This window comes from Sinohyriopsis cumingii, unplaced genomic scaffold (genome assembly GCF_028554795.1).
Source record: "Sinohyriopsis cumingii isolate HCF-2022 unplaced genomic scaffold, ASM2855479v2 utg000873l, whole genome shotgun sequence".
Taxonomy (NCBI): domain Eukaryota; kingdom Metazoa; phylum Mollusca; class Bivalvia; order Unionida; family Unionidae; genus Sinohyriopsis; species Sinohyriopsis cumingii.
Window position 1 is genome coordinate 70319 of NW_028315938.1, and position 144179 is coordinate 214497.

Genomic DNA, 144179 nt, shown 5'->3' on the forward strand with positions numbered 1-144179 from the left:
AGCAGAGCAATTCGAAAAAATAAAAATCCCTCATGAGAACATCATCAACACAGTATACACAATTCGGCATGGATCATTCGATTGGACTCCTACACAGAATACAGTAAATATCACCGCAACTGTTAAGGGTATTTATCGACTGACACTGGTTTCAATGATGCAGTTTAATATATTATCGTCGAGTTCATCCGGGTTTAACAATACAATATCAACAATTATAGACAAGAACGCAACTGAACAGTTTACAATTTATGCCGTTGATAGAAATCTAGCCCGGGCAAACATTACATGGTATGTGGAATTTGCAGCGAATCTAAGTAATTAAAAACACTAGCTCTTTTAAAATAAAAATGACCACCAAGGAAGTTGAATCAGAGGTATCACCGACGTCACATCAATATCGATTCGATACCGCAAAAGAATTCTCCGCGAACTTGAAAACGCTTTCCGAACAATACCGTGTAAAAATAAAAAAATACCGTCGTAAAATAACCGCCATCGACGCGGTCGTGTACTCGGTGTCGGGTATAGTAGCTGGCGCCGGTGTTATTTTATCCACGGTGACCACGATAACCCCGATCGCTGTTCCAATCGCTGTCTCCGCAATGACAACAGTTGCTGGAGTTGCCAACGCAATCACTAGGAAGATATCATCGTGTTTTCAGAAAAAACTCAACGAGTATACAGTAAAACATCAAATAGTATCCGACGCATACTCGAAATTATCCGGGTTGATCTCGTTATCGATTGATAATTTGTTCGTATCCGATGTTGAATTCTCCACGATGGTCCAGTTATATAGCTCCGCGATGTCAAAAATCGAGGATTTTCAACTGGAAGCCGAAACCACCTGGTTGTTAAAATTAGACACTAAAAACAACGAATAATAATAATGTCGCTGAACCCCGAAGGGTCTCAATTACTTCAGCGGATCGCGGAGAACACCACTCCGGTACAAACAAGTATGATATCGATAACATCAACGAAACCCGAATTCAGTGTGAACTTCCCATCACCGGTTCCAGTAAAGGAAATAGCGCTGGCAAAATTGCGAGTATATCACAGTTGGCCTAATATCCGAGCGGACGCATTTAACGGACAACAACCTAATAACTCGCTGGTTTTTGCACGGACAAATAAACCCGATGGGACCCCAAACTGGGAGGAGGTTACAATACCAACTGGGTCATACCAAATAGAGCAAATCAATAAAGAATTTCAACGCAGGATAAAATCGATCACAGGAAAGGAATCAAAAATCGCTATTACGGTTCATGAACCGACGTTATCGTCGACGATTGAAATAAGCACACCGGGGTATATGGTTGATATTTATAACAGTTCAATAAGAACCATACTAGGATGGCCTGAGAATCCACCCGCGGAGACCCCCCCATCAACTATCCTCAGACACGATAACGGAGATGGTGGTAGGCATATTGCTCCATACAACGTAAATATCGCATCAGTGATAGCGATCAATCTAGTGTGTGATGTTATCGAAGGGAGTTATCAGGTGGATACCAAGCAATCAAATCAAGCTCAACAGGGGTATATCCTTTATTCGTTTTCACCAACAGCCCCTCCGGGATTTTTGATCATTGAGAGTCCGATTAATCCGGTCTATATGCGATGCCATGATCGGTTTTTAACGAGAATTAATTTCAGACTTACCGATCAGTCAAATAACCTAATTGATCTGCAAGAGGAGGAGTTAGTGATCACTCTGTTTGTAAGATCATAGCAGCAGAGGGGGCAATGACATCGACGCGGTCGTCGATGTGCTTACCGGACGCTGACGACGCTGGGGATCGGCGCGCAGAAGGTGTTAATTAAACCAAATGACGACGCGACGATCCCCCAACGACTTCGTCGTTTTTTTTTTACCAGGCGCTGACGACACTAGATCGTTGAGTGCAGAAAGTAATAATTAAGCAAAATAACGATTGGACAAAATGTCCGATTCGCCCCCTCCCTCGACACGATATCGTATCGGACTTGGTTAGTTGTAAATAACCACTTAGCAGCAGAGGGGGCAATGACATCGACGCGGGGCGCCCGATGATTACCACGGGAAAACACCAACGAGATGTTGTCGCAAAATATAGCGTTTTCGAGCAAAAAACGCTAAGGCTCCATTTGCCAAACGGAGACTTTATTTTTTTTTGTTCGAAAAGTGAGATTTCGAAGGAAGGCTCTATTTGTTGTTTTAAAACCTCAATCAAATTTTGCCGAAAAAGTTGTCCGATTCGCCCCCCCTGCTGCTCCTCTTCTGACAATCGTATACTCATTATTCCCACTATGAAAACAAAGTGATATGGACAACGTTCTTTTGCATACCAGGGCCCAGCAACGTGGATTGAATTGCCCATTGAACTTAGACACAGTGATCACATTCAAGAGGAATCTCAAAACTCACTTATTTCGACTGCAAGAACAAACTTAAAGACCTAATAATGTTTCCTACCTGAAACATTCTCAGCGTGTTTTTTATTTTTTAATGTTTTTCTAAGTTCATGGTGTTTAATTTTGTAATAATATTATTATATGTTTTTTATCTAATAGATGTTGTCTAATGTTGTAAAGCGCTTAGAGCTTCTAAAGATTAGGCGCTGTACAAAGCCCTCATTATTATTATTATTATCGGCTTGTACACGTATCGGATAGGTGCTTTCATTCAGGAGACTCAATCGCCAAAGGTAATGGAAGAACTCTCACTTAATTGCCATCAAGAGCACAGCTCACATAATTTGGAACATTTTTTTGTCGTCGCTTGAACCTAGCTGACACCTTGCTGAAGCTAGCGTGTATAACTGAATATTAACGATTGCTTTCAAATAGCAAGAAATATTGGAAGTTCTCAGTATTATCTTTTATACAAAGTGCACACTTGCTTTAGCATCCTTAACAAGGTCCGGATCGCCAACAATTACATGTAGTATGAATAATCATTTCCAAAATGTATTTCAAATTGTCAATTCTAAATATACATTTAACATAAGTTTTGCTTGTTAATATTCTTAAAGAGAGAATGAATGAACAAGATAACTTGCAAACCGACACCTGCGTGGTTTCTGTACGGAAGTTTTCCACGTATGATGCTTGTCTCGATGGGTAAGTGGAAAAGCGTTCGCCTGATGGGACATAATGCGTAAAAAACGAACAAGATAATTTGAAACTGGCACATTGATGCAGTCGTTAAGGATATAGATAATTATGATCTCGATGAATATATTAACCATATCTAATTAGCATATATTAAGTATACTAATTAGCATATATTAAGTCTATAATCACTCATGGGTATGTTCATTCATGTCAAAAAATAAACGAGTATGATGTAAAAGAAAAATCAGGAATACAGTCCCATAAACTATTTGAACTCTACACGTTTGTAGGTTGTTATAAAGTACAGTCCTATAAGCTATTTGAACTCTATATGTTTGTAGGTTGTTAAAAAGTACAGTCCCATAAGCTTTTTGAACTCTATACGCTTGTAGGTTGTTAGAAAGTACAGTCCCATAAGCTTTGTGAAGTCTATACGTTTGTAGGTTGTTATAAAGTACAGTCCCATAAGCTTTTTGAACTCTATAAGTTTATAGGTTGATATAAAGTAAAGTCCCATAAGCTATTTGAACTCTATACGTTTATAGGTTGATATAAAGTACAGTCCCATAAGCTATTTGAACTATTAGAACAGTATCTTCTTGACAATCGTTATAAAAGTACATTCCCATCAACTTTGAACTATTTTGGCAGTATACCTCTCTCGGTTGTTATAAACCACACTGGATCATTATGTTTGTGGAGATGGTAATGATTTTTTTTTTAAATACACTATACGAAGCAATTTAAACTAGCAAGTCGCTAACAGGATAATGACTATATAACACAGGAGGTTAGAGAATGCGTTCTTCAGAGAACAAAACGTCTCTTACGAACCTGAAAACCAAGTCAACCATGACTTTAACGCCCAACTCGCACCACACGCATTGCCATACACAGAGCAACGCTGGACCTGACACTGCCGTCAATCAGCTGTTCATCACAAATACTAACTATACAGGGACAATAAATATCATTCCACTAATCCCCAAACGATCATAAAAAAACAACAAACACCACCTTTCCTTATCAGTTTCGCTCTACTTTATTCATAGTTCAAACCAGTCAAGTATATCTTATTTACCAAACTCTGGTTCCAGGCGGCAAACAAATTTTAAAACTGTTCTAACACTGCACACGGTTAATTGAAAACAACTGATTCATAAGAACATAAAAAGGCATATGTCATCACATGCTCAACTCATTAGAATCACACTATGTATACGGTCGATGGGCGCAAATCAATCTGATTATTAACTGAGCGACTTTTGTATTTCAGCACTTTTGACGCTTTGTCCTATACCCAACCACCAAACCTAACAAACACGGAGAAACGATTATTACCCACCCATTAAAGATTTATATCTCCTCTTCTGTCGGCTAGGCAGACGTGCCTGATATAAAATGTTAATGTTTCCATACCGAACCTCTTGTTCTAAATGGCGTTTGTATTCAATGACTATCAATAATAAAGCAGCCTAACATTTGGTTTGTATGTTCTTTTTCTACTTGGATCGGTGTTTCGCTTCTTCCTAATAGTCACGTACCTTAAAGATTTAGGCAATGCATAGAGAGTGTGTGCATTTCCTTCAAATTTATCGACCTTGCTCGGAGCTGAGGTCCCAAGGAACTGAACTTCATTATGTCCATTTCTAAACGTTTTTCAATGCTTCCAAGCAATGCATTTGATGGCGACACGATTTACCCTTTGCAAACAGTGGCACCCATTACGTCGTACTATGCACCATTACAATTCCAACCCTCAACAGCTATTTAAATAACCAGGCGATCCATATAATAATCCCTGGAATAATCTCTACCTATCAATCTCAACATCAAATAATGTTTCCAATCAGGTGCAAATAGGTGTAGAAATTTCGTTATTACTATTGTTGTTATTATTAATGCCAACTATTTTATGGGGTTTCAATAAATTCAGTATAAATCTTATGAACTTAATACAATAGTTCGAGGGGATATCAAATACCCATTCTCTTTAGTGGTTCGTCTCTAGTAATGTTTAGACAATACATTCCCAGAATTTCATGGTAAATAATTCTGATATTTTTTTTCAGTTCCTTCGAGCTTATTAGTGGCGGGAAAAATCCATCATTTTGCCAAGTTCTAGCTATCACGTGTCGACAAAATGTAACACGTTGGTTCCGTCTTGTCACCAGAAATTGTCTTATTAGAAGCCAGTGGCCTTTACTTGACCGAGCAGTATCAAACCATGGCGCAAGTTCCGCTATTAGTAATAAGTTATCCCCAAATTTTCAAGAACCCCCATTTGCAAACCTCAGTTGCAAATTAGAAAGCCCGACGTGTCCGTTCTATACATAAATGTTACTATAATCAATGCAAGACCATATATCTCCCAGATCTCACAACCTGCCAAAATATATAAAAACCGTACATCTGCATGTTTTCTCTTCGTTAGGTTTCTGTACCGCCGCTCACACTGATTATCCTTTCTGCGATGATTCCATTATTGTTGACAACTTGATGCAGTCTCTTCGACAGTCTCTGCAACAGCTACGAAGAAAGCAACAGTTTGGACTTGGAGAGGATAAGTTAGACAAACTCATACCAAATCTCAACCACAAAAAAACCACAAGAAAATATATAATCGTCTATTCTAGCAACCCTTCTAGAGCGGACTCGTTCTCGACAAGGTGCATCAAGTGTTACAATAAACGAAATCTACGTGGATGAAACCTTTTATCGATCTCAACACGACACAACGTTCTAAAGCCACCACCAACTTCGACAAAGACTTATTCAAGCTCACGAACAATAGCGTCTTCTGAGAACCCATGGAAAACATCAAACGTCGGAAAAAAGTCGATTCGTTAAAGAACAACGACGACAAGATAAGCTCGTAGCCAAATATGCCGTTGTCAGCATGAAAATATTTTGCGAAAATCTCATGGCCATCGAATCCAGAAAAATCAATCTGCTGGGCAAGCCTGTCTACGCTGGTTCGGCCGCTCTCGATTTATCCAAAATACTCGTGCTGAAGTTTTACTACGACTTCATTAAACACAAGTATGGAGACAAAGCCACGCTGCTCATGACCGATACAGACTCGCAAGTGTACGAAATTCACACCAACGACGTCTACTCAGACCCGTATCAACTTCGATAACTTTTCGACCACGGCGATTATCCAAGATATCATTCCATCCACTGCAACGACGACAAATAGGTCCTAGGAAAGTTCAAAGATGAAACATGTGGATTACCCATCAGAGAATTCACCGGACTTCGCTCCAAACTCACACGCGACGGTGAAAACCTCATGAAAAATATAACCGCCAAAGTAGTCGCTCCACAAAAGTATTAGACACAATCACTACATGGGCGCATGATCTACTATTCCATGAGAACGTTCTGATCACAACGACACCTCACCTTCACCACTATCATTAACACAAAAGGATTATGCCCCTTTCACGACAAACGATAATGCACCGATGGCAATTGCACACTAGCGCATGGACACAAATCATAGAAAAACCACAGTGAGCGTTAACCCCATAACAGCTGCGCCAGAACCGACCATCGATCAACGACACGTGAGGCAAAAACGACGTTTACATGGACAAGTGAGCCATAAACCCTAAGTAAAAAGCATAGGTGATCCAGAACCCCCATTTATTTCTGCTACTCATGCAGTATAAATCCTTTCCTTTCAGTCATATATCAAAAGTTATGCATTACAAAATCTTTCCATTCAGTCATATATTAAGCGGTATGCATTACGAAATCTTTCCATTCAGCCTTACATTAAAGAGCATGCAGTACTAATTATTTCCCGTCAACAATACTTTAACAGTCATGCGTAAGATGGTGAAAAAGTTATTACCACGCATTAATAATCTACATTACATTATTGTGTGCGACTTAATAATTATCGTGCCCAACCAATTAATCTTCACACATTAATTTCCATTCAGTTTGCAACATGGCTATATTAACAAACACGTGCATGTTTATGCATAATATACAATTAGTCCACGTACAAATGTACTGTTATTAGTAACTATAAGAAAACCCTATTTTCCTATAAACTGTAAACTTTGCACGTCATGCAATATCACACCATAAACTAGGTTCCTTTTCTTACTACACACCATCATAAATGATGTGCTCTTTCTTACAGCATGCCATACAAATACATTCCATTTCTTACGATATATTATACAAACAACGTACATTTTCTCAAATTATATCTTTATAAACTATGTATCGTTTCTTACAATAAACCATAGCCTACCTATATTTTTTACCATAATCCATTATTTGCGTATTTTTCCTACCATATACCACCATCACATAGGAATTTGTTTTACAATATACCATCAAAAACTAATCTTTTCTTACAGTATACCGTCATACGTCCCTTTTCGTACAATATGCAGTCATAGATCCCTTCTCGTACAATATAAAGTGATAGGTCCCTTCTCATACGATATAACGTCATAGGTCCCTTTTCGTACAATATACCGTCATAGGTCCCTTCTCGTACAGTATACAAGCATAGATACATTATCGTACAGCAACCTTCATAAATTTTATACCTTTATTGTAACATACTATCATAATCAAAGGACCTATTTCAACAAAGGACGTATTCCAACAATGTACATATTCCAACAAAGTACCTAAGCACGTCAAGAGGTTTTGTGTGGCACGCGAAGGGCAGCCAATAATCTCGATTTGAACAGTGTTACTCTCTTACTGGTGGCACACACTCATTTATTTAAAAATTAATGCTGGAAAAAAGTGGAACGCTGTGCAAAATACGTTGTCGACCCCTGTCATTCAGTATGACAGTCTTTTTTCTCGCCACTAAAGAAGTCCCGAACCGACACCCGCACACTTTTGTTTCACTGGTACGCAGCTCTCATTACCTCTTTTAGTCGCCAAAAAGAAAAAAAACATTCACCCAAAATGGACTTTTCCAAACGTAAAATTGAACTTTCCCATGCCCAGAACGGACTTCCCCAGGCACATATTGTTCTCACTGATACACCTATCTTCTCGCCTACCAAAAATGGTCAATCTAAAATGTGACAAACAATTCTACGCTTGATATCGACCTTTTGAGGTATAAAAAAGTTTAGCAGCTCATCTGTTTTATTTAGTAATATTTCAAGTACGGTTTGTATTGACCCGTTGCCGAGTGCTTTGTACAAAGTTTCATACACCAGTCACATGGTGAAACGTGGCCAATATTGGTTAAGCGCTTTATGTAGAGATGAGAAGTGATTATCAAATAATTTCCGTGTTTATTTTTATATCATTTTGGTTGTAATATCTAAGGAGTATAGGAATACATTAATTGAATCTCTACAGGAAAGGACATTCACATACATCGAACGAGCTACTAATATAATATTCTATTAGAATTGCATTTAAATATCACGGTGTGTAGTTTATATGTAACTCAACAAACTTTTCGCTTTCTACCGGAACTTAAGATTTATGGTATATGATTCAACAAAGGTAGGTGACATACCGTTTCCTTTGTATTTAAATATGTTCAGCCGTTATTGTCCAAGAAAATATTAAGAGATACAAGTTTCCGCTTTCTATTAAAACATTGATCTGTGATATTTAGTATTTGTTTCTCCAAAAGTTGATGACATACTGTATTATATATTCCTAAAACTTGTTCAGATGTTATTTTCCAGGAAAATATTGAGACATAAAAGTTTCCGCTTTCTATCGAAACTTAGATTTATGATTTTCGGTATGAGATTCACTAAATGTAGATGGCATATGGTAGCATTTGTCTTTAGAAATGTTCAGCTGTTATTGTGTACGAAAATGATGGGGTATACCCTAACGCGAATGATCATTTTGAATTATATCGCTTCGCGATTGTATAAATGTTACATAAATTAGCCAATAGGCAACATTCTTAATCACATAACTAATTACATATTAAATAACCACAGAATTTTATAGTGAAATGACTCTGAAATACGTCGGAAGTTCCTTTCTATCGCATGATGATTGATGAAGCATCTGACATCAAGATGTAAAGTAACGTTTATAGCATTAAAGTCACGTGATAAATATAGCTATGAAATCTTTGTAGAGAAGAATACAGACTTTAAAAAATATCAATATATTCTTCGGCAATATTCTAGGATTAACTGGGCCCTTGCATGTATACATGTGTGTTTATTTATGATATCAATTTGCTCTGTTTGCACGTTCATATGTAGCAAGGGTTAATGGAAGGGTGTGCTCTTTATATGTATAATTTTATCCCAGTCAGTACAGACCAAGAATCGAACCTATTCATGTATAATTTTACCCCAGTCAATAGAGACCAAGAATCGAACGAACCTATTCATGTATAATTTTACCCCAGTCAATACAGACCAAGAATCGACCCTTTTCATGTATAATTTTACCCAGTCAGTACAGACCAATAATCTGACCTAAGTAATCTCCATAAAGTTCAGTTTACGTGATAATTCCATATCCAATGCCCTTATATCACAATATCGCGATATTACATGATCTAAATGCAGCGATAGTACATAATCTAAATGCAGCGATATTACCATAATCATTAATTTAATACTACGTTACTGGATTCACCAAAGAAAAAAAATGCAAGTGCTTTACATTGTGTAGAACTATTACGAGTGGAAAGAAAGCCGTAAGAAAACATCCATGTTACACTTGACAATACGGAAAGAAAGGCACACTATAGGTCTATTGAATGTTTTGTTTGCTCCATAATTTAGTTTCCTTAATTACAGATATAAACGTTTAACGGATTTGTCATGATTGATCGATGTGTAAATATTACACGAAGGTTGTTTCCTAAAGAACGAAATGCACGATTATCAAAGGTACTTGCCATAAATGGTAGTAGTGAAAGGGGTGAGATTAGCGTCAATGGGAATTAGCATTAAAAACACCCCCTGGGCGAGATTGGCGTCAATGGAAATTTAACATTAACCACCCTGGGCGAGATTAGCGTCAATGGAAATTTAACATGGGCAAAAAACCCTGGGTAAGATTAGCGTCAATGGAATTTAACATTGGAGAAAGGAAAAAAAAGGAAATATTGAGATTAGCGTCAAAGGCGTTCGAACAATGGAAAAAAAAAATATCGATTCTAGGGACAAAGGCAATTGAACATGGGGAATAGAGTTTGGGTCTGTCTAGGGACAAGGGGAATTGAACATGGGAATAGAGTTTGGGTTTGTCTAGGGACAAAGGGGAATTGAACATGTTAGAAAAAAAAAACTACTTTAGGGACAAGGGGAATTGAACATGGGATTTTATTTTTTTTTTTTTTTAAATTTTATAAAGGGGTAGGCAATCGAAAGGCTATCTCTTTTCGACAAATGTGGGTGGCCCTGAAAAGGGCCTTTGGGTTTATGTTAATATTAATATTAACATAGACGGCATCTGTCACATCTTCTTCTTCTTAAACTCCTTCTAACTGCAGGTCCATACACAAGTACCCTCTTGAGGCATCCTTGTCTTTCTATGTAAACTCTTCTCATCCATAGACTAGTATCTGTCCTATCAACAACAGTCCACTTGGACCGGACATACATGAGCATGTCCGTCCCTAACATCATGGAAGACACAAGGGTGGATGATTTAACTGTGGTCCACATCGTGAGGCGACGAGAACAGGTGAATCAATGCAGTGAACTGCGCTTATTTATAGGTAGAGGAAGGATTGAAAAGGATTGAGTCCATTCACCAATCCGAACACGCGTTACAAAATTCAGTCAGTCCGCATCCAATCCGAAGAGAGCAGTCTGTGACGTCATGTGGTCTATATAGATTCGCTAGCGCCTGTGTGCTGTCAATCTATGCGACAGTGATTCAACATGACGGAAACTCAGAAAACGATCCATTGGGGTGCACCAGCAGTGGAGACCACCCAAGGAAACCCGGACTTACTTTCAGAAGAGGTACATTGGGATTTTGTGGATTTTCTTACCTCGCAAGAATTTGTTCCGGAACCTTCGTCTTATTCTTCATTACCGCAAGTGGAGAATTTTAGACAGAGACAGAAAGAAGAATTGGAGAAATTTATGCAACGACAAAAGGAAGCGGAACAAGCTTTTCTCCTACAGCAACAGCAACAGCAATAAGAAGAGGTAAGAAAAAAACAACAACAAGAAGAAGTAGCAGCAAAGAAACAAGAGGGTGAAAATCAAACGGCCACGGTACTGTTGGACATTTTAGCGCAGTTAAGAAGTCTGAAACAAATGTATCAGACTTCTTTATTACGACCGAAGAGAATACGACCTTCCCGAGCTAAACACGCCAACCCTGTGACTAAGCCTATCGTACCACCCTTAGTGATTTCAACCCAATCATCATCATCAGAAGTAGGCCTCGGCCGTGGCAAAGGCTTAAGGCAGTTAAAGTTGATTGCTTAAACTCACCCCTACACCAAAAAAGGCCCTTTTCAGGGCCACCCACTTCTCTTGAAAAGAGATAGCCTTTCAATTTGCCAATAACTCAAAAATCAACAAAAAAACCCACCATTTTACCCTTATAGTACATGTCTGTGTATGAGTGCGTGAGTGTAGCTTCTTATTTTAAAATCAAAACTCAAAGACACTTACCTTATATAATTAATGTATTCTTTTCTCCATAGTTACAATCCAATTCACAATTCACAACAGAACACTTTATAAATTACATTCACTTCTTCTGTTTCTTTTTTTTACTCTCTCTTTTTTTTCAATTTCTTCACCGTCACAGTCTTTTCCTCCTCTTCCTCCTCACTTTCTTCCCTTTCTTCCCTTCTTTTTTTTCTTCTCCTGTTTCTTTTTCTTCACCTGGCTGCTTTCTTCCTCTGAAGAATCTCTCTCTTCTTCTGAAGAATCCCTCTTTTCTTCCGACTCCTCTTGTTTCTTTTTTGGGCAATCTGGAGACCAATGTCCTTTTTCTTGACAATAATAACAGGTATCTTGACTTTTGTCTTTTCTAGCCCCTGTTTTTGTTCTTTTTTGACGGTCTGGACACTCTGAAGACCAATGCCCTTTCTTCTGACAGATATAGCAAGTATCTTGACTTTTATCTCGAAAGGAAGGAGAGTAGTCCGTCGGCTGGTCTGAAGAGAATTTTCTAATGACCCCTCGCAAAGGTCTGATGAAACGTTCCATCTGGGTAGTCTCTTCCATCGTTGTGCTCGGTTTGAGAGTGAAATGAATAGTGAAAGGACAAGACACACACCCTTTTTATATACGCTGGTTTGTCATGACTATAAATTAGTCTATGGTGTTTAAACTTGAGTCATTTGACGTTTTGCACTCAAGATGAAACGATCCTATTCATTCGAGAAGAAAGAAGAAGAAGAAAGTAAGAGGCAGAAACGTGATCTATCGCCTCGTACCAGAGCTGAAGTCTTGGCACAAATTCATGCCAGTGATTTTGAAGAGGACACGAGTGAACCAGAATCCGAACCCTCTAAACAAAGTTCACCACCCTTAGTTAACCCTGAAAAGTACTATTCCATTCGAGAGACGGAAAAGCGCTCCTCTAGAAAATTTAGAACCACGGCTTACACCTACACAGTGAAGTTTAAAGATTTCAAGTCCGACGTACCATTGGAGAAAGCAAAAGGGTTTATCACCGAGATGTGGGATTCTTTGCTCACCGCACTCAAGCGACAATGTCAACCCAAAGAAGACGATCGCTTCACACTATCCATAGATCACGACAGCTTGAAATCCCCTGTTTGGATCGAGTTTAGCAGACCCGTAGAACTAACCCCTTCCTAAGTCATGGACAAGATTCAACACATACAACAATCTAATGACCAGTTTGACATCACCGATGGTAAAGCCACATTGAAAATGGCCCACGTCTCTCCTCCTCAAGGGACCGGACAACGCAATAAGGTGTTATTGGTGAACGACCTTCGCAGCACCAAAAAGAGTCTCGTCCAAATTAACAACCCTCAAGACCAGATGTGCTTAGCCCGAGCCATCGTGGTGGGACGAACCTATGCCAACAAGAACGACACGGCAGAATGGAAAAGAACCTGGAAAACTATTCAACAATCGGACCGAGCCAAACAACGAAACGAAGCAGAACTCTTGTTGAAACAAGCTGGCCTGTCCAAAGACACACCCTGTGGCATTCCTGAAATGCAAAAATTGCAAGATGTCCTAGCTCCACGCTACACCTTGAAAGTGTACCCTCAAGAAGTGCGTGGGCCTCTGTTGTTTCGAGGGAAAGACTTTAAGGACGGAAAATACATTCATGTCTATTATCACGATGACCATTTCGATACCATTACCACTATCACTGGATTCCTGGGATACAGTTATTACTGTGAGAAATGTGACTATGGCTATAACAATCGAGAGCAACACAAACATTGCGGATGGAAATGCCCAGGATGTTTGGCCTCTCCACCCTGTCTGAGCGAAAGACAAGAAAGAGTACATTGTCCTGCTTGTCTGCGCACGTTTGTCAGCCCTACCTGTTACCAACAACATCTGAAGACGCAAGGTTCACAGCAGAAATGTGCTTGTCAACTCATGAGATTGTGCCCTACGTGTCGACAAGGCCTACGTACCAATAATGCCAAGGCACACGTATGTTCAGGAAAGAAAAAATATCACATTTGTCACCACATCGTGGACTTGAAACACGAATGCTTCGTGCAAAAATACCAACCCCCACCAGAGAAAGAGGACGGTCACAAGAAGAAAGGCAATTTCATCTTTTTCGATTTCGAATGCATGCAAGAGACTGGCATTCACACTCCTAATTTCTGCGTGGCTCATCAAGCGTGCGAGAAGTGCATTCAAGAACCTATCTTCAGTCATTGCCCTCAATGCAGCAAGATTCCAGGAGGGCGTGAAAATATCTTTCGAGGACCGAACACGTTAGCCGATTTTGCCCAATGGGTCTTAGATGCAATCGACAAGACGTGGACATCGAACGTTACGGAGATTGTCATCGTCATGCCACAGTGATGGCTCACAATTTCTCCGGATACGATGGACAGTTTCTTCTCAGATACTATACGGAACAAGGCACCGAGCGTCCTAAAGTCACTTTGAACGGAGCCAAAATCATTTTCATGCAAGTGGGACAAGTGCAGTTTAAAGATTCGATGAGCTATTTGGCCATGCCTTTGAGTCGAATGCCTAAAACGTTTCGAATGACAGAAATGGCTAAAGGGAACTTTCCACACTTTTTCAATACGGAAGCCAATCAACACGCCGTTCTACCCCATTTACCTGAGGCTTACTATTACGACCCCGACAACATGCGTACCGAACAACGAGAAGCTTTCTACGCTTGGTACCAGACTCACGCCTCCGACCCTTTCGACTTTCAGGAAGAAATGCTAAAGTATTGTCGTTCTCACGTGGACATTTTACGGCGTTGCTGTGGAAAATTTCGAGAACTGTTCATGGAACACGGAGGGGTCGATCCTTTGAAAGAAGCTTGCACCATTGCCAAAGCGTGTTCCTTAGTGTATCGAAAACGATTCATGCCTGAAAACACCGTGGCTGTCATCAGTCCTCAAACGACCCACTATGTCAAACGTCAATACTCGGTCAAAGCCCAACGTTGGTTACATTACTTGTGCGACAAGGAAGACAAATGGATTCAGCATGCCCGCAACGGAGGAGGCGAAAAGACCATCGGAACGTATTCGGTCGATGGCTGGGACTTAGAAAACCCCAAGGTCGTGTACGAGTTTAACGGTTGCTTATTTCACGGATGTCCCGTGTGTTACCCTGATCGTAGCACTAAAAATCAGTTTTTACAACGAACCATGGAAGACTTGTACCAGGCCACTTGTCAGCGACGCCTAAAGTTAGAACAGCAAGGATACCAAGTGGTGGAAATGTGGGAACACGAGTACGATCACCGTATGAAAACCGATCCCGAGTTTAAACGTGCCGTGGAAAGTTACAAGCTGATGGACCCCCTAAACCCGAGGGATAGTTTGTACGGAGGAAGGACCAATGCCACCTGTTTGCTGTACCAAGCCGACGAAGAGAAAGGAGAAGAAATCAAATACTTGGACGTGTGTTCGTTGTATCCTTACGTGTGCAAATATTGTCCCTTTCCTGCAGGGCACCCACAATTGTTTACGGAACACATCGACCTAAAAAACATTCGACAATACGAAGGCTTGATCAAGTGTAAAGTTTTGCCTCCCACGAACCTATACCATCCCGTCTTACCTCACCATTGTCAAGGCAAACTGATGTTTCCCTTGTGCCGTACTTGTGCCGAAACGTGCAACCAAGGCCAACCTTGTCAGCACACCCAGGAAGAACGGGCCTTGACGGGAACCTGGGTCAGCGTAGAATTGTTCAAAGCTCTGGACATGGGATACCAGCTGTTAGAAGTGTACGAAATTTGCCACTTTCCCAAGACACATCAATACCACAAGGGTGACCCCAGTCAGAAAGGCATTTTCGCCGACTACGTGGATGCCTTTTTGAAACTGAAGCAAGAAGCCAGCGGCTATGCTTCCTGGTGTCACACTTCCGAAGACGAAAAGACATTCAAAGAGAAATACTATGAACAAGAAGGCATCTCTTTAGACCACATCGAGAAAAACGAAGGCAGGCGGTCGTTTGCCAAAGTGATGTTATATTGCTTGTGGGGTAAAATGGCACAACGACCGTGTTTACCCAAGACGGAATATTTGACAGAACCTTCCCGCTACTTTCAGATGATTCACGACAAAACCAAATACATGAAACACGTGGACGTCGTTCGCGAGGATTTGATCTTGGTCAATTACGAAGAAGATCTGGACTTTGTACAAGACGACCCCTTTGGAAATGTCATCATTGCGGCTTACGTGACAGCTCATGCTCGCTTAAAATTGTACGAAGCTTTAGAACTGTTAGGGGAACGTGTCCTGTACTTTGACACGGACAGTTGCATTTACATCCATCACCCGAGTCAACAGCACCTTGACATCGAAGGAGACCGTTTAGGAGCCTGGACAGACGAACATCCCGACGACAAGATTCTAAGTTTCGTCAGTGGTGGTCCCAAAAATTACGACTACGAATACCGGGACCCACAAGGAGAAGTGCACACGACGTGTAAAGTGAAAGGATTGACTCTGAATTATCGTACCAGTCGTGTGGTGAACTTTGGGGTATTGAAAGAAGCCTTGAAATCGGGAGAGGATGCAAACTTTAAAGTGACCACCTATCAACCGATCAAAATTGTACATTTACCCACTCACCACATCGTCAGTCGACCCTTGGAAAAAGTCTATCAAATCGTGTACCAGAAGGAGTGCGACTTGCCAATCATTTCACCTTACCGTATGGACACGTCGGTATTGGTGTGTATATAAAAAGGAACCCTAGGCAAGATCGATAGTTCATTGTGACTACCAAGACCGAGCGAACAAGATGAATACTTTCAGAGAGACACAAAACAAGTTTAGACAGGCACAATTCAAGTGTGGGGCTTCTGAAGTGGAATGCGATTGTGAGCCTTGCGACTTTTCAACCTGTGTTAGTGACGGTGCCAGAAGAACCCGTCACCCAGGACGGGACTGTTGTGGACAGGCCTGAAAGACCCTTTCGGGAGGACACTTGTGTGACCTTACCCACTACTATAGAACTGGACAGAACTTTACCCAAAACATGTTGTACAGACACTTGTGTTTATTCCACGTTAATGGTTATCATGTGCCTTTTATCCTTATACTTAAGCCTTTGGCTTTTATGTATTTTTGTCTTTCGTATTCATGTTTGAAACATTCAATAAATGTATTCTGAAAAAAAGTATATAAACTCTTGTCTTGTTTGTTTTCGTGTCACAAGTGACATTTCTCACACTATGGCTACCTCTGCTGTCTCTGCTCCCTCCTCCTCCTCTGTCAAAGTCATCGACGAACACTTAGATCGTGCCAGTTGGGAGGCTTTATATCTTCGCCATCCCTTTAACATGCTCATTGCTGGACCTAGCGGTTCAGGCAAAACCGAATTCGTCAAACGTTTGATCGAACATAAACATCATTTGATCGATCGACCACCTCAGCGGATCGTGTGGTGTTACAAAGAGTGGCAATCGGCGTACAGCCTCTTGCGAGAAAGTCAAGGCGATTCCATCGTGTTTGTGGAAGGCATTCCTAAAGAAGACGACGGCATCGTCTCTGACTCCCGTCTAACCCATTTGGTCATTTTCGACGACATGTTAGGAGAAGACGAAGAAGAAATTAAACTGTGGTTCACGCGCAAAGGGCATCACCGTAATGCCAGTGTCATTTACATCACCCAAAATTTGTTTCAACAAAGTAAAGCCCATCGCACCTTCAGTCTCAATGCGCATTACGTGGTCTTGTTTAAAAGCCCTCGAGATAAATCGCAAGTGCAATTCTTAGCCAAACAGTTAGGAACGCCTTGGCTGACTCAGGCGTACGACGATGCCACTCAAACTCAACACGCCTATTTACTCGTCGATTTGAAACCTACGACCCCCGAGGATTTGCGATTTCGTACCCACTTGTTTCACCACTGGTGCCAAGACGGAGGGCCTGTCCTGTACACGTCTCCGTCCTCGACTTCATTTCACTCCACATAAAAAAAATCTATAAAAACCTCAGACCCTTTTTCTTCTGTCTCACTCACAGTGTGAACATGACATCCCTTCAGTCGCATCTTCCCGTTAAATTGATTCGTGCCTTGTATGGCATCAGTCGAGAAAAAAATCCACAAATACGAGCTCGTGTCTTAGAAGCTAGTCTCAAAGAAGTCTTACGATGGTTCACGGTGACGGCACGTCAAATACTCCAAGGAATCATTCAGATTCCTCATCAAACCAAACGCTTTTTCGATCCAAACAAAGTCGCTTTGGTCCAACTGGCTGATCCCCGCATCGACATTCAAACCAAAAAACAAATCATTTTGAAACCTGGAGGGAGTGGTACTCTAGGAGGGGTCATCATTCGCTCACTCTTAAGATGGGATCCTAATGCCCCCAAAGTTATCCCCAAGAAAAAAGTCCAAACGAAGTCCCAAGAAGAAAAAGAAAAAGACCAGGTCCCCAAGAAGAACTTCTCCAGTGGCGGGACCCTCCTCTTACCAGACACCACCCCGGGAAAAGAAAAGAAGCCCCCAGAAAAAGAAAAGTCCACAGAAGAAAACTAGTCGCAAGAGAGGCACTTCGGCCAGGACGCAACCTTACACTCGCAAACCACGACCTGCCACGGCGGTGACCGCATCTCCGGCATCCTCACGTTCATCCACTTCTCCGTTGATGACACCAAGAACTGAAGAGTACCTGGAGACGTTGATCACACCAAGAACTTCTCCGTTAATGACCCCAAAAAGAACTTCCCCAGTGGCAGGACCCTCCAATTTAGTGGCAGTGGCTGCTGCTCACAAAGTACCTTCTCCCAAAATCAAAGTCCATGAAAGATCGGGTATGTTACAAAGTTTACTGGATTTATCCAAGCAAGAACTGGCTCGATTTAGTCCGTTGCGTACCCCTGCACGACGTGTCATGCCTATCCTCAAACTGATACGCCGTAAAGACAATCAGTGGCGACGCGTTCCAGTATAAAAAAGACATGTGACCAAGTCGGGGGTATCAGTGTTTTTTTGGTGCTCCTGAAGACTCAAAGATGTCACCCTCCAGAAAACCCCAAGGAAAGAAAAGAAAAGGACTACGACCACGTTTAGTCAAACATGGGGACATGTTATCTGTCCTGTCCAGAGCTTCTCCACCTCTGCGAAAAAAAACTCATTCAATCGGCCTCCAAAGAGGTCATCGATACCGTGTGCGAATGTTGTTTGAACGTTTTGAAAGGCACGATCCCTTTGTCCAAACACCAGAAACAATGCTTAAGCAGACATCGTCACGTTCTTCGCCAAATGGTTCAAAGGAAAATTCCCATTCGTCAAAAGAAGAAGATGTTAGTCCAACGTGGAGGCATTTTGCCTCTCTTGTTAGGCCCCATACTGAAAGGAGTCTTGGGAACCATGTTGGGAGGACTGGTGGGAGCAAGATAAAAAGGCCCTAGGAAGTCCCAAGATCTCAGAATCGACCCCTGACAACCCTATGGAAGGACGAAAACTAGCTTTAGCGCCTTACAAACGATGGATGGAATACCATCGGTGGTAAGAACAACGCACCCCGCATTTACCTCCCAATCCCAATTTGAGCGAGATGTCCCAGTTACAACACGAATTGCAGTCCTTATTGGATCGCCAAGATTTGTCCGAAACAGAAAAATCGCAAAAGTACGGTCAACTCTCGCAACGACTGCAACTCTTTCACCAGAAAGCTTTAGACTAAACAGCTCTACCCACTCTGAAAGATTTTAAGACCTTGATGAAAAGTCCAGCACCATCACCAGTACCAGTACCAGTCCCACCACTACCAGTGACCAAGACAGAAAAAGGAGAAGAAGAAGAAGAAGGGTTTCAAACTCCACCAGAAAAGGTACGCAAGTTAACAACACCACCTACCTCCAGAATTGGATGGATTAAAAAGATGATGGCCACCCCTTCTTCATCACAAGAGAAAAAGAAAGTGAAGACAGAAGTGAAGACAGAAGTGAAACAAGAACCGATATCCCCCGCTCAGATATCCTCCTCTTCAACACCTATTGCCGGTCGCACACGCAAAGCATTGCAATCCAAGAAAGTACCCCAAGAGAAAAAGAGTAGCATCCTCCAAGAGTGGGTGTCTTATTAACACACAAACACACAATAAAAAATGGAAAAAGTCTTAGCCAGCATTTACTACGATCCCTCTCATCCTGCAGGTTCAAAAATTGTATCGTGCTGCCAAAACGCAAAATTGTATCTTGCTGCCAAAACGCGACTGAAAAGTCTCCGTTTACCTCAAATGCAACGATGGTTACAAGAACAAGCTACCTACACTTTACACAAACCCATTCGACACAAGTTTGCCAGAAGTCGCACCCGAGTGGAAGGCATCGATCATCAATGGCAAGACGATTTAGCCGATGTCTCTCATTTGGCCAGCTACAATCGTGGCTACAAATATTTGTTTTGTGTCATCGACGTCTTTTCCAAATTTGCCTGGGTCGTGCCCTTGACTTCCAAATCGAGCAGCGAGTTAGTGCGAGCCCTGCAACGGGTGTTGAAACAAAGCGGTCGTCACCCTGTTCGATGGCAAACGGACAAAGGCACCGAATTTCTGAACCAAGCTTTCCAAAAAGAATTAAAGAAACGTGACATTCATTTTTTTACCACCGAGAATCCAGAAACCAAAGCCAGCATCGTGGAACGTTTTCAACGCACTTTGAAAGAAAGCATGTGGAAATATTTTACGCATCACCACACTCTGAAGTACATCGACATCTTACCGCACCTGGTGCAAGCGTACAACCAATCTTACCATCGAAGCATCGGACGTGCCCCGCAAGACGTGACTCCCGACAACGAAGTGTTGGTGTTTGAGCATCTGTTCGGTACGTCCCCGACGAGGGCTGTCCCCAAGAAAAGTGGAGAGTTGGCCGTAGGAGATTGGGTGCGCATTGGCAAAACCAAACGCACTTTCGACAAAGGTTACTTACCTAACTGGACGACCGAATTGTTTCGCGTCACTGGACGAGTGCATGGCCGTCATCCTACCGTTTATAAATTGGAAGACATGAACGGAGAAGTGCTCAAAGGCACGTTCTATTTGCCCGAGTTACAACGTGTCACCAAAAAAGAAGACGACGTGTACGACATCGAAAGCATTCTCGAACTCAGAACCCGTAAAGTAGGCAAACGACGTGTCAAAGAAGTCAAAGTACGTTGGAAAGGATATCCACCCAGTTTTGATTCTTGGATCGACGCTTCGCAAGTCATCGACTATAAAAAGAAGTGACCATCATGTCCTTTCACACAGACGCAGCTACGTCAACCAGTCTTCCTTCACCTAGTTCTTCTGCGCAAGATTTACAAAAACAACCCTTGTGGGTGCGCTGTGGAGAACGTGTGCCTAAAACGCAAATCGTCTTTTTCTGCCAAATCTTCGTGGTGTATTGTGTCATCGGGGCAGCCATCGCCAATTTGAGTTTGCAACAAGGAGACAAACAATTGTGGACCATTTTATTGAGCAGTTGCATCGGTTACCTTCTTCCCAATCCCTCCCTGAAATTCTCCTCGAACGGGAACCACGGGAACCTTGTGTCCAGTGCCAGTGCCAGTCACCACTTCAAGAACAACCACAACCAGAACCCCATTTTGGGCGGAGACACGCCTCTGACATCCAGTAACCCCTCGGACAGCCACAGAACTCTGGAATTATGAGTCACGAAAACCAATTTTACTTAACCTTACCCAGTGACAGTTCCATGGAGGTGTTTCCCCACAACACGTTGTGCTGTTACACGGCTAAATTACCTCAAGCCATCCAGTTAGATCACGAAGCCCATTGGGAAGTGGCTTTAGTAGAAATGATTCACCCTACACAAATCCAAAACATCACCGAAAAGCAAAACACTTTTGAGGTCGAAATCCTGAACCAACAATTACAAGAAGCCATGAATGACATCGGATTTTCAGGGGACACAAGACCATCCAACAATTCACCCTTCAGTATCTACACCTTGAAAATTCCGGCAGGGTTTTATTTTAGTGGCCAACATTTGGTGGACACCATTACTTCCAGGTTCGAGTTAGCCTTTGGCAAAGCCCTGAACAGAGTCAAAAAAAGTGTCACCCTGGAGTACCATAAATTGGCACGTCGCTTACTGATGAAATTTCAGGATACCCAAACGTTGTCCATCAGTTTTAATCGTGACTTGTTTGATATTTTAGGTGGAGACACAAAAATGGCTCCAAATTTTAAACCAAAGATCAACAGCAATACGGAATTTTACAAGTTTTTTCGATTCCCTGTAGAACTGAACCAAGGACTGAATTTGATGTTCGTGTACTCCGATAAGGATGGAAATGCTATAGACACTGAGCCAGTAGCTCCCGTCAACAATTTCATGCATTCCTTGTTCAGCTCAGTGGACTTGTACTTAAACAACAAACTGGTTAGCAGCAGCATGGATACTTACCCTTACCGTGCCTACCTGGAAAATCTCTTGACGTACGGAATAGACGCCAAGAACACTCCTCTCAATGCCTGCGTGCTATGGGAACCTGACGAAGCGGGCGAATTTGATAAAACAGGTCTTGAAGCTGACCCCAAATCAAAAACAACCACCAATCAGGGATTTGTAGAACGAAGAAAGAGAATCATAGGACCCAACCAAAGTTTAGAACTGATGGATTGTTTGCATTTGGACATGTGGTTGCAAGAAAAATATTTGCTGAACGGGCTGGATGTCCGCCTGAGACTGAATCGGAGCAGTACCGCTTTCCATTTATTGGCTGATGCTGGCGAGTACAAAACCAAAATCCAAGAAGCCACACTGACTCTACGTACATCGTGTGGAAGTGTTAGCTAAAGTAGGTAACGACATCAGTCAGACGTTGAGCAGAACGACCGCCAAGTATCCGATCCGACGCGTAGAAGTGAAATCTTTCACCATTCCTAAGGGACAGCGATCCATGATCGAAGATCATCTGTTCCAAGGACAGCTACCCAAACGTTTGATCCTTGGTATGGTCTCGAATGAAGCCTTCAACGGAGCTATCACTAAAAATCCTTTCAACTTTCATCACTTCAACGTGTCCAAGATTGAAGTCAGTCGCGATGGCAAGACCTTGTGTACCCGACCTTTCGAACCTGACTTTGAGAAGAAGAATTACTTGAGATCGTACTTGTCCTTGTACGAAGCCACTGGACAGTTAGGAACCAACACCAGTCACGGCATTACGTATGACGATTATGACGGAGGCTATGCTTTGTGGGCTTTTGATTTTACTCCAGACCAAGGCAGCGACGAGGGACATTTCCACCCTATAAAATCCGGCCAGATTCGTGTGGAAATTCAGTTCGGAAACAGAATCGGTGATGATGATGTAACGTTGAACGTCATCCTGTATGCAAAATTCGAAAATACCATAGAAATCAACAGTTTGAGAGAAGTCATTTTAGATTACTAGAAGCCATGGAAGACTGTTATCCCTCTTTACCTAGTGGAGAAGCTTTGAAGATGGAATGTGAGGAGACCGTGGAAGGAGAATCCCAACACAAAGACGAAAAGGACATCGTGATCAAGTCGAGATGGCCAGAGCAAGAACAGCAATTGGTCTCCTACTGTGCTACATACCTGGCAGACACAATTACGACATGGATGAAGCATGATTACTATGGATGTCAAAACATCAGTCAAGAAGAAAAATTCAACGAATATCTGGACGAAGCTTGGAGTCTGTTTAAAAAAGATATGTTACGTTGGTGGTATAAAGACTTGCGTGAACATTTCTGTCCTCCATTAACGACTCGAGACATACATTACATCAAAACCCTCTTTGACAAATTCAAAGAGAAAGTCGAGATCGAAATTGATCACTTATTATCAGCAAAAGAACATTTAATGACTTATTTTGATAGTGATTTTTCTAGAAACGATGAGAAAGTAAATCGTTGATTTTGTGACTAGTATGCTTATTTTGTTGTCTTAAGGTAGGAAACGCAGTGTCCATCCATGACTCAATGACTTGCAACAGTGGAAATCACAATTTCATTCACAACTTTGCCAACCCTGTTTAAAGTAGAGTGTAAATTGAAAAAATGTTTGATGTTATATTGTTGGATTATTGTTAAAAAATGTTAGAGTTGTTGGTTAGTGTTAAGTGATTTTTGAATAATAAATGATGTGTTTTGAAAACAATGCCTTTGTGATTTGTTTGGCTATAAGAATGTTTGATTCATGCTCTTTGACTTCTTACTATCCCTCTCATGACACTCATTGAACATTGCGGCTCGAAAACCGTGGAGGGATGTTTTCCTTCACGTCCGCGCTTTGACTTTAAGAACCGGGTTGTTTCCAGTCTAACCATCCATTGTCGACTCATCCTCCTACGAAGATGTGCTCCAAACTAGCTAAGCTAAACGAAGCCTACGTGAATTTGCATAGGGTCAGACACAGTCTGATACCGACGCCAGAAGAGATAGAGAATGTGAGAATGCTAAAAGTCACTGAAGACTTGATAGAAGAACTCTTCAGAGAAGAAGTGAACAGGGAGAAAGAAGAATGGACAGAGAAGTACAGACTTCAGAGACAGCAGCAACAGCAACAACAGCAGCAGCAACAGCAGCAGGAACCTGAACCTGAGAGAGGCTTTGTCGATTGTCGTATCGACACCAAAGAGTTCTTCTTCTCTTTCCGAAGAAGCAGACCTATCGCCAGAAAGTCTATCCTCAGAGGACATCGCATTCTTAAAAACTAAAAGATTGCCATAGCAAAAAAAAAAAAAAAAAAAAAAAAAAACCCTTTTCAGGGCTACCCCAGTACTTTAGAAAACAAATAAAAATCAATTTGCCAATGTGTGTAGGTAGAGTAGTGTGAATATAAACACTAACTCTTTTTTATAGTGTGAGGGTATGTGTTTGTGTGTTTGTGTTTGTAACATCTCACGTACGTTGGTGTGGATAGTAAATTAAGATCATGTTTTTTTGGCTGTTTGAGGTGTGGGGAGAGTAGATTTGGGGGGTTTGACTGAATTGCTTTGCGTATGTGAATAGTATATTGGAGTGATTAATGAAAAAATTTTTAGAATAGGAATGGGTAGTATAAAAAGTGAGTGTTTCTTTTAGGTCCGCGCGTTGTTTTTTGGTCATGATCTAGGTAAGATCAATTTTATGTTTTTTAGGGGGATGTTTTCCTTCACGTCCGCAGTTTTAGTATAAATTGAAACTCGTTCGGCAGTCCAGCTACCCTTGTTGATTGATCAACACTAGAATGAACACGAGACTGGCGAAACTGTTTTCACTTCATGTGCATCTGGAATATGCCAGGCGCCTGTTGAACGAACTGGCCGCGGAGGCCATTGTGGAAGAAGGAAGGATGAGAGAGGAGGAGGAAAGAAGAAATAAAGAAGAGGAGGAGAGAATATACAAAGAAGAAGAGGATAGAAGATACAAAGAAGAGGAGAGAAGATACAAAGAAGAGGAGGAGAGAAGATACAAAGAAGAAGAGGAGGAAAAGGAGAAAAGAAGAAGAAATTTCAGAATCCCAGAGAGCGAAAATTGGGATTCTGAAGCCACATATCCTGCCTCTGCTCTCTCCCCCAAAAAAGTAAAAAGCAACTGGGGAACAAGATGTGTATGTGGCGCCAGGCCTGGAAGGTGCCACCATTAACCAGGTGTCCATGAAGTTAAAAAAAAAAAACAGCCCTTTTCAGGGCTACCCAATACTCTAGAAAAGAAATAACCATCAATTTGCCAATGTGTGTGTGTGTGTGTGTGTGTGTGTGTGTGTGTGTGTGTGTGTGTAGGTAGAGTAGTGTGAATATAAACACTAACTCTTTTTTCATAGTGCGAGTGTATGTGTTTGTGTGTTTGTGTTTGTAACTGCTCACGTAAGTTTGTGTGAATGGTAGATTATGGGTTTCTTTATTGTTTCTTAGCGTATGTGAAGAGTATAGTTTGGGTTTTGTAACCGCTCACGTACGATTGTGTGGATAGTAGATTATGGATTTTGTTTATTGTTTCTTAGCGTATATGGAGAGTATAGTTAGGGTTTTGTAACAGCTCACGTACGATTGTGTGGATAGTAGATTTGGGTTTGTTTTAATGATTTGCGTGTGTAAATAGTAGATTTGGGGTTAGTTTATTGTTGCTTCACTTATGTGGATAGTATATTACATGAAATGAGAAAAGTAGGGGATGTTTTCTCTCACGTCCGCACGATGTTAGGTCATGATCTAGGTAATATCAATTTTATGTTTTAGGGAGATGTTTTCCTTCACGTCCACGCTTTTCGTATAAGAACCCACAGTATTCGTCGTTCAAACCATTCTACAGAGAAGATGGCTTCGAACCACCTCGATAAATTTCAAACATTGCAAGACGTCCTTGACAATTTGGACATGATAGAACAAATGCTAGTACGACTCAATGAAGACCACTATTCTTATAGTCCGCATAGAGTAAAAATGGAGATTAACAACTTAAGAAAAGCAAAGGACATGATAAGTGGTGTGATGAAGGAAATAAAGGAGGAGAAGGAGGATGAAGAGGAAAGGATAAAAATAAGAAAATGGAATGAAAAAATTGAAAAAGAAGAAGAAAATGAGAAGAGGAAGAAAGAAGAGGAGGAGGAAGAGAAGAAAGAAGAGGAGGAGAAAAAAAGAAGAAAAAGAGTGTAGGTGAGAAAATAAGAAGTTGGTGGAGAAAAAGAAGAAATTAGAAGCAGAAGAAGAAGAAGAAACCAAAGGCCCTTTTCAGGGCCAGCCATATTTCTCGAAAAGAGAATGACTTTTCAATTGCCTACCCCTTTATAAAACTTTTTTTTTTTTTAAAAAAATCCCATGTTCAATTCCCCTTGTCCCAAAAGTAGTTTTTTTTTCTAACATGTTCAATTCCCCTTTGTCCCTAGACAAACCCAAACTCTATTCCCATGTTCAATTCCCCTTGTCCCTAGACAGACCCAAACTCTATTCCCCATGTTCAATTGCCTTTGTCCCTAGAATCGATATTTTTTTTCCAGTGTTCGAATGCCTTTGACGCTATTTTCAATATTTCCTTTTTTTTCCTTTCTCCAATGTTAAATTCCATTGACGCTAATCTTACCCAGGGTTTTTTGCCCATGTTAAATTTCCATTGACGCTAATCACGCCCAGGGTGGTTAATGTTAAATTTCCATTGACGCTAATCTCGCCCAGGGGGTGTTTTTAATGCTAATTCCCATTGACGCTGATCTCACCCCTTTCACTACTAATGGTGTTCACATTCCAAACTGGCACGATTATAATGTTGTTATATTCTTTTTTGAAAGAATATCCCAATTTTTGACATTGCATATTACCACTTTGTCTATCAGTCCGTTCATTATTTTAATCCTTTCTTCTATATCTCTTTGTTAGTTTCTTATATATATATATATATATATATATATATATATATATATATATATATATATATATATATATATATATATATATATATATATATATATATATGTATATATATATATATATATATATATATATATATATATATATATATATATATATATATATATATATATATATATATATATATATATATATATATATATATATATATATATATATATATATATATTTGTGGCCTAATATCTATTTGCACTCGGTCTTTTTCTATCTGTATTCTTGTTTCTATCATTTGAATTGATGCTGACAAGATTGTCTCACCACACACACACACACACACACACGCAAAGACACACACACACACACACGCACATCGCATACGATTACATAGAGAGATACATTTATACAAAGTTTTATTTGAATGTATATCATTATTTCAGATTTGCCGTTACGTTACTTGCATGCAAGCGTTATGGCATCCCTGGAAATTTTCGTCCTACTAATGACTATAGTGCAATTAGGCATTAGTAGTAAGTACGTTTTCCTTTTTTTTGTTTTAATACACATTGACTATATTAAGCATTAGGTGGCGCTATACAGTTTCGCATTTTGCATAGGGTTAGGAATTTAAAGAAAAAGAATGTCCCCGGCTTTCCTCACTGGTTATACTGGCTATTTAGAAAAGACCTTGTATATCTTAGGTATAATGCAAAGAACCTTTAATTCCCTTTATTTTGGTGTATGATTGATGGGTGTACTATGGGTTATAGAGTATACAGCTTGGCCTTACTTCAAATGTGCACCTTTCAAAAAAGTGCTAGCTCTACTTGGTCATTTTCACTTCCTGAACTTCAGAGGTCAATTGTATAAAAAAGAGCCGATAACTTTTTTTACATTTTATATATTTGGTAATTCATTCATTGCACTTTCAGAAGCTGGTATTGTTTAGTCTGGCAAAATTCATTTTCCCTATTTTAATAGCTGCTATGTATAGTGTACTTTAGACTAATTCAGACTGATTTTTTAACACAAGGGAGCAGTCATTTTAGTTAGCAGTGTGCTTAAATCATGTAAAATTTCCAAAAGTACAATATCCAAAAGAAATATCATCTACATTACATTAATGTAGCATAGAGGTATGCAAACATTCTCTCCACTGTGCATGTTTTAAATGCGAACTACTTCACCTTACATACGTCACTCTCTCAAAAGTATATATTATCTGGTGAGCGCCACCATAAAGAAGATGTAGGTATTATTTTTTTTTGTTTTAATACACCATGACTATATTAGGCATTAGTAGTAAGTACGTTTTCTTTTTTTGTTTTTTTGTTTTAATACACAATGACTATATGTTAGAGGTTCTAGTAGTATACAAATTAATTTGCAAGAAAACGCACAGGAAGATATCCGCTTCCAATAAACTCTACCATTGAAAACAACGCACAGGAATATATCCGCTTCCAATAAACTCTACAATGCAAACAAATGAATGCATGTTCATCTTATAATGTAGGGCAGTGTTATTCGAGTACAAATATAATGTATTTTGAATTTAGTCTTAAATGTACATACTTTACAATGCTTAAAAGCGGTTATAATTTAAGAAAACCATGCGTTCATGACGGATTCATTTACTCATATGTGTAAGAAATGTAACGGCTGTATTTTAGTTATTGTGCTGTTTTGTGTTGCAAAAATAAGGTAACAGCCCAAGATTAGCACAGACTGTCAGTTTTATTCAGAGAGGGTGGACTTTTGTGCTACTAACGGACATTACACTTTGATAAAGAGCCATTTCATGGTACACAAGTACATGGATAATCCGATATGTGATTTGTGCATATCCTTAGAATGTCCATTTAGTTGACCAATGGAATTCAACCGATTTTGATGATAACAAGTCTAACTCCTGCAGGCATTACCCTAGTTGTAACCTAAAACAACTTATACACCAGGCATATTATTAATAACATTACCCTAGTTGTAACCTAAAGCAACATATACACCAGGCATATTATTATTAGCATTACCCTAGTTGTAACCTAAAGCAACCTATACACCAAGCATATTATTAACAACATTACCCTAGTTGTAACCTAAAGCAACCTATACACCAGGCATAGTATTAACAGCATTACCCTAGTTGTAACCTAAAGCAGCCTATACAACAGGCATATTATTATTAGCATTACCCTAGTTGTAACCTAAAGCAACCTATACACCAGGCATATTATTAATGGCATTACCCTAATTGTAACCTAAAGCATCCTAAACCTTTATCAGTAATTGATTATAGTAAGTAACCCATAAACAAACATGATTGATTTCAATGCCGTTACAGACATAAAGCACCACCTCGTCTCAGTAGGATGCGATAAGCCTCGGGTTTTAGCCGAGATCGACCTATGACTTTTAAAAATGGTATTAGCAGCTGCTTCTCTTGGCGCACAGCGTTAGTGTTAGGACTGGTCGACCTGGTATCAGCATAACGTGACTCGGTGGATCATGATCCTACATGTCTGCGGCATTATGCCCCAGTGCAAGACATCACTTTGAACTGCAGACATTGTGGCAATATGACTGAACAAGTGTTGAAGGTTCAAATATCCAAATAACACACACACACACACACTCCTTTATGTTGTGATGCACTGCATATAAATTAGCATCCACTGTAGGAATAAATGTTACTGGTTGGGCATTTATCGATGTATAAAATTTACTTAATCACTGCCAAAGTAAATAAACTCATTATCACTTAAGTATATATATATATATATATATATATATATATATATATATATATATATATATATATATATATATATATGTATATATATTTATATATTCAGATTGAAGAAAACTCGGACAATTCATAATAATTGGATTTTTTTAATACAGAAAACCTATTTGTAAATGTAAAAGTGCACATAATTTTTATAACATTGACATTTCAAATTTCAGTGCTGTTAAAGGTATCAATAAATGCAAACATGGCGGGATTTTCAACCATAATTGTATCGAAAGTTACAAACATATTGCAATTACTTTGTGTACAACGAACAATTACACCTTTCAAGAAGTCTTTCTTTACTACTATGAAAAGAACGTTTAAGTACTAAGCTTGATAGAAGTTTACGACATATGCTGTATATATTCTATGACCAGGAAGAAACGAAATTCAACGTCTATAACTTGTTAAAAAATAACATAAATATAGTATACATATCTAATCGGTGGAGAAATATTTTTGTTAAATAGGCGAACAAGTTCTAATATACAAATGCCATATATCTGAAAAAATATTGTCAAATGAAATAACATTCTTAGAATCCTTCCTTGAAAACAGGTTTCACAAACATAACAACGTCACAGACTACTACAATATTGGCTGTGACTTCAACTTTGCAAGCTACTGTCCAGGCAGATTCATCTACATTGGGTACAGCAACTTCACTGGGCACAGCAACTTCACATGCCACTACAAGTTCACAGACTAGCACAATGTCAACAATTTCCCGTGATGCTACAACTTCACCAAGTACTAAAACTTCACAGATAGCCATAACTTCACAGGCTACAAATACTCCTGCTACGGCATCTTCATCAGGTACTTAAATTTTGCAATCTACTACAATTATTAGAATAAAATCAGTAAACAGTAACATAAATAATTCCTTCTATTTGACAAAAAATGAATAATGCTACCACTCGAACGGGTATAAAGTCTACAATTAACTATATAGATGCTTCTGTATCAGCAATAGAAAATGTACGTCACATGAGGACATAGTGGTATGTTACATTGATATATAGTTATGCTACATAGTAATGCTGCCTCTATTACAAATAAGTCTATTTATATGAAGTGAAAGAGAAATTTCATTTCATAGCATTTTTATTGTTATATGTACAGTATGAATACTTTAATTACATTTGTTTTCGAAAGTATAAGTTTACGAGTCCTTTTCATTAAAATTGTAACTCATCGTACAATCTGCGGAAAGTGTTGCCAGTCAAAAATAATGACGTCCCAGTAATACACTGATATGTCTGATTTTGATAACGATACGTTTTTATTTCGAACTTTGAAATAAATCATTTAATTATATAATTCTATGTAAAACAGAGATTTATTAGCGAAATCATTTCATACTTTTTCATTCATATATGTTTCCATCTGAAATATAAGATATCGTATGCTGCCACACTTGATTGTGTGTGTCAATAAAAGGTGTGTATGTGTCCATAAAAGGTGTGTGTATCCACAAAAGTTGAGTGTGTCCATACAAGGTGTGTGTGCAAGTAAATTTGTACGTGTAAAAACCAGAATGAGAACAAAATGAGCTAGAACAAATCAAAAGGAAACTGCATTACATTACAGACATGAAAATCAATATTTGATAAAGCAATCTTACCAGACACTTTTCGCATCTCTTTGGGGTTATTTACCTTTATTTCCTTGACAACTTCGATAAGCCTGCTGCGATGCATTGGTAAATCGGACTCGCTTTTGTTGTCAGGTAGGGAAAATTGCTTAACAAAATGACAAACAACATGTAATATCCTGTGACATATTAAGTCAACGAAAGCCTACGTCATTCTTAGGTTACGTATATGTCTATGATAAGCCTATGAAACTACAGGGAAATTACGAAAAGAGGGTGGGGTTGGCGTGTTGTGCCGAAGAGTGAGTTTAGTCTTTTAAACCTTGATTCTTGTGCAAGTTTGATATACAATAAAAAAATAAAAGTTTTCTTGTCCTAGGTTAATACGGACATATTTCATCATGTAGTACCGAATACGCCGCTCATTAAAATGTTATGTTTGGGGTACCACACGATGAATTATGTCCAGTATTACAGTATGAAAGAATCATATTCTCTATGTCTTCTTATAAAAGATGGCAGACGCGTTTGCATGGATGAAATCAGACCTCTTAATTTCAGTACCTTTAATCATTTACCTTCTTTATCATTCTAGGATGGGCGAATTTCCGTACACAATACGTCTTGCAGATACATCGCGGACATTTTGTTGACTTACCTTCAATAAAATACCACAATAATTAGCAATAAGGTTATATTGTTAGACATGTTAAGATTCACCTCATTTTGATATACATAATCTTTGGGAAATCCCATACTGTTACGTCACGCACACAATCAGAACTAAACATAAATCTGGAAACTCTCCTATTGCAAATTTAATCTGCCAATATAAATTGATAGCTTGATTTTACGTCAAGGTTTCCATATATAGTATCATTGCTTAGCTGTTGTACGCACTAGAGTTATATTTTCATCTATTGTCATATTCCATAACCAGAGGTGGAGACTCCATTAGACAGAATTTTGTAATCAGTAGTTACGAAAGTTTACCATTTATATTGAACTCTAAAGAAAAATCGGTAAAAAATACTAGTAAATAATTTTTTACTGTGTACTAAAAAAGAAACAGAAACATATATTTCTGCAACATAGTATAATAATAATAATAATAATAATAATAATAATAATAATAATAATAATAATAATAATAATAATAATTATATTATTATTATTATTATTATTATTAGTAATGAGGACTTGTATAGCGCCTGATCTTTAGAAGCTATAAGCGCTTTACAACATTAGACAACATCTATAACATAAGAAAACATATACAATGATTTCATTACAGAAACCAAACATCGTGAAATCAGAAAACATAAAAACATGCTGTAGATATTTAAAGTAGGGAAATTTATTGAGTCTTTAAGTTTGTTCTTGCAGTCGAACTAAGTGAGTTTTAAGAGCACTCTTGAATGGGATAACTGTGTATTTCAATCTAAGTTCAGTAGTCAATTCATTCCACGTTGCTGAGCCCTGGTATGCAAAAGAACATCGGCTATATAACTTCGTTTTTTGTAGTGGGTATAATGAGTATAGGATTGTTAGAAGAGGAACGTAAGTGTCTTGCAGGTGTGTACATATGGGTAAGGTCGGATAGGTATGATGGACTGGAGTTCGTCAGTGAAACGTAGCACAGAGAATAAATTTTGTGTTTGATTCTGGATCGAATGGATAGCCAGTGAATTACAAACGTCCAGTCTTGCAGGTACTAATGAACATAAAAGTGTTTTATTGGCATCAACTGAAAGATATTTATGAATGGAGCTGATGCGTCTCAGCTCAAGATATGCAGTCTTGCATATGTTCATGACATGTTGGTGCAACGTGAGAGTATTGTCCAGAGTGAGTGACACCTAAGTTTCGTACTGCTTGTGTGAATTATATGTAGGTGTTACTGATATGTTTTGTTTGAATCAAAGGATGTGACTAAGAACGTCTTTGTGTTGTGCTGAGAATGGCCTTAGTTTTATCATCATTCATCTGTAGCTTATTACATGTCATCCATGATTTTACATTAGAAATGCACATCTCTACACCTTGTATGCTAGCATCAACTTCAGCTGGGTGGCTAGATTTGTATATTTGGGTGTCGTCAGCGTACAATTGGTGCGACTCTAGGTGATGATCTATGACACGTGGGAGCGGCTAAGTGTATATAATGAAGATAATAGGTCCAAGAACAGATCCCTGTGGAACATTACAACATAGATCAACTGGGCTGGAGTGTATTCCATTTGCAGACACAATTTGTGTCCTGTGTCCTGTTTGTGTCCTGTTGACCAAGTAGGACTTGAACCACAGTAAGGCTGTATCATGAATGCCAAATGCATGCTGAAGACCATGAAGTAATACGTCATGGTATATTGTGTCAAATGCTGCAGACAAATCATGGAGGATGGGGACTGTAATATTTCCGCTATCCAAAGCAGAGAGAATGTCAATAACTACTTTCAGAAGAGTAGTTTCAGTACTGTGGCGAGGGCGATATCCAGATTGTATATTACAAAAAAGACTTTAAATTCAGATCAGATACAAATTGGGATGAAACAACTTTTTCTAAGGTTTTGTATATGAATGGGAGATTAGAAATCGGGCGGTAGTTCTTTAAAACGTTATGGTCTAGTGTTGGTTTCTTCAGCAGAGGCTTTACAATGGCAGTTTTGAAAAATGATGGAATTACCCGGATGAGAGAGAGAGAGAGAGAGAGAGAGAGTATTAATAACATCAGTTAGTGAAGGCAATACTGGATCTGAGCACTCAAGCTGCAGTGATGATGGAACTGGATCAGGTTCACATGACTTTGGTGCACTCTTAATCATGATTGTACATACTAAACTCATAGCGACAGGTTCAAATGCTGCTAATGGTTGCTGCTAAAATTCTGTATCCCAACTGTATGGTGACGACAAGTCAATTGAAATCGTGTTGTCATGCTTATCTTCAATGGTTTGTACTTTGTCACGGAAGATATTTGCAAACAGGCCCGGAAAGTTGACAAGAGAAAAGGTAGTTGGAAGTGGTGTACATTTGTTCCTTGACATTGTATTGTTAGTAATCTCGAAGAGCTCTTTGCAGCTGGAACATTCCGTGATCTTAGTACCAGAGTGGGCTGATTTTGCTGCATAGACTATGTTTGTGCTGTTCTTTTTAGCGGCTGCATAGATCTGCTTATGAATAGTGAGTCTAGTGGAAAGCCAAGGCCTCTCAGTTTTAGGGCGGTCTCATTTAGCAGTGCAAGTTCTGCTTCAGGAGGTAGGCACGTTGTTAGGTTTGTTTGGATGTCATGCATTAGTTGGTTATATTTATCATACAGAGGTTTTAATTCGTAGCAGATAAAGGTGGAGTGTTAGGGACTGATACGTCAAGATGGCATGTAATGCAGAGGTAATCTGATTCAAGATGTGAGATACCAGGGAGGAACGTATAATATTGTCATCAGGTCTATGAAAAATCCAGTCTAATATGTGACCATGTTCATGGGTGGGTTGTTTAACTGACTGTTTGAGGTTGAAAACATTAATGGAATCTAGGAGTTTTGATGCGTTTGGGTTTCCGGGACAGTCAGATTGAAAGTTGAAATCTCAAAGAATAATCAGGTTGCCACCTATCTAATGTCCATATTCCAGGATATTCGGAAATTCTCCAAAAAAGAGATTCAATCAGCTTAAGTTTTTTTACTAGGAGGAGGGCAGTATAGGCAGAAAAAATGGAATGACCTTTGTTCCAGTGTATATGTCGTTTGGACTAGTTCAAACGATGTGTGGTAGAAATTGAAAGTTGCCTGATGTTTTAGCCATGTTTCTGTCAGGAAAAAGACGTCAATATTCTGATTATTGATAACATTAATGTGCGCTATTCAGGTGGTTCTACTGATTGGGCACTGAATAATGCAATACGCAGAGGTATATATTGTATAGGTGACACAAAGGTTGACGATTTAATAGGGATTTCAATTTGGTTATGAAAATTAACGGTCAAATTTTAAATTGTTGAGCCGGAAATGGCATAAGGGAGATAAATTGAATTCTTTGTCCTGTTCTACGCCGGCCAGCTTTGAAACAACGTTTCTTTTTTCGCTTCTGTTTACATTTAAGTAATGATGAATGTAGTCCCAGTTCGTTTAGTCTAGAGCACAGTGTAGTGTGGAGAGCCAAGGAGTGATCATTTAAAGCAATTAATAAGGATCCATCATAGCACAAACGGGTTGGCTAGCGAGTATCTCGTGATGGCGGTTTGTTCAACAACAAATGAAGTCGTAGCAGTGGCGCAAGACAGCTGAGAAAAAGTCTAATTGTTCTCGTGTCAACGTATTTATCAGAAAAGAGGTGAATCCATCAATTTTGAGTATAATTAGCTATGTATTTACCTAAAGTACAAATAGAGATTTCGAACGACACTTACACCATTGTGAGATAAATCCTAATAATCCTCAGAATGTTCCTAACGAAATCAAATAGTTTTTAATCTCTTGAAAGGATGATATTTTGACAGAGCGATGTGGATGCAACATGCTATAGCTTGTGTAGGTGTCAACAATACGCTGCTAACACATTACAAAACTAGTGACACCGGTATGATGAAACCGATATGTCTGAGAAAGGACATCTACCTTTATGAATACAGAACAGTTTAATAAATTCGGTGTAAAATCCATACCGCTGAAAGAAACGTTTACTCATCATATAGCGATTCAAACAAATTAAATGACGATTACCACCCGTAAATGGTATATGCGATTCCAAGATTTAATCTACAAACACTTGCAGATCAACTTCGTGACTACTAGGTCAATACAAATATTTTCCCGTGTGATATTTTTAACGGAATGTGGGAAGCACTAAGATAGACACTTTGCAGAATAATCTAGATTTCATTTCGAACTTTTGAGAAATAACAGCATTAATTTAATGATGGGAAGTGAACATTGTGTGCAAAGAGAATCACGTTACACGGATAGAAGAAATTTATTTCAAATACCTGACAATATTGATATTCGCAGCATATTGAAAGTAAACGTGCAGATCCCTAGACACCTGTATTACTATTTCAGGATATACCTATTAACTCCAAGGAAAGTATTTCCTGCTGAAAGTGTTTTATCAAAGTGGAAAAAAAATGATCTATGATTACAAAATTCAAAATTAAAGATTCTTATTTACAAAGAGAAACAAAGCACACTATGCATTTCACTACTTACATGACATTTTATTCGTGATGTTGGGTTCTAAACGGAAAATGAAGAATATAGTTATTATATCTGGCATACAATCATGTCTTTAATAATGCAATGAAGTTACACTGAGTCAAATACCTTTAAAAGATTTTTTAGGAAATGTTCTTTAAATTAACGAGGTGCAATGTATTCTTTCGATGGAGAAAATATGAAGAGTTTCAAAATAGTTTTAGATGTGCAAAAGTAACCTAATCAATGGAGAATTGGTTTGAAATAAGATCAAATGAACCAAACGGATCGAATATTTGCTTACAGTGTTCGAATTATAAAATGTTTGATGGTCGAATTATCCTATAAGTACTAAATTCGGGATAGGGTTAAACTACTCATAGCTGCTTTTATTATTTAAACCCATACTGTCTGCACTAAATTTAAGACGCGACGAATATATTGCAATGTTGTTTAGAATATGCGCATTGGGTTATAACGCCCCGTCTTGAGGAATTCTTAGATTTGTATGATTACTTGTTTGATTATTTGAACTCGGCCCTGTGGAAATATTCCTTAACCCGAAATAATTAGCAAATTACTAGGAGCAAACGTCACGGGGTGACATGGTAGTAAATTTCTTTGATACCATGGTTTACGTTTGGAGAATTAAGGTCAGTTCCGCGAGAGTCTCCCTGGAGTCCAATAGTTCCTATTAAAATCTGGTAGTGTACATTAGTTGTGTGACTCCAGGTGCAGTATTTATGACTGGAGACTGGTAAATTACACAACGGAATAAACGAGAAGGGACTGTTATCTAGTCTGCAGGTACCGTTTATGTTACCATGGTGGCAAATGTGGTAGGGTTTTACAGGCGAAATGTAACTTAAAACCATGCAGATCTCGTTTTTCTTATATCTTATCAAACAAATCAGTTTTAATTTTCATACAATCAGTTCGGTTTTATGTTTGTTGATTTCTGTTTTACATATACTGGTGCCATTATTTTGTAAGAACCCAGGGGTTTACTTGACCGAACGATGTCTAACCCTGGCACGATTACGCTAGAAGTCATAAGTTTCCCCTAATTCCAAAGATTTCCATACAACCTATGTTGTAAATTAGAAAGCCCAACGTTGCCATTCTAAAGTGTTGCTAATCGTTTGCGGACCACCGGCGATACAAGGACAGGTGAACTCAGCATGAACGGAAATGAAATGGTTGTTTTAAGAGATCCAACATATGATAAAGATGCCACAACCAAAAATATGTAGATAATTAATGTAATACAGTAGATACTAAATTATTCACGTTACGAGCTGAATATGACGTTCATGTAAATATGTTCCTAAATACTCGTAGAAATTTTCAGAAACGCAGTAAAATCGCAGATGATTTATTCGCCATTCCGTTGACTGTTGACGTGAAACTCTCTGATATTAACGCACAAATCGATGGTATTATGACAGCGTTGTCAGATATTGAAAAGATTAAAAAACTAGAAGATGGTATACGTGGAATTCCTGATATTATTAAAAAAAAAAATAATTTGATTAAAATTCCTCACGCGCAGATTACGAACAACGCATACACAGGGTCATCAGGATTTTCAACATGGTCGCAGCAAAATAACTCTATCAAACATACCGCAGAAATCACTGGTGTGTATACACTGTGTTTAGAAGTGCAACATTTAGTATATACACTACGTGTCCCTGGCGTCATTCAGCCGATACGTTCTCTGGAACCGTATCTATTGTGTTAAATAACAGAGACGAAGAAACGTTTATACTAGAATCAGCTGATAAGAAATTTACCGCAACGTCTTACTGGTGGTGTTTGGAATTTGTTGCTGAAACGCCTCAATTCGTTACTAAGTAAAGTATAATGGGCATTTCATTCGACGTTCAAAATTTCAGGTGTAATCAAGTAGGTGAATGGCAAACAGCGCTAAAGGGTATCGTTGACGAGTATACAATTAAGGTAAACAAATATCGTAGACACGCAGTTCTTATTGATATTATAGTCTATTCGGCGTCTGCTATTATAACCGGCATAACGTTTTCAGCGTTGACACCATTACAAACAGTTGTAACATTTTTTTCTCTCAGCGCCAACGGCGTTTGTTGACATTTTTAATATTATCGCAAAAACATATATACATGCACGAGTGTATCATTGCGTAATTATGCAGTAAAATGACATACTGCAACATTAGCATAGTCTAAATTATCCTCTTTGATATCGTCATTCCTTAACAATGGAGAGATATCAGAATCTGAGTTTGACGCAATGTTTAAAATATACAATGAAGCAATTTAATCCGATAATCGTGATTTAAATCATGGCAGTTGGAATAATGACAGAATTATTTAAGCAGATCGTCACCAATACGGCAACGTTGAAAACCACAGTAAGCTGAACCAACCCTGAATTCATTGTTAATTTTCCAACAGCGATTCCAGTAAAAGACGTTGGGCGGTTAGCTTCAAATAATGATCTGGTGTTCGCGAATAAAAATAAGCCAGATGGAACCCCTTGACTGGCAAGTTATCTGTATTCCGATGGGGAGTTATCAAATCGAACAAATCAATGATGAATTACAGCGTATAATAAAATCAGTGCGGGACGAGAATCAAAGATACCTATAACAGTTCATGAACCAACATTGTCCGCTGCAATTGAGATGTATTCATCTGATTACGTCGTTGACATGTATCAATCATTGATTGGGAGTGTTATTTTAGCCTGAAATTGTCCACCTGCACCACACAAATACCTGAGCCTCTATTGGCTGATTTTACTTCAACAAATCGTTCGTATCATGGAGTAATAATGAGTTCTGTCCAAAATTGTTTTTTTTTTTTTTTTGTATTTGCAAAACAATATCCAGACGGTGGAGAGATCACATATGATTAAGACGGTTCCATAGTATGGTATATTCGGGGAGTGAGCACTAATTTGCGAAAACATAACGAATACGTGCTTAAGATTATTGATGTAGAATATAATTTATATCGTAATACAGTAATATTTCTTTTCTTTGAATACGTTAATATCAGTGAAAGTAAATTTGAGTATTTTTCAGATTTTAAAAGTGATGTAATCAAACATATAGAAATAAGTTATCAAATTATATTTGATGCCGAGCTTGTTCAAATCAGTGCTTACCTATCAGTGTCAAAAACAACGGAAAAAACATAAGAAAGCCTTTTATGACGCATATTAGACATTAGAAGCATATTTCCTGGACTTGATGTTGATCTGCCTGTCCATGTTTATATTTAAGCCATTAAACAACGATTGGAATCCGCGCTGGGGATAATATTCTCCGATAAAATAATAATCGATTCGGCGAAGGTCGTCACATTTCACCAGGAATTGTAAATATAACTTCAACGATTGCAGTCAATCTTGTATATGATGCAATCGATGGCAGTTACCAGGCCAATCTGACAGAGTCAAATCAAGGTCAACAGGGGTATAATCTTCATAATTTTAAGCCTCATGTAACTTATGGGTATTTGATTGTACAAGAACCGGTCAATCTGGTCTATCTACGATGTCAGAATCCTCTATTATCAATGACATATTTCAAACTAACTGACCAGACCTGCCACTTGCATGATTTAAGGAATGAAATCCTGAGTATTAATTTATATGTGCGATCATACTGATCGCGATCATAACGATTTTTAATCGTGTAGAGTGTTTTACAAATTAAATCAAGAGGTATGTATAATGTACCAACATTTGAGAAAATTTACACACGACAAACACGTACTTGAAAATGTCATCAGAACAACAATGACACTGTCCCAAGTCAATTATGTTAATATAATTATTGATGAATACGGCAATGAAAACTTTTTCAAGATGCAGGAACAATTAAATGAACTGCAGCTAGAGCATATTACTATAATTAGTGTAATTGAGATCAGATTCAGAGTTATGTGCTTGTTTGTATCGTGTTTGATCAGCTTAAAAAGACATTGTCGAATTCTGAACAGAAATATCCTCTCATCAAAAACAGAAAAAGAAAAAATACATAATAATCCTTGACACAGTCAAGTTAAATAAGTAATTTTTTAAACTGCCTTTTTGTTAATTGATACCCATCACCACGATTGAGGCATCAAAATAACAATGATGGCCTTTCACCGTACATAAATCACATACACATGAGCCACGACAGGGGGCCTAACATTTTTATTACTATAGTCAATGAGACTATTTTCTTGATTTGACATAATCTGTCTTAACTGTCTCACACTTGTGTTCTCAACAATTCCGATCTAATTTTTTCGATCGCACGCGAACGTGATACGAATTTATACATTCTGTTACCTCGACCTCGACCACCGTCAAGGATATGAACATATATTGTTGAATTTGCTTAATGATTTTGAATTCTCTTGCTAGTGTATATCCACCTTTTCAGGAATTAGTTCATCAGATATTTGTATGTCACGTGTTTTATTTTTGTATTTTTAATTGCGGAAATAATAGTATTGATATGTTGATAGTTCCTTATGTAATAAATATGTATTTAAAATTTAAAAAATGAACGAGTATTTAAAATCTTATCTAACTTAATTTTAAGGAGAATAGAACACATATCTTAATTTTAAGGACGGCAAAGTACGTACACGGGGGCTTTCACTACGTTCAACATCTTTTTTATGCACACCCCATAATCAATCCCAGAAGTGTGCAAAAGGGCACCCACCACGTGGTGACATAGTGGGGAGTGTGAGCTTGTCGGTTGACAATCGAGCAATTTAGGGTGTGACCCCAATGATAAAACGGTTCCTATGCTATATAAGCAATTTAATACTTGGAAATATAAAAATAGCTCATGCAAAAGGCGTGGCTTATTTGCTGTTCGTACTATTCTTGTTTTAATTATTATCACTGAAAAGATCTAGATAAAGCAAGAAACCTGAGAGATTCAGATAAATAAGGATAATATTTTTTTAAAATCCAAACATTAATTGTTCATCAATAAATACAAATTATTTTATAAAGTGTCAGATTCTACCTTATCTAACAGAGTTTTCCCCCTTGAGCCTGTCAAGGACTTTGTTATCGACAACGTCATAAAACATTTAAATTAGCCTGTCTTACGATTGAGTTATTCTCTGAAGTAGGATACCTTTGTATTTCTTTCAAAAATACTTTATTTGTAACGCCGATTTGATTGTTGTAACGAAGGGGATAAAATAAACAAGAAAATATATTAATTTATAAACGAGTACTATTATAAAATAGCGGCGAGGTAAATCTATCTGCGTTACGTATCGTCGACAGAGTTGTCTCCCTTCACAATAATGAAACGATATTTTTTGTTTATGCTTCTGCGAAAACGTCGATTCGGTTATATTATTTGCGACATATTGCACCAAACGCGGTTAATATAAAAACGTCTTCCAGCTGCATTTATCGGTGGAAATATTTTTTCTTCACCAGTCTCTGCATTTATATATTTAATCATTCTCCATGCAATTGTTTTACATCTCCCAGTATTTCCACTTGCAGAATTCTAACTCTGCGTGATAATACGTAAATTACGAAATTCATAGTGAAATATTTGAATCAATATCATTGATCCCAAGACCCTTTTAGATTGGCCCATGTTAACATTCGAATATAAATCGGTGACAGTAACAAATTTTATTTCCAGCACTAAAATTGAGATAGCCAGTATTATTGAGAGCACCGACTGGCTTATTTACTCGACAGTGTCTAATGATACCATCACGAGATACTTCGTAATTTTCGATGCTAGGGTGTTTATCTAATTCATTTTGCTCCATTTACATATAATATTATTTATCTAAATCATTATTCTGAAAATCTTGCCATATATTATTCAACGTTTCTTATAACCTTGTCATTATTGTCGTTGTTTTTTTTTTTCTTATGATAATATCGCTTCAGTTCTCTTTATTTTTTACCTGTATAACGCCCATACAACTGCGTTTTCCCTCTAACTCCAACACCACACCGTAAGCACGGTTTTGGTCCTAGAATCGACCTCCGTACACTTTGTGAATGATGGCCACATAACTCATTTAAACAAGCTCTGTTACACGGAGTTGTAGAGCCTATCATTAGCCACCTGCATTGCTCTTTATTTGAATCCTTGTATATATAATATTCTAATTTAAATGCTTGTCTTAATTATTGTAACACGATAACCGGGTGAGATTTCCTGATTCACAACAAAACACTTTTGACGATGATATAAATACAATGTTTAATTATAATTTATTTGAATGAGCAATTAATTATGAATATGTGCAAGTATATATCATCCAGATATTGGCTTAAGTAGCATGAGAACACACATACTTAATAATGAAAAATACAAAGAAATTACTTTACAAAATACAAAGACAAGTGGTGAATGGTTCACAACGATTTCACAATGAAAAGATGAACAACATAGAATTTTACTCATGTAATAAAATGAATTCACTCAGGTAGTGAAATTATGGTGACAACAAGGGACATAAAAGCAACTTATCTTTACAGTCTCAAAATATACAATGGGTTTAACAAACCCCAAAATTAGCCGGCGGCTAATTGATTAGATGTAAGGAGATAAACTCCGTCATCAGCACACTTTATTTCAGCTCGAGAGTTCAGCTTCACAGCTGCTACGTTCAATTCCTGTGGTTGGCTTTACAGCTTGCACCACGTCGAGCCCGATCCCTGATAACTTTGAGCGCTTGGGTCACTTTAGACACCCTAGATACTCTGGACACTCCAGACAGCTCTACACAGCTCTGCACACTTCTGACACTCCGGACACTTCGAACAGCTGAAAATATATCCAATACCGTGTAATATTCAAAAGACGGGCATAAAAGCATAATAACGTTATACACGGTAAGTTATACGGATTACATTACCGGTACAATAATTACACGAAAATAGGTTCAGAAGTAAACCTAATCCTGCTCCATAAGAGTCCTACTTTACTAAACATTTCTTAAATACGTAGCGTTATACTACTAATATAAATCCCTTGCTAAGTCGCAAACAAGAATAGAAATACGTGCAATATACTGCATAATCCAAAGCAACATATAAAACATACAACAATAAACGTGGTATTACAATAGTTATGACATATGACAGAAATTAATAAACATACATACCTCTACAGCTGAAGATATGCAAGTCCTTATAGTAGACTGCTGGCTGACAAGATTATCCTTAATGTAAAGAATTTTACATACGGCGAGGTATTTAGACACAGATATCGTCTGTGTACTGAAGGCATTCGGTTCTACCCATCGAAAGCTCTTCGCACGTGGGACATATGATGAACCAAACTCACTATATCGAAATACAACACAATATTCATGAATAACCCTCGGATATCGTTGAATACGAAGAACGAAACCCGAGTACATGTATTTAATAAGTATTCTATTCCGTGACACATTACACCTTTGACCTAGCTAAACTATATTATACCGCTCCGGTGGCCTAGTGGTCGGATGCGGGTGATCGTGGGTTCGATCCCCGGTCGAGTCATACCAAAGACTAACAAAATTTGTACTAACCAATGACTCGCTTGGCGCTCAGCATTAACAAGTTAGTTTTAGAACTAATCGGCCTGGTGTCAGGATAATGTGACTGGGTGAGACATCATGCTACATGTCTGCGGCATGATGCCCCAGTGCTAGACATCACTATAAACTGTCATACTGCAGACATCGTAGCGATATGACTCCAAAAATGTTAAAGCTACGTTAAAAATCCAAATCACACACACCACAAATTATATTATAGTCAATATAAGCCATGTGTTGATACTTTTGCTTTAGATTTTTTTAAATGCATGGAATATTTATGTCACCCTCTGAAATATTTTGAGTTTGGTCATATAGGCTTATAACATTTAAATTGAGTTATAGTTAATGTTAATTTAGTTTCGTTTCATTTTGCGCTCTACCATCAAGATATTAGAACCAAACCGAGTGAATTTTTGAAAATAGAACAACTGAGTTATCCGGACTAGATGGTATTTTCAATAATAACTAAAATAGCATCGCTGGAAGTTTTGTAGATACTATTTTCTCTGTGCTTTTTAAATGTGCAGTTGTAGAAAGTCAGAATAGAAATAGGTATGTATCCAAGCAATTCAAGCAATGTTAAGTTGTCCATTGTCAACGTTTTCACAGTAATATATTAAAAGTTGTCCTAAAAATCATACTTTTCATGCCTAATGTAATTTATTCGAAAATTACAAAGAAATTGGTTTCAAATTTGCTACGAATCTTTCCTCTTGATTTTTCAGAAGAATACAGTTCCTTCAATTTTAGTTTCTACATAAATTTAGAATGCTAATACATCCATTTTACTCCTTTTTCTTAATTCAAATTAATATTATTTTTTCAGCAACAAGTGCGAGAAGTCCAGTTTCAACGGTTTCAGATGTACATGTGTCGTACGAACCTAATCCGGGTAGACCATTTTTCCTTTGATCTTTTTCAGTTTACTGTAAGACAATGATTCATTGATCTGAAAAATATATGTAAATTACTCTATAAAGTGATATATATAACCGCAAACAAAGTCGACTGATATAGCAATTGGAATAATTAAACAGTTTTCTTTTTGAAAAGCATGAAGGGAATTGTGCTTACTGACAGGGATATTACCAATGTGTTCAATGTTAGTATGTGATTAGACACGTAAGGCTAATAATATATAACCTTTCGTTGAAGCTGGTGATAGTAGCCCTATCTCAACTACCCCACTGGGCTAATATTACGATATAACCTTTCTCTGAAGTTATTAATATTATCCCTATGCAAGCTATCTCACTGGGTTAATATTACGATATAACCGTTCTCTGAAATTGTTAATATTATCCCTATGCAAGCTATTTCACTGGGCTAATATTACGATTTCCTACTAGATTACAAATAACAATGCAAAAACATAGTCTCAAAGCAACTGTATAAATTAATGGGCAGGGGCTAGAGAAAAGGTCCAGTACATTTTCTAGCAAAAATAAGGAAGTCCCCTTATTCTTTAAAATTAACAAATTTGGATGTTTTTGAATTCGGCTCATTTTCTGTCAGAAAATCAAATATAGGAACCTGTTTAAAACGTGCTTTTAGATGATAGATTTTGCCGCTTTTCTTTATTTCACTTTCATTTCAGGTAACTATGACTTACGTCTACCGTTAGATTTAAAGATTATGCTGGAATATAAACAGGTATATGAAGATAAAACATCTAAAGAATTCCAGAGATTGGCTACAAACATCACTGTCTCGGTGAGTTGGGCTAGGTCACACATACTACGGCTAATAATTAAGTACACTATACAGCATATTGTATTTCTTTGTGATACACTTTACTTAACAGTGTGTGTATTTAGCAATTGTTGATACGTCATCATGCAATGACATTTTGTTTATACGTCAGCCATGTTTAATATTCAGAATGTAAAAATAGAGCATGTTTATATTGTACTAAACCATATGACAAGAGTGGTTTAATTTCAGACTAAACAAGAGTAAATAACTTAATGTCTCTTACGAAATGAATATCGATGATACCAGTCTGAATCATAGCTGTGTATAGAAGTCAAACCTATCAAATGGGTTTACCTTCAAATAATAAATATCTCAATATAGAAACTAGGATAATCAACATGCATTAACTAAGTAATATAATTTTACAAACAGCACACAGAAGATATGAGTAGACAGGTGGCATCTACACCTTCATACAGACCAAGTTCAATCACACAATATGTATTTATTGTAATCTATATTCAATTTAATTATTTGTCTGTTAGTTGTCTTTTTAAAATTGATTCCATTATATGTTATTGTAATGATAAATTTTATGCTAGACCTGACCTTGTCCAACACTGAGTTAAGGTCTGTTTGACCTGATTGACTTTTTATTTATTTTTTATTTTATTGATGTAAACAACTAATAATAGCTTCATTATCATATGGATATGACTTCACTGACCAAATTATTATTCAGGTAAACATGTTGATTTTGGTCTTGGTTTTGGACAATCCAAAGCGAATTTGATAGGCAATTATGTCTTAAATAAACAAGGCGCATTGAATCATGCTAGAAAGTGTTTTTCCATTAGGTAATTGTTGGTTATAGAAAATTCTAATTTGTGACCTGGCGTCAATTAGAGATCTATATTATCTTGTAGCTGTCAGAATTGTACCAACTTTGCTTTAACATCTCGAAATTTAAACTCTATTATGTTGTGTTAAAAATTTGCTGAATTTTATTTTCATCAAATTATTTAATTTAAATGATTATTTTCTCTGGAAATACCAATGTTCTCTGACAAAAGTCTCGGATAAAAACATTTCTTGGAATTTATACTGAATTCAAACCTGAAACAATATTGTTATGATTTAACAAGGGACTATTTACACATCAGTACTACGCAGGCTATAATAGATACGTCATCGCCTTCATTTGTGGTTCTCTTTAGGATTTGAACTGAGTTTTATTCAGGACATTTTATTACTAAGACCTGTGTCTTTAATTCTTTGATTACTTTTGGACTTAATTCGCAATATCATAAGTTTTATTTTCTCATTTTTCAATTTGCATTCTAGGGAAATAAATTATTTGTTACATTTTTTAAAGCTTATGGTCTTCACTCACATTTATCTTAAATTCCTATACGCTGTCTTTTGTTGGATCCAGTGTACATGAAAAGAGCGTGATTGGCTTTATTATTCGTCATCTTTATAGACAGACAGACAGACAGACGGATAGATAGATATATAGATAGATACACAAACATATTAAATGATAAATTATATTTTTATTTAGTTGACGGAACAATACCAGAACATCCAAGGATTCAAGTCGATAGAGCTTATACAGTTTAGGTACAAAGTTTACTTTACATTTAATTTATATCCGTTTCTTTGTTGTTGTATATGAGCCTACATTAGTAACGACATATCTGTTTTATCGTGGCAATTGAAGAGCTTATTGTAATATAGTTATGTCCTTCTTTGTCTGGGCTAGGTAATACGCAATAGAGTCCGTTGTTTATGATAACGATCATCCAATTTTTGTAGTTTGATTGTCTCAAAAGAGGGTCAGTGATGATTAATAATAGAACTTCATACTGACATGTTCATGTCCAGTCTTGAAATGTTGTTACTTAACAAACAGATTTATAAACTTGTTAAAAATTCAAACTGTTAGCGTACAAAAGACAATTATACGATGGCAATGTGTGCCGTAAATGGAACATTCTGAATCTTTAAACTTCAATCATTTTCATTTGAATAATTATCTTCAGCTATTTTATTTACCATTACAGTCGTGGATCTATTATTGTGGAATATTATGTCAACGTGTATGCAACATTGGATATCCCAGTTGTGACAAACCAAATTGCAAACGATGTTGTTGATTCTTTGACAGAAGTTTCTGGTGTGCCCGTTGATACAAACTATACTCAACCATCCATGAGGAGCAGACTTGGTACAATTTAATCTCTCTCTCTCTCTCTCTCTCTCTCTCTCTCTCTCTCCCTACCATGAGAAGACAAATAGTCATTAATTATTTTTCAAAGAAATGAGACATACAGACACTATAGCCTGCTATACAATAGCACTGTCTTTCACGTGGATTTAAAAGAAAAAATCCGGAATTCATGCCTAGTCTAGATTGAATCTGATCGTACACATTTAATCCAGTACATGGTATGTAGTATTGGGGATCTCAAAAGCAACTCGGAATAGGAGAGGTGTTCACTAAGTGCTGAGGTGGAGAGAGATGAATTTAACAAGATGTGATAAGTAAGATTATGGCCATTGAAACCGTAAAATAAATTCCATCTAAGGTTCGCATAGACCAGAAATCGACTCACAAATTTTAGGAACCAGTTCTTTAAATAAGTACTTGTTTCCTGTTTGATGAGTAAGGTTGCGAATAATTTGAGATTAATTTTGGTCAACATATCAGATTTTCATCCGTTTAAAGAGGAATGTGAAATTCATTTTATTTCAACATATGTCATACATTATCGAGACAATATAATCAAAAATAAAGAAAGCAATTTAGATTTTAGAACCAAAATGTATGCTACTTTTCATTCATAACACCACATCCAACTATTCGTTTATACATAATTGACACTGATTGAGCTATGGAGAGGAAGAAGTGAAAATCCTACCAAGAATGATTACACATATATTGACCCAAGGATTTGTAGTTAATAAATCCTTGAAGAAAACGCAACGACGTTTGTAGAGAGAGAGAGAGAGAGAGAGAGAGAGAGAGAGAGAGAGAGACTCAAGCAGTTTATACATATGCAGTCCAAATAATTGTTGGAAGGCCTCTAGATGTACAAAGATGTAGATAAGTTTAAAATGTTTGATGAAGCATCTATACCAAGAATATGAAAGTTTTACTCATCACCTAACCGTCTATGTTGATCAAATGAGACAATTAATAATACGTACATGATACCAAGGCATTCAAAACCCAACGGGTAGCAACAAAACAATCTTATACAATGAAGAATCTCCCTTGTCCATGATACTGACTGATGATCCGGTAGCAACAAACAATCGTATACAATGAAGAATCTCCCTTGTCCAAGATACTGACTGATGATCCGGTAGCAACAAAACAATCGTATACAATGAGTAATCTCCCTTGCCCATGATACTTACTGATGATTAAGTGGCACAAAACAATCTTATACAGTGAGTAATCTCCCTTGTCCATGATACTGACTGACGATCCCGTAGCAACAAAACAATCGTATACAATGAGTAATTTCCCTTGTCAATGACACTGACTGATGATTAAGTGGCACAAAACAAACAGTATAAAAATGTTATTTATAACCTATGTCATTCATTACATACAGCTAAAGTTTTACATACAATTGGGTTTGTAAATAAATGTATAATGTCATTCACTTTAAAATTTATTACAACAGAAATCTAAGGTTTTACATACAATTCGGTTCTAGTTTTAATAACAGTCCAGTTTATTAATAAATATATCGTTCGCTATATAAACCTATACATAAACTTGCCATTCATAAATCTCTCGAAATTTTATATAATTGGGTTTATAAATATATATGCCATTCACTATATACCTTCATTTTGTATACTGTTGGGTTTGTAAATAAATACGTCATTTACTAATAAAACATAACGTGTATGTACAATTAAGCTTACAGACGAGAACGATATACAGAGTTGTTATATTTGAGCAACAACCTTGGTTTAAATTTTACATTGAGCTGAATACAACGTTTTCGACAAAAAGCACAAATTGATTTTTTAAAAACAATTTTATTTAAATTCATGAATTTGATAAACAGTACGATAGTATCAGGGAAGAAATACTTACAGATTAAAATGAAGATAAAGATGTATTACTCACCAGATGAATATTTATTGAAACAAAAATTTATCGTTTACCAATCGAATATTTATTGAACAAATCCATCACTTACTATCAGAACACTTTTTGACATAAATATATAGTATTTGAATCTCAGAACACTTATTGACATAGACTTTTATTATTTACGGTCAGAAAACTTATTGACTTAAAGATCAGTGGTTTGTCATTGATTATGTATTTTTTTTAAAGATCTATCGTTTACCGATATAACATTTACAGACAATTAATTAGTCCGTTAAAAACAAGAAGAAAAATAATAATTTTAATAACGTCTAACGATTTACAGTAGACTGATAGTGTCATCTAATGAAAGGACGAATTTTACTACCTTAATGTCACTAAATATATAATGAGACAGTTAATATCTCTCATAAGGATTTAGTTTTGTATCTATATATTAAGGCTGGACACGTTTATATTGACATAAATGAGAACATATTTGGTCTGTTTGATGATGTGCCCACTGGTGTCCCAATTAAATAGTCCTGCTGTTAAGAAAATACAGGTTTAGTAAAGAAACCAAATATAAACGTGATATTTAAATGTGATATATTTAATACTTTCTCTTGACATATACAGGGAAATAGAATATACTCAAATCACTTAACAGTGATATGCATAGTATCAAACAAATCAATAATTTAGGTTGTCTTGATTTTTTAAGTTTAATATTACTGTAGTAAACAGATCATCATTGTTGTTTAAATATATGGGTTATTCCTGCAAATGCTAGACGGAGAACTGTTGATCCTACTGATATATTATATAGTGGCAAAACCTGTTTATCCTTCTAGTTGGTTTAATGTTACTTTTATACCCCATTTAATTTCAAAGTCAATGATGAATCGGAGCCAGTTTTCGGTCCAACAGATGGAGCCAGGAAAACACCGGTCCCTTTATTTGATTCTTCATGAAATGTATAGTTAGCCAGAACAATCTAATGTGGATCAATTGAGCAATAGATAACTGTTAAAATTACAATAATACATGTATCAATGAAAACATTATTGTTTTATTTCATTTTGTTATAAAGATATATACTATATTAGCGCTCTAAGACACTTAAATAGCTATTTAATATCGTTTTCAGTTCAATGGAGATAGTCAATAATATCGTTTTCAGTTCAATGGAGATAGTCAGTTTTATTAATCTTGGCCAGCATATGTTCAAACCTCTGCTCCAGTTTGTTATATATCCAATTTTAATTGTTTTACCGTTATTTTCTTACCTGCTGATTCGTGTGGCTTTATAAAAGTCTCCTTATTATTGTAGCATAGTGAAATGTACCTGATAAGTGTGTCTTAGTGAAAATATCATGATTTGTGCGGCTTAATGAAAATCTCTTAAACAATAGCTACAAATGGCATGCTGCAATTGAAAAAATCGGTAAATGAACGAAAGAACGTGTTAAGTAAATACAATATTTACATCTTATTGTCTTGTTAGCTTTATTCCCTCAGAAGACATCTGAGTATATGCGCAACAACGGTGAAAACAATGTCGTGGATATACTTAGTACAGTTGTTAAATATTACCTCAATTATAAAGAGTCAGGCCTCGTATAAATGCATATTTAAAACAATAATGAAAAACAATGAACAGATATGTGCGAGTGCTATGCATATCCATATTTTTTTTCTAGTTTTTATAAACAAAATTCATGGCTGCAGTGTGTACATATTATATTTAGCTTAGTCTGGCATACTTGACATGAGTATGGTATTGCATAGTATTTATAAATATATATTTACTTATGTGTTTACATATAGTAATACAAATTCTAATAGTATTTGTTAAAATGGCGGCTATGGCGTAGTTTCTTAGTGACTGATGGGATATATATGTTTCGGAGGTAATTATGTTGCATCCAATTGGTTGTGCTAGGTGGCGTGAATATTATTAATTCACCGTAAAATCAGTACAGTATGCCGTCACGTAAGGTTTATTGCAAAACACAGTCGCAATATACGGATTATATAAGGAGAAAGTTAAGCAGTCAGATTCATTCCGATTTGCTGAGTCATTCACACTTATTTTGCCCCTGTTGTTATTATGCAGACGTGTTGTATGTTGCGCTTAGATATTATCTGAGCGGAAGAACGTTTGCTTGGATAGTTCAATTGAAATAGAAAGCGTGTGTGAAATTTGGATGTTTGACGTAACTTTCACAATTTTCCAGTCATATTGCAACGATGTCTGCCGTGTGGCAGTTTAAAGTGATGTCTAGCACTGGGGCATCATGCCGCACACATCATTGTATAGCTCGTCTGTTAAGCAGGTGTATATCAGAGGTAAATTTGGACTGCACATGTTTGATGTTGTAACCTGTCAGTTTAAAGGGAAGATAACTGGATTAGACCTCTAATTATTAAAAAGATTATCGTCTCTAGTTAAGTGGTTTGTGCCTCATTTTACACTATAACTATTAATGTTCGGGTCCATGTGACTTTTGTTGAGACATTAAAACATGTGTTGTCTAAATCTAATCTAGTGTGCAGTTAGGTATTACAGCCCGACACAATATATTATTTGATAAACTATGTGCATAGTTCAATATTGATATTGTAATAGTAATTTGTCATAGAGTGCACTGTGTGAAACCTATAGTTGATATAGCGACACATAGTCTAAATCCGTACCTGCTATCATTTTACATATTTCATGCACAAGATCTTGCACTACGGCATTATTATTTAACAATTTCCCAAATAGTATTGTTTTCTGTATCATCTTTTAATTAGTCAGTCTCATCACGCCACTTGTTACCACACTATCGGTTTGCTCTTGAACCTCATGATGCAACTTGTTACCACATTATCGGTTTGCTCTTGAACCTCATGTTGTAACTTGTTACAACATTAACGTTTATATACACAACCTCATCATACATATTGTTAACACATTATCGTTTTGATTTTTTACCTTAAATTCGCAATGAATAAAACGTAATTTGTTGTCATATATCTGATATCGATTTCTTTTATATTTTTTTCGTCATCTCGTACTTTTACTATATATAATCATCTTCTTGCTCACGACATGGTATTGATATCAGAAATAATCTTATTGTCCAGGACAGGGTATTGATATCAGAAATGATCTTCTTGTTCATGATAGGGTATTGATATCAGAAATGATCTTCTTGTTCACGACAGGGTATTGATATCAGAAATGATCTTCTTGTTCACGACAGGGTATTGATATCAGAAATGATCTTCTTGTTCACGACAGGGTATTGATATCAGAAATGATCTTCCTGTTCACAACATGGCATTGATATCAGAAATGATCTTCTTGTTCACGATAAGGTTTTGGTATCAGAAATGATCTTCCTGTTCACGACAGGGTATTGATATCAGCAATCACTTTCTGGTTCACAGTATGGTATTTAAATCAGCGTTGAATTTCGTGTTCCTGACAGAGAATTGATATCAGCTATGATTCTCTTGTTCATTACAGGATATTTATATCAGCTATGATATTTTTGTTCACGACAGGGTAGTGATATCAACAAATATCTTCTTGTTCATGACATGGTATTGATATCAACAAATATCTTGTCCATGACATGGTATTGATATCAGCAATGCTCTTGTTCTTGACAGAGTATTGATATCAACAATGATCTTCTTGTACATGACACGGCATTGATATCAACAAATCATCTTCTTGTTCATGACATGGTATTGATATCAACAAATATCTTATTGTTCATGACATGGTATTGATATCAGCAATGCTCTTGTTCTTGACAGAGTATTGATATCAACAATAATCTTCTCGTTCATTACAATGTATTGATAACAGTAATGCTCTTCTTGTTCATGACAGGATATGGAAATTAGTAATGTTCCTGTTCACGACATGGTTTTGATATCAGCAATGATCATCTTGTTCATGACAGGTTATTAATATTAGCAATGATCTTGTTTACGGCAAGATATTGACATCAGCAATGATCTAAATGTACACGACAGAATATTCATGACAGGGTATTGATATCAGCAATGATAGCGTTCATGAGAGGGTGGTGATAGCCATGATCTTCTTGTTCATGACATGGTGTGGATATCAACAATGATCTTTCTGATTACGAAAGGGTATATATATATATATATATATATATATATATATATATATATATATATATATATATATATATATATATATATATATATATATATATATATATATATATATATATATATATATCAGCAATGATCTATTCTTACATGACAAGAGTATTGCTATCAACAATAATCTTCTTGTTCATGACAGCGTATTGATATCAGCAATGATCTTCCTGCTCATATATGGTATTGATGTCAGCAATGCTCAAATTGTTCATGACAAGGTATTTATATCAAGAATGATCTTCTTGTTCATGACAAGGTATTGGTATCAGCAACGATCATGTTCACGACTTGGTATTGATATCAGCAATGATCTTCTTGTTGTTGACAGGGTATTTATACTTGTAATGATCTTCTTTTTCATGTAGGTTGTCGATATCAACAATGTTCTTCTTGTTCATAACAGAGTATTGATATCAGCAACGATCTTCTTGTTTGTGACAATGTATTGCTATTAACAATGATATCCTTGTTCATGACAGCGTATTGATATCAGCAATGATCATGTTTGTGACAGGTTATTGATATCAACAATGTTCTTGTTCGTGACAGGGTGTTGATATCAACAATTATCTTCTTGTTCATGACAAGGTGTTGATATCAACAGTGATCTTTTTCGTGTAGGGAAAGCGTATCAGCAATCATCTTCTTGTTCATGACAGGTTAATAAAATCAGCAACTATTTTACAGTTTATTACGTCAAGCAATGAATGTATTTTCATGACAATAATGTATTATTAAAATAATTATTTTTTAAATTTCTCGGTCGTTTTGTTATTCAAATTTGAATATGGCTAGTGCAAAGTACTATATGACTTTGAGTTTTATTTTGTGCATTATATTATTCATGTCAGTCTCTACATATCAGTCAATGTCATTAGTTCACTTAGATGAACGTATCAGCCCATCCATTAATGGGTTTTTAAGTATGATCTGAATTGCTGTGCGAACAATGTCCTTGTATCTAAACCTTATATTCTAAACCTTCTTTTCTCTTCTGGATGTATATGTAGATATGGTAATTTGTTACCACTTCCTTTGCTACTGTTCTTAGCTGAAAAACTGAGATGATAGACGAAATCATTTGCAACATAGCGCAACATTAGCGCATCAAAAACAAACATATTAAACTGCACATGAAAGTAGACCTATAATCTCTCTACTGGCTCCTGTTATTCCGACATCATCTGACAATGTTGTCATTGTCTGCATTTTTGTCTTAGACCTATATAGTGTTCGAGCTCTCTGAGCAAATCATGGTTTGCAACCATGTATTATGGTCATTGTATATATGCTTGTGTAGAACATTAGTGTATGACATATAGTTTATGGAGCCTAGGTTATTGTTTCAAGCACATGATACTTTGCCAATTTCGAACAGTGAAGGTTTACATCATGGAATGGTTCGAGATTTAATTTAACTCTGTACGTGCATTAAATTGCAATTTTTGTTTACGATTGTTCTATGGTACACGTTCTTCTTATACACGTTGCACACATTTGTATTTGATTTTTCTTTATATTTAAACTAATATATAAATGACAAACTAAATAATATGCAACAACAAAGAAAATACACTGCCATTACATATTGTGTAATTCATCTTGATGTGAGTTTGTATTATTTCTTTCATATTGTGATATTATTACGATCTGAGCGTGCGTTTTGCACCTTTCCAACATTCTTGAGAACGTTGCGGATCAAGATACAAATAGGCAAAGGGCTCGAAAGGTTGTGTCAATAAATTAATGTTGCAATTGGTGCTAAGGCTACGGTGATAACAATAACCACTACAACAAGCACTCTGTCTCTAGCATAGCAAAGTGTTACACCATCTCAACAAACAACTATATTTCTTTCATCACACTCTAGTTCATACATTTCACTTTCTATCCCTCCAGCTCATAATCATCCAAATCAAGATTTTTGTCTCGAAAACATATTGAAAACTCGAATCAATTATCTGTTTGGTTTAAAAGCCACGTACCATCTGCATTCTCTGATGTAATTAGCAGCAAGGTAAGTTCTTATAAGTAAGTAAGTACAAATGAAATTATTTCCCTTTTTGCATCAAAGTGTAAATAAGCAAAGAGAAGCATTAAAGATGTTTATGCATTATTTTTAAATTCAATGGTATGTAAAGTAAACAGTAGCAGTTCCTGAGACCATGTGGGTATATATTGGCAGTAGCTTCCTGTGGGTCTGTGGTTCGTCAGTAGTAAGGTGGGCCACCTTACGTACAATGGAAATTAGCATTACAGAGACCCCTGGGCCACTTTACATACAATGGAAATTTAGCATGGCGAAAAATCGTGGGCCACTTTACGTACAAGGGGAATTAACATGGGAATAAATCGTGGGTCACATTACGTACAAGGGGAATTTAACATGGGGGAATAGAGTTTGGGCTTGTCTAGGGACAAGGGGAATTGAACATGGGATTTTTTTTTTTTAAATTTAAAAAAAGGGGTAGGCAATTGAAAAGTCATTCTCTTTTCGAGAAATATGGCTGGCCCTGAAAAGGGCCTTTGGGTTTATGTTAATGTATCCATTAACATAAAGGGCACCGCATTGGTCTTCTTGTCCTTAGGCTGTGTTTTACTGTTGGCCCGTAAATCAGCACTCTTTTGAGGCATCCTTGTCTTTCTACGTAGATCCTACGTATCCACAGACTGGTGTCTGACTTGTCGACAACGGTCCACTTGGACCGGACATACATGAGCATGTCCGTCCTAAACATCATTGAACACACAAGGGTGCATGATTCGACTGTGGTCCACATCTTGAAGCGACGAGAACAGGTGAATCAATGCAGTGAACTGCGCTTATTTATAGGTAGAGGAAGGATTGAAACGGATTGAGTTCATTCACCAATCCGAACACGCGTTACAAAATTCAGTCAGTCCGCATCCAATCCGAAGAGAACAGTCTGTGACGTCACGTAGTCTATATAGATTCGGTAGCGCTTATGTGCAGTCAATCTATGCGACAGTGATTCAACATGACGGAAACTCAGAAAACGATCCATTGGGGTGCACCAGTAGGGGAGACTGCCCAAGGGAACCCGGACTTACTTTCAGAAGAGGTGAATTGGGATTTTGTGGATTTTCTCTCCTCGCAAGAATTTGTTCCGGAACCTTCGTTACCTTCTTCATTACCGCAAGTGGAGAATTTTAGACAGAGACAGAAAGAAGAATTGGAGAAATTTATACAACGACAAAAGGAAGCGGAACAAGCTTTTCTCCTACAGCAACAGCAGCAAGAAGAAGAGGTAAGAAAAAAACAACAACAAGAAGAAGTAGCAGCAAAGAAACAAGAGGGTGAAAATCAAACGGTCACGGTACTGTTGGACATTTTAGCGGAGTTAAGAAGTCTGAAACAAATGTATCAGACTTCTTTATTACGACCGAAGAGAATACGACCTTCCCGAGCTAAGCACGTCAACCCTGTGACTAAGCCTACCGTACCACCCTTAGTGATTTCAACCCAATCATCATCATCAAAACTATGCAGTCCAGAAGTAGGCCTTGGCCGTGGCAAAGGCTTAAGGCAGTTAAAGTTGATTGCTTAAACTCACCCTTACACCATAAAGAAAAAAGGCCCTTTTCAGGGCCACCCACATTTCTCAAAAAGAAATACAATTTCAATTTGCCAATAACTCAACAAAAAATAAAATAGTAAACAGCCCATTTTACCCTTATAGTACGTGTCTGTGTATGAGTGCGTGAGTGTAGCTTCTTATTTTGAAATCAAAACTCAAAGACACTTACCTTGTATCATTAATGTATTCTTTTCTCCATTTTTTACAATCCAATTCACAATTCACATCACAACACTTTAATTAAAAGTTCAATGACTTCTTCTTTCTCCTTATTTAGTCTTTCTGTTTTTTGAATTTCTTCACCGTCTTTTCCTCATTTTCTTCCATTCTTCTTTTCTTCTCCTGTTTCTTTGCCTCTTGTAAATAGAATTGTCTTCTTTCTTCCTCTTCTTCTTCTGAAGAATCCCTCTCTTCTTCCGAAGAATCCCTCTCTTCTTCTGAAGAATCCTTCTTTTCTTCTGACTCCTCTTGTTTCTTTTTTGGGCAATCTGGAGACCAATGTCCTTTTTCTTTACAATAATAACAGGTATCTTTACTTTTGTCTTTTTTAGTCCCTGTGTTTTTTTCTTTTTTGACGGTCTGGACACTCTGAAGACCAATGCCCTTTCTTCTGACAGATATAGCAAGTATCTTGACTTTTATCTCGAAAGGAAGGAGAGTAGTCCGTGGGCTGGTCTGAAGAGAATTCTCTAATGACCCCTCGCAAAGCTCTGATGAAACGTTCGATTTGGTTAGTCTCTTCCATCGTTGTGCTCAGCTTGAGAGTGAAATGAATAGTGAAAGGACAAGACACACACCCTTTTATATACCTTGGTCTGCCATGACTATAAATTAGTCTATGGTGTTTAAACTTGAGTCATTTGACGTTTTTCACTCAAGATGAAACGATCCTATTCATTCGAGAAGAAAGAAGAAGAAAGTAAGAGGCAGAAACGTGATCTATCGCCTCGTACCAGGGCTGAAATCTTGGCACAAATTCATGCCAGTGATTTTGAAGAGGACATGAGTGAACCAGAATTTGAAACCTCTAAACCAAGTTCACCACCCTTAGTCAACCCTGAAAAATGCTATTCCATTCGAGAGACGGAAAAGCGCTCCTCTAGAAAATTTAGAACCACGGCTTACAAATACACGGTGAAGTTTAAAGATTTCAAGGCTGAAGTGCCGTTAGAGAAAGCAGAAGTGTTCATCACTGGGGTGTGGGATTCTTTGCTCACTGCACTCAAGCGACAATGTCAACCCAAAGAAGACGATCGCTTGAGACTTTCCATACAACACGACGGTTTGAAATCCCCTGTTTGGATCGAGTTTAGCACACCTGCAGAATTGACCGCTTCCAAAGTCATGGACAAGATTCAACACGTACAACAATCTAATGACCAGTTTGACATCACCGATGGAAAAGCCACACTGGACATGACCCACGTCTCTCCTCCTCAAGGGACTGGACGCAAAAAGATGTTATTGGTGGACGACCTTCGCAACACCAAAAAGAGTCTCGTCCGAATTAACAACACTCATGACCAGATGTGTTTAGCCCGTGCCATCGTGGTGGGACGAACCTATGCCAACAAGAACGACACGGTAGAATGGAAAAGAACCTGGAACACTATTCAACGTTCCTATCGAGCCAAAAAACGAAACGAAGCAGAACTCCTGTTGCAACAAGCTGGCCTGTCCAAAGACACACCCTGTGGCATTCCTGAGATGCAAAAATTGCAAGATGTCCTAGCTCCACGATACACCTTGAAAGTGCACCCTCAAGAAATGCGCAGGCCTCTGTTGTTTCGAGGCCAAGATTTTAAGGACGGAAAATACATTCATGTTTATTATCACGATGACCATTTCGATACCATTACCACCATTACCGGATTCCTGGGATACAGATATTACTGTGAGAAATGTGATTATTGTTATAACAATCGAGAGCAACACAAGCATTGTGGAATGAAATGCCCAGGATGTTTGGCCTCTCCACCCTGTCTGAGCGAAGGACCAGTGCCTTGTTCAACTTGTCTGCGCACGTTTGTCAGCCCTACCTGTTACCAACAACATCTGAAAACACAAGGTTCACAGAAGAAAAGTGCTTGTCAACTGCTGAGATTGTGCCATACCTGTGGACAAGGCATACTTACCAATAATGCCAAGGCACACGTATGTCGAGGAAAGAAAAAATGTCACATTTGTCACCACATCGTGGACTTGGAACACCAATGCTACGTGCAAAAATACCAACCCCCACCAGAGAAAGAGGACGGTCACAAGAAGAAAGGCAATTTCATCTTTTTCGATTTCGAATGCATGCAAAAGACTGGCATTCACATTCCTAATTTCTGCGTGGCTCATCGAGCGTGCGAGAAGTGCATTCAAGAACCTATCTTCACTCATTGCCCTCACTGCAGCAAAATTCCTGGAGGGCGTGAAAAAATCTTTCGAGGACCAAAGACGCTGAACGATTTTGCCCAATGGGTCTTAGACCCCATCGACAAGACGTGGAGGAAAGAGGACATCGAACGTTACGGAGATTGTCATCGTCATGCCACGGTGATGGCTTACAATTTCTCAGGATACGATGGACAGTTTCTTTTGAGATACTATACGGAACAAGGCATCGAGCGTCCTAAAGTGACTTTGAACGGAGCCAAATTCATTTTCATGCAAGTGGGACAAGTACATTTTAAAGATTCGATGAGCTATTTGGCCATGCCTTTGAGTCGAATGCCTAAAACGTTTGGAATGACAGAAATGGCTAAAGGGTACTTTCCACACTTTTTCAATACGGAAGCCAATCAACATGCCGTTCTACCCCATTTGCCCGAGGCTCACTATTACGACCCCGACAACATGCGTACCGAACAACGAGAAGCTTTCTACGCTTGGTACCAGGCTCACGCCTCGGACCCTTTCGATTTTCAGGAAGAAATGCTAAAGTATAGTCGTTCCGACGTGGACATTTTACGGCGTTGCTGTGGAAAATTTCGAGAACTGTTCATGGAACACGGAGGGGTCGATCCTTTGAAAGAAGCTTGCACCATTGCCAAAGCGTGTTCCTTAGTGTATCGACAACGATTCATGCCTGAAAACACCGTGGCTGTCATCAGCCCTCAAACGACCCACTTTGTCAAACGTCAATACTAGGTCAAAGCCCTACGTTGGTTACATTACTTGTGCGACAAGGAAGACAAATGGATTCAGCATGCCCGCAACGGAGGGGGTGAAAAGACCATCGGAACGTATTCGGTCGATGGCTGGGACTTAGAAAACCCCAAGATCGTGTACGAGTTTAACGGTTGCTTATTTCACGGATGTCCCGTCTGCTACCCTGACCGTGACACTAAAAATCAGTTTTTACAACGGACCATGGAAGACCTGTACCAGGACACTTGTCAGCGACGCCTAAAGTTAGAACAGGAAGGATACCAAGTGGTGGAAATGTGGGAACACGAGTACGATCACCGTATGAAAACCGATCCCGAGTTTAAACGCCTCGTGGAAAGTTACCAGTTCATGGACCCGCTGAATCCGAGGGATAGTTTGTACGGAGGAAGGACCAATGCAACCTGTTTGTTGTACCAAGACGACGAAGAGAAAGGAGAAGAAATCAAATACTTGGACGTGTGTTCGCTGTATCCCTACGTGTGCAAATATTGTTGCTTTCCTGTAGGGCACCCGCAAATGTTAACGGAACACATCGACCTGAAAAACATTCGATAATACGAAGGCTTGATCAAGTGTAAAGTTTTGCCTCCCACTAACCTATACCATCCCGTCTTACCTCACCATTGTCAAGGCAAACTGATGTTTCCCTTGTGTCGTACTTGTGCCGAAACGTGCAACCAAGACCAGCCTTGCCATCACACCCAGGAAGAACTGCCCTTGACGGGGACGTGGGTCAGCGTGGAATTGTTCAAAGCTCTGGACATGGGATACCAACTGTTAGAAGTGTACGAAATTTGCCACGTTCCCAAGACACAACAATACCACAAGGGTGACCCAAGTCAGAAAGGCATTTTCGCCGACTACGTGGATGCCTTTTTGAAACTGAAACAAGAAGCCAGCGGCTATCCTTCCTGCTGTCACACTCCCGAAGACCAAATACAATTCAAAGAGAAATACTACGAACAAGAAGGCATCACTTTAGACCACATCGAGAAAAACGAAGGCAGGCGATCGTTTGCCAAAGTGATGTTAAATTGCTTGTGGGGTAAAATGGCACAACGACCGTGTTTACCCAAGACGGAATATTTGACAGAACCTTCCCGCTACTTCCAGATGATTCACGACAAAAACAAATACATGAAACACGTGGACGTCGTTCGAGAGGATTTGATCTTGGTCAATTACGAAGAAGATCTGGACTTTGTACAAGACGACCCTTTTGGAAATGTCATCACTGCGGCTTACGTGACAGCTCATGTTCGCTTAAAATTGTACGAAGCTTTAGAACTGTTAGGAGAACGCGTCCTGTACTTTGACACGGACAGTTGCATTTACATCCATCACCCGAGTCAACAGCACCCTGACATCGAAGGAGACCGTTTAGGAGCCTGGACAGACGAGCATCCCGACGACAAGATTCTAAGTTTCGTCAGTGGCGGTCCCACTAATTACGGCTACGAATACCGGGACAAACAAGGAGAAGTGCACACGACGTGCAATGTGAAAGGACTGACTCTGAATTATCGTAACAGTCGTGTGGTCAACTTTGGGGTATTGAAAGAAGCTTTGCAATCGGGAGAGATGGAAACTTTAAAGTGACCACCTACCAACCGAACAAGATTGTACGTTTACCCACTCATCACATCGTCAGTCGGCCCTTGGAAAAAGTAATTCAAATCGTGTACCAGAAGCGAGTGCGACTTCCCAATCATTTCACCTTACCGTATGGACACGTTGGTATAAAACATTGGTTGTAAGAGGATAGTCACCCACCAGAAAGATGACTTCGCCACAGCAAGAATCGAGTGAGAAACCCGATGAGAACTCCAAGTTCAAACCCTACCATTTTCCAGTCTTCTTACCTGACTATTGTGATTGTGCCCGTCGATTGGACACGTTTCAGAAATGGCCTACGGATAGGGAAGGATTACCTTCTTCGCATGTTTTAGCTAGAACAGGATTTGTCTACTTGGGACCTGAGTCAGGATTGGGATACGAGGTACAGTGTTTCGCTTGCGCACTGAAGTTACCAATGGATCTATGTATCTATAAAGATTCAGCTATTCTGGAACATACTCGATGGTGTCCGCATTGCCCTTACCTTTCTATGGCCTTTCCACCCATCACACTACGGTACAATGTTGTCGGTACCTTAGAGACGGTACCTTCCAAAACAAGACATAAAAAACGTAAACAAGGAAAGATGTACAAGCTGGAGACTGCATTGCGACTAGTATAAAAAGGGGGCTTTGGTCAAGATCGATAGTTCATTGGGACTACCAAGACCGAGCGAACAAGATGAATACTTTCAGAGAAACACAAAACAAGTTGTTTAGAAAGGCACAATTCAAGTGTGAGGCTTCGGAAGTGGAATGCGATCGTGAACCTTGCGATGGGTACGATGCTGTACGTTGTGACCTTAGCGATGCCGTAAAGCATCATGGGAACTTTAGTGTCACTACCCCTATCATGGACAGTAATGCTGTGCGTGTCAAACCTGAGGGATGCGAAAGTGATGCCGCTCGTCCTCTTGGACATTTTACTGGGTTTCGTTTTAAAGGGGAATGTTCACCTTCACGTCGACCGCCCTACGGATGTCATCCAGCCCTGAGCAAACTCCTGTTCCTGTCACCCAACCCTCATCGAAACGAACCTGTGAAAGACGAATATTCGTTTCCTGTGCGTTTGTCGGAATACTGCGACTTTGAAAATCGTCTTCAATCGTTCAAAGGAAAATGGCCTAAGTATCTGGGAGGACCGACCCCCGAAGAATTAGCCAGAGTCGGATTTTTCTACTTGGGCGAAGGAGATAAAGTCAAGTGCTTCAGTTGCGGTGTGTCATTTCATTACTGGGAACCGCAAGATTCGGCCTACGTAGAACATGCTCGATGGTCACCGAATTGTCATTACTTACCCTTAGTGGGACCGAGACATTGAAATAACTTTACCATAATCTGTTCATGCATACTTTACAAGAGAACATTCGTGCTTTGCCTGTGGAGTTGAGAGAACGCATTTACCGAGAGCTGGTCAAAATGCAAGTGAAACGTAAAGAACAATTGCATCCGTTACGTCACCAGTGTTTGAACCACTGGTACCTGAAGGCTATACAAGGACTGATTGAGTTGAAAGTGTTCCATTGGACAGACATTGATCAACGACCCCCTGGTTTTAAAAAGGAATGGTTTGGTATGGACGATTATATCTACTACATTGTAAACGTACTGCATCGAATTCCAGAGGAAGAGTTAACGAATTACCAACATCTTGAACACAATGTCAACTTGGTGAAAGAGGAAACTTCTGAACGAATTGTAACGTGTAAATTAGTAACTAAACGATTTAGATTCGACAATGAATTGAAACCATGTCTGTGGAAACAGTACATGTCTTGTGTCAGACCAAAGAGGATTTAGTATGACCTATTCATGGATACTTTGCTAGAGAACATTCGTGCCTTGCCTGTGGAGTTGAGAGAAAGGATTTACCGAGAGCTGGTGAAAATACAAGTGAAACGTAAAGAACAATTGCATCCGTTACGTCACCAGATCTTTAACCACTGGTACCTGAATGGTATAAGAGAACTGATTCGTCAGAAATTGTTTCAGTGGTCAGACCTTGTTCAATACTTTCAGGCCCCCGATGATCCACGTGTTGATCATTTTGGTTACTTCGAGATTCACCTAGTACAACACATTGAGGAAGACAAGGTAAAGGATTACAGACACATTTTACGTGGAATCTACTTAGCGGAAGAGGAAACTTCTAAACGAAGTCTGACGTTTCGGTTACAGTATGCAACATTTAAATTCCCTACTGGAGAACGAAAATGTCTGGCTAGAAAGTACGTGTATTGTTTCCGAAACAAAGAGACCATAAAAACAGGCTGCCATGCCACGACTTTTATCGCATGTAATCCAACAGATTCCGTGGAAGGAACTCAATGACCATATTCAAACCGTGGATCATTACCATCGATTATTACAAGAACTGTATCCATTCAATCTGGGTCGACAAGTGGTGTGTGTCTTAGTGACTTGTTTTCTGGGATTTCGTTTACCAGCCGATTCTTTGTGGACTCTTTACAATCAGTACTTACCACCTCAATGGCCTTAAATGGTCACGAAAAACTCCTTTTGCTCAAAGCCTTGCGTTTTCATCTGGATACTTCTCGACCTCAACAGGAAAAAAAGATTCGTCAACTTTTAGCTACCCAAGACGTGTATGACGATGTGTGTGTAGCTTGTGACTTACATCCCCATTGGACAGATGTCCGTGCCTGGAAAGAATGGGATTTTGGGGCTTGGACCCAAGAAGTGGCCCAGTATGCACGAGAGTTGTTCAAGGAAAAAAGTTACTTTTCAACCCGTGTTAGTGACGGTGCCAGAAGAACCCGTCACCCAGGCCGGGACTGTCGTGGACAGGCCTGAAAGACCCTTTCGGGAGGACACTTGTGTGACCTTACCCCCTACTATAGAACTGGTTAGAACATTACCCAAAACATGTGGTTGTACAGACACTTGTGTTTATTCCACGTTAATGGTTATCATGTGCCTTTTATTCTTGTACTTAAGCCTTTGGCTTTTATGTATTTTTGTCTTTCGTATTCATGTTTGAAAAATAAACATTCAATAAACGTGTTCTGAAAAAAGTATATAAACTCTTGTCTTGTTTGTTTTCGTGTCACAAGTGACATTTCTCACACAATGGCTACTTCTGCTGTCTCTGCTCCCTCTTCCTCTACTGTCAAAGTCATCGACGAACACTTAGATCGTGCCAGTTGGGAGGCTTTGTATCTTCGCCATCCTTTTAACATGCTCATTGCTGGACCTAGCGGTTCAGGCAAAACCGAATTCGTCAAACGTTTGATCGAACATAAACATCATTTGATCGATCGACCACCTCAATGGATCGTGTGGTGTTACAAAGAGTGGCAATCGGCGTACAGCCTCTTCCGAGAAAGTCAAGGCGATTCCATCGTGTTTGTGGAAGGCATTCCTAAAGAAGACGACGGCATCGTCTCTGACTCCCGTCAAACCCATTTGGTCATTTTCGACGACATGTTAGGAGAAGACGAAGAAGAAATTAAACTATGGTTCACGCGCAAAGGGCATCACCGTAATGCCAGTGTCGTTTACATCACCCAAAATTTGTTTCAACAAAGTAAAGCCCATCGCACCTTCAGTCTCAATGCGCATTACGTGGTCTTGTTTAAAAGCCCTCGAGATAAATCGCAAGTGCAATTCTTAGCCAAACAGTTAGGAACGCCTTGGCTGACTCAGGCGTACGACGATGCCACTCAAACGCCACACGCCTATTTACTCGTCGATTTTAAACCTACCACCCCCGAGGATTTGCGATTTCGTACCCACTTGTTTCATCACTGGTACCAAGACGGAGGGTCTGTCCTGTACATGTCTCCGTCCTCGACTTCATTTCACTCCACATAAAAAAATCTATAAAAACCTCAGACCCTTTTCGTCTGTCTCACACACAGTGTGAACATGACGTCCATTCAGTCGCATCTTCCCGTCAAATTGATTCGTGCCTTGTATGGCATCAATCGAGAAAAAAATCCACAAACACGAGCTCGTGTCTTAGAAGCTAGTCTCAAAGAAGTCTTACGATGGTTCACGGTGACGGCACGTCAAATACTCCAAGGAATCATTCAGATTCCTCATCAAACCAAACGCTTTTTCGAACGAAACAAAGTCGCTTTGGTCCAACTGGCCGATCCCCGCATCGACACTCAAACCAAAAAACAAATCATTTTGAAACCTTGAGGGAGCGGTACTCTAGGAGGGGTCATCATTCGCTCACTCTTAAGATGGGATCCTAATGCGCCCAAAGTTATCCCTAAGAAAAAAATCCAACGAAGCCCCAAGAAGAAAAAGAAAAAGACCAGGTCCCAAAGAAGAACTTCTCCAGTGGCTGGACCCTCCTCTGACCAGACACCACCACCCCGGAAAAAGAAAAGAAGCCCCAAGAAAAAGAAAAGTCCACAGAAGAAAACTAGTCGCAAGAGAGGCACTTCGGCCAGGACGCAACCTTACACTCGCAAACCACGACCTGCCACGGCAGTGACACGGTCACCGGCAGCCTCACGTTCATCCACTTCTCCATTAATGACACCAAGAACTGAAGAGTACTTGGAGACGTTGACCACACCAAGAACTTCTCCGTTAATGACCCCAAAAAGAACTTCCCCAGTGGCAGGACCCTCCAATTTAGTGGCAGTGGCTGCTGATTACAAAGTACCTTCTCCCAAAATCAAAATCCAAGAAAGATCGGGCATGTTACAAAGTTTACTGGATTTGTCCAAGCAAGAACTGGCTCGATTTAGTCCGTTGCGTACCCCTGCACGACGTGTCATGCCTGTCCTCAAACTGATACGACGTAAAGACAATCAGTGGCGACGCGTTCCAGTATAAAAAAGACCTGTGACCAAGTCGGGGTATCAGTGTTTTTTGGTGCTCCTGAAGACTCAAAGATGTCACCCTCCAGGAAACCCCAAGGAAAGAAAAGAAAAGGACTACCACCACGTTTAGTCAAACATGGAGACATGTTATCTGTCCTGTCCAAAGCTTCTCCACCTCTACAAAAAAAAAACTCATTCAATCGGCCTCCAAAGAGGTCATCGATACCGTGTGCGAATGTTGTTTGAACGTTTTGAAAGGCACGATCCCTTTGTCCAAACACCAGAAACAATGCTTAAGCAAACATCGTCACGTTCTTCGCCAAATGGTTCAAAAGAAAATTCCCATTCGTCAAAAGAAGAAGATGTTGGTCCAACGTGGAGGCATTTTACCTCTCTTGTTAGGCCCCATACTGAAAGGAGTCTTGGGAACCATGTTGGGAGGACTGGTGGGAGCAAGATAAAAAGGCCCTCGGAAGTCCCAAGATCTCAGAATCGACCCCTGACAACCCTATGGAAGGACGAAAACTAGCTTTAGTGCCTTACAAACGATGGATGGAATACCATCGGTGGCAAGAACAACGCACCCCGCATTTACCTCCCAATCCCAATTTGAGCGAGATGTCCCAGTTACAACACGAATTGCAGTCCTTGATGGATCGCCAAGATTTGTCCGAAACAGAAAAATCGCAAAAGTACGGTCAACTCTTGCAACGACTGCAACACTTTCACCAGAAAGCTTTAGACGAAACAGCTCTACCCACTCTGAAAGATTTTAAGACCTTGATGAAAAGTGCAGCACCGTCTCCAGTACCAGTACCAGTACCAGTACCACCACTACCAGTGACCAAGACAGAAAAAGGAAAAAAAGAAGAAGAAGAAGGGTTTCTAACTCCACCAGAAAAAGTACGGAAGTTAACAACACCACCTACCTCCAGAATTGGATGGATTAAAAAGATGATGACCACCCCTTTTTCATCACAAGAGAAAAAGAAAGTGAAGACAGAAGTGAAGACAGAAGTGAAACAAGAACCGATATCCCCCGCTCAGACATCCTTCTCTTCAACACCTATTGCTGGTCGCACACGCAAAGCATTGCAATCCAAGAAAGTATCCCAAGAGAAAAAGAGTAGCATCCTCCACGAGTGGGTGTCTTATTAACACACCAACAAACACAAAAAAAAATGAAAAAAGTCTTACCCAGCATTTATTACGATCCCTCCCATCCTGCAGGTTACGCAGGAGTTCAAAAATTGTATCGTGCTGCCAAAACGCGACTGAAAAGTCTCCGTTTACCTCAAGTGCAACGATGGTTACAAGAACAAGCTACCTACACTTTACACAAACCCATTCGACGCAAGTTTGCCAGAAGTCGCACCCGAGTGGAAGGCATCGATCATCAATGGCAAGCCGATTTAGCCGATGTCTCTCATTTGGCCAGCTACAATCGTGGCTACAAATATTTGTTTTGTGTCATCGACGTCTTTTCCAAATTTGCCTGGGTCGTGCCCTTGACTTCCAAATCGAGCAGCGAGTTAGTGCGAGCCCTGCAACGAGTGCTGAAACAAAGCGGTCGTCACCCTGTTCGATGGCAAACGGACAAAGGCACCGAATTTTTGAACCAAGCTTTCCAAAAAGAATTAAAGAAACGTGACATTCATTTTTTTACCACCGAGAATCCAGAAACGAAAGCCAGCGTCGTGGAACGTTTTCAACGCACTTTGAAAGAACGCATGTGGAAATATTTTACGCATCACCACAGTCTGAAGTACATGGACATCTTACCGCACCTGGTGCAAGCGTACAACCAATCTTACCATCGAAGCATCGGACGTGCCCCGCAAGACGTGACTCCCGACAACGAAGTGCTGGTGTTTGAGCGCCTGTTCGGTACGTCCCCGACGAGGGCTGTCCCCAAGAAAAGTGGAGAGTTGGCCGTAGGAGATTGGGTGCGCATTGGCAAAACCAAACGGACTTTCGACAAAGGTTACTTACCTAACTGGACGACCGAATTGTTTCGCGTCACTGGACGAGTGCATGGCCCTCATCTTGCCGTCTATAAATTGGAAGACATGAACGGAGAAGTGCTCAAAGGAACGTTCTATTTGCCCGAGTTACAACGTGTCACCAAAAAAGAAGACGACGTGTACGACATCGAAAGCATTCTCGAACTCAGAACCCGTAAAGTGGGCAAACGACGTGTCAAAGAAGTGAAAGTACGTTGGAAAGGATATCCACCCAGTTTTGATTCTTGGATCGACGCTTCGCAAGTCATCGACTATAAAAAGAAGTGACCATCACGCCCTTTCACACAGACGCAGCTACATCGACCACTCCTCCTTCACCTAGTTCTTCTGTGCAAGATTTACAAAAACAACCTTTGTGGGTGTGGTGTGGAGAACGTGTGCCTAAAACGCAAATCGTCTTTTTCTGCCAAATCTTCGTGGTGTATTGTGTCATCGGGGCAGCCATTGCCAATTTGAGTTTGCAACAAGGAGACAAACAATTGTGGACCATTTTATTGAACAGTTGCATCGGTTACCTGCTTCCCAATCCCTCCCTGAAATTCACCTCGAACGGGAACCACGGGAACCTTGTGTATAGTGCTAGTGCCAGTCACCACTCCAACAACAACCACAACGACCCTATTTTGGGCGGTGTTGAAACCGATGGTGACACGCGGATTGCACGTCTTGAAAGATGCGGCATTGACGCAAGGCAAAGAATTTCTCCAAAATGTCATCATCGACAAACAAAACCCTAAAGAAGCCTTCATGAGGGCAGGCAAAAATGTCTTGCTGCAAACGGGCAAAGACATTTTGGGTCGCCGAGAAACACCTATAAATGTCCTGCACGCTACCGAGTCAGTCATTCAGCAAGGACAAGGCAGAAAGAGACGACGAAGAAAGCACCCTTTCACCAGACTTCAAGCGAGAAAGATCAAGAAAAGAAGAAGAACCGTTCGAGACTTAGACGTTTTCGATTATTGAGAAAGAGAAAAAAATGATGCACCGAGAGTCTTGTGCCTGTTCCAAGACGGAACTGGATCTGTTTGCCATGCCACCCACCATGATGACCATGCAAGAATCCCAATGGGTGGAATTTCACCCCGTCTCCTCATTGACCGATTCTGCTCCCATCGAGTTTGAAATCAAAGGACAGCTTAAAGATTACATCGATCTGAATAGCAGTTACTTGTATCTGAAAGTCAAAGTTGTAGATAAGACTGGAGCTAATATAGACGGTGATGCAGTAGCTCCCGTCAGCAATTTCATGCTTTCCTTGTTTAGCGGAGTGGACTTGTACTTGAATAACAAACTAGTCAGTAGCAGCATGGATACTTACCCTTATCGTGCCTACCTGGAAAATCTCTTGACGTACGGAATAGACGCCAAGAACACTCATCTCAATTCCTGTGTGGTATGGGAAGCTGACGAAGGTGAGTAGTTCGAAAATTTCGAAATTGATCCAAAGAGTACAAACAATGACGGATTTGTAGAACGAAGAGACAGAATAAAAGATGGAAAGAGTTTAGAATTGATGGATCGTTTGCATCTGGACATGTGGTTGCAAGAGAAATATTTGCTGAACGGGGTGGATGTCTGCCTGAGACTGAATCGGAGCAGTACCGCTTTCCATTTATTGGCTAATGCTGACGATTACAAAACCAAAATCCAAGAAGCCAGACTCTACGTACGCCGTGTGGAAGTGTTACCTAAAGTGGGAAACGACATCAGTCAGACGTTGAGCAGAACGACCGCCAAGTATCCCATACGACGCGTGGAAGTGAAAACTTTCACCATTCCCAAGGGACAGCGATCCATGATCCAAGATCATCTGTTCCAAGGACAGCTACCCAAACGTTTAATCATTGGTATCGTCGAGAATGAAGCCTTCAACGGAGCTATCGCTAAAAATCCTTTCTGCTTTAAACACTTTGACGTATCCAAGATCGAAGTCAGTCGCGATGGCAAGACCTTGTGTACCCGACCTTTTGAACCTGACTTTACCAACAAAAATTACTTGAGATCGTACTTGTCCCTGTACGAATCACGGGACGGTTAGGAACCAACACCAGTCACTGCATTACGTACGAGGATTATGCAAAAGGTTATGCTTTGTGGGCTTTCGATTTCACTCCAGACCAAGGCAGCGACGAGGGACATTTCCACCCTATAAAATCCGGCCAGATTCGTGTGGAAATTCAGTTTGCAATCCAAGACCCCGCTGCTGCCAATCCAACGTTGAACGTTCTCCTGTATGCAGAATTCGATAATACCATAGAAATCAACAGTTTGAGAGAAGTTATTCTAGATTACCAGAAACCATGGAAGATTGTTATCCCTCTTTACCTAGTGGAGAAACTTTGGACATGAAATGTGAGGAGACCGTGGAAAAAGAAGAAGAAGAAGTGATCATGATGAAATCGAGATGGCCAGAACAAGAAGCCCATTTAGTCTCCTGTTTTGCCAAACACTTGGCTGAAAAAATAACGGAATTGATCAAGAAAAATTGCTATGGATGTCAAAACGATCATCCCAGTCAAATTCAACACGATAAATGCCTGATGCTGAGTCAAGAAGAAAAATTGGACGAATATCTGGACGATTCTTGGAGTCTCATCTCGGACAAAGACGTGTTGCATCAGTGGTATAAAGACTTGCGTGAACATTCTTGTCCACCATTAACCACTCAAGAGATCCATCGTATCGAAGCTCTCCTGAATCAGAATGAGGAGACGAAACGAAGAAACGGTAATTTGTCAGACATTTTCAAGCAAAAAGTTAGGATCGAATTGACGACTTATTATTATCTGTGAAGAAGAAAACACCACACAAATGGATACCTGGGAACTTTATTACCTTTTGAACCACAGTTCGTATACGGCTTCTTAGAATCCTGTTGTCTGTGCTAAAGATGAACTTCCTCATCGCAAACGTAAAGACCATCTAGCTTAACACGGACGACAGTCATCTCCCAGGAACCCACTGGGTAGCCGTCTACTTTCCTCAAGAAGGATGTGTGGAATATTTCGATTCGTACGGATTGCCCCCTTTGGAAGACGATGTCATCGACTTTATGAGAAGAAATGCTCAAACCACCCGATTCAATAATGTGAAATTACAAGGCACAGATTCCTTGGTGTGTGGACAGTACTGTGTGTATTTTCTGCATCATCGCAGCCTGGGCTATTCCTTAGAACATTTAGTGACTCATTTTGATCCTCGTTCTTCTTCTAGAAACGATGTGAAAGTAGATCGATGGTTTTGTGACCATTATGCTTATCTTTTGTCTCAAGCTAGGAAACGTAGCGTCCATCAATGGCCTAATGATTTCCAACAGTGGAAATCACAATTTCATTCACAACGTTGTCAGCCCTGTTTAAGGTAGATTGTAAATTTAGAAAAAAAATGTTTGTCATTTGAAGAAAACATGTTTCATGTTATAATGTTGGATTATTGTTAAAAATATGTTAGAGTTGTTGTTGGTTAGTGTTAAGTGATTTTTTGAATAAAAAATGTTGTGTTTTAAAAAAAAATGCCTTTGTGGTTTGTTTAACTATAAGACTGTTTGATTGATGCTCTTTCATTTCTTACTATGCCTCCCATAACACTCACTGAACGTTGCGACTCGAAAACCGTGAAGGGGATGTTTTCCTTCACGTCCGTGCTTTGACTTTAAGAACCGGGTTGTTCCCAGTCTAACCATCCGTTGTCGACTCATCCTCCTACGAAGATGTGCTCCAAACTAGCTAAGCTCAACGAAGCCTACGTGAATTTGCATAGGGTCAGGCACAGTGTGATACCGAAGCCAGAAGAAATAGAGAATGTGAGAATGCTAAAAGTCACTGAAGACCTGATAGAAGAGCTTTTCAGAGAAGAAGTGAACAGGGAGAAAGAAGAATGGACAGAGAAGTATAGACTTCAGAGACAGCAGCAACAGCAGCAACAGCAGCAACAACAACAGCAGCAGCAACCTGAACCTGACAGAGGCTTTGTCGATTGCCGTATCGACACCAAAGAGTTCTCCTTCTCTTTCCGAAGAAGCAGACCTATCGCCAGAAAGTCTATCCTCAGAGGACATCGCATTCTTAGAAACTAAAAAAAGATTGCCATAGCAAACAAGAAACAAAAAAACAGCCCTTTTCAGGGCTACCCCTATACTCTAGAAAAGAAATAACGATCAATTTGCCAATGTGTGTAGGTAGAGTAGTGTGAATATAAACACTAACTCTTTTTCAAAAATGTGAGGGTATGTGTTTGTGTGTTTGTGTGTTTATGTTTGTAAGTGCTCACGTAAGTTGGTATGGATAGTAGATTAAAATGATGTTTGTTTTTGGCTGTTTGAGGTGTAGATTTGGGGTTAGATTGGATTGCTTTGCGTATGTGGATAGTCTATTGAAGTGATTAATGAAAAATATTTTAGAATAGGAATGGGTAGCATAAAAAAAGTGAGTGAGTGTTTCTTTTAGGTCCGCGCGTTGTTTCTTTGGTCATGATCTAGGTAAGATCAATTTTATGTTTTTTTAAGGGGATGTTTTACTTCACGTCCGCACTTTCAGTATAATTAAAACTCGTTCGGCAGTCCAACTACCCTTGTTGATCGATCAACACCAAAAATGAACACGAGACTGGCGAAACTGTTTTCACTTCATGTGCATCTGGAATATGCCAGGCGCATACTAAATGAACTGGCCGCGGAAGTCATTGTGGAAGACGGAAGGATAAGAGAGGAGGAGGAAAGAAGAAACAAAGAAGAGGAGGAGAGAAAATACAAAGAAGAGGAGGAGGAGAGAAGAAATAAAGAAGAGGAGGAGGAAAAGGAGAGAAGAAGAAGAAATTTCAGAATCCCAGAGAGCGAAAATTGGGATTCTGAAGCCACATATCCTGCCTCTGCTCTCTCCCCCCAAAAGGTAAAAAGTAACTGAGGGACAAGATGTGTATGTGGCGCCAGGCCTGGAAGGTGCCACCATTAACCAGGTGTCCATGAAGTTCCAAAAAAAACAGCCTTTTCAGGGCTACCCAATACTCTAGAAAAGAAATAACCATCCATTTGCCAATGTGTGTAGGTAGAGTAGTGTGAATATAAACGCTAACTCTTTATTGATAGTGCGAGTGTATGTGTTTGTGTGTTTGTGTGTTTGTGTTTGTAACCGTTCACTTAAGTTTGTGTGAATAGTAGATTATAGTACTTTCTTTATTGTTTCTTAGCGTATGTGGAGAGAATAGTTTGGGTTTTATTATATGAAATGAGAAAGTAGGGGATATTTTCCTTCACGTCCGCGCGTTGTTTGGTCATGATCTAGGTAAGATCAATTTTATGTTTTAGGGGGATGTTTTCCTTCAGGTACGCTCTTTAAGTATAAGAACCCACAACGTTCGTCGTTCGCACCATTCTAAGGAATAAAGGAAAGAAAATGGTAGCTGTAACAGAATTGTTTAATCAGTTAAAGGACATTTGATATTGGATGGTGGATGGAGCTTATGCAGTGGAAAGGATTGAACGTGAATGGAGGTATGAAGTAAGCAGGGATTTTGTAAGAAGGCAAGTGACAAACCTAAAATCAGCCATGGATCTGGTGGCAGAGATGATAGAAGAAGAAGTAAAAAGACTACGAGGCTTTATAGATCCAGAATATGTAAAGACTGGCCACTTGAAAGAAGCCATGGATAATGTGCTAGAAGTCAGGTGTTTTTTGGAAGAAGTAATGGAATGGAGAGAGTGGTCCTTTGTCAAAAAAGGCCTGGACCAGATTAAGAAATCGGAACAACTTATGAGAAAAGTGATGGACGAAGAGGTCATGAAGATCAAAGACAAGTGGAATAAAGAAAGAAAGGAGAAAGAAAACTTAAAAAAAAAAAGACGCATTTGAAAAAACTCAACAACAATTGGATAAAGATAGAAGAGAAGTTCAGGGCTATGGGGCACCCAGACTGGTTACCAGAAAAAGAAAAGAAGAAGAACAAAGGAATTTTTGGAAAGATTAGGGGGTGGATGAGGAAATGGAGGAAATAAAAGAAGAAGCAGAAGAAACCCAAAGGCCCTTTTCAGGGCCACGCATATTTCTCGAAAAGAGAATGACTTTTCAATTGCCTACCCCTTTTTTTAAATTTTTAAAAAAAATAAAAATCCCATGTTCAATTCCCCTTGTCCCTAGACAAGCCCAAACTCTATTCCCCCATGTTAAATTCCCCTTGTACGTAAAGTGACCCACGATTTATTCCCATGTTAATTCCCCTTGTACGTAAAGTGGCCCACGATTTTTCGCCATGTTAAATTTCCATTGTATGTAAAGTGGCCCAGGGGTCTCTGTAATGCTAATTTCCATTGTACGTAAGGTGGCCCACCTTACTACTTTCGTCCCATTGCTTTCCCTGGTTCGTACTCTACCAGTTATATTGACCGCCATATATAACATAGCATGTCTAAATATGGCGTGAACAATACAAGCAACCAAGCCCATTCTTTTAATGACAATTGTTATTTTATGAACCATATATCACTCTTGGTATACCAAAATGGGCATTCGTCATTTGAACGCCTGAATATAGGAACAATAGCCGAACCCTCTGAATCATAACCCTTCAATACATTTTTGGCATGCCTGTATCCTCTTTGTTAGTTTATTATACCGATAAAGGTTGTTTATCAGCTTGTTAAATATAATCATTTACTACGTCACTAGTAATAATAATGTTTAACACAAGTTTAGAAGTTCACTTTATGTCTAAATATCAATGTAATTAACAATATTAACCAACTTTATTGCAATGTCACTCGGATAGGATAACATACTGTCAGCATCAACAGAGAGGACTAATTTTAGTTTTGAATCTAGTATGCATGATGACATGTTTCATACCATTTTCATCGGTATCCTAATATTGCACTCCAACATTAATAACTCATTTGACTCAGTGACAGTGCTTGATATTATCGTAACAGATAGCACGAGAGATGTATTGCCTTTAACCTATTAACAATCATATAAACATTACATGAGATCTAATGCTTAATTTAACCTAGTAATTAAGTCAGGTGGGTCAGAATTGTGTGCCATATTATTATTCTATCAACAAACAAAATTAGTCTTCATTATTCAAAAGCCAGTGACATATTTATATTTAAGTTTTATGGCAAGCCAAAACAACACGAACTATATGATTACTTGCGGAAGTTGTATGTCCTTCTGGTACATTATCTATCTATTAGTTGTGTTCCTTCTTCCACGCCAACCCTGTATGTCTTGATATGATTTGTGGATGAAGCCACGTACCCCTTGGTATGCTGCGGAGATAACAGAAAATTGTTTCATATACAAACTATTGCTATTGTATGGATTCTGCATGCATACATCATTTATCGCATTTGGAAATGCGTTCGAGATGTATGTACTTTTTGGACTAATTGTAGCTAAATGTTTGTCCACTAAATGTCAGTAACTAATCACCCATCAGTATATTGATATACACAAGTCCTAAATGTTGTTGATTCTGACAGAACATAATTTGTCAACGCGAGCAGTATCATTTTATAGACATGTCATTGTCATAACGTTATCATTTTATAGACATACAGTTACCCTTTAATGGACTTGTCATTGTCAGATTTAATAGTGTACAGTTCTTAAAACTCTCCAGCAATCTGTACATGTAACATCGATATTTCTTTGAATCAGGATTTTATCTTGATAAATATGTTAGCAGCACCTAGACTGTGAAAATCAGTAAACTGAACCACAGTGTACTTGTTAGCTTTAGCGAAATATTACATGCATGTACTTTGGACCTTTTTCTACAGGCAGTTCGTTGCTTATTTATTTCTCTTATATGTTCAATTTATGTGATGTAAGAATTTAATTCCATTCCTTTGATATAATATCTTCATTCCTGGGATCTTTTTACACGTATCAGTTTCTTTCTCCATTGTTTTTGATCATTTCGCAACTGGTTCATTTGCTAATGAACATTGTCTCGATCAGGTTGTTCCCTTAAAACACCCTTACTATAGGGGTCATGTTAATGTCAGCTACTAATTACGGCATTTAACAAATCCATTAATATATATATATATATATATATATATATATATATATATATATATATATATATATATATATATATATATATATATATATATATATATATATATATATATATATATATATATCCACTCAGTGATGTTGTTAAGTGTAGACACTTAACCCATTTGATCTGACATTGATATGGTTAGGTGTAAACACTCAACCTAGTGAATCTGGCATTGATATGGTTAAGTGCAGACACTCAACCTAATTAATCTGACATTGATATGGTAAGTTTAGATACTCAACCCAGTTAACCTGACATTGATATGGTTAAGTATAGACACTCAACCCAGTTAATCTGACATTGGTATGGTTAAGTGTAAACACTAAACCCAGTCAAATCTGACATTGATATGGTTAAGTGTAGACACTCAATCCAGTTTATCTGACATTGATATGGTTAAGTTTAGATACTCAACCCAGTTAATTTGACATTGATATGGTTAAATGTAGACATTTAACCCAGTTAATCTGACATTGATACGGTTTAGTGTAGACACTCAACCCAGTTAATCTGACATTGATATCGTTAAGTGTAGACATTTAATCCAGTTAATCTGACATTGATATGGTTAAGTGTAGACATTTAACCCAGTTAATTTGACATTTATATAGTTAAGTGTAGACAATCAACCCAGTTAACCTGACATTGATATGGTTAAGTGTAGATACTCAACCCAGTTAATCTGATATTGATATCGTTAAGTGTAGACACTCAACCCAGTTACTCTGACATTTATATAGTTAAGTGTAGGCAATCAACCCAGTTAATCTGACATTGATATGGTTAAGTGTAGATACTCAACCCAGTTACTTTGACATTTATATAGTTAAATGTAGGCAATCAACCCAGTTAACCTGACATTGATATGGTTAAGTGTAGATACTCAACCCAGTTAATCTGATATTGATATGGTTAAGTGTAGACACTCAACCCAGTTACTCTGACATTTATATAGTTAAGTGTAGGCAATCAACCCAGTTAACCTGACATTGATATGGTTAAGTGTAGATATTCAACCCAGTTAATCTGATATTGATATGGTTAAGTGTAGACACTCAACCCAGTTACTCTGACATTTATATAGTTAAGTGTAGGCAATCAACCCAGTTAATCTGACATTTATATAGTTAAGTGTAGACAATCAACCCAGTTAACCTGACATTGATATGGTTAAATGTAGACAGTCAACCCAGTTAATCTGACATTGATATGGTTAAGTGTAGATACTCAACCCAGTTAATCTGATATTGATATGGTTAAGTGTAGACACTCAACCCAGTTACTCTGACATTTATATAGTTAAGTGTAGGCAATCAACCCAGTTAATATGATATTGATATGGTTAAGTGTAGATACTCAACACAGTTAATCTGACATTGATATGGTTAAGTGTAGACAATCAACCCAGTTAATCTGACATTGATATGGTTAAGTGTAGATACTCAACCCAGTTAATCTGATATTGATATGGTTAAGTGTAGACAATCAACCCAGTTAATCTGACATTGATATGGTTAAGTGTAGATACTCAACCCAGTTAATCTGATATTGATATGGTTAAGTGTAGACACTCAACCCAGTTAATCTGACATTTATATAGTTAAGTGTAGACAATCAACCCAGTTAACTTGACATTGATATGGTTAAATGTAGATAGTCAACCCAGTTAATCTGACATTGATATGGTTAAGTGTAGATACTCAACCCAGTTAATCTGACATTGATATCGTTAAGTGTAGACACTCAACCCAGTTACTCTGACATTTATATAGTTAAGTGTAGGCAATCAACCCAGTTAACCTGACATTGATATGGTTAAGTGTAGACATTTAACCCAGTGAATCTGACATTGATATGGTTAAGTGTAGATTCTCAACCCAGTTTATCTGACATTGATATGGTTAAATGTAGATTCTCAACCCAGTTAATCTGACATTGATATGGTTAAGTGTAGATATTCAATCTAGTTAATCGGACATTGATATGGTTAAGTGTAGATACTCAACCCAGTTAATCTGACATTGATATGGTTAAATGTAGACAGTCAACCCAGTTAATCTGACATTGCTATGGTTAAGTGTAGATACTCAACCCAGTTAATCTGACATTGATATGGTTAAATGTAGACAGTCAACCCAGTTAATCTGACATTGATATGGTTAAGTGTAGATACTCAACACAGTTAATCTGACATTAAGTTTCATATGATTACAACACAAACACTGTTTGTCTGATACTGGTCATCATTTATGACAAATCGTTGTTCTGGTTTTGATGTGCAATGTGTAAGCACATTACCTACGAAAACATGTTTAGCAATGCAGAGCATTTCTCCCGGTTAGTTTCTTCTACAGCTGAAAGATGGGCACCTTGATTTAAAGATGGCAATAGTGTGTCTCTTGTTCCTTATGTTCATCTCGGTTGAAAATATTACTTTGGTAAATAATTTAAATCGAATAAATCATCACAATAGTACAGTATTATCTAAATTTGTCAATAAGTATTATCGACAAACAACAAGGGATTCAGCTGCAATACATGTTCTCTTTTTGATGTAGTTTTGCTGTCGTATCATTTTCTCAAACGTATTAAAAGCATTACATTAATTAAAAGTTTCCCATTCGTTTGATTAATTCAAAAACTTTAAAAATATTGCAAGTTTGTCGCTTTTGTTGTACTTCTTGTTTGGTCCACGCTAGAGTTTTTAGCTAGGGAAACAAGCAATTGCACTATAAGATAACATGACTGACCTTGAACTTTAAATTTATATACTACTGTCTGTCTGTTCATAAGTATGTATATTTATATTTATTTTACCACTCACAATGACGAATAATAAGAGGTAATTGTGTAGTAGGTAAATCTTTTGCCTCAAATATTCATTTGTTTGCAGTTTGTCACTTCCATATTTCTGCTTCCGTAGGAAATAAAGTCGTATCTGAAAAGTCATGCGATTTCGTCAAGTTTTAAGACCATGTTAAGAAAGGGTTGAAAATAGTTCAAACATATTATATCAGTGTTCTTTGTCGGAGTTCAGCAAAATTATTCCCATTTACATGATAAAGTTTAAATATTTGGGTTTCAGAGAGTTTAAGGACAAGAGACAAATGTTCTCTGGCCTCTGCAAATGTGTGTTCCTTTGGATACTATTGCAAATCAGCAAGTACAGCGACGATACTGTGCATAGACCGCTGTAATGTGTCTGTATGCGAGAATAACGGGGTATGCTACATAGGACATCTTAGTTCTGATGTTCAGTGCAAGTAAGAACAAACTTACACTCTAACAAACATTGTCTTCAAAGGGAAATACTACGATAATTAACCATAAACTTGAATTGGAATAACATATGTTAATTAAAAAAAGTAAATTCTCGTTACCACAATATCCATTGCCTCAAAATATTTGGGTGTTGACAGATAATTTATAATGAATAAACCCTTTTGATGCTAAAAGTAATCACACGACATAATCCAACAGAAAAGTAACGGTAAGATAGCAAATGTATCAAACGTAAAATTTCAGCAGCAATTGGACTTAAACACATGTTACGATTTTAAATGCAATCACACTATATCTTCCAAAATAATGTTGATGGGAATTTGTGTGTAAAACGATAAATGAGAAAGAGTTAAATATTTGGTTTGAAAATACGAGATTCAAAAGTAATTACAAATATGATTTTTAAAAAAGTAATTACCAATATTAAGAGGTTTAACTACTTAATTCTAAATATTTGTGACAATTAAAAACAAAATTAAAATATTATGAGATTTAAAAACTTAAGTAAAATAATGAGTGAGTTTCAAAATCTAAGTAGAAATGTGTGAGATTAAAATGTAAATGTCTATGATATTTATATGCAAATACACGTGTGTGAGACTTAGAACATAATTACAAAAATGTATTAGAATTAAAATATCGTTAAATATGTGAATGATATTTAAAACGTAATTATAAATATGTGTAAAATTTGAAACATAATTGCAAATATTTGAGATTTAAAATGTAATTATAAATATATGTAAAATTTAAAACATAATTGCAAATATTTGAGATTTAAAATGTAATTACACAAATATGAGATTTAAAAGGCAATTACAGATATACATGAGATTTAAAAGGCAATTACAGATACATATGAGATTTGAAAGGCAATTACAGATATATATGAGATTTAAAAGGCAATTACAGATATATATGAGATTTAAAAGAAAAATACAGATATATATGAGATTTAAAAGGAAATTACAGATATATATATATATATATATATATATATATATATATATATATATATATATATATATATATATATGAGATTTAATAGCTAATGACAAATATGTGGAAACTTTTAAAAGTAATTAAAATATGTATTAGATTTAATCATGTTAAAATCACTTAAAATATCGGAATTAAAGTTCAATTACAAATATATGTGTGTTTTTAACAGTAATTACAAATATATTTCACATGAGGACGAGTTTTTATCATTTACTTTCTTTGTATTCAAGAAATGCATAACGTTACACCGGGAACATTTAGGATGGCGTTGTATTCACTCTGCGATTTCAAATAATTGTGCAATATTTGTTTCGTAATAAACGTTGTGTTTTCATGGTGATAATTAATAACATTATAATTTGATATTCAATAACAATAAAATGTTTTGTCCATTATAAGCATTGTACTCACTGAGTGATATAAAAATATTGCATAGGGTCTTGTCAATGGTACATGTCGTATTTACTGATTGATATCATATACTATTATAGAATCTGATCCATCATGAAGATTGAATTCACTCGGTGGTATCAAACAAAACTAAATCGTTTTGTCCGTATTTAACATCACAACTTGATGATTTTCGTATTGAATGCATTTGCAGGTGCCCTATTTCTGATAGTGTTGCATTTACTGGTGAACGTTGTGAGATAAAGCTGTTGGTGATGACAGAGCAGCAGCGAAATCTCTATCTTATCATTGTCGGATCAATAGTTGGTGCAGTCATCTTCAGTTTCGTGTTGACTGTCTGCATCATGAATTGGAAAGGTAAACATCTGAGGAAAAAGCTTTCTAACAACCACAGGTAAGCCACCATTATTAACACAATTAAACACAACACCTCGGCAAACATCACATTGCCTTTTATAGTATGCATTTAATACTTATGTTTTTGTTGTGTACATAGTTTGTGCCTTATCTGTATGACTTATCTAAATCTTATTTTAGTTTTGGTTGCTGAAAAGAGTTCTAAAAAGCACGCGAAGTGAAGTTGCATAATTTGAGCATAATGGAATAAAGGTTGAACCATCTGTGTTAATGAATAGATAAAATATTGAATAAAAATTGTATTATCGGTAGTGTATCATCTGTATATGTCACAAATGAAACGAAAAAAGGAAACTCTATAATAAGACACCGAAAGGTACGGAAAGGAAAGATGAATCTTTTAAAGACAGTGGATTCCTGAATCGTCATCGGTATATGACAAGCTATTCCGAGTATACGTTTCGAAAATAAAAAGCAGAAAAGACTGAAGACAACAAGCTTTGTAAAATGTAACAAATAATTTATTTTACTAGAATAGAAAGTAAAAATGAGGAAAAGAACTTACGGTTTTGCGAATTAAATCCAAATATAATCCAAGAATTAAAAACAAAAGTCGTAGTAATGAAAAGTCCTGCATAAAACTCAGTTCATGTCCCAAAGAGATTTAAAATTGTAATTGATGACGTGTATATTGTGGTCTACGAAGTACTGATGTGTCAACAGTCTCTTAATTGAATCACAAAAATAGTATTCCAGGTTTTAATTCAGTATAAATTACAATAATGTCTTTATCCAAGAATTATGTCTGAGCACTTTTGTTTCCAGATAAAAGAATCACTTGAAATCAATAATTTGAAGAAATACACCCCAAACTGGACACAACATAACAGAACTTAAAATGTCACACGTTAAATCACAACTGGGCAAAATCTGAAAATTGCGAGATAATATAGTTATCTGTTTCACCCAAGGTCACAAATTACCATTTTCTAAAAGTAACCATTTCCTAATGGAATATAACTTTCAAGCATGATTTAATGAGCCTTGTTCATTTCAAACATAATAGCTTATAACATTCACGCTGGAATCTCTAAAATCCAGACCCAAATCAAGAGATTTACCTGAATAATAATTTAGTCAATGAGCTCTTACCCATAGAATAATAAAGCTATTGTTTACATCAAAGAAATAAAATTAAAAATTAAAAATGTCAATCAGGTCAAACAGAACTGAATTCAGTTTGACACGGTCAAGTCCAGCAAACAATGTTACATTACAATAACATGTAAATGAATTAAACAAAATTTAAAACTAACAGACAAACAATTAAATGAAATATACATAATAGAAGAGCTGTTGTCATTTTGCAATATTTGCATAGGTACTTTGTTACAAATATTCTGAGTTTTGTAGATCCTTATACAATATTATCTTGAAATATTCACCTGACTCAGTCGGGGCGTTACATTTAATAGGAGAACTGACATACAGACAGATGGTCACATATGCATGCGGACTAGGGTTATTGACGGTTGCTCGAACACATAAGTTGACAAACTGACGGGCATTTACGTATCATCATGCGGACACAACGAATTACGTCGGGATGCCGTAAGACCTGCTAAATCAGGTTTGGACACCATAATACCTGTTAAATCAGGTTTTGATTCTACAAGACCTGCATATTAAGCCAGGATGCCATAAGACCTGCTAATACGGGCCTGGTTGCAGTAAGACATGCTTATACCGGCCTGGTTGCAGTAAGACCTGCTAATACGGGCCTGATTGTAATAAGACCTGATAATGCAGGTCTGGTTGCAGTAAGACATGCTTATACCGGCCTGATTGGAGTAAGACCTGCTAATGCAGGCCTGGTTGCAGAAAAACCTGTTAAATTGGGAAAAATAAAATAGTAAAATCGTCGAGGTATAGCGGAATAACCAGGTTTAGACTTCTATGGTGAGTGGCTGTGTTGTGTCCATTTGTTTGCTATTGACTTTTACTGAGAAATTGTGTTAATTTATTCTCCGTCTTATGTTACGTGTTTAGGCTCGAATAAATAGCAACACAAGAAATGGTGAAGACAACAAGCTTTGAAACATTTAACAAATAATGTATTTCTTGGATAAATGCTCTAAAAATGACAAAAATAAGAACTTACGGTTTTAAGAATCAAATCCAAAATTAATCGAAGAATAATCCAATAATAAAAGTTTAGAAGTAATAATAATTAAATGTTCTAATGATTTCAAGTTCTAGTCCCGACGAAGAATCCAATATGGAAGGCGATGACGCATGATGTAACCTGTACTGTGTTGAAGTCTACAGTTCCTTGTAGAAACACAATAATTAATCCTCGGTTTTGGAAGTCCCACCAAAAAGTTAAGAAGTGGTTTTTTTTTTTTCAAGAATCCTGTATGAGCACAAAATATTTCCAGAGACACGAATTAATCTTTTAGAATTAGAAAAATTAACAATATCTCAAAAACTCAAAACTAGTCACAACAGAAGAAAATTTTGACATCAGGTGCCTAAAAGCCCTAAAACTCTCTCTAAACATCACTATCAATACAAAGTATTTCGCATTTTTTTAAATGCCTAATTGCGAAATAGAGGATCACGTGATCATGTTTGCATATAAAAATCACGTAGCCCCTGTATGTCCTTGATAAGAACTAATTATTTTACTCTGAGAATATAAGTTGGTTACTTGACTCTTAAACAAGGCCAGGAACTAAGTCAAAAATAGAAACATTTTTTTCTGTTTTTAGGCATTTAAGGAAAGATTCAAGTTAAACTGAATTTTCTTGAAAATATCAAATTCCTATTAAACAAGACTACATTACATTGACATATAAAAAAATAAAAAGATTCCAAAATCCGAAAAACAATAAAACCAAATAAAACACAAATTAAATCAAATATAAATTAAATCAAACATACGTAACATCTGTTGAAGAGATACCGAGTGATGGTGTCCATTTATTCCCTCTTCGTGATATACTGAGTGATGTTGTATATATATGTATTCGTTATTTACGTTACACTGAGTGATGGTGTAGATGTATTAGCTATTAAAGAGATATAGAGTGATGATGTCCATTTATATGACACTGACGATATATTGAGTGATGTGTCCATTTATATGACACTGACGATATATTGAGTGATGGTGTCCATTTATTTGCTACTGACGATAAATTGAGTGATGGTGTCCATTTATATGATACTGACGATAAATTGAGTGATGGTGCCCATTTATATGACACTGGCGATATATTGAGTGATGGTGTCCATTTATATGATACTGACGATAAATTGAGTGATGGTGTCCATTTATTTGCTACTGACGATATACTGGTTGATATTGTCCATTTATTCGCTGTTCTAAATATATATATATAGTGATGATGTTTCTTAATTTATTGTTGAAGATAAATTTAGTGATGCTAGCCGTTTATTCGATGTTGAAGATATACTGAGTGATGGTGTCCATTTATGTGATATTGACGATATACTGAGTGATGGTGTCCATTTATTTGCTACTGACGATATACTAATGGTGTCCATTTATATGATACTGACGATATACTGAGTGATGGTGTATATTTATTTGCTACTGAAGATATTTTGAATGATGGTGTCCATTTATATGATACTGATGATATATTGAGTGATGGTGTCCATTTATTTGCTACTGACGATATACTAAACGACGATGTCCATTTATTTGCTACTGACGATAAACTGAGTGATGGTGTCCATTTATTTGCTGTTGACGATATACTGATTGATATTGTCCATTTATTCGCTGTTCTAAATATATATATAGTGATGATGTTTCTTAATTTGTTGTTGAAGATACATTTAGTGATGCTAACCGTTTATTCGATGTTGTAGATCTACTGAGTGATGGTGTCCGTTTATTTGCTACTGACGATATACTGAGTAATGGTTTCGAGCTATTCTCTATTGTACCTATACTGAGTGATGTCGATTTTGAAACAAATTAATAGCACACAATGTGAACGGAAGCAGTTAACAATAAATTGGTTTTGGAGATTATGTTAACAGTTTTGAACAGCGTATTGACAAGATGTTATATTGTGAACCACTAAAAACATGAAATTGAAAATGAGAAATGGAAGGAAAAGTCCTGCCATTCCATTGCTTGGCGAAACAATAATTTGTCTCTTTTTAGCGCCTACTAATATAAAACTGTAGCCATTGCTGTTGCAGATTGGAGCATGATGCATCGCGTAAGACAGACATCGAATACATTCATGACGTAAGCAACAGATGTGTTGAGTGCAACCATAAAACTATCAACAGAGAGCAACAGCATAACTTTCATGCATCCGTAAATATTGTCTTTCTGCCCAATGATCTGTTTGCAGGTCTTTTTGCTCAATTGTCTATCTGTCTTTCTGCTCAGTTATATGTTTGTCTGTCTTCTCTCCAATTATATGTCGGTCCGATTGCCTGTTTGTGTCTGTGTGTATATATATATATATATATATATATATATATATATATATATATATATATATATATATATATATATATATATATATAAGTATGTTGTTAGATAAGCAGATATACATGTGATCATGTTTGTAGCTTTTTGGTTAAGTCTCTGAGGATGCTTCTGTAATTTCTTGAGTACGTTCATCCGTTATTGTACGTTAAATATACAGTTTGTTGGCATTTTTTTTATCTGTCTCAAAATAATTAAATACAAATATTTATATATGAGTGTTTCTCAACGAAACGGTATTTTAATTAGTTCCCGTCCTATCTCGTGCTTTCGCCACCAAGCAGTATATCCATTAACCTTCTCTGTTTTATATGATGAAAAATACGAGAACATTTAAAATACTTTGTTTATATACAGGGTCTTCCCTATCAAGGAGTAATGAATGAGGATGCAGATGACGGTTATGTACGAGCAATGAGAGGCGTCCAACGCAGGGAGGAGCATATATACGACTACGTTATATGAAATGTGGTGCTTTCAGTAATATATAGTCCTTGATCCCTTGAAGCTATATCTTGTTCTTTGAGTAAAATATAGCATTTTATAACTTCTAATATTATGTTTTGTTTTATAATAATGTATAATCCGTTATCCCTTCCATCAGTATGTTGTGTTTTACTAACATGTAGCAGTTTGTCCCTTCCAGCAATATGTTGTGTTTTGCTAAGTTCTTTATTCCATACAACGTGTACTGTTTTACTAACAGGTAGTCCTTTATTCCATCTAACCATAGCTTTATACATTGTGTCCTGAATGTTTCTTATATTTAATACTTGTTTTCTGAAGTACACTGATGTCTTGTGTTTCGTAAATACTTTCTGGTTTTATTGGATGGCATCTTGAAACAAGTAAGAAAGGGAAATGATCAACGTATGGCATCATGTTGTGAAGAGAACATTTTTTGTTTCATTTTGTTATGTTAAAAAAACAATTAAAAAGCAACAATGACTAGAGTTATATGAATGTAAAAGGGGTAAACACTGACTAGCGTCGTTGAAAGTACAATGGTGCGATACACACTGACTAGCGTCGTTGAAAGTACAATGGTGCGATACACTCTGACTAGCGTCGTTGAAAGTACAATGATGCGATACACTCCGACTAGCGTTTTGTGAATGTACAATTATTGTGATACACTCCGACTAGCGTTATATGTATTTACAACTGTAACACGATAACCGGGATGGATTTCGGATTTACAACAGAACACTTTTGATGATGATACAAATACAATGTTTATTGATGAAAGACTAAAATGAGAAAAGTTTGATGATTAATACTTCCGTATATAAGATCCAAATATTGAACAAATTAACATAATCTGCACGAACCTAATAATGTAACAAATAAAAATACAAATAAATAATCTTACACAGTACAATGAAGAAGGTGAATCGGTCACAGTAATTCCACATAAAGAAACAATGGATGCGTTTTATTCAAATAGTAAAAATGAATTCACTCAAATAGTGAAAAAATATGTATTTTACTCAGATAGTAAAATGATGAAAACGAGGGACAACTATAACAAAAAAATATGTTTTCAATCCCAAAACACTGGGTATAACAAACCCCAAAATTAGCCCACGGCTGAAAGATTACATGCATGGAGTATCACACTCCGTCACCAGCATATTTGGGCTACCAGTCCCACTGGTCAATCAAGCAGTCAGTATTCCAGTTAGTCACCGACCACTATTCAATTCCATGGTCAATCAAGCAATCAGCGCCCGATAACCAAGTAGTCGACCAACATCACTGTTCACTCATCTGTACGGATGATATGGTTGAGATTTATAGTCGCTATGGTTAGCTTCTATGGTCAGCTCTACGGCTGGTACCACGTTGACTCTGATCAGCTGATTAAATCTAACATAGCTTATTATGAATGACACCAGCATATACGATAACACGTAATGACGTCATATACAGTACGCAATACAAATTGCATAATCGACACAACATTACAAAGCAATAAACAGATTCAGAAGTGAACTTACCTGTGTCCAATAAGACTAATATGGTACTAAACGTTTCTTAATAAAATGTTTATGTTGTTAATATGAATCTTTTGCTAAGTCACAAACAAGAATATATAATATTTGCATTATTCTACCCAAGCCGAAACTTCATAGCAAATATACGAAAATAAACGTGGTAATAAAATAGCTATAGTAATTAATAAATAACTCGCATACCTCTACAGTTATAGATGTGCAAGTCTGTTAAGTAGACTGCTTACTGACACGACGTTCCGTAATGTGACGATTTAGTCTTACGGTGAGGCATTTATATACAGACGATGCAGCCATAATTCGTCTGTGCGCTGGATGTATTCGCTTTATTCCATCGAAAGCAGTTCGTATGTGCAGCATAGGATGAACCAAACTGTCTCGAAATATTGTACAATTATACAAAAATCTCCCTCTGGTGTCGTTGTACACAAAAACGGAACGCGAGTACATCCGTTTAACAAATAATGCAATTTATACATTTCAGTTACAACAACTATTGTGATCCACATTGACTATCGTTTGATGAATGTAAAACTATTGCGATACACATTGGCTATCGTTTGATGAATGTAAAACTATTGCGATACACAATGACTATCGTTTTGTGAATGTTAAACTATTGCGACACACAATGACTATCGTTTTGTGAGTGTAAAACTATTGCGATGCCAAAACTATTGCGACACACAATGACTATCGTTTGATGAATGTAAAACTATTGCGATACACAATGACTATCGTTTGATGAATGTAAAACTATTGCGACACACAATGACTATCGTTTGATGAATGTAAAACTATTGCGACACACAATGACTATCGTTTTGTGAGTGTAAAACTATTGCGATACACAATGATTATCGTTTGATGAATGTAAAAATATTGCGACACACAATGACTATCGTTTTGTGAATGTAAAACTATTGCGACACACAATGACTATCGTTTGATGAATGTAAAACTATTGCGATACACAATGACTATTGTTTTATCTATGTGCAATTATTGCGATACACACGGACTAGCATTATATGAATGTACAACTATTGTGGAAAACACTGACTAGAGATTTGTGAATGTACAAATGGTGCAATCGATACTGACTGGTATTATGTATGAAAATACAAATGAAGCGAAATGTAGATGATTGAGCTTCCCTTTGAAAGCTCTTCACCTGCAATGTATTCCTGTTGCTGTACTTGCCAAAGAATAAACGTAAAAATATAAAATACTGCGACGAATTTTTTACAGCTTTGGGGAATTTTATACACACTGATGTGCAATTGTATATGTATATAGAAAATAGCGTATTTCAGATGCAAACGATCCACGGATATTTCACAGAAGAGTTAAACAGCAAACCTCCATGCAAAATATAGTAACAACAAAATAACTAACCAAGAGGTACGGCTGTTTTTCTTCAGGTTATCAGACACGAACGAAGAGTAATTACAAACATAAGAAATAAAGATTTTTTTTATATACAGACTCCTGTGTTACAATGACAAAAAAGTAATACAATATAATAATAATACAATAATTAGAAAATCTGTTTTAGGGTGTTTTTATACCGTGTTGCTTTACTTTTAGATATTCATTCATTTAGTGTAGTTTATTTGTAAATTAATATCTCAAATATACTTTTTTTCCACTATATATTTTCTCAGTACAAATTTCTTATCCTAGAATATGTACTACCGAGAATATAATTATTTATTCCAACAACGATCAGACACATTAAATAATGTCACTGATTTATTTGCTGCTAGTTAAATGAAACCATGTATTTTGGAAAACATTTTAGTGAGATAGTCGCTGTCTGATATGTTTATTTAGTCCGAATCTTTGACGTACAGCAAAATGATAAGGAATAAATATGCTTCCCAATTAATAGGAAACCGTGTTTCGAGATGAGTTTCAATGTTCCTGTCCTTTAAAGAGTGAATTTTGAATTCCTTTCTCAGTATTTGAACATATGTTTAGCTCTTGGACATAAATAAAAAATACAGAAAAGTGAATTGAAGTATAATTGTATAATAGCAAGCGAACGATTAATTTGCACTAAATGGAAAACATGACACATTTTATCCTGATTAATTTGCATTAAATGGCACGTGTGTCACATTTGATACGGTTAATTTGCACTGAAAGGTAAATATGACACATTTTACCCTGGTTAATTTGCAGTAAATGACACAAATGACGTGTTATATCCTGGTTAATTCGCACTATATCGTAAAACTTACACATTTTATCCTGATTAATTTCCATTAAATGGCACGTGTGTCCCATTTGATACGGTTAATTTGTACTGAAAGGTAAATATGACACATTTTACCCTGGTTAACTTGTACACAATGATGCAATTGACAACTGTGTATTATTAATTTGCATCATATGCTATTTAAAACATTTTATTCTGATTTTTTTTAATTAAAAGATATATGTGGCACATTTTGTCCTTACTAATGTGTAATAAATGCAGCGTGTGACACATTTTATTCTGATGGCTGTTTACTGAATGATTATATTGTTACAATTTATCACGATTAATTTGTATTATATTGTACCTGTTGCACATTTTCTCCTGATTAATTTGTACTCAATGGTATATATGACACCTTTTATGCTGAATCATTTGTAATGAACGTTATATGCGACACATTTCATGCTGAATAATGTGCACTTAGCTGTACATGTGGCATATAATCCGGACAATTGTGTACTTAGCTGTACATTTGACACATTTCATCCTGAATAATGTGTACTTAGCTGTACATGTGGCATATAATCCGGACAATTGTGTACTTAGCTGTACATTTGACACATTTCATCCTGAATAATGTGTAGTTAGCTCTACATGGGACACATCTTATCCTGAATAATGTGTACTTAGCTCTGCATGTGACACATCTTATCCTCAATAATGTGCACTTAGCTGCACATGGGACACGTTTCATCCTGAATAATGTGTAGTTAGCTGTACATGGGACACATCTTATCCTGAATAATGTGTACTTAGCTGTGCATATGACACATTTCATCCTGAATAATGTGTACTTAGCTGTACATGGGACACATCTTATCCTAAATAATGTGTACTTAGCTGTACATGGGACACGTTTCATCCTGAATAATGTGTACTTAGCTGTGCATATGACACATTTCATCCTGAATAATGTGTACTTAGCTGTACATGGGACACATCTTATCCTAAATAATGTGTACTTAGCTGTACATGGGACACGTTTCATCCTGAATAATGTGTACTTAGCTCTACATGGGACACATTTCGTCCTGAATAATGTGTACTTAGCTGTACATGGGACACGTCTTATCCTGAATAATATGTACTTAAACGTACATGTGACACATCTTATTCTGCAAAATGTGTACTTAGCTGTACATGTGATACATTGTATCCTTAATAACGTGTACTTAGCTGTACATGTGAAACAGTTCATCCTGAATAATGTTTATTCTGCTAAACTTGTGACACAGTTCATCCTAAGTAACGTGTACTTTGTTGTACATGTGATATATGTCATCATGTTTAACTTGTTCTGAATAGCACATATGACACAATATATCGAAGATAATTTGCATTACGAACTAAACATGACGTATTTTGTCCTAGTTAATTTGCTCTAAATGCTGCAAATGTATTTTATCCTGATTAATTTGTAATAATTGTTACAAATAACACATTTTATATTTTTCAATTTGCACTAAAAGTATGTATAACATTTTATCCTGATTAATTTGTACTAAATAGTACATGTTACATGCCATATCTTAAATAATCTGTTCTAAATAGTCATGTGACATGTTTTATCCTGATTCATTTATACTAAATAGTACATGTTACATGCCATATCCTAAATAATCTGTTCTAAATAGTCATGTGACATGTTTTATCCTGATTGATTTGTACTAAATAATACATGTTATATGCCGTATCCTAAATAATCTGTTCTAAATAGTCATGTGACATGTTTTATCCTGATTGATTTGTACTAAATAGTACATGTCACATGCCATATCCTAAATAATCTGTTCTAAATGGTCATGTGACATGTTTCATCATGATTCATTTCCACTTAGAATCCATATGTGTCATGGATTTGCTGATAAAATCATTTATAATCCATTGATAAAATATATGTAATACTAGATCAACTTAGATTTCATTTATGACTTGTACATACCGCTACAATTTAGAATTCATTAATTGACTTGTCTACACAGTTAGAATCATGTAAATCACATTCATGGCATGTATATTATGCTAGGCACATTTATACTCCATTAATGACATACATATTAAATGCAACGACTTTATAGTCTTAAACTAAGCAACAGAATAATCAAAGCCAACAAGTTATATAAAATTCAACACATAACATAGTTCTCTCATTTAAAAAGACACGAAAATATAAAAGTGAATTAAAATCTTAGAAATCCTAAAATGTATATCACAAATCAAAATGTTTAAAGTGATCCGAATGAATTCCAGTGGTATTCCGAAAATATTCAAACATTTGATGTGCCAATGCATCAGTGGTCTTGCAAGTGATGATGTGCTAACATCACAATGATAAAATCCATAACGTAAGTACTGTATGGGGTTAGTTTAGCCTCAGTGGGAATTAGCATTAAAAACACCCCTGGGCAAGTTTAGCCTCAATGGAAATTTAACATTAACTACCCTGGTCAAGCTTAGCCTCAATGGAAATTTAACTTGGGCAAAAAACCCTGGGCAAGTTTAGCCTCAATGGAATTTAATACTGGAAGAAAAAGACGTTTGGGCCTGTTGAGCCTCAAGGGGAAATGGAATGGGACCCTATTTTTTTAAAGGAAAAAAGGGTAGGCAATGTAAAGTCTTTCTCTTTTCGAGACCTATGAGTGGCCCTGAAAAGGGCCTTTGGGTTTCTTCTTCTTCTAATTTCTTCTATTTCTCCACCAACTTCTTATTTTCTGTCCTACACTCTTTCTCTTCTTTTCTTCCTTTTTTCTCTTCTTTCTTCTTCTCCTCTTTTTTCTTCCTCTTCTCGTTTTCTTCTTCTTTTTCAATTTTTTCATTCCATGCTCTTATCCTTATCCTTTCCTCTTCATTCTCCTTTTCCTCTTTATTTCTTACATCACATCACTTATCATGTCCTTTACTTTTCGTAAATTGTTAATCTCCATCTTCACTCGATGGGGACTATAAGAATAGTGATCTTCATTTAGTCTCACTAGCATTTGTTCCATCATGCCCAAATTGTCCAGGACGTCTTGCAATGTTTGCATTTTATCGAGGTGGTTTGAAGCCATCTTCTCTGTAGAATGGTTTGAACGACGAATACTGTGGGTTCTTATAGTGAAAGCGCGGACGTGATGGAAAACATGCCCCTAAGACATAAAATTGATATTACCTAAATCATAACCAAACAACGCGCGTACGTGAAGGAAAAGATCCCCCTACTTTCTCATTTCATATAATCTACTATCCACATAAGTGAAGCAACATTTAACAAACCCCTAATCTACTATTTACACACTAAAATCATTAAAACAAAATCCATAATTTACTATCCACACAATCGTACGTGAGCGGTTACAAAACCCAAACTATACTCTCCACATACGCTAAGAAACAATAAACAAACCCATAATCTACTATTCACACAAACGTACGTGAGCGCTTACAAACACAAACACACAAACACACAAACACATACCCTCACACTAGGAAAAAAAAGAGTCATTGTTTATATTCACACTACTCTACCTACACACATTGGCAAATCTATTGTTATTTCTTTTCTAGAGTGTTGGGTAGCCCTGAAAAGGGCTGTTTGTTTTTTAACTCCAGATGCACCTATCTAATGCTGGCACCTTCCTGGTCTGGCGCCACACACACATCTTCTTCCCCAGTCTCCTTTTACCTTTTTTCTTGGGAGTGGAGAGGCGGGATAAGTGGCTTCAGAATCCCAATTTTCTATCTCTGGGATTCTGAAATTTCTTCTCTCCTTTTCCTCCTCTTCTTTTTTTCTTCTTTCCTCCTCCTCTCTCATCCTTCCCTCTTCGACAATGGCCTCCGCGGCCAGTTCATTTAACAGGCGCCTGGCATATTCCAGGTGCATCTGGAGTTCTAGCAGTTTAACAATTCTGGTGTTCATTCTGGTGTTGATCAATCAACAAGGGTAGCTAGACTGCCGAACGAGTTTCAATTTATAGTAAAAGCGCGGACGTGATGGAAAATATCCCCTAAAAACATAAAATTGATCTTACCTAGATCATGACCAAACAACGCGCGGACCTAAAAGAAACACTCACTTTTTTATACTACCCATTACTATTCTAAAAAATTTTCATTAATCACTTCAATATACTATCCACATACGCAAAGCAATCAAACCCCAAATATACTCTCCCCACACCTCTAACAGCAAAAAAAAAGACATAATCTTAATCTATTATCCACACCAACGTACTTGAGCACTTACAAACACACAATCTTATACACAAACACATACCCTCACACTATAAAAAAGAGTTAGTGTTTATATTCAAACTGCTCTACCTACACACATTGGCAAATAGATTGTTATTTCTTTTCTAGAGCATTGGGTAGCCCTGAAAAGGGCTGTTTTTTTTGTTTGCTATGGCAATCTTTTAGTTTCTAAGAATGCGACGTCCTCTGAGGATAGACTTTCTGACGATAGGTCTGCTTCTTCGGAAAGAGAAGAAGAACTCTTTGGTGTCGATACGACAATCGACAAAGCCTCTGTCAGGTTCAGGTTCCTGCTGCTGCTGCTGCTGTTGTTGCTGCTGCTGCTGTCTCTGAAGTCTGTACTTCTCTGTCCATTCTTCTTTCTCCCTGTTCACTTCTTCTCTGAAGAGCTATTCTATCAGGTCTTCAGTGACTTTTAACATTCTCACATTCTCTGTCTCTTCTGGCTTCGGTATCAGACTGTGTCTGACCCTATGCAAATTCACGTAGGCTTAGTTTATCTTAGCTAGTTTGGAGCACATCTTCGTAGGAGGATGAGTCGACAATGGATGGTTAGACTTGAAACTACCCCGGTTCTTAAAGTCAAAGCGCGGACGTGAAGGAAAACATCCCTCTACGGTTTTTGAGGCGCAACGTTCAATGGGTGTCATGAGAGGGATAGTAAGAAGTCAAAGAGCATGAATCAACATTCTAATAGCCAAACAAAAGACAAAGGCATTTTTTTCAAAACACAACATTTTTTATTCAAAATCACTTAACACTAACAAACAACTCTAACATTTTTTAGCAATAATCCAACAATATAACATCAAACTTTTTTCAATGCACAACATTTTTTATTCAAAATCACTTAACACTAACAAACAACTCTAACATTTTTTAACAATAATCCAACAATATAACATCAAACTTTTTTCAAGTGACAAACATTTTTTTTTCAGTTAACACTCTACTTTAAACAGGGCTGACAACATTGTGAATGAAATTGTGATTTCCATTGTTGGAAGTCATTACGCCATTGATGGACACTACGTTTCCTAGCTTGAGACAAACGATAAGCATAATGGTCACAAAACCATCGATCTACTTTCACATCGTTTCTAGAAGAAGAACGAGGATCAAAATGAGTCACTAAATGTTCTAAGGAATAGCCCAGGCTGCGATGATGCAGAAAATACACACAGTACTGTCCACACACCAAGGAATCTGTGCCTTGTAATTTCACATTATTGAATCGGTTAGTCTGAGCATTTCTTCTCATAAAGTCAATTATATCGTCTTCCAAAGGGAGCAATCCGTACGAATCGAAATATTCCACACATCCTTCTTGAAGAAAGTAGACGGCTACCCAGTGGGTTCCTGGGAGATGACTGTCGTCCGTGTTGATGACATAAACTTGATGGTCTTGAGGTTTGCGATGAGGGAGTTCATCTTTAGCACAGACGACAGGATTCCGAGAAGCCGTGTTCGAACTGTGGTTCAAAAGATAATAAAGTTCCCAGGTATCCATTGATTTGTGTGGTTTTTTTCTTCACAGGTAATGATAAGTCATCAATTCGATCCTGACGTTTTGCTTGAAAATTTCTGACAAGTAAAAGGCGTTTGGCTCCGACTTCTTATTCTGGTCAAAGAGAGATTCGATGCGACGGCACTCCAGAGACGTTAATGGTGGACAAGAATGTTCACGCAAGTCTTTATACCACTGGTGCAACACGTCTTTGTTCGAGATGAGACTCCAAGCTTCGTCCAGATACTCGTCCAATTTTTCTTCTTGACTTAACATCAGGCATTTGTCGTGTTGAATTTGACTGGGATCATCGTTGTGACATCCATAGCACTCTTCCTTGATCAATTCTTTCATTACATCTGTCAGGACTGTAGCAAAACAGGAGACTAAATGGGCTTCTTGTTCTGGCCATCTTGACTTCATCATGATCACTTCTTCTTTTTCCACGGTCTCCTCACATTCCATGTCTAAAGTTTCTCCATTAGGTAAAGAGGGATAATAGTCTTCCATAGCTTCTAATAATGTAGAATGACTTCTCTAAAACTGTTGATTTCTATCGTATTATCGAATTGGGCATACAGGATGACGTTCACTGTGTTCCCTGCATCCAGTGGACTCGCAAACTGAATTTCCACACGAATTTGGCCGGACTTTATAGGGTGGAAATGTCCCTCGTCGCTGCCTTGGTCTGGAGTGAAATCGAAAGTCCACAAAGCATAGCCTCCTGCATAATCCTCGTACGTAATACCGTGACTGGTGTTGGTTCCTAACTGTCCGGTGGCTTCGTACAGCGACAAGTACGATCTCAAATAATTCCTGTCACCAAAGTTAGGCTCAAAGGGTCGGGTACACAAGGTCTTTCCATCGCGACTGACTTCAATCTTGGACACATTGTAATGATGAAAGTTGAAAGGATTTTCATGGTAGGCTCCGTTGAAAGCTGAATTCTTGACGATACCAACAATCAAACGCTTGGGTAACTTCCTTGGAACAGATGATCTTCGATCATTGATCGCTGTCCAGCAGGAATGGTGAAGGTTTTCACTTCCACGCGACGTATCGGACACTTGGCGGTCGTTCTGCTCAACGTCTGACTGACGTCGTTTCCCACTTTAGGTAACACTTCCACACGACGCACGTAGAGTCTGGCTTCTTGGATGATGGTTTTGTAAGTGGAACCATCAGCAGCCATCAAATGGAAAGCGGCACTGCTGCGATTCAGTCTCAGGCGAACATCCACCCCGTTCAGCATACTTTTCTTGTAACCACATGTCTAGATGCAAGCGATCCATCAGTTCTAAACTACGACTTAGATGAATTTTCGTTCGTCGTTCTACAAATCCCGTTGTATTTGAAGCATCCCCAGCAAGTGTAAGGTCGTTGAACTTAGTCGCTTTGTCAGGTTTCCATACCACGCAAGCATCCAGATGAGTGTTCTTGGCTTCTTTTCCGTACGTCAAGAGATTTTGCAGGTACGCTCGATAAGGGTAAGTATCCATGCTGCTGCTGACCCGTTTGTTATTCAAGTACAAGTCCACTTCGCTAAACAAGGAATGCATGAAATTGTTGACGGGAGCTACTGCATCATCATTGTCTAGGTTAGCGTTGGGTGGTTCGATCACTTTCACTTTCAAGTATAGGTAACTGCTATACAGATCGATGCAATCTTCGGGCTGTCCTTTGATTTCAAACTCGATGGGAGCGGAATCGGTCAATGAGGAGACGGGATGAAATTCCACCCACTGGGATTCTTGCATCGTCATCGTGGTGGGAGGCATGGCAAACATATCCAGTTCCGACTTGGAACAAGCGCAAGACTCTCGGTGCATCATTTTGTTCTGTGTCTCAATAATCGAAAACGTCTAAGTCTCGAACGGTTCTTCTTTTCTTTGCCTTTCTCGCTTTAGAAGTGTGAAGTCTGGTGAAAGGGTGTTTTCTTTGTCGTCTCTTTCTGCCTTGTCCTTGCTGAATGCCTGACTCGGTAGCGTGCAGGGCATTTATAGGTGTGTCTCGTCGGCCCAAAAGGTCTTTGCCCGTTTGCAACAAGACATTTTTGCCTGCCCTCATGAAGGCTTCTTTAGGGTTTTGTTTGTCGATGATGACATTTTGGAGAAATTCTTTGCCTTGCGTCAGTGCCGCATCTTTCAAGGCGTGCAATCCGCGTGTCACCATCGGTTTCAACACCGGGGCCACCGAACGAAAGGCTGATTTTAACATATCTCCTAAACCGTGTCCTCGCTGTCGAGTAACCCCTCGATACACTGGATACATGACTTACGAATCGTGAGAGAACCGTTTTCGAAAATGGAGTTTCACCGTGACTTTCCCTTTGGTGAATGGAATATTTTGTCCCAAATCTCCTTTTATAGCAACGTTGACCGTGTCCAAATACGACTTGCTGACAGGCAAATAGTGAGGATGTACAAATTCGCGGTGGACATGATAAGTGTTTCCACCTTCCTCGTCAGCGTTCGTGGCAGAATCCACTTTGAAAGGAATGACACGAAGTAACGGTACAGGGGTGTGTCCCACCACGTTGTACTCCACCACATCGGAGTACACGAACATCAAATTGAGTCCTTGGTTCAGTTCTATCGGGGCACGAAATAACTTGCTAAAAGACTCGTTGTCGTAAATGATTGGTAATTCCTTTTTCTTGATCATGGCCATTCTCATGTCCATGTCTCCGCCCAACATGTCAAACAATTCAGGACAAAATAAAATGGACAGGATTTTATTCCCGTCAAATTTCATCAAAAAGCGACGAGTTGCTTTGTGGTATTCCATGGTGACACATTTTTTGACACTTTCCAAAACTTTAAGAAACACGACGTTAAACCTGGAGGCTATGGTGCTCACCAAATGTTGACCACTAAAATAATAGCCTGGAGGAATGAATAAGTGATAGGTGGTGTACTTTTGATTTTTTGTGCCAGGGGTTTTCTTGTCATATTTGCCATAGGTATCCAAGTACTGTTGCAATGAATCGTCATGAACTTCTACATCAAAAACATTTTGATTGGGAAGGACATTGAGGACTTGGGTCGGGTGAATGATTTCTACTAAAGCCACTTCCCAATGGGCTTCGTGATCTAATGGGATGGCCTGAGGTAATTTGGCTGTGTAACAGCACAACGTGTTGTGGGGAAACACCTCCATGGAACTGTCACTGGGTAAGGTTCAGTAAAATTGGTTTTGGTGACTCATAATTCCAGAGTTCTGTGGCTGTCCGAGGAGTTACTGGACGTCAGAGTGGTGACTGACACTAGAACTGGACACAAGGTTCCCGTGGTTCCCGTTCGAAGGGAATTTCAGGGAGGGATTGGGAAGCAGGTAACCGATGCAACTGCTCAATAAAATGGTCCACAATTGTTTGTCTCCTTCTTGCAAACTCAAATTGGCAATGGCTGCCCCGATTACACAATACACCACGAAGATTTTGCAGAAAAAGACGATTTGCGTTTTAGGCACACGTTCTACGCACCACACCGACAAGGGTTGTTTTTGCAAATCTTGTAGAGAAGAACTGGGTGAAGGATTGGTAGCCGTAGTAGCTGCGTCTGTGTGAAAGGGCATGATGGTCACTTCTTTTTATAGTCGATGACTTGCGAAGCGTCGATCCAAGAATCAAAACTGGGCGGATATCCTTTCCAACGTACTTTGACTTCTTTGACACGTCGTTTGCCCACTTTACGGGTTCTAAGTTCGAGAATGCTTTCGATGTCGTACAAATCGTCTTCTTTTTTGGTGACACGTTGTAACTCGGGCAAATAAAACGTTCCTTTGAGCACTTCTCCGTTCATGTCTTCCAATTTATAGACGGTAGGATGACGGCCATGCACACGTCCAGTGACGCGAAACAATTCGGTCGTCCAGTTAGGTAAGTAACCTTTGTCGAAAGTGCGTTTGGTTTTGCCAATGTGCACCCAATCTCCTACGGTCAACTCTCCACTTTTGTTGGGGACAGCCCTCGTCGGGGACGTACCAAACAGGCTCTCAAACACCAGCACTTCGTTGTCGGGAGTCACTTCTTGCGGGGCACGTCCGATGCTTCGATGGTAAGATTGGTTGTACGCTTGAACCAGGTGCGGTAAGATGTCGATGTACTTCAGAGTGTGGTGATGCGTAAAATATTTCCACATGCGTTCTTTCAAAGTGCGTTGAAAACGTTCCACGATGCTGGCTTTGGGTTCGGGATTCTCGGTGGTAAAAAAAAAGAATGTCACGTTTCTTTAATTCTTTTTGGAAAGCTTGGTTCAGAAATTCGGTACCTTTGTCAATTTGCCATCGAAGAGGGTGACGACCGCTTTGTTTCAACACCCGTTGCAGGGCTCGCACTAACTCGCTGCTCGATTTGGAAGTCAAGGGCACGACCCAGGCAAATTTGGAAAAGACGTCGATGACACAAAACAAATATTTGTAGCCACGATTGTAGCTGGCCAAATGAGAGACATCGGCTAAATCGGCTTGCCATTGATGATCGATGCCTTCCACTCGGGTGCGACTTCTGGCAAACTTGCATCGAATGGGTTTGTGTAAAGTGTAGGTAGCTTGTTCTTGTAACCATCGTTGCACTTGAGATAAACGGAGACTTTTCAGTCGAGTTTTGGCAGCACGATACAATTTTTGAACTCCTGCGTAACCTGCAGGATGAGAGGGATCGTAATAAATGCTGGCAAAGACTTTTTCCATTTTTTTGTGTTTGTGTGTTAATAAGACACCCACTCTTGGAGGATGCTACTCTTTTTCTCTTGGGGTACTTTCTTGGATTGCAATGCTTTGAGTGTGCGACCGGCAATAGGTGTTGAAGAGGAGGATGTCTGAGCGGGTGATATCGGTTCTTGTTTCACTTCTGTCCACACTTCTGTCTTCACTTTCTTTTTCTCTTGTGATGAAGAAGGGGTGACCATCATCTTTTTAATCCATCCAATTCTGGAGGTAGGTGGTGTTGTTAACTTGCGTACTTTTTCTGGTGGTGTTTGAAACCCTTCTTCTTCTTCTCCTTTTTCTGTCTTGGTCACTGGTTGTGGTGGTACTGGTACTGGTGATGGTGCTGGACTTTTCATCAAGGTCTTAAAGTCTTTCAGAGTGGGTAGAGCTGTTTCGTCTAAAGCTTTCTGGTGAAAGAGTTGCAGTCGTTGCAAAAGTTGACCGTACTTTTGCGATTTTTCTGTTTCGGACAAATCTTGGCGATCCATCAAGGACTGCAGTTCGTGTTGTAACTGGGACATCTCGCTCAAATTGGGATTGGGAGGTAAATGCGGGGTGCGTTGTTCTTGCCACCGATGGTATTCCATCCATCGTTTGTAAGGCACTAAAGCTAGTTTTCGTCCTTCCATGGGGTTGTCAGGGGTCGATTCTGAGATCTTGGGACTTCCGAGGGCCTTTTTATCTTGCTCCCACCAGTCCTCCCAACATGGTTCCCAAGACTCCTTTCAGTAAGGGACCTAACAAGAGGGGTAAAATGCCTCCACGTTGGACCAACATCTTCTTCTTTTGACGAATGGGAATTTTCTTTTGAACCATTTGGCGAAGAACGTGACGATGTTTGCCTAAGCATTGTTTCTGGTGTTTGGACAAAGGGATCGTGCCTTTCAAGACGTTCAAACAGCATTCGCACACGGTATCGATAACCTCTTTGGAGGCTGATTGAATGAGTTTTTCTCGTAGAGGTGGAGAAGCTTTGAACAGGACAGATAACATGTCCCCATGTTTGACTAAACGTGGAGGTAGTCCTTTTCTTTTCTTTCCTTGGGGCTGTTTAGAAGAGGGATATTTTCTGGAGGGTGACATCTTTGAGTCTTCAGCACCAAAAACACTGATACCCCGACTTGGTCACACACCTTTTTAATACTGGAACGCGTCGCCACTGATTGTCTTTACGTCGTATCAACTTCAGGACAGGCATGACACGTCGTGCAGGGGTACGCAACGGACTAAATCGAGCCAGTTCTTGCTTGGACAAATCCAGTAAACTTTGTAACATGCCCGATCTTTCTTGGACTTTGATTTGGGAGAAGGTACTTTGTGAGCAGCAGCCACTGCCGCTAAATTGGAGGGTCCAGCCACTGGGGAAGTTCTTCTTGGGGTCATCAACGGAGACGTTCTTGGTGTGATCAACGTCTCCAAGTACTCTTCAGTTCTTGGTGTCATCAAAGGAGAAGTGGACGAACGTGAGGCTGCCGGAGACGCAGTAACCGCCGTGGGAGGTCGTGGTTTGCGAGTGTAAAGTTGCGTCCTGGCCGAAGTGCCTCTCTTGCGACTAGTTTTCTTCTGTGGGCTTTTCTTTTTCTGGGGACTTTTTCTCTGTTTCTTTTTCTGGGGGCTTCTTTTCTTTTTCCGGGGTGGTGTCTGGTAAGAGGAGGGTCCCGCCACTGGAGAAGTTCTCCTTGGGGACCTGGTCTTTTTCTTCTTCTTGGAGCTTCGTTGGACTTTTTTCTTGGAGAGAAATTTGGGGGCATTAGGATCCCATCTTAAGAGAGAGCGAATGATGACCCCTCCAAGAGTACTGCTCCCTCCAGGTTTCAAAATGATTTGTTTTTTGGTTTGAGTGTCGATGCTGGGATCGGCCAGTTGGGTCAAAGCGACTTTGTTTCGATCAAAACAACGTTTGGTTTGATGAGGAATCTGAATGATTCCTTGGAGTAATTGACGTGCTGTCACCGTGAACCATCGTGAGACTTCTTTGAGACTAGCTTCTAAAACACGAGCTCGTATTTGTGGATTTTTTTCTCGACTGATGCCATACAAGGCACGAATCAATTTGACGGGAAGATGCGACTGAAGGGACGTCATGTTCAAAATGTGTGTGAGACAGACGAAAAGGGTCTGAGGTTTTTATAGATTTTTTTTGTGGACTGAAATTAAGTCGAGGACGGAGACGTGTATAGGACAGGCCCTCCGTCTTGGCACCAGTGGTGAAACAAGTGGGTACGAAATCGCAAATCCTCGGGGGTCGTAGGTTTCAAATCGACGAGTAAATAGGCGTGTGGAGTTTGAGTGGCATCGTCGTACGCCTGAGTCAGCCAAGGCGTTCCTAACTGTTTGGCTAAGACATGCACTTGCGATTTATCTCCAGGGCTTTTAAACAAGACCACGTAATGCGCATTGAGACTGATGGTGCGATGGGCTTTACTTTGTTGAAACAAATTTTGGGTGATGTAAACGACTCTGGCATTACGGTGATGCCTTTGCGCGTGAACCACAGTTTAATTTTTTCTTCGTCTTCTCCTAACATGTCGTCGAAAATGACCAAATGGGTTTGACGGGAGTCAGAGACGATGCCGTCGTCTTCTTTAGGAATGCCTTCCACAAACACGATGGAATCGCCTTGACTTTCTCGCAAGAGGCTGTACGCCGATTGCCACTCTTTGCCACACGATCCGCTGAGGTGGTCGATCGATCAAATGATGTTTATGTTCGATCAAACGTTTGACGAATTCGGTTTTGCCTGAACCGCTAGGTCCAGCAATGAGCATGTTAAAGGGATGGCGAAGATACAAAGCCTCCCAACTGGTATGATCTAAGTGTTCGTCGATGACTTTGACAGTAGAGGAAGAGGGAGCAGAGACAGCAGAGGTAGCCATAGTGTTAGGAATGTCACTTGTGACACGAAAGCAAACAAGACGAGAGTTTATATACTTTTTCAGAACACGTTTATTGAATGTTTTAAACATGAATACGAAAGACAAAAATACATAAAGGCCAAAGGCTGAAGTACAAGGATAAAAGGCACATGATGACCATTAACGAGGAATAAAAACAAGTGTCTGTACAACATGTTTTGGGTAAAGTTCTGACCAGTTCTGTAGGGGGTAAGGTCACACAAGTGTCCTCTCGAAAGGGTCTTTCAGGCCTGTCCACGACAGTCCTGTCCTGGGTGACGGGTTCTTCTGGCACCATCACTAACACAGGTTGAAAAGTAACTTTTTTTTTTAATGTTGAAAGGAAGGATCACAACTCTCGTGCATACTGGGCCACTTCTTGGGTCCAAGCCTCAAAACCCCTCTTTTTCCAGTCACGGACATCTGTCCAGTGGGGGTGTAAGTCACAAGCTACACACACATCGTCATACACGTCTTGGGTAGCTAAAAGTTGACGAATCTTTTTTTCCCGTAGAGGTCGAGAAGTATCTAGATGAAAACGTAAGGCTTTGAGCAAAAGGAGTCTCTCGTGAACATTTAAAGGCACCACTTTCATGTTGAATGGGGTGGTAAGTACTGATCGTAAAGAGTCCACAAGGAATCGGCTGGTAAACGAAATCCTAGAAAACAAGTCACTAAGAAACACATCACTTGTCGACCCAAACTGAATGGATACAGTTCTTGTAATAATTGATGGTAATGATCCACGGTTTGAATATGATCATTGAGTTCCTTCCACGGAATCTGTTGGATTACATGTGACATAAGTCGTGGCATGGCAGCCTGTTTTTATATTCTCTTTTTTTCGGATGCAATACACGTACTTTCTAGCCAGAGATCTTCGTTCTCCAGTAGGGGATCTAAATCTTGCATACTGTAACCTAAACGTCAAACTTCGTTTACGAGTTTCCTCTTCCTCTAAGTATATTCCACGTAAAATATGTTTGTAATCCTTTAACGTGTCTTCCTCAATGCGTTGCACTAGGTGAATCTCGAAGTAACCAAAATCATGAACATGTCGATCATTAGCGACCTCAAAATTTTGAACAATGTCTGACCACTGAAACAATTTCTGACGAATCAGTTCTTTTATACCATTCAGGTACCAGTGGTTAAAGATCGGGTGACGTAACGGATGCAACTGTTCTTAACGTTTGAGTTGTATTTTGACCAGCTCTTGGTAAATGCGTTCTCTCAACTCCACAGGCAAAGCACGAATGTTCTCTAGCAAAGTATCCATGAATAGGTCAGTCCGTACAATTTACAATCTTCTTCTAGAGCAAAAGTAATCCACATAGTAAGTAATTTCTGACCACTGCCATTCAGGGTAACGTCCAAGAATGTCACTGAACTCTTTTGATGTAAACGGTCTAGAGTGATATAATAGGACGAATGTACACTTGACCCAGAAAAATCTAACCCACTGGTTGACTTTTTCACTTTCCTCTTGTGAATTTCTCGGCACAAAAGTTCTACAGTGACCCATTGAGATTTCACTCTGGCAAACCCTTGCCAAACTTCTTTGTAAATCTTCTCTTGCAGTTCTTTAGGTAATGATTCAATATCGTTTTTGAAATGAAGTTTAAATACTGGTCTTGGTGATGTCCAACATTTGACTCCTAACCAATCTGGTTTCTTCGTCAACGACATGGTAAGTTACTTCAATGTCTCGGTCCCACTAAAGGTAAGTAATGACAATTCGGTGACCATCGAGCATGTTCTACGTAGGCCGAATCTTGCGGTTCCCAGTGGTGAAGTGACACACCGCAACTGAAGCACTTGACTTTATCCCCTTCGCCCAAGTAGAAAAATCCGGCTCTGGAAAATTCTTCGGGGGTCGGTCCTCCCAGATACTTAGGCCATTTTCCTTTGAACGATTGAAGACGATTTTCAAAGTCGCAGTATTCCGACAAACGCACAGGAAACGAATATTCGTCTTTCACAGGTTCGTTTCGATGAGGGTTGGGTGACATGGACAGGAATTTGCTCAGGGCTGGATGTCATCCGTAGGGGGGTAGACGTGAAGGTGAACATCCACCTTTAAAACGAAACCCAGTAAAATGTCCAAGAGGACGAACGGCATCGCTTTCGCATCCCTCAGGTTTGACACGCACAGCATCGCTTTCCATGATAGGGGTAGTGACACTAAAGTTCCCATGATGCTTTACGGCATCGCTAAGGTCACAACGTACAGCATCGTACCCATCGCAAGGCTCACAATCGCATTCCACTTCCGAAGCCCCACACTTGAATTGTGCCTGTATAAACTTGTTTTGTGTTTCTCTGAAAGTATTCATCTTGTTCGCTCGGTCTTGGTAGTCCCAATGAACTATCGATCTTGACCATAGCCCCTTTTTATACTAGTCGCAATGCGGTCTCAAGCTTGTACATCGTTCCTTTTTATGTTTTTTATGCCTTGTTTTAGAAGGTACCGTTTATAAGGTACCGTCATCATTGTACCGTAATGTCATGGGTGGAAAGGCCATAGAAAGGTAAGGGCAGTGCGGAGACCATCGAGTATGTTCCAGAATAGCTGAATCTTTATAGATACATAGATCCATTCGTAACTTCAGGCCACAAGCGAAACACTGTACTTCATATCCCAATCCTGACTCAGGTCCCAAGTAGACAAATCCTGTTCTCGCTAAAATATGCGAAGAAGGTAATCCTTTCCTATCCGTAGACCATGCTTTAAGCGTGTCCAATCGACGGGCACAATCACAATAGTCAGGTAAGAAGACTGGAAAATGGTAGGGTTTGAACTTGGAGTTCTCATCGGGTTTCTCACTCGATTCTTGCTGTGGCGAAGTCATCCTTCTGGTGGGTGGCTATCCGCTTACAACCAAAGTTTTATACCAACATGTCCATACGGCAAAGTGAAATGATTGGGCAGTCGCACTCGCTTCTGGTACACGATTTGATAGACTTTTTCCAAGGGTCGACTGACGATGTGGTGAGTACAATCTTGTTAGGCTGATAGGTGGTCACTTTAAAGTTTGCAAGGCTTCTTTCAATACACCAAAGTTGACCATACGACTGGTACAATAATTCAGAGTCAATCCTTTCACTTTGCACGTCGTGTGCACTTCTCCTTGTGGGTCCCGGTATTCGTAGCCGTAATTTTTTGGACCGCCACTGACGAAACTTAGAATCTTGTCGTCGGGATGCTCGTCTGTCCAGGCTCCTAAACGGTCTCCTTCGATGTCAATGTGCTGTTGACTCGGGTGATGGATGTAAATGCAACTGTCCGTGTCAAAGTACAGGACGCGTTCCCCTAACAGTTCTAAAGCTTCGTACAGTTTTAAGCGAGCATGAGCTGTCACGTAAGCCGCAATGATGACATTTCCAAAAGGGTCGTCTTGTACGAAGTCCAGATCTTCTTCGTAATTGACCAAGATCAAATTCTCTCGAACGACGTCCACGTGTTTCATGTATTTGGTTTTGTCGCGAATCATCTGGAAGTAGCGGGAAGGTTCTGTCAAATATTCCGTCTTGGGTAAACACGGTCGTTGTGCCATTTTACCCCACAAGCAATTTAACATCACTTTGGCAAACGATCGCCTGCCTTCGTTTTTCTCGATGTGGTCTAAAGAGATGCCTTCTTGTTCATAGTATTTCTCTTTGAATGTCTTTTGGTCTTCGGGAGTGTGACACCAGGAAGGATAGCCGCTGGCTTCTTGTTTCAGTTTCAAAAAGGCATCCACGTAGTCAGCGAGAATGCCTTTCTGAGTGGGGTCACCTTTGTGGTATTGTTGTGTCTTGGGAAAGTGACAAATTTCGTACACTTCTAACAGTTGGTATCCTATGTCCAGAGCTTTGAACAATAATACGCTAACCCAGGTTCCCGTCAAGGCCCGTTCTTCCTGGGTGTGCTGACAAGGCTGATCTTGGTTGCACGTTTCGGCACAAGTACGACACAATGGAAACATCAGTTTGCCTTGACAATGGTGAGGTAAGACGGGATGGTAGAAGTCCGTGGGAGGCAAAACTTTGCACTTGATCAAGCCTTCGTATTGTCGAATGTTTTTCAGGTCGATGTGTTCCGTGAACAATTGTGGGTGCCCTGCAGGAAAGCGACAATATTTGCACACGTAGGGATACAGCGAACACACGTCCAAGTATTTGATTTCTTCTCCTTTCTCTTCGTCCGCTTGGTACAGCAAACAGGTGGCATTGGTCCTTCCTCCGTACAAGCTATCGTCGGGTTCAGCGGGTCCATGAACTGGTAACTTTCCACGGCACGTTTAAACTCGGGATCGGTTTTCATACGGTGATCGTACTCGTGTTCCCACATTTCCACCACTTGGTATCCTTGCTGTTCTAACTTTAGGCGTCGCTGACAAGTGGCCTGGTACAAGTCTTCCATGGTTCGTTGCAAAAACTGATTTTTAGTGCTACGGTCAGGGTAACAGATGGGACATCCGTGACATAAGCAACCGTTAAACTCGTACACGATCTTGGGGTTTTCTAAGTCGCAGCCATCGACCGAATGCGTTCCGATGGTCTTTTCGCCCCCTCCGTTGCGGGCATGCTTAATCCACTTGTCTTCCTTGTCGCACAAGTAATGTAACCAGCGTAGGGCTTTGACCGAGTATTGACGTTTGACATAGTGGGTCGTTTGAGGGCTGATGACAGCTACGGTCTTTTCAGGCATGAATCGTAGCCGGTACACTAAGGAACACGCTTTGGCAATGGTGCAAGCTTCTTTCAAAGGATCGACCCCTCCGTGTTCCATGAACAGTTCTCGAAATTTTCCACAGCAACGTCGTAAAATGTCCACGTCGGCATGACAATACTTTAGCATTTCTTCCTGAAAGTCGAAGGGGTCCGAGGCGTGAGCCTGGTACCAAGCGTAGAAAGCTTCTCGTTGTTCCGTACGCATGTTGTCGGGGTCGTAATAGTGAGCCTCAGGTAAATGGGGTAGAAGAGCGTGTTGATTGGCTTCCGCATTGAAAAAGTGTGGAATGTACCCTTTAGCCATTTCTTTCATTCCAAACGTTTTAGGCATTCGGCTCAAAGGCATGGCCAAGTAACTCGTCGAATCTTTAAACTGTACTTTTCCCACTTGCATGAAAATGATTTTGGTTCCGTTCAAAGTCACTTTAAGACGTTCGGTGCTATGTTCCGTATAGTATCTGAGAAGAAACTGTCCATCGTATCCGGAGAAATTGTGAGCCATCACCGTGGCATGACGATGACAATCTCCGTAACGTTCGATGTCATCTTGGCTCCACGTCTTGTCGACGGGGTCTGAGACCCATTGGGCAAAATCGGCTAACGTGTTCGGTCCCCGAAATATTTTTTCACGTCCTCCAGGAATCTTGCTGCAGTGAGGGCAATGACTGAAGATAGGTTCTTGAATGCACTTCTCGCACGCTCGATGAGCCACGCAGAAATTAGGAATGTGAATGCCAGTCTCTTGCATGCATTCGAAATCGAAAAAGATGAAATTGCCTTTCTTCTTGTGACCGTCCTCTTTCTCTGGTGGGGGTTGGTATTTTTGCACGTAGCATTGGTGTTCCAAGTCCACGATGTGATGACAAATGTGACATTTTTTCTTTCCTGAACATACGTGTGCCTTGGCACTATTGGCACGTATGCCTTGTCCACACGTAGGGCACAATCCCAGGAGCTGACAAGCACATTTCTGCTGTGAACCTTGCGTCTTCAGATGTTGTTGGTAACAGGTAGGGCTGACAAACGTGCGCAGACAAGCAGGACAATGTACTCTTTCTTGTCCTTCGCTCATACAGGGTGGAGAGGCCAAACATCCTGAGCATTTCCATCAGCAATGTTTGTGTTGCTCTCGATTGTTATAGCCATAATCACATTTCTCACAGTAATAACTGTATCGCAGGAATGCAGTGATACTGGTAATGGTATCGAAATGGTCATCGTGATAATAGACATGAATGTATGTTCCGTCCTTAAAGTCTTTCCCTCGAAACAACAGAGGTCCGCGCACTTCTTGAGGGTGCACTTTCAAGGTGTAGCGTGGAGCTAGGACAGCTTGCAATTTTTTGCATCTCAGGAATGCCACTGGGTGTGTCTTTGGACAGGCCAGCTTGTTGAAACAGGAGTTCTGCTTCGTTTCGTTGTTTGGCTCGGTCCGATTGTCGAATAGTTTTCCAGGCTCTTTTCCATTCTGTCGTGTCGTTCTTGTTGGCATAGGTTCGTCCCACCACGATGGCTCGGGCTAAACACATCTGGTCTTGAGAATTGTGAATTTGGACGAGACTCTTTTTGGTGTTGCGAAGGTCGTTCACCAGTAACACCTTATTGCGTTGTCCGGTCCCTTGAGGAGGAGAAACGTGGGTCATGTCCAGTGTGGCTTTTCCTTCGGTGATGTCAGACTGGTCATTAGATTGTTGCACGTGTTGAATCTTGTCCATGACTTTGGAAGCAGTTAGTTCTGCGGGTCTGCTAAACTCGATCCAAACAGGGGATTTCAAACCGTCGTGTTGTATGGAAAGTCTCAAGCGATCGTCTTCTTTGGGTTGACATTAACGCTTGAGTGCGGTGAGCAAAGAATCCCACACCCCAGTGATGAACCCTTCTGCTTTCTCTAACGGTACTTCAGCCTTGAAATCTTTAAACTTCACTGAGTATTTGTAAGCCGTGGTTCTAAATTTTCTAGAGGAGCGCTTTTCGGTCTCTCGAATGGAATAGTACTTTTCAGGGTTGACTAAGGGTGGTGAACTTTGTTTAGAGGGTTCGAATTCTGGTTCACTCATGTCCTCTTCAAAATCACTATCATGAATTTGTGCCAAGACTTCATCCCTGGTACGAGGCGATAGATCACGTTTCTGACTCTTACTTTCTTCTTCTTTCTTCTCGAATGAATAGGATCGTTTCATCTTGAGTGAAAAACGTCAAATGACTCAAGTTCAAACACCATAGACTAATTTATAGTCATGGCAGACCAGCGTATATAAAAGGGTGTGTGTCTTGTCCTTTCACTATTCATTTCACTCTCAAACTGAGCACAACGATGGAAGAGACTAGCCAAATCGAACGTTTCATCAGAGCTTTGCGAGGGGTCATTAGAAAATTCTCTTCAGACCAGCCGACGGACTACTGTCCTTCCTTTCAAGATAAAAGTCAAGATACTTGTTATATCTGTCGAATGAAAGGGCATTGGTCTTCAGAGTGTCCAGACCGTCAAAAAAGAAAAACAGGGGCAAGAAAAGACAATAGTCAAGATACCTGTTATTATTGTCAAGAAAAAGGACATTGGTCTCCAGATTGCCCAAAAAAGAAACAAGAGGAGTCAGAAGAAGAGAGGGATTCTTCAGAAGAGAGGGATTCTTCAGAGGAAGAAAGCAGCCAGGTGAAGAAAAAGAAACAGGACAAGAAAAGAAGAAGGGAAGAAAGTGAGGAGTAAGAGGAGGAAAAGACTGTGACGGTGAAGAAATTGAAAAAACAGAGAGAGTAAACAATGAAATAGAAGAAGTCTATGAACTTTGTAAAGTGTTCTGTTGTGAATTGTGAATTGTATTGTAACTATTAAGAAAAGAATGCATTAATTATATAAGGTAAATGTCTTTGAGTTTTGATTTTAAAATAAGAAGCTACACTCACGCACTCATATACACGTACTATAGGGGTAAAATGTTTGCTTTTTTTTTGGTTTTTTTTGAGTTATTGGCAATTGAAAGTGTATCTCTTCGAGAGACGTGGGTGGCCCTGAAAAGGGCCTTTTTTGGTGAAGGGGTGAGCTCAAGCAATCAACTTTAACTGCCTTAAGCCTTTGCCACGGCCAAGACTTACTTCTGGACTGCGTAATGTTGATGATGATGATGATTTGGTTGAAATCACTAAGGGTGGTACGACAGGCTCAGTCACAGGGTTGACGTGCTTAGCTCGGGAAGGTCGTATTCTCTTCGGTCGTGATAAAGAAGTCTGATACATTTGTTTCAGACTTCTTAACTCCGAAAAAATGTCTAACAGTATCGTGACCGTTTGATTTTCACCTTCTTGTTTCTTTGCTGCTGCTACTTCTTCGTCTTCTTGTTTTTTTCTTACCTCTTCTTCTTGCTGCTGTTGCTGTAGGAGAAAAGCTTGTTCCGCTTCCTTTTGTCGTTGTATAAATTTCTCCAATTCTTCGTTCTGTCTCTCTAAAATTCTCCACTTGCGGTAATGAAGAAGGTGACGAAGGTTCCGGAACAAATTCTTGCGAGGAGAGAAAATCCACAAAATCCCAATTTACCTCTTCTGAAAGTAAGTCCGGGTTCCCTTGGGTGGTCTCCACTGCTGGTGCACCCCAATGGATCGTTTTCTGAGTTTCCGTCATGTTGAATCACTGTCGCATAGATTGACTGCACACAGGTGCTAGCAAATCTATATAGACCACGTGACGTCACAGACTGCTGTCTTTGGATTGGATGCTGGCTGACTGAATTTTGTAACGCGTGTTGGGATTGGTGAATGAACTCAATCCGTTTCAATCCTTCCTCTACCTATAAATAAGGCATATCTCTTTGTGTTTTAGAGGTCATATTTCTTCTTAAGTAAATACACGCATCAATAGACAGACAGATTGGGTCATCATCCTTGAGTTTCACTGTACTTTCGGTTCTTTACTTCATACAAACACCAAATTTATTAGTTTCAAAAAAAAAAGATAACATGCCCCTCAATACTGTAACACGTCTGTTCTGACTCTACCGATGTGAGTGTGAGTGTTTATGTCGAAATGTTTAAGTGAGATATAAAAAAAATGGTCAGCTTGAAAACGCGAACCAATACTGTGACGCTCAGTATTTTGATGTGGTAAGAGGAAATGGTACAACACACACAAAGAGGGCTTGTAAGTTCACATTTCAGTCTGTCTGCACTGTAATGGTAACAACGCAAGAACATAGGGATTATTATGCCACACAGTCCTAGAACAAAACAATGCATCACCCGTTGTAAGCCATTTCATTGGCTATACTTATTTTCTTACCGCGTTCACTTCGAATTGACTTAAGTAGCTATTCAGACAGTGACGAAAATGGCCATGCTTTACTGGGTCTATCCTATAGGCGATTTATATAAAAAAATATTTTTAAAAATTAAACTAATGCACGAACAATCGTACCATGGGCGATCCCATGGAAATTGTGTCCGTCTTATTGCAAAATACATCAACATTTAATTTAACCGTGCAGATCGCTAGAACAAACCTCTGATAATACACATTTTGAAAAGTGTTGTGTGTCACGGATCGCCATTATCGTTTGGTGTCTGCTTTCTTCTTCGAAAAGAGATCGTTTCGTCTTGACTATAAAAATTTAATTTGACTAAGTTTTACGCACTACTTGAACTCATACATTTACGTTGTAGGTGTAAGCCGTCGTTCTCAGTTTTCTGGAAGTTTGTTTCTGCGTTTCTCAGATGAGATACTATTTTTTATGGACCGAACGAAATTTCTTTTGGCGTGAATCAGGACTTGTGGTTTTGTGGTATAAATGGAGAGCATTGATGAAAGCTCAGTTATGTCGTCTTCGAAATCGCTGATACGGATTTGAACTAACACTTCAGGTTTTGTGTGAGGCGATACGGTACATCATTGCCTTTTACTTCCTCAATGAAATCGTTTCATCTTATTGCAAAATTACATTTGACTAGGTTTCATACGCAGCAGGTCTCTATATATAAGGAGAGTGTCTTAGCGTCAGAGTATTCATTCCGCTCTCAAACGATCAAGAAGATGAAAGAGTCAGCACAGATAGACCTGCTGGTCAAATATTTGCTAAAAGTCATACGAAAGCATAATTCACATGCGAAAGTGGCAACAAAACTTACTCTTTTGGTCGTTGATTTGATGAGAGTCATACGAAAGTGTGTAAGTGCTAATGAAGTTTGCTATATCTGCAAAGGTAAATGGGTATTTGTCTCCAGAATACCTGCTTCGTCTAAGAAAGAGAGACAAAAGTCAAGATACCTAATATAGTTATCAGGAGAAAGGACATTGGAATTCAGAGTGCCCTACGAGAAAAGAGAAGAAACAAAAACAAGACGAAACAGAGAAGAGGGATTCAGAAGAAGAAGAAATTGAAGATGATGAAGAACTTGTGCCAGTAAAGACATGGAAATGGAAAAATTGACAATGTGAGCCGGTGAGTTGGCCCTGATGTGAAATTTCATACTACCTTCTAAAAGAGAATAGACCAGAAAGAAAACGTAAGTGTCTCTTGGTCTTGACATTGTATAATAAGGATGGCGTGTTTTGTTTTTTACTCACACTTTATGAAATTGTGCTCTTTCACCTCTCTCTATCCCTCTGGATCATGTTTTAGTTAGAATTGAAATGGAAGGATGCTTTCCTTCACACACGCTCTTTAGGCATGCAAGTCGGTAAACAATAGTCAGTCTATTCATTGATCATTTTGTGTCTTGATGTTTCCTAAATCACAGACTGATGCCATAAAATAACGGGTTAAATGGGTTTTGTAGTGTTGGGAGTGGGGGTGGGGTGTAGGTGTTTGGCAGAGTTGGTCATTGCAGGTGAGGGCTTAGGTGCTTTCAAAAAACTTTTTTTCTTCTTCACTCTGTGTTGATTGTATATTTGGGGTTTGTATGCGTTCGCGTACGTTTGTGTGAATAGTTTATTTGGGGTTTGTTTTTTCATCTTCCCCGTGTGTGTGTGTGTGTGTTCGCGTACGTTGTGTAGATCGTATATTTGGTTGTTTTTTTACTTCTTCCTCCCGAGTGTGGATAGCATATTTGGGGTTTGTATGCGTTAGCGACGTTGTGGGGATAGTATATTTGGGGTTTGTATGCGTTCGCGTACGTTTGTGTGGATAGTTTATTTGGGGTTTGTATCATCTCCCTTCTGTGTTGATAGTATATTTGGGGTTTGTTTTTTCTCTTCCCTCTGTGTGTGTGTGTATGTGTGTGTGTGTGTGCGTATGTCTGCGCGCGTACGTTGTGTGGGTGTGTGTATTGGTGTCTGTTTGTCCCTATAAAACTCACTTTATCCCTATCAGATACACTCTACCTACCTACCTGTCAGTAGCGTGTATTCAGGTCAGCCACTTGCAACACTGTTGATATTTATCCCCTAGTGTTCAGTACAGTGACGTCACTGACGCTGGAAATTTCGAGACTATAAATATGGACTTGGGGATTTCCACAGGTTGTAGCTATACATATATACTAGAGTTCATAAACAGGAACGTCACTCAAACTGAGGCTATAAAAAGATAGTGGGATTTTCCAAAGGAATAACCCACAAGTTGTAGTATAAATAGATAGTGAGATTTCATAGGAATTTTAGCTGATTATAGCTATAAATAAATACATGGGTGTTTATCGACGATCGTCACACAAGTTGATTTTGTAAGTAGTTACTAATTTTATCTATTTTATAGTGTGTGTGTTTATGTGTGTGTGTGAGTATGTCTGCGCGCGTACGTTGTGTTTTTCTGTGTGTGTGTGTATGAGTATGTCTGCGTGCGTACGTTGTGTGTGTGTGTGTTTGTGTGTTTGTGTGTGTGTGTCTCCGCGCGTACGTTGTGTGTGTGCGTGTGTGTGTTTGTGTGTTTGTGTGTGTGTGTGTGTCTATTGGTCTCTGTTTGTCCGTATAAAACTCCCTTTATCCCTATCAAATATTTTCTACCTACCTACCTACAGTAGCGCGTATTCAGGTCAGCCACTTGCAACACTGTTGACACTTATCCCCTAGTGTTCAGTACAGTGACGTCACTGACGCTAGAAATTTTAAGTCTATAAATATGGACTTGGGGATTTCCACAGGTTGTAGCTATACATATGTACTAGAGTTCATAAACAGGAACGTCACTCATGCTGAGCTATAAAAAGATAATGGGATTTTCCAAAGGAATAACCCACAAGTTGGAGCTATAAATAGATAGTGGAATTTCATAGGAATTTTAGCTGATTATAGCTATAAATAGATACATGGGTGTTTATCGACGATGTTCACACAAGTTGATACTTGATCGTCACACAAGTTGATATTGTAAGTAGTTACTAATTTTATCCATTTTATTCTCAACCGTTGTAACTTAATTTTCGGGGATATGTTTATGTTCCTTTAAATTCTGAGACAATTTCGTCATTTTAGCGTTACTTTTAGTCACATCCATTTTGTAGTTGAGCATTTCCTTGATTATAGCTATTTATAGCATCATTACAATTATGCAAATTTTTGAACACCCCAGCAATATTTCAGGTCTTGGCAATGCTTTATATATAAATCTCACGCTTGTACTAGTGTATGTATGTCTCTGTCTCTGTTGTGTTTGACCCTCTACCATCATTGTCCCTAGACAATCCCACCATGTTCAATTCCCCTTGACGCTATACAGACCCACCATGTTCAATTTCCATATGTTAAATTCCCCTAGTCCCTAGACAGACCCACACTCTATTCCCATGTTCAATTCCCCTTGTCCCTAGATAGACCCACACTTTATTCACCATGTTTAATTCCCCTTGTCGCTAAAGTGACCCACGATTTTTCTTCATGTTCAATTCCCCTTGTCGCTAGAGTTGCCCACAATTTTTCTCCATGTTAATTTCCCTTGTCGCTATATTTGCCCACGATTTTTCTCCATGTTAAATTTCCATTGTCGCTATATTTGCCCAGGGGTGTTTTCAATGCTAATTGCCATTGTCGCTCTAGTGCCCCCATTCACTACTTACCTTATATCATTAATTTATTATTTTATCCATTGTTACAATCCAATTCACAATTCACATCATAACACTTTAAAAAAAGTTCATTGACTTCTTCTTTCTCCTTGTTTAGTCTATATGTTTTTTAAATTTCTTCACCGTCACAGGCTTTTCCTCTTCTTCCTCCTCACTTTCTTCCCTTCTTTTCTTCTCCTGTTTCTTTTTCTTCACCTGTTTGCTTTCTTCCTCTGCAGAATCCCTCTCTTCTTCCCAATAATCCCTCTCTTCTTCTGAAGAATCCGTCTTTTCTTCTGACTCCTCTTGTTTCTTTTTTGGGCTATCTTTAGACCAATGTCCTTTTCCTTGACAATAATAACAGGTATCTTGACTTCTGTCTTTTTTAGCCCCTTTTTTTCTTTTTTGACGGTCTGGACACTCTGAAGACCAATGCCCTTTCTTCTGACAGATATAGCAAGTATCTTGACTTTTATCTCGAAAGGAAGGACAGTAGTCCGTCGGCTGGTCTGAAGAGAATTTTCTGATGACCCCTCGCAAAGCTCTGACGAAACGTTCGATTTGGCTAGTCTCTTCCATCGTCGTGCTCGGTTAGAGAGTGAAATGAATAGTGAAAAGACAAGACACACACCCTTTTATATACGCTGGTCTGCCATGACTATAAATTAGTCCATGGTGTTTAAACTTGAGTCATTTGACGTTTTTCACTCAAGATGAAACGATCCTATTCATTCGAGAAGAAAGAAGAAGAAGAAAGTAAGAGGCAGAAACGTGATCTATCGCCTCGTACCAGGGATGAAGTCTTGGCACAAATTCATGATAGTGATTTTGAAGAGGACATGAGTGAACCAGAATCCGAACCCTCTAAACCAAGTTCACCACCCTTAGTCAACCCTGAAAAGTACTATTCCATTCGAGAGACCGAAAAGCGCTCCTCTAGAAAATTTAGAACCACGGCTTACACCTACACAGTGAAGTTTAAAGATTTCAAGGCTGAAGTACCGTTAGAGAAAGCAGAAGTGTTCATCACTGGGGTGTGGGATTCTTTACTCACCGCACTCAAGCGAGAATGTCAACCCAAAGAAGACGATCGCTTGAGACTTTCCATACAACATGACGGTTTGAAATCCCCTGTTTGGATCGAGTTTAGCACCCCTGCAGAATTGACCGCTTCCAAAGTCATGGACAAGATTCAACACGTGCAACAATCTAATGACCAGTTTGACATCACCGATGGAAAAGCCACATTGGACATGACCCACGTCTCTCCTCCTCAAGGGACCGGATGCAAAAAGATGTTATTGGTGAACGAGCTTCGCAGCATTAAGCGTTGCCTTGTCCAAATTCATAATCCTCAAGACCAGATGTGTTCAGCTAGAGCCATCGTGGTGGGACGAACCTATGCCAACAAGAACGACACGGCAGAATGGAAAAGAGCCTGGAACACTATTCAACGATCCGATCGAGCCAAACAGCGAAACGAAGCAGAACTCCTGTTACAACAAGCCGGACTGTCCAAAGACACACCCTGTGGCATTCATGAGATGCAACAATTGCAAGATGCCCTAGCTCCACGATACACCTTGAAAGTGCACCCTCAAGAAGTGCGCGGACTTCTGTTGTTTCGAGGCCAAGACTTTAAGGACGGAAAATACATTCATGTCTATTATCACGATGAACATTTCGATACCATTACCAGTATCACCGGATTCCTGGGATACAGTCATTACTGTGAGAAATGTGACCATGGTTATAATAATCGAAAGCAACACAAGTATGATCCCAGTCAGAAAGGCATTTTCGCCGACTACGTGGATGCCTTTTTGAAACTGAAACAAGAAGCCAGCGGCTATCCTTCCTGGTGTCACACCCCCGAAGACCAAATACAATTCAAAGAGAAATACTATGAACAAGAAGGCATCTCTTTAGACCACATCGAGAAAAACGAAGGCAGGCGATCGTTTGCCAAAGTGATGTTAAATTGCTTGTGGGGTAAAATGGCACAACGACCGTGTCTACCCAAGACGGAATATTTGACAGAACCTTCCCGCTACTTCCAGATGATTCACGACAAAACCAAATACATGAAACACGTGGACGTCGTTCGCGAGGATTTGATCTTGGTCAATTACGAAGAAGATCTGGACTTTGTACAAGACGACCCTTTTGGAAATGTCATCATTGCGGCTTGCGTGACAGCTCATGCTCGTTTAAAATTGTACGAAGCTTTAGAAATGTTAGGGGAACGCGTCCTGTACTTTGACACGGACAGTTGCATTTACATCCATCACCCGAGTCAGCAGCACCCTATCATCGAAGGAGAGCGTTTAGGAGCCTGGACAGACGAGCATCCCGACGACAAGATTCTAAGTTTCGTCAGTGGCGGTCCCAAAAATTACGGCTACGAATACCGGGACAAACAAGAAGTGCACACGACGTGCAAAGTGAAATTACTGACTCTGGATTATCGTACCAGTCGTGTGGTCAACTTTGGGGTATTGAAAGAAGCCTTGCAATCGGGAGAGGATGAACACTTTAAAGTGACCACCTATCAACCGAACAAGATTGTACGTTTACCCACTCATCACATCGTCAGTCGGCCCTTGGAAAAAGTCTATCAAATCGTGTGCCAGAAGCGAGTGCGACTTCCCAATCATTTCACCTTACCGTATGGACACGACGGTATTGGTCCGTATATAAAAAGGAACCCTATGCAAGGATCGATAGTTCATTGTGACTACCAAGACCGAGCGAACAAGATGAATACTTTCAGAGAAACACGAAACAAGTTGTTTAGAAAGGCACAATTCAAGTGTGAGGCTTCGGAAGTGGAATTCGATTGTGAGCCTTGCGATCGGTACGATGCTGTACCTTGTGACCTTAGCGATGGCGTAAAGCATCATGGGAACTTTAGTGTCACTACCCCTATCATGGAAAGTGATGATGTGCGTGTCAAACCTGATGGATGCGAAAGTGATGCCGCTCGTCCTCTTGGACATTTTACTGGGTTTCGTTTTAAAGGGGAATGTTCACCTTCACGTCTACCCCCCCCTACGGATGTCATCCAGCCCTGAGCAAACTCCTGTTCATGTCACCCAACCCTCATCGAAACGAACCTGTGAAAAACGAATATTCGTTTCCTGCGCGTTTGTCGGAATACTGCGACTTTGAAAATCGTCTTCAATCGTTCAAAGGAAAATGGCCTAAGTATCTGGGAGGACCGACCCCCGAAGAATTAGCCGGAGCCGGATTTTTTTACTTGGGCGAAGGAGATAAAGTCAAGTGCTTCAGTTGCGGTGTGTCACTTCACCACTGGGAACCGCAATATTCGGCCTACGTAGAACATGCTCGATGGTCACCGAATTGTCATTACTTACCCTTAGTGGGACCGAGACATTGAAGTAACTTACCATAATCTGTTCATGGATACTTTACACGAGAACATTCGTGCTTTGCCTGTGGAGTTGAGAGAACGCATTTACCGAGAGCTGGTGAAAATACAAGTGAAACGTAAAGAACAATTGCATCCGTTACGTCACCGGTGTTTGAACCACTGGTACCTGAATGCTATACAAGGACTGATTGAGTTGAAAGTGTTCCATTGGACAGACATTGATCAACGACCCCCTGGTTTTAAAAAGGAATGGTTTGCTCTGGATGATTCTATCTACTACATTGTAAACGTACTGCATCGAATTCCAGAGGAAGAGTTATCGAATAACCAACATCTTGTACGCAATGTCGACTTAGTGAAAGAGGAAACTTCTGAACGAATTGTAACGTGTAAATTAGTAACTAAACGATTTAGATTCGACAATGAATTAAAACCATGTCTGTGCAAACAGTACATGTCTTGTGTCAGACAAAAGAGGATTTAGTATGACCTATTCATGGATACTTTGCTAGAGAACATTAGTGCTTTGCCTGTGGAGTTGAGAGAACGCATTTACCGAAAACTGATCAAAATACAAGTGAAACCCAAACGCAAAGTTATTCAACCGTTTTTAAATTATGCTCTGTTCCAAAGTACAAGAAGACTGATTATGAGTGGATATTACATTAGGCACAAAGGTAAACGAGGCTATTGGCCACCACCCAAGGATTCCAAAAACAGTGTATATACTTATGGATACTTTACAAGAGAACATTTTGGGCTTGCCTGAGGAGTTGAGAGAAAGGATTTACCGAGAGCTGGTGAAAATACAAGTCAAACGTAAAGAACAATTGCATCCGTTACGTCACCAGATCTTTAACCACTGGTACCTGAATGGTATAAGAGAACTGATTCGTCAGAAATTGATTCAATGGTCAGACATTGTTCAAAACTTTGAGGTCGCTAATGATCGACATGCTCATAATTATGGTTACTTCAAGATTCACCTAGTGCAACGCATTGAGGAAGACAAGTTAAAGGATTACCAACATTTGTTACGTGGAATCTACTTAGCGGAAGAGGAAACTTCTAAACGAACACTGACGTTTCGGTTACAGTATGCAAGATTTAGATTCCCTACTGGAGAACGAAGATCTCTGGCTAGAAAGTACGTGTATTGCATCCGAAAAAAAGAGAATATAAAAACAGGCTGCCATGCCAAGGCTTATGTCACATGTCATTGAACAGATTCCGTGGAAGGAACTCAATGACCATATTCAAACCGTGGATCATTACCATCGATTATTACAAGAACTGTATCCATTCGGGACTGTCGTGGACAGGCCTGAAAGACCCTTTCGGGAGGACACTTGTGTGACCTTACCCCCTACTATAGAACTGGTTAGAACATTACCCAAAACATGTTGTTGTACAGACACTTGTGTTTATTCCACGTTAATGGTTATCATGTGCCTTTTATCCTTGTACTTAAGCCTTTGGCTTTTATGTATTTTTGTCTTTTGTATTCATGTTTGAAACATTCAATAAACGTGTTCTGAAAAAAGTATATAAACTCTTGTCTTGTTTGTTTTCGTGTCACAAGTGACATTTCTCACACTATGGCTACCTCTGCTGTCTCTACTCCCTCTTCCTCTACTGTCAAAGTCATTCACGAACACTTAGATCGTGCCAGTTGGGAGGCTTTGTATCTTCGCCATCCCTTTAAGAGGCTCATTGCCGGACCTAGCGGTTCAGGCAAAACCGAATTCGTCAAACGTTTGATCGAACATAAACATCATTTGATCGATCGGCCACCTCAACGGATCGTGTGGTGTTACAAAGAGTGGCAATCGGCGTACAGCCTCTTGCGAGAAAGTCAAGGCGATTCCATCGTGTTTGTGGAAGGCATTCCTAAAGAAGACGACGGCATCGTCTCTGACTCCCGTCAAACCCATTTGGTCATTTTCGACGACATGTTAGGAGAAGACGAAGAAGAAATTAAACTGTGGTTCACGCGCAAAGGGCATCACCGTAATGCCAGTGTCGTTTACATCACCCAAAATTTGTTTCAACAAAGTAAAGCCCATCGCACCTATCAGTCTCAATGCGCATTACTTGGTCTTGTTTAAAAGCCCTGGAGATAAATCGCAAGTGCAAGTCTTAGCCAAACAGTTAGGAACGCCTTGGCTGACTCAGGCGTACGACGATGCCACTCAAACGCCACACGCCTATTTACTCGTCGATTTGAAACCTACTACTCCCGAGGATTTGCGATTTCGTACCCACTTGTTTCACCACTGGAGGGCCTGTCCTGTACACGTCTCCGTCCTCGACTTAATTTCACTCCACATAAAAAATCTACAAAAAACTCAGACCCTTTTTCGTCTGTCTCACACAACGTCAACATGACGTCCCTTCAGTCGCATCTTCCCGTCAAATTGATTCGTGCCTTGTATGGCATCAGTCGAGAAAAAAATCCACAAATATGAGCTCGTGTTTTAGAAGCTAGTCTCAAAAAAGTCTTACGATGGTTCACGGTGACGGCACGTCAATTACTCCAAGGAATCATTCAGATTCCTCATCAAACCAAACGCTTTTTCCATCAAAACAAAGTCGCTTTGGTCCAACTGGCCGATCCCTGCATCGACATTCAAACCAAAAAACAAATCATTTTGAAACCTGGAGGGAGCGGTACTCTAGGAGGGGTCATCATTCGCTCTCTCTTAAGATGGGATCCTAATGCCCCCAAACTTCTCCCCAAGAAAAAAGTCAAACGAAGCCCCAAGAAGAAGAAAAAGACCAGGTCCCCAAGGAGAACTTCTCCAGTGGCGGGACCCTCCTCTTACCAGACACCACCCCGGAAAAAGAAAAAAAGCCCCCAGAAAAAGAAACAGAGAAAAAGTCCCCAGTTAAAGAAAAGTCCACATAAGAAAACTAGTCGCAAGAGAGGCACTTCAGCCAGGACGCAACTTTACACTCGCAAACCACGACCTGCCACGGCAGTGACTGCGTCTCCGGCATCCTCACGTTCATCCACTTCTCCGTTGATGACACCAAGAACTGAAGAGTACTTGGAGACGTTGATCACACCAAGAACTTCTTCGTTATTGTCCCCAAAAACAACTTCCCCAGTGGCAGGACCCTCCAATTTAGCGGCAGTTAACGTTTGTAAGGCACTAAAGCTAGTTTTCGTCCTTCCATGGGGTTGTCAGGGGTGAATTCTGAGATCTTGGGACTTCCGAGGGTCTTTTTATCTTGCTCCCACCAGTCCTCCCAACATGGTTCCCAAGACTTCTTTCAGTATGGGGCCTAACAAGAGAGGTAAAATGCCTCCACGTTGGACCAACATCTTCTTTTTTTGACGAATGGGAATTTTCTTTTGAACCATTTTCCGAAGAACGTGACGATGTTTGCCTAAGCATTGTTTCTGGTGTTTGGACAAAGGGATCGTGCCTTTCAAAACGTTCAAACAACATTCGCACACGGTATCGATGACCTCTTTGGAGGCCGTTTGAATGAGTTTTTTTCGTAGGGGTGGAGAAGCTTTGGACAGGACAGATAACATGTCCCCATGTTTAGCTAAACGTGGTGGCAGTCCTTTCCTTTTCTTTCCTTGGGGTTTTCTGGAGGGTGACATCTTTGAGTCTTCAGGAGCACCAAAAAAACACTGATATCCTACTTGGTCACAGGCCTTTTTTATACTGGAACGCGTCGCCACTGATTGTCTTTACGTTTTATCAGTTTGACGACAGGCATGACACGTCGTGCAGGGGTACGCAACGGACTAAATCGAGCCAGTTCTTGCTTGGACAAATCCAGTAAACTTTGTAACATGCCCGATCTTTCATGGACTTTGATTTTGGGAGAAGGTACTTTGTGAGCAACAGCCACTGCCGCTAAATTGGAAGGTCCTGCCACTGGGGAAGTTCTTTTGGGGGTCATCAACGGAGAAGTTCTTGGTGTGATCAACGCCTCCAAGTACTCTTCAGTTCCTGGTGACATCAACGGAGAAGTGGACAAACGTGAGGCTGCCGGAGACGCAGTCACTGCCGTGGCAGGTCGTGGTTTGCGAGAGTAAGGTTGCGTCCTGGCCGAGGTGCCTCTCTTGCGACTAGTTTTCTTCTTGGGGACTTGGTCTTTTTCTTTTTCTTCTTGGGGCTTCGTTGGACTTTTGTCTTGGGGATAACTTTGGGGGCATTAGGATCCCATCTTAAGAGTGAGCGAATGATGACCTCTCCTAGAGTACCACTCCCTCCAGGTTTCAAAATGATTTGTTTTTTGGTTTGAGTGTCGAATGATTCCTTGGAGTAATTGACGTGCCGTCACCGTGAACCATCGTAAGACTTCTTTGAGACTAGCTTCTAAGACACGAGCTCGTGTTTGTGGATCTTTTTCTCGACTGATGCCATACGAGGCACGAATCAATTTGACGGGAAGATGCGACTGAAGGGACGTCATGTTCACACTGTGTGAGACAGACGAAAAGGGTTTGAGGTTTTTATAGATTTTTTGATGGGGAGTGAAATGAAGTCGAGGACGGAGACGTGTACAGGACAGGCCCTCCGTCTTGGCACCAGTGGTGAAACAAGTGGGTACGAAATCGCAAATCCTCGGGGGTCGTAGGTTTCAAATCGACGAGTAAATAGGCGTGTGGCGTTTGAGTGGCATCGTGGTACGCCTGAGTCAGCCAAGGCGTTCCTAACTGTTTGGCTAAGACTTGCACTTGCGACTGAACTCGAGGGCTTTTAAACAAGACCACGTAATGCGATGGAATCGTCTTGACTTTCTCGCAAGAGGCTGTAGGCTTAAGTACAAGGATAAAAGGCACATGATAACTACGAACGTGGAATAAACACAAGTGTCTGTACAACAACCACATCTTTTGGGTAATGTTCTAACCAGTTCTATAGTAGGGGGTAAGGTCACACAAGTGTCCTCCCGAAAGGGTCTTTCAGGTCTGTCCACGACAGTCCTGTCCTGGGTGACGGGTTCTTCTGGCACCGTCACTAACACGGGTTGAAAAGTAACTTTTTTCCTTGAACAACTCTCGTGCATACTGGGCCACTTCTTCGGTCCAAGCCTCAAAACCCCATTCTTTCCAGGCACGGACATCTGTCCAATGGGGATGAAAGTCACAAGCTACACACACATCGTCATACACGTCTTGGGTAGCTAAAAGTTGACAAATCTTTTTTTCCTGTTGAGGTCGAGAAGTATCCAGATGAAACCGCAAGGCTTTGAGCAAAAGGAGTTTTTCGTGACCATTTAAGGCCATGAAGGTGGTAAGTACTGATCGTAAAGAGTCCACAAAGAATCGGCTGGTAAACGAAATCCCAGAAAACAAGTCACTAAGACACACACCACTTGTCGTCCCAAATTGAATGGATACAGTTCTTGTAATAATTGATGGTAATGATCCACGGTTTGAATATGATCATTGAGTTCCTTCCACGGAATCTCTTGGATGACATGTGACATAAACCGTGGCATGGCAGCCTGTTTTTATATTCTCTTTTTTTCGGATGCAATACACGTACTTTCTAGCCAGAGATCTTCGTTCTCCAGTAGGGAATCTAAATCTTGCATACTGTAACCGAAACGTCAGAGTTCGTTTAGGTGTTTCCTCTTCCGCTAAGCAGATTCCACGTAACAAATGTTGGTAATCCTTTAACTTGTCTTCCTCAATGCGTTGCACTAGGTGAATCTCGAAGTAACCATACTCATGAACATGTCGATCATTAGCGACCTCAAAGTTTTCAACAATGTCTGACCATTGAAAGAATTTCTGACGAATCAGTTCTCTTATACCATTCAGGTACCAGTGGTTAAAGATCTGATGACGTATCGGATGCAATTGTTCTTTACGTTTGACTTGTATTTTGACCAGCTCTCGGTAAATGCATTCTCTCAATTCCACAGGCAAGGCACGAATGTTCTCTAGCAAAGTATCCATGAATAGGTCATACTAAATCCTCTTTGGTCTGACACAAGAAATGTACTGTTTGCACAAACATGGTTTTAATTCATTGTCGAATCTAAATCGTTTCACCACTAATCTACACATTACAATTCGTTCAGAAGTTTCCTCTTTCACCAAGTTGACATTGCGTGAAAGATGTTGGTAATTCGTTAACTCTTCCTCTGGAATTCGATGCAGTACGTTTACAATGTAGTAGATAGAATCGTCAATACCAAACCATTCCTTTTTATAACCAGGAGGTCGTTGATCAATGTCTGTCCAATGGAACACTTTCAACTCAATCAGTCCTTGTATAGCCTTCAGGTACCAGTGGTTCAAACACCGGTGACGTAACGGATGCAATTGTTCTTTACGTTCACTTGTATTTTGACCAGCTCTCGGTAAATGCGTTCTCTCAACTCCACAGGCAAAGCACGAATGTTCTCTTGTAAAGTATCCATGAACAGATTATTATGGTAAGAAGTTACTTCAATGTCTCGGTCCCACTAAGGGTAAGTAATGACAATTCGGTGACCATCGAGCATGTTCTACGTAGGCCGAATCTTGCGGTTCCCAGTGGTGAAGTGACACACCGCAACTGAAGCACTTGACTTTATCTCCTTCGCCCAAGTAGAAAAATCCGGCTCTGGCTAATTCTTCGGGGGTCGGTCCTCCCAGATACTTAGGCCATTTTCCTTTGAACGATTGAAGACGATTTTCAAAGTCGCAGTATTCCGACAAACGCGCAGGAAACGAATATTCGTTTTTCACAGGTTCGTTTCGATGAGGGTTGGGTGACAGGAACAGGAGTTTGCTCAGGGCTGGATGACATCCGTAGGGAGGTAAACGTGAAGGTGAACATTCCCCTTTAAAACGAAACCCAGTAAAATGTCCAAGAGGACGAGCGGCATCACTTTCGCATCCCTCAGGTTTGACACGCACAGCATCACTTTCCATGATAGGGGTAGGGACACTAAAGTTCCCATGATGCTTTACGGCATCGCTCAGGTCACAACGTACAGCATCGGTCCCATCGCAAGGCTCACAATCGCACTCGTCTGCAAACTCCGTTACGCAATTACAATGGTAACCACATGGACAGTCGCAGTTTCCTTCCGGACATTTTCCGTCGCAATGCATGGGTCTTATCCATCCAATATTAGTCACACTAGAGGAAGATACAACTTTTTTACAATCCCCAAACTTGAACGATGCCTCTTTCAAAGTATTCATCTTGTTCGCTCGGTCTTGGTAGTCACAATGAACTATCGATCTTGCCTAGGGTTCCTTTTTTATATACAGACCAATACCGACGTGTCCATACGGTAAGATGAAATGATTGGGAAGTCGCACTCGCTTCTGGTATACAATTTCATAGACTTTTTCCAAGGGTCGACTGACGATGTGGTGAGTGGGTAAACGTACAATCTTGTTCGGTTGATAGGTGGTCACTTTAAAGTTTCCATCCTCTCCCGATTGCAAAGCTTCTTTCAATACCCCAAAGTTGACCACTCGACTGGTACGATGATTCAGAGTCAGTCCTTTCACTTTGCACGTCGTGTGCACTTCTCCTGGTTTGTCCCGGTATTCGTAGCCGTAATTTTTGGGACCGCCACTGACGAAACTTAGAATCTTGTCATCGGGATGCTCGTCTGTCCAGGCTCCTAAACGGTCTCCTTCGATGTCAGGGTGATGTTGAATCGGGTGATGGATGTAAATGCAACTGTCCGTGTCAAAGTACAGGACACGTTCTTCTAACAGTTCTAAAGCTTCGTACAATTTTAAGCGAGCATGGGCTGTCACGTAAGCCGCAATGATGACATTTCCAAAAGGGTCGTCTTGTACAAAGTCCAGATCTTCTTCGTAATTGACCAAGATCAAATCCTCTCGAACGACGTCCACGTGTTTCATGTATTTGGTTTTGTCGTGAATCATCTGGAAGTAGCGGGAAGGTTCTGTCAAATATTCCGTCTTGGGTAAACACGGTCGTTGTGCCATTTTACCCCACAAGCAATTTAACATCACTTTGGCAAACGATCGCCTGCCTTCGTTTTTCTCGATGTGGTCTAAAGAGATGCCTTCTTGTTCGTAGTATTTCTCTTTGAATTTTATTTGGTCTTCGGGAGTGTGACACCAGGAAGGATAGCCGCTGGCTTCTTGTTTCAGTTTCAAAAAGGCATCCACGTAGTCTGCGAAAATGCCTTTCTGAGTAGGGTCACCCTTGTGGTATTGTTGTGTCTTGGGAAAGTGGCAAATTTCGTACACTTCTAACAGTTGGTATCCCATGTCCAGAGCTTTGAACAATTCTACGCTGACCCAGGTTCCCGTCAAGGCCCGTTCTTCCTGGCTGTGCTGACAAGGCTGATCTTGGTTGCACGTTTCGGCACAAGTACGGCACAAGGGAAACATCAGTTTGCCTTGACAATGGTGAGGTAAGACGGGATGGTATAGGTTCGTAGGAGGCAAAACTTTGCACTTGATCTAGCCTTCGTATTGTCGAATGTTGACCAGGTCGATGTGTTCCGTGAACAATTGCGGGTGCCCTACAGGAAAGCGACAATATTTGCACACGTAGGGATACAGCGAACACACATCCAAGTATTTGATTTCTTCTCCTTTCTCTTCGTCGGCTTGGTACAGCAAACAGATGGCATTGGTCCTTCCTCCGTACAAACTATCCCTCGGGTTCAGCGGGTCCATGAACTGGTAACTTTCCACGAGGCGTTTAAACTCGGGATCGGTTTTCATACGGTGATCGTACTCGTGTTCCCACATTTCCGCCACTTGGTATCCTTGCTGTTCTAACTTCAAGCGTCGCTGACAAGTGTCCTGGTACAAGTCTTCCATGATCCGTTGTAAAAACTGATTTTTAGTGTCACGGTCAGGGTAGCAGACGGGACATCCTGGAAATAAGCAGCCGTTAAACTCGTACACGATCTTGGGGTTTTCTAAGTCCCAGCCATCGACCGAATACGTTCCGATGGTCTTTTCGCCTCCTCCGTTGCGGGCATGCTGAATCCATTTGTCTTCCTTGTCGCACAAGTAATGTAACCAACGTAGGGCTTTGACCGAGTATTGACGCTTGACATAGTGGGTCGTTTGAGGACTGATGACAGCCACGATGTTTTCAGGCATGAATCGTTGTCGATACACTAAGGAACACGCTTTGGCAATGGTGCAAGCTTCTTTCAAAGGATCGATCCCTCCGTGTTCCATGAACAGTTCTCGAAATTTTCCACAGCAACGTCGTAAAATGTCCACGTCGGAACGACAATACTTTAGCATTTCTTCCTGAAAGTCGAAAGGGTCCGAGGCGTGAGCCTGGTACCAAGCGTAGAAAGCTTCTCGTTGTTCGGTACGCATGTTGTCGGGGTCGTAATAGTGAGCCTCGGGCAAATGGGGTAGAACGGCATGTTGATTGGCTTCCGTATTGAAAAAGTGAGGAAAGTATCCTTTAGCCATTTTTGTCATTCCAAACGTTTTAGGCATTCGACTCAAAGGCATGGCCAAATAGCTCATCGAATCTTTAAAATGTACTTGTCCCACTTGCATGAAAATGATTTTGGCTCCGTTCAAAGTCACTTTAGGACGTTCGGTGCCTTGTTCTGTATAGTATCTCAAAAGAAACTGTCCATCGTATCCGGAGAAATTGTGAGCCATCACCGTGGCATGACGATGACAATCTCCGTAACGTTCGATGTCCTCTTGGCTCCACGTCTTGTCGATGGGGTCTAAGACCCATTGGGCAAAATCGGCTAACGTGTTCGGTCCCCGAAAGATTTTTTCACGCCCTCCAGGAATCTTGCTGCAGTGAGGGCAATGACTGAAGATAGGTTCTTGAATGCACTTCTCGCACGCTCGATGAGCCACGCAAAAATTAGGAATGTGAATGCCGGTCTCTTGCATGCATTCGAAATCGAAAAAGATGAAATTGCCTTTCTTCTTGTGACCGTCCTTTCTCTGGTGGGGGTTGGTATTTTTGCACGTAGCATTGGTGTTCCAAATCCACGATGTGGTGACAAATGTGACATTTTTTCTTTCCTCGACATACGTGTGCCTTGGCCTTACTGGTACGTATGACTTGTTCACACGTAGGGCACAATCTCAAGAGTTGACAAGCACATTTCTGCTGTGAACCTTGTGTTTTCAGATGTTGTTGGTAACAGGTAGGACTGACAAACGTGCGCTGACAAGTTGAACAAGGCACTGGGTTTTCGCTCAGACAGGGTGGAGAGGCCAAACATCCTGGGCATTTCCATCCACAATGCTTGTGTTGCTCTCGATTGTTATAACCATAATCACATTTCTCACAGTAATATCTGTATCCCAGGAATCCAGTGATACTGGTAATGGTATCGAAATGTTCATCGTGATAATAGACATGAATGTATTTTCCGTCCTTAAAGTCTTGGCCTCGAAACAACAGAGACCCGCGCATTTCTTGAGGGTGCACTTTCAAGGTGTATCGTGGAGCTAGGACATCTTGCAATTTTTGCATCTCAGGAATGCCACAGGGTGTGTCTTTGGACAGTCCGGCTTGTTGAAACAGGAGTTCTGCTTCGTTTCGTTGTTTGGCTCGATTGGAACGTTGAATAGTGTTCCAGGTTCTTTTCCATTCTACCGTGTCGTTCTTGTTGGCATAGGTTCGTCCCACCACGATGGCTCGGGCTAAACACATCTGGTCTTGAGGGTTGTTAATTCGGACGAGACTTGTTTTGGTGTTGCGAAGGTCGTCCACCAATAACATCTTTTTGCGTCCTGTCCCTTGAGGAAGAGAGACGTGAGCCATTTTCAGTGTGGCTTTACCATCGGTGATGTCAAACTGGTCATTAGATTGTTGTAGGTGTTGAATCTTGTCCATGATTTTGGAAGGAGTTAGTTCTGCGGGTCTGCTAAACTCGATCCAAACAGGGGATTTCAAACCGTCGTGATCTATGGATAGTGTCAAGCGATCGTCTTCTTTGGGTTGACATTGTCGCCTGAGTGAGGTGAGCAAAGAATCCCACATCTCGGTGATAAACCCTTCTGCTTTCTCCAAGGGTACGTCGGCCTTGAAATCTTTAAACTTCACCGTGTAGGTGTAAGCCGTGGTTCTAAATTTTCTAGAGGAGCGCTTTTCCGTCTCTCGAATGGAATAGTATTTTTCAGGGCTGACTAAGGGTGGTGAACTTGGTTTAGAGGTTTCAAATTCTGGTTCACTCATGTCCTCTTCAAAATCACTGGCATGAATTTGTGCCAAGATTTCAGCTTTGGTACGAGGCGATAGATCACGTTTCTGCCTCTTATTTTCTTCTTCTTTCTTCTCGAATGAATGGGATCGTTTCATCTTGAGTGCAAAACGTCAAATGACTCAAGTGTAAACACCACAGACTAATTTATAGTCATTTCTAACCAGCGTATATAAAAGGGTGTGTGTCTTGTTCTTTCACTATTCATTTCACTCTCAAGCCGAGCACAACGATGGAAGAGACTACCCAGATGGAACGTTTCGTCAGAGCTTTGCGAGGGGTCATTAGAAAATTCTCTTCAGACCAGCCGACGGACTACTCTCCTTCCTTTAGAGATAAAAGTCAAGATACTTGCTATATCTGTCAGAAGAAAGGGCATTGGTCTTCAGAGTGTCCAGACCGTCAAAAAAGAAAAAAAACAGGGGCTAAAAAAGACAAAAGTCAAGATACCTGTTATTATTGTAAAGAAAAAGGACATTGGTCTCCAGATTGCCCAAAAAAGAAACAAGAGGAGTCAGAAGAAAAGAGGAATTCTTCAGAAGAAGAGAGGGATTCTTCAGAGGAAGAAGAGGAAGAAAGAAGACAATTCTATTTAGAAGAGGCAAAGAAACAGGAGAAAAAGAAAAGAAGAAGGGAAGAAAATGAGGAAAAGACGGTGAAGAAATTTAAAAAACAGAGAGACTAAACATGGAGACAGAAGAAGTCAATGAACTTTTAATTAAAGTGTTATGATGTGAATTGTGAATTGGATTGTAAAAAAATGGAGAAAAGAATAAATTAATGATATAAGGTAAGTGTCTTTGAGTTGTGATTTTAAAATAAGAAGCTACACTCACGCACTCATACACAGACACGTACTATAAGGGTAAAATGGGTGTTTTTTTTTTTTTTTTTTGAGTTATTGGCAAATTGAAATTGTATTTCGTTTCGAGAAATGTGGGTGGCCCTGAAAAGGGCCCTTTTCTTTATGGTGCAGGGGTGAGTTTAAGCAATCAACTTTAACTGCCTTAAGCCTTTGCCACGGCCAAGGCCTACTTCTGGACTGCGTAATGTTGATGATGATGATGATGATAATGATTGGGTTGAAATCACTAAGGGTGGTACGGTAGGCTTAGTCACAGGGTTGACGTGTTTAGCTCGGGAAGGTCGTGTTCTCTTCGGTCGAACAAAAGAAGTCTGATACATTTGTTTCAGACTTCTTAACTCCGCTAAACTGTCCAACAGTACCGTGACCGTTTGATTTTCACCCTCTTGTTTCTTTGCTGCTACTTCTTCTTGTTGTTGTTTTTTTCTTACCTCTTCTTCTTGCTGCTGTTGCTGTAGGAGAAAAGCCTGTTCCGCTTCCTTTTGTCGTTGTATAAATTTCTCCAATTCTTCTTTCTGTCTCTGTCTAAAATTCTCCACTTGCGGTAATGAAGAAGGTAACGCAGGTTCCGGAACAAATTCTTGCGAGGAGAGAAAATCCACAAAATCCCAATTCACCTCTTCTGAAAGTAAGTCCGGGTTCCCTTTGGCAGTCTCCCCTGCTGGTGCACCCCAATGGATCGTTTTCTGAGTTTCCGTCATGTTGAATCACTGTCGCATAGATTGACTGCATACAAGCGCTAGCGAATCTATATAGACTACATGACGTCACAGACTGCTCTCTTCGGATTGGATGCGAGCTGACTGAATTTTGTAACGCGTGTTAGGATTGGTGAATGAACTCAATCCGTTTCAATCCTTCCTGTACCTATAAATAAGCGCAGTTCACTGCATTGTTTCACCTGTTCTCGGCGCCTCAACATGTGGACCGATGTGCACTCCTCAACGCTTGTGTCAACGATGATGTTCAGGACGGACATGCTCATGTATGTCCGATCGAAGTGGACCGCTGTCCACAGGACAAATACCAGCCTGTGGATACGTAGGATCTACGTTGAAAGACAAGGATGCCTGAAAAGAGTGCTAATTTACGGGCCAACAGTGAGACGCAGCCTAAGGACAAGAAGAAGACCAATGCGGTGCCATTTATGTTAATGAATACATTAACATAAACCCAAAGGCCCTTTTCAGGACCCCCATATTTCTCGAAAAGAGATAGCCTTTCCATTGCCTACCCCTTTCTTAAAAAAAATTTAAAAAAAAAAAAAAAAATCCCATGTTCAATTCCCCTTGTCCCTAAACAAGCCCAAACTCTATTCCCCATGTTAAATTCCCCTTGTACGTAGAGTGGCCCACGATTTTTCGCCATGTTCAATTTCCCTTGTACGTAGAGTGGCCAACGATTTTTCGCCATGTTAAATTTCCCTTGTACGTAGAGTGGCCCAGGGGTCTCTGTAATGCTAATTCCTATTGTACGTAGGGTGGCCCCCTTTACTACTCATAGTTGTCTTATCTCGCATTCAGAGGTCCTACGTTCGATACCAAGCAGAAACCCAATATGGAGCGAATTATTGATATGCTTGTTTAGCGGTAAGGTTGGAATAGTTCTAGTACTATTAGTAGCAATTAATGTCCTTATATTCGTCAACCATTGGGATTTTAATATACATCCTCGTAATAAAATATATATATTTATAAGTAAATAGTCTTTAGAGTAATTCTCCTTAGGCCAGTGCTTGGAGTAATGCTACATTACTCCCTTATATAGATATAACCTAACTTTGCCAGTGCCAAGGTATCTTAGGACATACGATATATATATCTAAAGTTTCTACAGTATCTGCACGTTCTCGTACCGTATATGAACGGCAATCGAAACATCATTTTTTGGTGATGTGGAGGTGGCCGTGGTAGCATGGGTGCTGGACGTGCAGGCAGGCCACAGTTCTCTTATCTCGCATTAGGAGGTCCTACGTTCGATACCAAGCAGAAACCCAACATGGAGCGAATTATTGACATGCTTGTTTAGCGGTAAGGTTGGAATAGATCTAGTACTATTAGTAGTAATTAATGTCCTTATATTCGTCAACCATAGGGATTTTAATATACATCCTCGTAATAAAATAGATATATTTATAAGTATATAGTCTTTAGAGTAATTCTCCTTAGGCCAGTGCTTGGAGTAATGCTACATTACTCCCTTATATAGATATAACCTAACTTTGCCAGTGCCAAGGTATATTAGGACATACGATATATATATCTAAAGTTTCGAGAGTGTCTGCACGTTCTAGTACCGTATATGAACGGCAACCGAAACATCATTTTTTGGTGATGTGGAGGTGGCCGTGGTAGTATGGGTGCTGGAACGTGCAGGCAGGCGATAGTTGTCTTATCTCGCACTCAGAGGTCCTACGTTCGATACCAAGCAGAAATCCAATATGGAGCGAATTATTGATATGCTTGTTTAGCGGTAAGGTTGGAATAGTTCTAGTACTGTTAGTAGTAATTAATGTCCTTATATTCGTCAACCATAGCGATTTTAATATACATCCTCGTAATAAAATATATATATACATTTATAAGTATATAGTCTTTAGAGTAATTCTCCTTAGCCCGGTTCTTGGAGTAATGGTACATTACGCCCTTATATAGATATAACTTAACTTTGCCAGTGCCAAGATATCTTAGGACATACGATATATATATCTAAAGTTTCGTGAGTGTCTGCACGTTCTAGTACCGTATATGAACGGCAACCGAAACATCATTTTTTGGTGATGTGGAGGTGGCCGTGGTAGTATGGGTGCTGGAACGTGCGGGCAGGCCATAGTTGTCTTATCTCGCATTCAGAGGTCCTAGGTTCGATACCAAGCAGAAACCCAATATGGAGCGAATTATTGATATGCTTCTTTCGTGGTAAGGTTGGAATAGTTCTAGTACTATTAGTAGCAATTAATGTCCTTATATTCGTCAACCATTGGGATTTTAATATACATCCTCGTAATAAAATAGATATATTTATAAGTATATAGTCTTTAGAGTAATTCTCCTTAGGCCAGTGCTTGGAGTAATGCTACATTACTCCCTTATATAGATATAACCTAACTTTGCCAGTACCAAGGTATCTTAGGACATACGATATATATATCAAAAGTTTCGAGAGTGTCTGCACGTTCTAGTACCGTATATGAACGGCAACCGTAACATCATTTTTTGGTGATGTGGAGGTGGCCGTGGTAGTATGGGTGCTGGAACGTGCAGGCAGGCGATAGTTGTCTTATCTCGAATTCAGAGGTCCTAGGTTCGATACCAAGCAGAAACCCAATATGGAGCGAATTATTGATATGCTTGTTTAGCGGTAAGGTTGGAATAGTTCTAGTACTATTAGTAGCAATTAATGTCCTTATATTCGTCAACCAAAGCGATTTTAATATACATCCTCGTAATAAAATATATATATACATTTATAAGTATATAGTCTTTAGAGTAATTCTCCTTAGCCCGGTTCTTGGAGTAATGGTACATTACGCCCTTATATAGATATAACTTAACTTTGCCAGTGCCAAGGTATCTTAGGACATACGATATATATATCTAAAGTTTCGTGAGTGTCTGCACGTTCTAGTACCGTATATGAACGGCAACCGAAACATCATTTTTTGGTGATGTGGAGGTGGCCGTGGTAGTATGGGTGCTGGAACGTGCATGCAGGCGATAGTTGTCTTATCAAGCATTCAGAGGTCCTAGGTTCGATACCAAGCAGAAACCCAATATGGAGCGAATTATTGATATGCTTGTTTAGCGGTAAGGTTGGAATAGTTCTAGTATTATTATTAGTAATTAATGTCCTTATTTTCGTCAACCATAGGGATTTTAATATAAATCCTCGTAATAAAATATATATATTTATAAGTATATAGTCTTTAGAGTAATTCTCCTTAGGCCAGTGCTTGGAGTAATGCTACATTACTCCCTTACATAGATCTAACCTAACTTTGACAGTGACAAGGTATCTTAGGACATACGATATATATATCTAAAGTTTCGAAAGTGTCTGCACGTTCTAGTACCGTATATGAACGGCAACCTAAACATCATTTTTTGGTGATGTGGAGGTGGCCGTGGTAGTATCGGTGCTGGAACGTGCAGGCAGGCGATAGTTGTCTTATCTCGCATTCAGGGGTCCTAGGTTCGATACCAAGCAGAAACCCAATATGGAGCGAATTATTGATATGCTTGTTTAGCGGTAAGGTTGGAATAGTTCTAGTACTGTTAGTAGTAATTAATGTCCTTATATTCGTCAACCATAGGGATTTTAATATACATCCTCGTAACAAAATATATATATATTTATAAGTATATAGTCTTTAGAGTAATTCTCCTTAGGCCAGTACTTGGAGTAATGGTACATTACTCCCTTATATAGATATAACGTAACTTTGCCAGTGACAAGGTATCTTAGGACATACGATATATATATCTAAAGTTACGAGAGTGTCTGAACGTTCTAGTACCGTATATGAACGGCAACCGAAACATCATTTTTTGGTGATGTGGAGGTGGCCGTGGTAGAATGGGTGCTGGAACGTGCAGGCAGGCCATAGTTGTCATATCTCGAATTCAGAGGTCCTAGGTTCGATACCAAGCAGAAACCCAATATGGAGCGAATTATTGATATGCTTGTTTAGCGGTAAGGTTGGAATAGTTCTAGTACTATTAGTAGCAATTAATGTCCTTATATTCGTCAACCATTGGGATTTTAATATACATGCTCGTAATAAAATATATATATTTATAAGTAAATAGTCTTTAGAGTAATTCTCCTTAGGCCAGTGCTTGGAGTAATGCTACATTACTGCCTTATATAGATATAACCTAACTTTGCCAGTGCCAAGGTATCTTAGGACATACGATATATATATCTAAAGTTTCTAGAGTGTCTGCACGTTCTCGTACCGTATTTGAACGGCAATCGAAACATCATTTTTTGGTGATATGTAGGTGGCCGTGGTAGCATGGGTGCTGGACGTGCAGGCAGGCCACAGTTCTCTTATCTCGCATTAGGAGGTCCTACGTTCGATACCAAGCAGAAACCCAACATGGAGCGAATTATTGACATGCTTGTTTACCGGTAAGGTTGGAATAGATCTAGTACTATTAGTAGTAATTAATGTCCTTATATTCGTCAAAAATAGGGATTTTAATATACATCCTCGTAATAAAATAGATATATTTATAAGTATATAGTCTTTAGAGTAATTCTCCTTAGGCCAGTGCTTGGAGTAATGCTACATTACTCCCTTATATAGATATAACCTAACTTTGCCAGTGCCAAGGTATATTAGGACATACGATATATATGTCTAAAGTTTCGAGAGTGTCTGCACGTTCTAGTACCGTATATGAACGGCAACCGAAACATCATTTTTTGGTGATGTGGAGGTGGCCGTGGTAGTATGGGTGCTGGAACGTGCAGGCAGGCGATAGTTGTCTTATCTCACACTCAGAGGTCCTACGTTCGATACCAAGCAGAAACCCAATATGGAGCGAATTATTGATATGCTTGTTTAGCGGTAAGGTTGGAGTAGTTCTAGTACTGTTAGTAGTAATTCATGTCCTTATATTCGTCAACCATAGCGATTTTAATATACATCCTCGTAATAAAATATATATATATTTATAAGTATATAGTCTTTAGAGTAATTCTCCTTAGGCCGGTAATTGGAGTAATGGTACATTACGCCCTTATATAGATATAACTTAACTTTGCCAGTGCCAAGGTATCTTAGGACATACGATATATATATCAAAAGTTTCGAGAGTGTCTGCACGTTCTAGTACCGTATATGAACGTCAACCGTATCATCATTTTTTGGTGATGTGGAGGTGGCCGTGGTAGTATGGGTGCTGGAACGTGCAGGCAGGCGATAGTTGTCTTATCTCGAATTCAGAGGTCCTAGGTTCGATACCAAGCAGAAACCCAATATGGAGCGAATTATTGATATGCTTGTTTAGCGGTAAGGTTGGAATAGTTCTAGTACTATTAGTAGCAATTAATGTCCTTATATTCGTCAACCATTGGGATTTTAATATACATCCTCGTAATAAAATATATATATTTATAAGTATATAGTCTTTAGAGTAATTCTCCTTAGGCCAGTGCTTGGAGTAATGCTACATTACTCCCTTATATAGAGATAACCTAACTTTGCCAGTGCCAAGGTATCTTAGGACATACGATATATATATCTAAAGTTTCGAGATTGTCTGCACGTTCTAGTACCGTATATGAACGGCAACCGAAACATCATTTTTTGGTGATGTGGAGGTGGCCGTGGTAGTATGGGTGCTGGAACGTGCATGCAGGCGATAGTTGTCTTATCAAGCATTCAGAGGTCCTAGGTTCGATACCAAGCAGAAACCCAATATGGAGCGAATTATTGATATGCTTGTTTAGCGGTAAGGTTGGAATCGTTCTAATATTATTAGTAGTAATTAATGTCCTTATTTTCGTCAACCATAGGGATTTTAATATAAATCCTCGTAATAAAATATATATATTTATAAGTATATAGTCTTTAGAGTAATTCTCCTTAGGCCGGTGCTTGGAGTAATGTTACATTACTCCCTTACATAGATCTAACCTAACTTTGACAGTGCCAAGGTATGTTAGGACATACGATATATATATCTAAAGTTTCGAGAGTGTCTGCACGTTCTAGTACCGTATATGAACGGCAACCTAAACATCATTTTTTGGTGATGTGGAGGTGGCCGTGGTAGTATCGGTGCTGGAACGTGCAGGCAGGCGATAGTTGTCTTATCTCGCATTGAGGGGTCCTAGGTTCGATACCAAGCAGAAACCCAATATGGAGCGAATTATTGATATGCTTGTTTAGCGGTAAGGTTGGAATAGTTCTAGTACTGTTAGTAGTAATTAATGTCATTATATTCGTCAACCATAGGGATTTTAATATACATCCTCGTAACAAAATATATATATATTTATAAGTATATAGTCTTTAGAGTAATTCTCCTTAGGCCAGTACTTGGAGTAATGCTACATTACTCCCTTATATAGATATAACGTAACTTTGCCAGTGCCAAGGTATCTTAGGACATACGATATATATATCTAAAGTTTCGAGAGTGTCTGAACGTTCATGTACCGTATATGAACGGCAACCGAAACATCATTTTTTGGTGATGTGGAGGTGGCCGTGGTAGAATGGGTGCTGGAACGTGCAGGCAGGCCATAGTTGTCATATCTCGAACTCAGAGGTCCTAGGTTCGATACCAAGCAGAAACCCAATATGGAGCGAATTATTGATATGCTTGTTTAGCATTAAGGTTGGAATAGTTCTAGTACTATTAGTAGCAATTAATGTCCTTATATTCGTCAACCATAGGGATTTTAATATACATCCTCGTAATAAAATATATATATTTATAAGTATATAGTCTTTAGAGTAATTCTCCTTAGGCCAGTGCTTGGAGTAATGCTACATTACTCCCTTATATAGAGATAACCAACTTTGCCAGTGCCAAGGTATATTAGGACATACGATATATATATCTAAAGTTTCGAGAGTGTCTGCACGTTCTAGTACCGTATATGAACGGCAACCGAAACATCATTCTTTGGTGATTTGGAGGTGGCCGTGGTAGTATGGGTGCTGGAACGTGCATGCAGGCGACAGTTGTCTTATCTCGCATTCAGAGCTCCTAGGTTCGATACCAAGCAGAAACCCAATATGGAGCGAATTATTGATAAGCTTGTTTAGCGGTAAGGTTGGAATAATTCTAGTACTATTAGTAGTAATTAATGTCCTTATTTTCGTCAACCATAGGGATTTTAATATACATCCTTGTAATAAAATATATATATTTATCAGTATATAGTCTTTAGAGTAATTCTCCTTAGGTCAGTGCTTGGAGTAATGCTACATTACTCCCTTATATAGATCTAACCTAACTTTGCCAGTGCCAAGGTGTCTTCGGACATACGATATATATATCCAAAGTTTCGAGAGTGTCTGCACGTTCTAGTACCGTATATGAACGGCAACCGAAACATCATTTTTTGGTGATGTGGAGGTGGCCGTGGTAGTATGGGTGCTGGAACGTGCATGCAGGCGATAGTTGTCTTATCTCGCATTCAGAGGTCCTAGGTTCGATACCAAGCAGAAACCCAATATGGAGCGAATTATTGATATGCTTGTTTAGCGGTAAGGTTGGAATAATTCTAGTACTATTAGTAGTAATTAATGTCCTTATTTTCGTCAACCATAGGGATTTTAATATCCATCCTTGTAATAAAATATATATATTTATCAGTATATAGTCTTTAGAGTAATTCTCCTTAGGCCAGTGCTTGGAGTAATGCTACATTACTCCCTTATATAGATCTAACCTAACTTTGCCAGTGCCAAGGTGTCTTCGGACATACGATATATATATCCAAAGTTTCGAGAGTGTCTGCACGTTCTAGTACCGTATATGAACGGCAACCTAAACATCATTTTTTCGTGATGTGGAGGTGGCCGTGGTAGTATGGGTGCTGGAACGTGCAGGCAGGCCATAGTGGTCATATCTCGAATTCAGAGGTCCTAGGTTCGATACCAAGCAGAAACCCAATATGGAGCGAATTATTGATATGCTTGTTTAGCGGTAAGGTTGGAATAGTTCTAGTACTATTAGTAGCAATTAATGTCCTTATTTTCGTCAACCATTGGGATTTTAATATACATCCTCGTAATAAAATATATATATTTATAAGTATATAGTCTTTAGAGTAATTCTCCTTAGGCCAGTGCTTGGAGTAATGGTACATTACTCCCTTATATAGAGATAACCTAACTTTGCCAGTGCCAAGGTATCTTAGGACATACGATATATATATCTAAAGTTTCGAGAGTGTCTGCACGTTCTAGTACCGTATATGAACGGCAACCGAAACATCATTCTTTGGTGATGTGGAGGTGGCCGTGGTAGTATGGGTCCTGGAGCGTGGATGCAGGCGATAGTTGTCTTATCTCGCATTCAGAGGTCCTAGGTTCGATACCAAGCAGAAACCCAATATGGAGCCAATTATTCATATACTTGTTTAGCGGTAAGGTTGGAATAGTTCTAGTATTATTAGTAGTAATTAATGTCCTTATTTTCGTCAACCATAGGGATTTTAATATAAATCCTCGTAATAAAATATATATATTTATAAGTATATAGTCTTTAGGGTAATTCTCCTTAGGCCAGTGCTTGGAGTAATGCTACATTACTCCCTTATATAGATCTAACCTAACTTTGCCAGTGCCAAGGTATCTTATTACATACGATATATATATCTAAAGTTTCGAGAGTGTCTGCACGTTCTAGTACCGTATATGAACGGCAACCTAAACATCATTTTTTGGTGATGTGGAGGTGGCCGTGGTAGTATCGGTGCTGGAACGTGCAGGCAGGCGATAGTTGTCTTATCTCGCATTCAGGGGTCCTAGGTTCGATACCAAGCAGAAACCCAATATGGAGCGAATTATTGATATGCTTGTTTAGCGGTAAGGTTGGAATAGTTCTAGTACTGTTAGTAGTAATTAATGTCATTATATTCGTCAACCATAGGGATTTTAATATACATCCTCGTAACAAAATATATATATATTTATAAGTATATAGTCTTTAGAGTAATTCTCCTTAGGCCAGTACTTGGAGTAATGCTACATTACTCCCTTATATAGATATAACGTAACTTTGCCAGTGCCAAGGTATCTTAGGACATACGATATATATATCTAAAGTTTCGAGAGTGTCTGAACGTTCATGTACCGTATATGAACGGCAACCGAAACATCATTTTTTGGTGATGTGGAGGTGGCCGTGGTAGAATGGGTGCTGGAACGTGCAGGCAGGCCATAGTTGTCATATCTCGAACTCAGAGGTCCTAGGTTCGATACCAAGCAGAAACCCAATATGGAGCGAATTATTGATATGCTTGTTTAGCATTAAGGTTGGAATAGTTCTAGTACTATTAGTAGCAATTAATGTCCTTATATTCGTCAACCATAGGGATTTTAATATACATCCTCGTAATAAAATATATATATTTATAAGTATATAGTCTTTAGAGTAATTCTCCTTAGGCCAGTGCTTGGAGTAATGCTACATTACTCCCTTATATAGAGATAACCAACTTTGCCAGTGCCAAGGTATATTAGGACATACGATATATATATCTAAAGTTTCGAGAGTGTCTGCACGTTCTAGTACCGTATATGAACGGCAACCGAAACATCATTCTTTGGTGATTTGGAGGTGGCCGTGGTAGTATGGGTGCTGGAACGTGCATGCAGGCGACAGTTGTCTTATCTCGCATTCAGAGCTCCTAGGTTCGATACCAAGCAGAAACCCAATATGGAGCGAATTATTGATAAGCTTGTTTAGCGGTAAGGTTGGAATAATTCTAGTACTATTAGTAGTAATTAATGTCCTTATTTTCGTCAACCATAGGGATTTTAATATACATCCTTGTAATAAAATATATATATTTATCAGTATATAGTCTTTAGAGTAATTCTCCTTAGGTCAGTGCTTGGAGTAATGCTACATTACTCCCTTATATAGATCTAACCTAACTTTGCCAGTGCCAAGGTGTCTTCGGACATACGATATATATATCCAAAGTTTCGAGAGTGTCTGCACGTTCTAGTACCGTATATGAACGGCAACCGAAACATCATTTTTTGGTGATGTGGAGGTGGCCGTGGTAGTATGGGTGCTGGAACGTGCATGCAGGCGATAGCTGTCTTATCTCGCATTCAGAGGTCCTAGGTTCGATACCAAGCAGAAACCCAATATGGAGCGAATTATTGATATGCTTGTTTAGCGGTAAGGTTGGAATAATTCTAGTACTATTAGTAGTAATTAATGTCCTTATTTTCGTCAACCATAGGGATTTTAATATACATCCTTGTAATAAAATATATATATTTATCAGTATATAGTCTTTAGAGTAATTCTCCTTAGGCCAGTGCTTGGAGTAATGCTACATTACTCCCTTATATAGATCTAACCTAACTTTGCCAGTGCCAAGGTGTCTTCGGACATACGATATATATATCCAAAGTTTCGAGAGTGTCTGCACGTTCTAGTACCGTATATGAACGGCAACCTAAACATCATTTTTTCGTGATGAGGAGGTGGCCGTGGTAGTATTTGTGCTGGAACGTGCAGGCAGGCCATAGTGGTCATATCTCGAATTCAGAGGTCCTAGGTTCGATACCAAGCAGAAACCCAATATGGAGCGAATTATTGATATGCTTGTTTAGCGGTAAGGTTGGAATAGTTCTAGTACTATTAGTAGCAATTAATGTCCTTATTTTCGTCAACCATTG

General features: G+C 39.2%; 1 protein-coding gene across 1 annotated transcript; it reads left to right on the forward strand.

Moving 5' to 3' along the window:
• The first annotated feature begins 8456 nt into the window (after positions 1-8456).
• Positions 8457-88390, forward strand: LOC149773136 (uncharacterized). The gene is made up of 11 exons (XM_089946727.1): positions 8457-8613; positions 27491-27580; positions 30403-30663; positions 45024-45089; positions 45795-45910; positions 47457-47515; positions 47959-48122; positions 80556-80733; positions 82359-82559; positions 86762-86882; positions 87417-88390. The coding sequence occupies exons 2-11, from the start codon at positions 27523-27525 to the stop codon at positions 87522-87524; spliced, it is 1332 nt and encodes a 443-aa protein (XP_089802853.1). The 5' UTR covers positions 8457-8613; positions 27491-27522; the 3' UTR covers positions 87525-88390.
• The last annotated feature ends 55789 nt before the right edge of the window (positions 88391-144179 follow it).

Coding starts and splice junctions, on each gene's coding strand:
- LOC149773136 (XM_089946727.1), top strand. CDS start 27,523: ATGGCATCCCTGGAAATTTTCGTCCTACTAATGACTATAGTGCAATTA. Junction 27,581..30,402: donor AGTGCAATTAGGCATTAGTA/GTAAGTACGTTT, acceptor CCTTGAAAACAG/GTTTCACAAACATAACAACG. Junction 80,734..82,358: donor AGTTCTGATGTTCAGTGCAA/GTAAGAACAAAC, acceptor ATGCATTTGCAG/GTGCCCTATTTCTGATAGTG.